Below are 144,179 nucleotides of genomic sequence, written 5' to 3'. Positions count from 1 at the left end.
TATTAAGATGACCTTGATGGCAGGCACCTTCAAATATGTCTCCCTTAAGGATTCGCCCCTGTGATGCAGTAAAATTGTTTAACAATTACATCTCTCCAATGTTGTTTTTAAGTGTGATGTATATTTTAGCTGTTGAGCTCTCCTTTTTATGTTTGTGTGCGTACATACAGTATTACCATTTATCTGAAACCAGAGTTACTTTGGTGAAACTCATTGCATTAATAGTAATAAAGAATGGTATGTTATTGAAAGATGTCACATGCTTAGGTATAGTTCTCTGCAGGGGTGGGAATTATGGTGTCAACGAATGTGTTAAGTGTTTACAGTTACTGCATGTACTTGAGTTGCATGATGTGGTTGCAAGAGACAAATGACATCAATACGTTTATTTATTTTTTTACTCTAAATGTCATGCAGTGCACCTTATCCATGGCCAGGAGGCATATCCTGTCCTTGATGGTCCTCAGCCAGGACCACCACTGGTCGATGAACAGGCTTTCAGGAGAGATAAAGATCAGCTGCAACGGATCATCAGGAATTCCTGCCCAAAGAATAGACAAAACAAATAGATGTGATCGATAGATAGATTGATACAGATGTATTGTTGGATCTTACTCTGTGCAGTGTCCTTTGTCATGTCACCATGAACGGCAACAGCAGACACTCCAAGGACCGTGTTGTTCTCCAGGTTGAAGCTGATTAGTAATTGCACAAAATCACCTTTGATTGTAATGCAATCACCCGGCAGTGATGGTGTAGATGGAAAGTTTGTGCAGTAATATGGATCTGATTTCCTGTCTACTTTAAGATACTTCTCTTTTACTGCGGCTCTTTAATTATTTGTTACTTTTATTTTTTTTATTTTTTTGTGGTATTTTTCTTAAAACTGCATTGTTAGTTAAGGGCTTGTAATGTGTTGTATTCGGTGCATGTGACAAATACAATTTGATTTGATTTGAAATATGTTTAATTTCATGGCATATAGAAATGTTGTCATAAATCATGTCTGATGTACATTCCTCTATACAACATGTGCTCACCTTTTCCATTAATGGGCCAAAGACCCAAAACATGCACTGTTGCAGTAGCCAGTTAGCAAGATTGCACAGACACTTTAGCCATTTAAGAGGTTCCTCAAGACCTCTTTTTGTTGTAGTCTGAGCATGTATATCTTGGAGAATGCTATTAAATTCTTCCTCTTACATTCCATTGTCGTATGTCTTTTCTAAACATTTTTGTGTGGATACAGGACCCATTGTGCTACAAATGCTACAGCAAGTGTACATTTTTATTGAAGTAAATTTTTCCTCACTAATATGAAAGACATACTCCTTATGTTTCCAAAACAGTAGTGCAAGCGATGCTTGTTAACGTTGAGACCGAGTGTCAGGACTCTTAACGAAAGAGCACCCCCTTAAAGAAGATACTACAGTCAATAGGCGCTTAAGCAGTTGGCTTCTATGAATGGGTAGGTTGCATCAAAGACATCGTGGAGCTAACGCAAGATATAGGTCGGAAAACATATCTCAGTGCAGTGATGGGATATGCCATTGTACTCCAAATTTTACCTTTATCCACACTTATACATCAAGAAGATTGAAATACTACCAGTTTTCTATGAAAACTGCCATTTTCATCCTCATGCTAGCTAGCAGTAGCCACGGCAGCCATTTTGGTATGAAGATGGAACTGCAGTAGATAGCAACTGTTTTTCGGGCTCCTGGCCAATTATGCTATTTTGTGTGTGTTTTTATGCTGACCTTAACTTTTCTTGTAAATAATATTTCCACCATCATTTCATATGACAGGAAACAGCTTTCGGACATCCGAACAGCGATCACTAACCTCAATTTGGATGAAGATTTCTACTTCAGCGAGTCGGCAGCTGTGGATGTACTGCTTATTCCAGACCAGGCCCTAATTCCGGGACTTGAAAGAAGAAGAGACGGCGCATGAGAGGCAAACAAGAGCGCTGCCTGACAAGACTCGAACGTACAATCACTAGAGAACAAACTGGACGAGCTTCGTTCTTGACTATCCTATCAACGGGACCTGTTGAACTGTAATATTCTATTTTTCTCGGAGTCGTGGCTGAACAAGAACATGGATAATATTTACTTCTAGATGGTTTTTCTATGCATTGTCAATACCAAATGGCAGATTTGGGTAAGGTAAATGGGGGAGGTGTGTGTCTCTTTGTTAACAACAGCTGGTGCGCAACCAAAAACAACAGTGTATCAGCATGGAGAGAGTCTCCTTGATGTATGGGGGAAAGGTGTGTTTATCCCCAGGACACACCCAAGCCCAGGTGTGTCCCATTTCGCTGACAACCCTTCCAGCTCCACCCATCGACATCCGATTAAGGGAAACAAGAACAGAGAGAAAGAATTTGGCAGACCGAGTGGGAGGGTCGTCACAATATCCCAACCAGAACCGAGCCATCAAAGAGTCACAATGCCAATACAGGACTAACATTGAATGCTACTACTCCGACTGTGGCGCTCGTCGGATGTGGCAGGGCTTGCAAATTATCACGGCTATCAAAGGGAAACCAAGCCGCAAGCTGCCCAGTTACACAAGCCTACCAGACAGCATAAATTCCTTTTATGCTCGTTTCGAGGCAAGCAATACTAACCCATGAATGAGAGCACCAGCTGTTCCGGACAACTGTGAAGTTTCTTTACTGACATTTTCAACCTCTACCTGACGCAGTCTGTAATACCTACATGTTTCAAGCAGATCACCTTAGTCCCTGTGCCCAAGAACAACAAGGTAACCTGTCTAAATTACTTTTGCCCATAGCACTTACATCTGTAGCCATGAAATGCTTTGAAAAGCTGGTCCTGGCTCACATCAACACCATCATCCCAGACACACTGGATCCACTCCAATTTGCATACTGCCCCAACAGATCCACATATGAAGCAATCTCTATTGCACTCCACACTGCCCTCTCCCACCTGGAAAACAGAAACACCTATGTGAGAATGCTGTTTATTGACTAATAGCTCAGCATTCAACACTACAGTGACCTCCAAGGTCAGGACCCTGGTACTGAACATCTCCCTCTGCAACTGGATCCTTGACGGTCCGACCCCAAGCTGAGAGGGTAGGCAACAACACATCCGCCATGCTGACCCTCAACACGGGGGCCCCTTCTGCGTAGCCATGCATGACTCAAACACCATCATTAAGTTTGCTGACGACACAGCGGTGGTTGGCCAGAACACCGACAATGATGAGACAGCCTATAGGGAGATCAGTGACCTAGCAGAACAACCTCTCCCTCAACATCAGCAAGACAAAGGAGCTGATCGTGGACTACAGGAAAGGAAGGGATGAGCACGGCCCCCTCCATATCGACGGGGCTGTAGTGGAGCGGGGTGAGAGCCTCGGTGTCCACATCACTAAGGAATGATCATGGTCCACACACATCAATAGTCCACACACATCAATACTGTTGTGAAAAGGGCACAACAACGCCTCTTCCCCCTCAGGAGGCTGAAAAGATTTGGCATGGGCCCTCAGATCCTCAAAAAATTATACAGCTGCACCCTTGAGAGCATCTCGACTGGCTGCATCACCGCTTGGTATGGAAACTGCTTGGCATCAGACTGCAAGGCGTTACAGAGGGAAGTGTGTGCGGCCAAGTACAATGCATTCGGAAAGTATTCAGATCCCTTGACTTTTTCCACATTTTGCTACGTTACAGCCTTATTCTACAATGGATTACATTTTTTTAATAGTCAGCAATTTACACACAACACCCCTTAATGAAAAAGTGAAAACGGGGTTTGAATTTTTCTGCCAATTTATAACAATACTTATTTACATAAGTATTCAGACCCTTTGCTATGAGACTTGAAATTGAGCTCAGGTGCACCCTGTTTCCATTGATCATTCTTGAGATGTTTCTACAACTTGATTGAAGTCCACCTGTGGTAAATTCAATTGATTGGATATAATTTGGAAAGGCACACACCTGTCTATATAAGGTCCCACAGTTGACAGTACATGTCAGAGCAAAAACCAAGCCATGTGGTCGAAGCAATTGTCCGTAGAGCTCCGAGACAGGATTGTGTCAAGGCTGACATCTGAGGAAGGGTACCAAAACATTTCTGCAGCATTGGAGGTCCCCAAGAACACAGTGGCCTCCATCATTCTTCAATGGAAGAAGTTTGGAACCACCAAAACTCTTCCTAGAGCTGGCTGCCCGGCCAAACTGAGCAATCGGGGGAGAAGGGCCTTGGTCAGGGAGGTGACCAACAACACGATGGTCACTCTGACAGATCTCCAGAGTTCCTCTGTGGTGATGGGAGAAACATCCATAAGGACAACAATCTCTGCACCACTCCACCAATCAGGCCTTCATGGGAGACTGGCCAGACGGAAGTCACTCCTCAGTAAAAGGCACATGACAGCCCACTTGGAGTTTGCCAAAAGGCACATAAAGGCTCTCAGACCTGATGAAACCAAGATTCAACTCGAGAGAAAGATGAACGGAGTCTAGTACTGAGAGATCCTTGATGAAAACCTGCTCCAGAGCACTCAGGTCCTCAGACTCAGGCAAAGGTTCACTTTCCAACAGGACAACGACCCTAAGCACACAGGCAAGACAACGCAGGAGTGGCTTCGGGACAAGTCTCTGAATGTCGTTTAGTGGCCCAGCCAGAGCCCAGACTTGACCTCAATCGAACATCTCTGGAGAGATCTGAAAATAGCTGTGCAGTAATGCTTTGCATCCAACCTGACAGAGCTTGAGAGAATCTGCAGAGAAAAATGGGAGAAACTTCCCAAATACAGGTGTGCCAAGAAGATTTGACGCTGTAATTGCTGTCAAAAGTGCTTCAACAAAGTACTGAGTAAAGTGTCTGAATACTTATGCATACTTCAGTTTTTTTAAATTTATATACATTTGCAAACATTTCAAAAAAACTGTTTTTTTACTTTGTCATTATGGGGTATTGTGTGTAGCTTGATTATGAAGAAAAAAAACATTTTAATCAATTTTAGAGTAAGGTTGGAACCTAAAGAAATGTGAAAAAATTACTTCTTTCAGAAGGCACTGTATATCACTGGGGCCGAGCTCCCTGCCATTCCAGGACATCTATATTAGGCTGTGTCAGAGGAAGGCCATAAAAATGGTCAAAGACTCCAGCCTCCCAAGTCATAGACTGTTTTCTCTGCTATCCCATGGCAAGTCTGGAACCAACAGGACACTGAACAGCTTTCATCAACAAGCCCTATGACTGCTAAATAGTTAGTCCGGGTAAACCGGGTATTTTCACAATCAATTAGGTCAGTATTGTGGAGTAACTAGAATGTTGTTGATAATACGTTCACCTACTCTGCATCTCACAAAGACACAGCGGTTGGAACCAGAAATCTCAAATTTGAACTCATTAGAAAACAAGGGACAAACTTCCACATGTCTAAAGTCCATTGCTCATGTATCTTGGCCCAAGCAAGTCTATTTTTATTGGTGTCCTTTAGTAGTGGTTTCATTGCAGCAATTTGACCATGAAGGCCTGCTTCACGCAGTCTCCTCTGAACAGTTGATGTTGAGATGTGTCTGTTACTTGAACTCTGGTTAAACATTTATTTGGGCTCCAATCTGAGCTGTAGTTAACTCTAATTAACTCTGGGTCTTCATTTCCTGTGGCGATCCTCATGAGATCCAATTTCAACATAGCGCTTGATGGTTTTGGTGACTGGACTTGAAGAAACTTCAAAAGTTCTTGAAATTTTCTGCATTGACTGAACTTCTTGTCTTAAAGTAATGATGGACTGTCATTTCTCTATGCTTATTTGAGCTGTTCTTGCCATAACGTGGATTTGGTCTTTTACCAAATAGGGCTATCTTCTGTATACCACCCTACCTTGTCACAACACAACTGATTGGCTCAATCAGATTAAGAAGGAAAGAAAATCCACAATGAACTTTTCACAAAGTACACCTGTTAATTGAAATGCATTCCAGGTTACTACCTCCTCAAGCTGGTTGAGAGAATGCCAAGAGTGTTCAAAGCTGTTGTTTCATAGTTTTGATGTCTTCACTATTATTCTACAATGTAGAAAATAGTAAAGATAAAGAAAAACCCTGCAATCAGTAAATGTGTCCAAACATTTAACTGGTACTGTATATCAAGATACTTTTGAACCTCTATAGCTGACTCTGCTGGTGGAAAACAGTAAATGCACTGAGGCATACAGATTCCTCTCCTTTCCTGTCTAAGCAAGTTCTGTCTGACTCTGGCATCATAACTGGGAAGAATGGGATAAGTTACGCTTTTAATCATAATTTTATCTTGGCAGGTTTTTTATTTAACAGTGTCAATTGACTACTCTTGCCTCTGCCAGCCTCTAGCTGACTCGACGGTTAAGTGTCCACCTCTAGTCAATCTTTGTTTTCATTTTAACAATTTACTATCTGTGATGTGCTAGATGCCTTGCTTAAGATTGATGTAAAAAGAAAATCAACTGGAGCTGATATGCTTGATCCAATTTGCTGCAGCTCTCTGCCCCCGATTGCTGAATTTATAAATCGTATTTTTTACCTGACGATTACAGTATATCTAGTACTATCCCCAAGGTTTTAAAGGCGTCCAATGCACTCACTCTTCACAAAGGTGGTGACCCTTTGAACTAAATAATTATCGTCCTATTTCTAAACTTTATTGCCTAGCTAAAATATTAGAATCTTTGATTAATTCTCAGCTAAGAACTTTCTTATCATTGAAATGTATTCTTAATGTACATCAGTCGGGTTTTAGACCAGGTCATAGCACTATCTCTGCTGCATCCCAAGTTATAAATTATGTGGTTAACTGTATGGATAAAAGGCAACATTGTGCTGCCCTCTTCATTGACCTGTCGAAGGCTTTCAATACTGTTGATCACGCACTGATAATCAGAGGCTGGTTTAAAAATGACTTGACATACAGTATGGAACTCAATGTATATCTACTGATGGTGTTAAATCAGGTTTCCTGGATATTACAAAATGTGTTCCACAGAAGTCAATTCTGGGTCCTGTACTTTTTACTGTTTACATGAACAATATTGACTAATCTGTAAAAAATTGTAACCTGCACGTGTATGGCGATGATACTGTTGTGTATGCTATTGCCCCAACGGTCGACCAGGCTCTAACTGAACTAGTCTGCATTCATTATATTACAGAAAAACTTTATTGACCTGAAATTAGTACTGAATACAGGTAAAACTAAATACAATATATGCTGTTCTCTAGAGCGCATAAAAATAAGTCTGATGATTTAAGCATACAGTTGAAGTCGGAAGTTTACATACACTTAAGTTGGAGTCATTAAAACCTTTTTAACCACTCCACAAATTTCTTGTTAACAAACTATAGTTTTGGCAAATCGCTTAGGACATCTACTTTGTGCATGACACAAAGTTGTTTACAGACAGATTATTTCACTTAAAATTCACTGTATCACAATTCCAGTGGGTCAGAGGTTTATATACACTAAGTTGACTGTGCCTTTAAACAGCTTTGAAAATTCCAGAAAATGATGTCATGACTTCAGAAGCTTCTGATAGGCTAATTCACATCATTTGAGTCAAATTGTACCTGTGGAAGTATTTCAAGGTCTACCTTCAAACTCAGTGCCTCATTACTTGACATCATGGGAAAATCTAAAGAAATTGCCAAGAAAAATTGCTACAAAATAATTGTAGACCTCCACAAGTCTGGTTCATCCTTGGGAGCAATTTCCAAACGCCGGAAGATATCACGTTCATCTGTACAAACAATAGTACACAAGTATAAACACCATGCCACGCAACCGTCATACCGCTCAGAAAGGAGACGCATTCTGTCTCTTGGAGATTAATGTACTTTGGTGCGAAAAGTGCCAATCAATCCCAGAACAACAGGAAAATACCTTGTGAAGATGCTGGAGGAAACAGATACAAAAGTATCGCTATCCACAGTAAAATGAGTCCTATACCGACATAACCTGAAAGGCCGCTCAGCAAGGAGGAAGCCACTGCTCCAAAACCGTCAGACTACAGTTTGCAACTGCACATGGGGACAAAGATCTTACTATTTGGAGAAATGTCCTCTGGTCTGATGAAACAAAAATAGAACTGTTTGGCCATAATGACCATCGTTATGTTTGGAGGAAAAAGGGGGATGCTTGTAAGCCAAAGAACACCATCCCAACCGTGAAGCACGGGGTGGCAGCATCATGTTGTGGGGGTGCTTTGCTGCAAGAGGGACTGGTGCACTTCACAAAATATATGGCATCATGTGGAAGGAACATTATGTGGATATATTGAAGCAACATCTCAAGACATCTGTCAGAAAGTTAAAGCTTGGTCGCAAAATTGTCTTTTAAATGGACAATGATCCCAAGCATACTTCCAAAGTTGTGCCAAAATGGCTGAAGGACAACAAAGTCAAGGTATTGGAGTGGCCATCTCAAATCCCTGACCTCAATCCTATAGAAAGCTTGTGGGCAGAACTGAAAGTGTGTGCGAGCAAGGAGGCCAACAAAACCTGACTCAGTTACACCAGCTCTGTCAGATGGAATGGGCCAAAATTCACCCAACTTATTGTGGGAAGCTTGTGGAAGGCTAATGACACGTTTGACCCAAGTTAAACAATTTAAAGGCAATGCTACCAAATACTAATTGAGTGTATGTAAACTTCTGACCCATTGGGAATGTGATGAAAGAAATAAAAGCTGAAATAAATCCCTCTGCTATTATTCTGACATTTCACATTCTTAAAATAAAGTGGTGATCCTAACTGACCTAAGACATGGAATATTTACTCTGATTAAATGTCAGGAATTGTGAAAAACTGAGTTTAAATGTATTTGGGTAAGGTGTATGTAAACTTCAGACTTCAACTGTATAAAAGCAATAGATACCATTAATAAGAAGGCCTAGATGCATCTTATTTGGTGAGCTACCAAAGTCGCAAGGACAGGCAAACCCCATACTATTGTGGACTTAATTCTTCCTGCTCCTGCGGATATGGCTTGGACAACGCTGGGGGAAAAGTCCCCAAAAAACTATAGACAATGTCTTCATCAAACAACACTGTTTCACAACACATCAGTGACATGGTAGGAGATGTTTTGAAACAATTACTGCTCCGCATACAAGCCAGTGAATTATATGCGTTACAGCTGGATGAGTCAACAGACGTGGCGGGCCTGGCACAGCTCCTGGTATATGTCCATTACGTTTATGGGGGGTCAATTAAGGTAGACATCCTCTTCTGCAAAGCACTGGAAACCAGGACAACATGAGAGGTTATTTTTAAAGTACTGGACAGCATTGTGACATCAAATGGACTTGGGTGGTCAAGATGTATTGGTATCTGTACTGATGGCGCAAAAGCCATGACAGGGAGACATAGTGGAGTGGTAACAGGTGTGCAAGCAGTTGCTCCCGACACCACATGGGTACACTGCAGCATCCACCAAGAGGCTCTTTGCCAAGGGAATGCCTGACAGCTTGAAAGACATTTTGTAATACTTAAGCAAGGTAACTCGTGTGTTTCAGCATTATGCAATATGGTCAGCACCATGTTATGCATTCAACAAGTGCTCTGGTTATCAAGGGGCAAACCATTGAAATTTAAAAAATTTGAACTCATTAGAAAACACTTGTTTGTTTCATGATCGGGTTTCTCACACGACTGGCCTATATGAGTGATGTTTATTCTCGCCTGAATGATCTGAATCTAGGATTACAGGGACTCTCCACAACTATATTCAATGTGCGGGACAAAATTGAGGCTATGATTAAGAAGTTGGAGCTCTTTCTTGTCTGTATTAACAAAGACAACACGCGGCCTCCCGGGTGGCGCAGCTGTGCCATCAGAGACCCTAGGTTCGCGCCCAGGCTCTGTCGTAACCGGCAGCGACCGGGAGGTCTGTTGAGCGACGCATAATTGGCCTAGCTTGGTCGGTAGGGATGTCCTTGTCTCATCGCACACCAGTGACTCCTGTGGCGGGCCAGGTGCAGTGCGGGCTAACCAAGGTTGCCAGGTGCACAGTGTTTCCTCTGACACATTGGTGCGGCTGGCTTCCGGGTTGGATGCGCGCTGTGTTAAGCAGTGTGGCTAGGTTGGGTTGTGTATCGGAGGACACATGACTTTCAACCTTTGTCTCTCCCGTACGGGAGTTGTAGCGATGAGACAAGACAGTAGCTACTACAACAATTGGACACTACGAAATTGGGGAGAAAAAGGGGTAAAAAACAAGAACCTGAGTCAGGTTTTGTTGGAATCCTTGCTCGCACACACTTTCAGTTCTGCCCACAAACTTTCTATAGGCCAGGGATTTGTGATGGCCACTCCAATACCTTGACTTTGTTGTCCTTCAGCCATTTTGGCACAACTTTGGAAGTATGCTTGGGATCATTGTCCATTTAAAAGACAATTTTAAAAGACAAATTTAAAAGACAAATTTGCGACCAAGCAAATGTCTCAAGCTTACGGACAATGTCAAATGTGATATAGCAAAGTACCTGAGTGAGCTGGGTGCGCAATTACGCAGCTACTTTCCCGAAACGGACGACACAAACTGGATTCCTTATCCCCTTCATGCCCTGCCTCCAGTCCACTTAAGATATCTGAACAAGAGATCCTCATCGAAATTGCAACAAGCGGTTCTGTGAAAATTGAATTTAAATCAGAAGCCACTGCCAGATTTCTGGATAGGGATGCGCTCAAGAGTTTCTTGCCATTGCAAATAGCGCTGTGAAGACACTGATGCCCTTGGCAACCACGTACCGATGTGAGTGGATTCTCGGCCCTCACTAGCATGAAAACTAAATACAAGCACAGACTGTGTGGAAAATTATTTAAGACTTAAGACTCCCTCCAATACAACCCAACATTGCAGTTATGTGCATCCTTTCAAGCACACCCTTCTCATTAACCTATGATGAGTTATTCACAATTTTTGATGAACAAATAAGGTTTTGCATGTAAGATGGCTAAATAAAGAGCAAAATTATTTATATTATTATTTGTGCCCTGGTCCTATAAGAGCTCTTTGTTACTTCCCACAAGCCGGGTTGTGACAAAAACTCACACTCATTATGTTTAATAAATGTATCGTGTGTGTGTGGCAGGCTTACAATGATGGCAAAAAACATTTGAGAGGGCGCTGACCCTGGTGCTAGAGGGGCTAAATGTTTGAAGGGGTACGGGACTATGAAAAGTTTGGGAACCACTGCAAGTCTGGGGCAATTCACAAAGCTGATTTGAGGACCTTCACTGATGTTATTTATTTATTATGACCAAGTTTTTCTTTCTGCTTGCATTTTGTATTTAACGTGTGTACTTTCTGTAATTTAGGGCTCATCTGTAAATAAGACCATGGTCTCAGTATGACTCCCCGAAACATTTTTTTTTGTTCAGTGTACCTCAATTACTTTGCACACCCGCACACAAACTCAGTACTGGTACCCCATGTATATAGCCAAGTCATTGTTACTCATACATTTATTACTTGTGTTATTATTTCTCTTTTAATTGTTGGGAAGGGCCTGTAATTTAATATTTCACTGTTAGTCTACACCTATTGTTTATGAAGCAATGACAAATGCATTTATATTTGCTCTTCTGGCAACTGTAGGCCTACTGCATGCATCGCTCAATGACAGTGACAATGAAAGCGATTTGAGTGATGAAAGAAATGCAATGCCGCACACATCAAATAAACCACACAAACAGCCATATGAAATAAGATAAATATTACATCAATATACTTTTTTATTTGTATCATTATTTTCTTTGAAGATTTAATATGGTGTTTTGGCTGTTTTTGATATCATACAATATCCTCAGGTTTAGTCATTTGTAAAAATAAAAAAAAAACATTCAGGAGGTGTGTATAAAATAGGTCACCACCAAAGTAAAGGCAAAGGTCGGTCCACACACATCAAACATATACATAAAAATGTATGCATTTGACCCTATGCATTTCACACACACATTTATATCTCAAACACTCTTTAAAAGTGATGGTTATTTATTTGTTCAACTTAATTTGAGTCTCATTTTTGTTCTCGCATGATCATGAACACTTAAGAAAAGTTCCATGTAAAAAAGCTAAATAATGTCAGCATGCAACAGTCTTTCACAGAAAGACTAGAGAAAGGCAAAAAATTAACTCAAATCTACCCTGTCCTTCACACAAGGAAAAGAGAAGCTACACTCATCCCTTGATACATACAAAAACAAAGTACAGAAACAACTGACAAAAATGATGGTGCCTCTAGAGGTAATCAACTAACCCCTAATTCCTATGCACATGTCCAGGGCCAGGTTTCCCAATAGCAATGGAACATAATGTTTTAACGATGCAGCTTTCCTACAAAACAGCCAAAGATGTAACATGAGTTTCCCAAAACACCAAGCAGATAACATTCGCCAAGTGCGTCATTGAGGCATGTGTTGATACGGATATGACCTAAATAAAGACAGCGCTGTTCTCGGATCAGCGTTCTCCCTTTCAAATCATACCATTCAAATTATTCCACAATACTGACAATGGATGAGCTCCTATTAGAGATCACCTATGGCTACAAACATTGAGGAGGCTTATTTTAATGCTTACCCTATAATACACTAAATCAAGATTTGAAATCATGGGCCTCCCAAGTGGTGCAGTGGTCTAAAGCACTGCAATGCAGTGCTTGAGGCAACACTACAGACACGGGTTTGATCCCAGGCTGTGTCACAGCCGGCCGTGTCCGGGAGACCCATGAGGTGGCGCACAATTGGCCCAGCATCGTCCGGGTTCGGGTAGGGTTAGGCCGGACGGGATTTCCTTGTCCCATCGCACTCTATTGACTCCTTGTGGTGGGCTGGGTGCCTGCAAGCCAACTTCGGGCGTCAGCTGAACGGTGTTTCCTCCGACATATTGGTGCGGTTGGCTTCCGGGTTAAGCGAGCATTGTGTCAAGAAGCAGTGCGGCATGGCAGGGTCGTGTTTCGGAGGACGCATGGCTCTCGACCTTAGTCTCTCACGAGTCCGTAGTGGGAGTTGCAGCGATGGGGCAAGACTAACTACCAATTGGATATCATGAAATTGGGGGAGAAAAAGGGGTAAAAATAAAATACTTATTGAAATCATTGCGCTAATGTAGACTACACATTAAATCTATTGAAACAAAAAATGTAAAGTAGCATATAAATAGCTAAACTCAATTGATAAGAAATGCATTTCAATAAGTAGGTCAATATGTAGCCTAATATATTTATCATTTAATTCAGACATCTCGGTTTTCGTTTGAAGAATCTTATATCCTTCACTTGTTGGTAACAATTGCAAAGACATTGGCAACTTTGTATTTGTAGTCACATTCGTTCTGAAGTTATCAGTGGTAACAGAAAGACAGATAAATATCTTGATTTTGTGTTGAGCGGAGATCTGTGTATAAAGAAGTGACGCGGATGGGCAAAAAAAACATTTAAAAAGACGCACTTTGCTGTTCTATGAGTGGTCGTTAAATAACTGCCCTTTTCCAGTGCAACTTCAGTAACGATGGTTTTGGGAAACAGGTCGGACATTTAACAATGCTCCTACGTAGGTTCAAACAACGAACCAAGCCTTAAGATACATTGGGGAAACCGGGCCCAGACCCGTTACTATTGGGAATGTCTCAGCATAAGGCCAACAACTCCACGTGGCCTATCAAAAGTCAAAGGGAATCTCTGGACAACCACTGCCATGACCAGACCACTAACTGGGGGAAGAACCAGAAGACACTGCGTTCCACACGGGACTGGTGTTGAATACCCCTGCCTAAGACCATAGCTAAGGGTGATCATGAGAGAGAGGGGGGGGGGAATAAATAATAAAGCTAATAACAACTAAGTTTTTCAAATCAGTCAGAATCTAAATAAAATAAGCAGTCTCCATGATTATTCAGAGCAGAACACCTATTTGGCATTTAGAATCTACAGTCATCTCTCCTTCACATCAGTCAAAAAAAAGAAGTGGCCGGCGCTATCTGATTGGTTGTACTCATCCACTGCTTCTTCTCACCTTACGTCTGACTGGATGGTTTTTCCATCGCTACGGCTCTTTAGTTGCCATGGCACGGGGTGGCCCCATACCAGCCAATGAGCATGTCCTCTCTAAGTTTCATAGAAAAGTGTAAGTATTCTCCTGTTTGTTCCATCCTTAAGAACTTATTGTCCTCTTTTATCATACCATTTTTTTTTTGGAGAGAAGGGGAAAAGTCTCCCGAATGTCCATGCAAGGAAACTGTCAAGCAAAGGAAAGTTTCCTTAGGGGGAAAAAAAAAAAAAAAAAAAAAACCTGTCCAATCCAGGGAGTGTATGTGACTGTTGAAAATTGCAATAAAACGTTATACTTTCATTTGAGTTTCTCAGAGGCAGACCTCCCAGCTCGCTACAACATCACTGGTTAATCATCACTATATATATTATATTATATATATAACAAAAGGGGAGCAGAGACTAGGGAACTGAAAGAAGACAGGACAAGGTGCAAGGGAGGATGGAGGGATGCAACAAAGAGATGGTGATGAGATACATGTTGGTGAGGGGAGGGACAACACTGACGTTATGACAGTGAGTGTAACACCAAAAGGAGGAGCAAAGAGGGGGACTGGGGTGGGGTAAGGAGAGATGGCGAGACACGAGAGAAGGCTAGCTCCAGAGTCCTGCGTAGTTGCCGTGAAGGCCCGAGCACAGCGGTCCGCCGGCCACAAACAGCTTGGTGCCAGAATCGTCGTAGCAGTGTGTGTACACAGCGTTGGGGAACGAGTTAATGTCCGAGAAGTAGCTCCTCCACGTCTCGTCGTGATTCTGGGGGAAGAGAGAGAGAAACAGGTGTGAGGGAGGGAGGGTGTGACAGGATGGCAGAAAAACAGAGGAAGAGAACACTGAGGGAGATATTATTCTTATCATTTTGTGCCAGCATCTTGTCAAGGCAGGTCCAAGACACACTAATCTTTGAGGTTTCACTTAACAGTTTACTTCCCAAATGTTTCAATATATCCTGTATAAGTTTATTGCAAAGTTTGACCAGAAGATCTTAGTTTTCAACCCAGCTTTCCACCAAAACCACAGCTTCTTTTTGTTTAAATCTTAAATAAGCTGTTCATAAATATGTTCTGTTTCATGACAATACTGTTTCAATCTAGAAATGCTATACCATGTCATTATGGAGACACGAGCTAATGTCAATATAAAGAAATCCGTCAATTCAAATAAATTCATTAGGCCGTAATCACATGGCTGGGAATACGCATCTGTTGGTCACAGAACACAGAAAACCAGTCAGTACATGGTGTGGCCACCATTTGCCTTGTCCAGCGCGACATCTCCTTTGCATGGAGTTGATCAGGCAGTTGACTGTGGCCTGTGGAATGTCATCCCACTCTTCAATGGCTGTGCGAAGTTGCTGGATATTGGCGGGAACTGGAACACGCTGTCGTACACGTCGATCCAGTGCATCCCAAACCTGCTCAATGGGTGACATGTTAGGTGAGTATGCAGGCCATGGAAGAACTGGGACATTTTCAGCTTCCTGGAATTGTGTACAGATCTTTGCGACATGGGGCCGTGCATTATCATGCTGAAACATCAGGTGATGGCGGCAGATGAATGGAACGACAATAGGCCTCGGGATCTCGTCACGACATCTCTGTGCATTAAAATTTCCATTGATAAAATGCAGTTGTGTTCATTGTCCATAGCTTATGCTTGTCCACACCATAGCCCCACCGCCACCATGGGGAACTCTGTTCAAAGTTATCAGCAAACTGTTCACGCACACAACGCCATACCGTCTGCCATTTGCCCGGTACAGTTGAAACCGGGATTCATCTATGAAGAGCACACTTCTCCAACGTGGCAGTGGCCATCAAAGGTGAGGATTTGCCCACAAGTCTGTTACAACGCCAAACTGCAGTCAGGTCAAGACAGTGTTGAGGACGACGAGCACACAGATGAGCTTCCCTGAGATGGTTTCTGCAAAAATAGTCGGTGGTGCAAACCCACAGTTTCCTTAACTGTCCGGATGGCTGGCCTCGACGATCCCGCAGGTGAAGAAGCCCGATGTGGAGGTTACATGGCCTGCGATTGTCTGTACTGTCAAGTTCTCTAAACCGATGTTGGAGGCGGCATATGGTAGAGAAATTAACAAATTATCTGGCAACAGCTCTGGTGGACATTCCTGCAGTCAGCGTGCCAATTGCATGGTCCCTTAAAACTTGAGACATCTGTGGCATTTCGTTGTGTGACAAAACTGCACATTTTAGTGGCCTTTTATTGTCCCCAGCAAAAGGCGCACATGTGTACTTCTCATACTGTTTAATCAGCTTCTTGATATGCCACACCTGTTAGGTGGATGGATTATTTTGGCAAAGGAGAAATGCTCACAAACAGGAATGTAAACAAATTTGTGCACAAAATTTGAAAGAAATAACCTTTTTGTGCGTATGGAAGATTTCTGGGATCTTTTATTTCAGCTCATGAAACATGGGACAAACACTTTATATTTTGTGTTTATATTTTTGCTCAGTATAGTAATAGGAACTTTCAACTTGACGTGTTCTGCTAAGAGGGGTATACTTTACAAAGTGGAATAACAAATAAAGCGTACCAGCCAGCCCTTCCCTGTGGTGAGTTTAAGAATGCCCTCTCCTGGGCGCTGCCGGAACCCGCCGGCCGAGCTGGAAGGGTCCTCCAAGAACCTCTGGGCTCTAATATCATAGAACAGCAGGGAGCCCTGTCCCGTGCCCACTGTCACTATGTGCTCATAGAAACTCACAGAGCGGATGCCTGGGAAGGAGAGAAAACACACAGACAAGTTAAACCTCGCTTTTAATAGCTTCATAAATGTAAAAAAAATAAGCTGTCATTAACTTTCCGTTCAAAAGTACTGCCTCTGCACTTGTTTGTAATGCCGCATTCAAATGCTCCCCGGAATCTCGTATTTCCCGACATGAGAGCTTTCAAGTGCTTTTGAAGTCAAAAGAACCCTTCAACCAATGAGATTTTAGCTAGCTGGCTAACGTGGCTAATAATAATTTAGCTAGCTTTTCTTACGTTTACAATACAACCAAACTATCTCCATTATTTACAATGAAATAATGCACCAATAATGTAAATTGCTTAGTTTTATCTTTGGTTGAAAGGTGAAAGGTCAGTGAAGTAATGCCACAAGTCGTTAACTCCGGTATCATAATTTTCTCCCGACTTTCCCACTCGTAATCCCGACTTGGAAGGCCATTCAAGTGACATTTCTGAGTCGGAAAGTCATATTTCCACATAATTCCGACACCACTTGAAGGCAGCATAAGTGCAGGGCGGGTCTTGGAGAATGTTTGGGATTTGTTTTGCTTCTTGGTGGAATGTGTTTGTCGTACCTCGTGTTGCCTCTGGAGAAATGAAATGAAATGAAAATTAAAGAAAGTTGACAGAACATTTGTATGCTATTGTGTTTACATACAGTGCATTCGGGAAAGTAGTCAGACTCCTTCCCTTAATCCACATTTTGTTACGTTACAGCCTTATTTTAAAATTGATTAAATTCCCACCCCCATCAATCTACACGCAATACCCCACAATGACTAAGCAAAAATATATTCAGACCCTTTGCTATGAGAATCAAAATTGAGCTCAAGTGCATCCTGTTTCCATTGATCATCCTTGAGATGTTTCTACAACTTGATTGGAGTCCACCTGTGGTAAATTCAATTGATTGGACATAATTTAGAAAGGCACACACCTGTGTATGTACGGACCCACAGTTGACAGTGCATGCCAGAGCAAAAACCAAGCCACGAGGTTGAATACATTTTCCGTAACGCTCTTAGACATGATTGTGTCGAAGAACAGATCTGGGGACGGGTACCAAAACATTTATGTAGCATTGAAGGTCCCCAAGAACACAGTGGCCTCCCTTATTCTTAAATGGAAGAAGTTTGGAACAACCAAGACTTCCTAGAACTGGCCGCCTGGCCAAACTGAACAATCGGCGGAGAAGGGCCTTGATCAGGGAGGTGACCAAGAACTCGATGGTCACTCTGACAGAGCTCCTCTGTGGAGATGGGAGAACCTTCCAGAAGGACAACCATCTCTGCAGCATTCCATCAATCAGGGCTTTATGGTAAGAGTGGCCAGACAGAAGCCACTCCTCAGTAAAAGGCACATGAAAGCCCACTTGGTTTGCCAAAAGGCACCTAAAGGACTCTCTGATTCTTTGGTCTGACAAAACCAAGATTGAACTCTTTGGCCTGAATGCCAAGCATCACGTCTGGAGGAATCCAGGCAACCCTCCCTACGGTGATGCATGGTGCCAGCTAGGGTTGCACATTTTGGGAATATTCAGAGGTGGAAACTTTCCATGGGAATTAATGGGAATAAACGGAAAAATATGCAAATAAATATTAATACCATTTAAATATAAATGTTTTTTTTGCATTGGACATATGTACGATATCATATGGAGACAGAAACATAAACCTTTTACCTTATCATAAGTAGACAAAATCGCAAATGATTAAATCTTTCCAATAGAAATTTAAAAAAACGAATAGAACCTTAATAAAATGAGTTGACTCGTCACATGGGATGATTTCACTGAACAACAAAAGGGAATATTGAATGATACCCAATGATCCATCGCATCTCCCAAAAAACATTTTTCAACATACATCTGTAAAATGATAGTCTAGAATTTAGTCTAGAAACTAAAGTTTTGATTGTCTTCCTCTCAGGCTTCCATGTCTTCTCCCTGGACCTCCTCAATGTCCACCTCTTGAACATCAGACCCTGAGGCCTCATCTTCACAGTCACTTTCCAACCTTGTTGAGGATGGCTCGATGTCAGACTCAAATTTGCCCGGATGGCCACCAATTTTTTAACCCTTGTACTGGCTAGCCTGTTGTGTGCTTTGGTGTGTGTGTTCCCAAACAAGGCCCAGTTGCGCTCTGAGGCGGCTGATGTTGGTGGGATTTGGAGGATGACGGAGGCAACAGGGGAAAGAGCCTCAGATACACAAAGTCCCTTCCACCAGGTGACTGATGAGATATGTTGACACGACTGCCATATTGCATCTCCATTCCAAAACCCTTGCTTGAAATGGAGATGCAGACTGCAAAGAACCTTGCCCTCATCCAAGCCAAGATGGCGAAACACGGTAGCGATGACACCATAGGCCTTGTTGATCTCGAGACAGGATGCTCCAGACAGGATGCTCTTGCTAGCATACTTGGGGTCCAACAGGTACGCTGCGGCATGTATGGGCTTCAGGCAGAAGTCTTCACGCCTTTTGATGCATTTCAGAACTGCAGTTTCCTCTGCTTGGAGCAACATTGAAGTGGGCAGGGCAGTACGTGTTCCTTCTCTTACAACTGCAAGAATAGTCTGAACATCAGACAGGATGGCATTGTCTCCCTCAATCTGTGCAATGGCTACTGCTATAGGTTTCAGGAGTTTCAGGCTGGTGACCACTCTCTCCCAAAATACATCATCCAGGAGGATCCTCTTGATGGGGCTGTCCATATCGGCAGACTGTGCTATGGCCATTTCTTGGAGCGACTCCTTCCCCTCTAGGAGACTGTCAAACATGATGACATCACCACCCCAAAAGGTGTTGCTGGGCAGATTCAATGTGATGCTCTTATTCTTCTCACTTTGCTTGGTGAGGTAGATTGCTGCTATAACTTGATAACCCTTCACATACCTAACCATTTCCTTGGCTCTCTTGTAGAGTGTATCAATTGTTTTCAGTGCCATGATGGCCTTGAGGAGCAGATTCAATGCATGAGCAGCACAGCCAATGGGTGTGATGTGAGGGCAGGACTGCTCCACTTTAGACCAAGCCGCCTTCATGTTCACAGCATTGTCTGGTCACCAGCGCAAATACCTTCTGTGGTCCAAGGTCATTGATGACCACCTTCAGCTCATATGCAATGTAGAGACCGGTGTGTCTGTTGTCCCTCGTGTCTGTGCTCTTGTAGAATGCTGTTTGAGGGGTGGAGATGAAGTAGTTAATTATTCCTTGCCCACAAACATTCGACCACCAATCAGAGATGATTGCAATACAGTTAGCTTTGTCTATGATTTGATTGACCTTCACTTGTACTCTGCATACAGCAAATGAGTAGATAAAGCATGTCTGGTTGGAGGGGTGTATGCTGGCGAAGAACATTCAGAAATCTCTTCCAATACACATTGCCTATGTGTATCAGAGGTGAACCAGTTGCATACACAGCTTGAGCAAAACATTCATCAGCATTTCTTTGACTATATTCCTCCATTGAGTCAAAAAAAAATCTTATTCCAGGAGGACCATGAGCTGTTGCTATCAAAAATCAAAAATGTATAAAATATATTCACCCCAACCAGTATTGTAATCAAAACTTACCAGAAAGCATGAAGTCCTTGGCTCAGACAGTGCAGTAGTGTGGGCTCAATTGCATCTCATTAGTGTGCAAGATCTTGAGAATCAGTTGTACATGTGATGGAAGAATGCACTGTGCATGCAGAGGGTTGCAATTCCATTGAATTGGGGATAGTTTAACCAAAATATGCCACAAGACCAAACAAGACCAAATTGCCTTATGTGTATCCCACAAAAAAGGTTCACTGTTCTAAGCAAACTTTTTTGATGAATTTCAGCAAACTTCCCCAAATTCCAGGGCTTAAATTAAACGTAAAGTTTCCGACTCTTTGCAACCCTAGTGGCAGCATCATGCTGTGGGGATGTTTGTCAGTGGCAAGGACTGGGAGACTAGTCAGGATCGAGGGAAAGATGAACAGAGCAAAGTATAGAGAGATCCTTGATGAAAACCTGCTCCAGAGAGCTCAGGACCTCAGACTGGGGCGAAGGTTCACCTTCCAACAGGACAACAACCCTAAGCACACAGCCAAGACAACGCAGGATTGGCTTCAGGATAAGTCTCTGAATGTCCTCGAGTGGCCCAGCCAGAGTCCGGACTTGAACCCGATCGAACATCTCTGGAGAGTGTCTACAAAGAAGAATGAGAGAAACTCCCCAAATACACGTGTGCCAAGCTTGTAGCGTCATACTCAAGACTGTAACTGCTGCCACCGGTACTTCAACAAAATACTGAGTAAAGGGTCTGAATACTTATGTAAATGTGATTTCATTTTTATTTATTTATATATAAATTCTAAAAAACAGTTTTTGCTTTGTCATTATGGGGTATTGGGTGTAGATTGATTAGGGGGAAAAAACAATTTAATCCGTTTTAGAATAAATCTTTAACTTAACAAAATGTGGAAAAAGTCAAGGGGTCTGAATACTTTCCAAATGCACTGTATCCATTAATGCACCCTTTGTATGTGCATTTGCGTATGTGTGTATGTCAGTATCAAACAGTGTAGTGTGGTGTCAATTCCTCACCGCTTCCTCTCTCCCGGGAACTGACTGATTTGATGTTGTGAGTGGGCTGGCGGGGGTCCAAAAAGGACACATGGGCCTGAGAGCCCACTGCGTACACCGACCAGTCCTGACCATACGCCAGACACACATTCTCTTTGCAGTGAGGCAGCTTCGTTGACAGCAGCTATGGACAACAGATATATTGACTTGTTAGACAGCCTTGTTGAGCTATATGACCAGCCCTAAGGACAAACATGCATACAAATCGTCTTGACCAGAAACATTAGTTTTTTTTGTGGTATGTGAGGACATTTAACAAAATGCAGTAGGGTTCAACACTGACTTATGAGGACACCAAACAGGTCTTCATAATCTTCAAAGTCTGCACATACAGTCACAGAACAAAGCAAAGATTGATAAGCAGAGCGGACCCTGAGATACTCAAACCGACCTTGCTCAAGTTTTGCTCTGCCTTCCAAAGGTGAAAATAGCCATCCAGGGACACTGCACCAAGCTCCTGAGAAAAAGTAAGAAGAGCTAGCATGTAGGTCCCCAATTACAACACAGATGTGTACTGGGAAACACAGGCAATGGTTTGTCTCTGAGGGATAGGAGGGTGGTGTGGCTGACCTTGTGGTTGTTGTTGAAGGCCAGGGCCCTCACTTTGCAGTTGTACGGGTTAGTGTATTCCTTGGGGATGTCCTCCAGGGCACGGTGGGAGATATGAGAGTAGCAGGGGACCCCCTCCTCATCCTGCTGTCTCATAGCCTGGCTCAGCACCCCCTCGGACACCTCCCACAGTCCCATGGAACCGTCCCGGGACCCTGGGGAGTAGCAGCACATTATTGGTTGGTAGATTTCATATGGAGGCATTATATACATGAAAAACTATCGAGGATGAACAAAAGTTTGAAGTTCTCCCGGTGGCAATTTGTCACTTCAAATCTAATTTTATTGGTCACATGCGCCGAATACAACAGGTGTAGACGTTACTGTGAAATGCTTGCTTAAGAGTTCTTTCCAATGATATAGAGTTAAAAAATATGACAAATAGTAACAAGGAATAAAATACACAAGAATGAAGCAATAGACAGGGAGTACCAGATCAATGTGCAGGGGTACGAGGTATTTGAGGTAGATACAGTTGAAGTTGTAAGTTTACATACACCTTAGCCAAATACATTTAAACTCAGTTTTCAGAACTCCTGACATTAAATCAGAGTAGAAATCCACTTAGGTCAGTTAGGATCACCAGTTCAGTTTAAGAATGTGAAATGTCAGAATAATAAGAGATAATTATTTATTTCAGCTTTTATTTCTTTCATCACATTCTCAGTGGGTCAGAAGTTTACATACACTCAATTAGTATTTGGTAGCATTGCCTTTAAATTGTTTAACTTGGGTCAAACGTTGAGTAGCCTTCCACAAGCTTCTCAAAATAAGTTGGGTGAATAATGGCCCATCCCGCCTGACAGAGCTGGTGTAACTAAGTCAGGTTTGTGGGCCTCCTGGCTCGCACATGCTTTTTCAGTTCTGCCCGCAAATCTTCTAGAAGATTGAGATCATGGCTTTGTGATGGCCACTCCAATACCTTGACTTTGTTGTCCGTAAGCCATTTTGGCACAACTTTGGAAGTATGCTTGGGGTCATTGCCCATTTGCGACCAAGCTTCAACTTCCTGACTGATATCTTGAGATGTTGCTTCAATATATCCACATAATGTTCCTTCCTCCTGATGTGCACTTCACAAAATAGATGACCAGTCCATCCTGCAGCAAAGCACCCCCACAACATGATGCTGCCACCCCCGTGCTTCACGGTTGGGATGGTGTTCTTCGGCTTGCAAGCATCCCCCTTTTTCCCACAAACATAATGATGGTCATTATGGCCAAACAGTTCTATTTATGTTTTATCAAACGAGAGGACATTTCTCCAAAAAGTACGATCTTTGTCCCCATGTGCAGTTGCAAACCGTAGTCTGGCTTTTTTATGACGGTTTTGGAGCAGTGGCTTCTTCCTTGCTGAGCGGCCTTTCAGGTTGTCGATATAGGACTTGTTTTACTGCGGATATAGATACTTTTGTACCGGTTTCCTCCAGCATCTTCACAAGGTCCTTTGCGGTTGTTCTGGGATTGATTTTCACTTTTCGCACCATAGTACGTTCATCTCTAGGAACCAGAACATGTCTCCATCCTGAGCGGTATGACGGCTGCATGGTCCCATGGTGTTAATACTTGTGTACTATTGTTTGTACAGATGAACGTGGTACCTTCAGGCATTTGGAACTTGCTCCCAAGGATGAACCAGACTTGTCAAAGTATACAATTTTTTTTTCTGCGGACTTGGCTGATTTTCTATGATTTTCCCATGATGTCAAGCAAAGAGCCACTGAGTTTGAAGGTAGGCCTTGAAATACATCCACAGGTACACCTCCAATTGACTCAAATGATGTCAAATAGCCTATCAGAAGCTTCTATAGCCATGACGACATTTTCTGGAATTTTCCAAGCGGTTTAAAGGCACAGTCAACATAGTGTATGTAAACTTCTGACCCACTGGAATTGTGATATAGTGAATTATAAGTGAAATAATCTGTCTGTAAACAATTGTTGGAAAAATTACTTGTGTCATGCACAAAGTAGATATCCTAACCAACTTAACCAACCTAACCAGAAATTTGTGGAGTGTTTGAAAAACTGATTTTAATGACTCCAACCTAAGTGTACGTAAACTGTACGTAAACTGTACGTAAACTTCCGACTTCAACTGTATGTACATAAAAGGGATGGTTAAGTGACTAGGCACCACAATATATAAGTGTAAGCAGCAGCATATGATGTGTGTGTGTGTGTTCGCACATATGTAAATGTGTTTTGTGTGAGTGTCAGTGTAGTGTGTGAGTATACACTATATACACACACAATAGTATGTGGACACCCCTTCAAACTAGTGGATTTATCAGCCACACCCATCGCTGACAGGTCTATAAAATAAAGCACACAGCCATGCAATCTCCATGGACAAACATTGGCAGTAGAAAGTCATTACTGAAGAGCTCTGAGACGTTCAACGTGACACAGTCATAGAATTTCACCTCTCCAACAAGTCAGTTTGTCAAATTTCTACCATGCTAGAGCTACCCCGGTCAACTGTATGTGCTGTTATTGTGAAGTGGAAACCTCTAGGAGCAACAATGGCTCAGCAGCGAAGTGAGAGGCCACACAAGCTCACGGGACAGGTCCCCCATGTGCAACATTCAGTACTAAGTTCCAAACTGCCTCTGGAAGCAACGTCAGCACAAGAACTGTTTGTCGGGAGCTTCATGAAATTTTTTCCATGGCTGCACACTTGCACACAAGCCTAAGATAACCATGCGCAATGCCAAGCGTTGGCTGGAGTGGTGCATTACGCTTCACCATCTGGCCATCCGACAGACGAATCTGGGTTTAGCGGATGCCAGGAGAATGCTACCTGCCGAATGTATAGTGCCAAATGTAAAGTTTTTTTGGAGGAGGCATTATGGTCTGTGGCTGCTTTTAATGGTTTGTGCTAGGCTCCTGAGTTCCAGTGAAGGGAAATCTTAACGCTACAGCATACAATGACATTAACAATGATTCTGTGCTTCCAACTTTGTGGCAACAGTTTGGAGAAGACCCAAACTGGTCCATACAGAAATTTGTTTGTCAAGATCAGTGTGGAAGAACTTGACTGGCCTGTACAGAGCCCAGACCTCAACCCCATCAAACACCTTTGGGATGAATTGGAACACTGACTGGGAGCCAGGCTATAGCTGAATGGAAGCAAGTCCCCGCAGCAATGTTCCGACATCTAGTGGAAAGCTTTCCCAGAGGAGTGGAGGCTGTTATAGCAAAGAGGGGTGTGTGGGGGGGACCAACTCCATATTAATGCCCATTATTTTTGAATGAGATGGTTGACAATCAGGTGTCCACATACTTTTGCTCATGTAGTGTATAGTTTTGTGAGTGTAGACTCACTGCAATATAGGGTCAATTTGAACTATTTAGCAGTCTTTTGGCTTCGGGGTAGAAGCTGTCTCCGAGCCTGTTGGCCTGAGAGCAGATGCTCCGGTACTGTTTGCCAGACAGTAGCAGAGTGAAGTCCGTCTTGGGTGGCTGAAGTTGACAATTTTCCAGGCCTTCCTCTTGACACAGTCTAATATCAAAGTCCTGGATGGCAAGGAACTCGGCGCAGTGATTTGCTTTGAGGTTGAGGGCGGTGCATTTGCCATACCAAGCGGTGATGCAGCCAGTCAGATGCTGTTGATGGTGCAGCTGTAGAACTTTGGGGGTCCGAGGGCCCATGCCTAATCTTTTCAGCCTACTCGTGGGGGGAAGAGGCATTGTCGTGCACGCTTTACAACAACCGTGCGGGTGTGTGTGTACCATGTTAAGTCCTTAGTGATGTGGACGCCAAAGAACATGAAGCTCTCGACCCGCTCCACTACAGCCCTGCATTTCTCTTGTTGTCCGCAATCAGCTGCAGGGTCTTACTGATGTTGTCCTGGCACCACACTTCCAAGTCTGACTACCTCCCTGTAGACCACATATGTCAGAGTCAAGGCCCGCGGGCCACATCCGGCCCGCGAGAAGGTTTTTTACGGCCCCTGGGATGATCTTGATTTATTATTAGAACCGGCCCGCAGACCGCAGCAAGCCGGCAGCCCGCAGATCTTTTACACGCACCAATACTACATTTCCCACAATGCAACGGTGACGCACCGAGCAGTAGGCTGCTTCATTTCAATATTTATTGGCACAGCAGTCGTCAGCATCATAGTAAAATTAACTTTCAGATACCCATCAAAAATGGCAAAACGGAAGCGTTGTGCGGTAAAGCCTTGAAAATGGAGCATGTAATGAGCATCATCACGCGCACAGTTAACTTTATCAGAGCCAAAGGTTTGAATCACCGCCAGTTCAAGGCATTTCTGACGGAGTTAGAAACGGAGCATGGTGATTTGCCTTATCACACAGAGGTGCGATGGCTAAGCCAGGGAAAGGTGCTTCAAAGATGTTTCGAGCTTCGTGAGGAGATTTGTCTGTTCTTGGACAGCAAAGGGAAAGACACAACACAACTCCGAGACGAAATGTTTCTGTGTGAAATGGCTTTTCTGTGTGACATTACGAGTCATCTGAATGCAATGAACTTGCAGCTGCAGGGTCGGGATCATGTCATCTCTGATATGTACAGTACAGTGAAGGCATTTAAAACCAAACTGACTCTGTGGGAGACGCAGATGCGGAAAGAAAATTTGAGCCACTTTCCCAGCTGCCAGACCATGAAAGAGAAGCTCTCTACCAGTGCGTTCCCGAGCGCACAGTTGGCTGATAAAATAGGTATGCTTGCCGCTGACTTTCGACGCCGATTTGCTGACTTTGAAGCACAAAAAAGCAGGTTGGAACTGCTCGGTAACCCATTTGCTGTTGACGTGGAAAGCTCACCACCAAACCTCCAAATGGAGTTGATTGACCTCCAATGCAATGATGCACTGAGGGCAAAATATGCGGCAGTGGGTGCTGCGGAGTTCGCCCGTTTCCTCCCCGACACAATGCCCCAGCTGCGCATCCAGGCTGCTCAAACGTTGTCTATGTTTGGCAGCACATACCTGTGTGAACAACTTTTTCTTTGATGAACCTGAACAAAACATCACACAGAAGTCGACTTACTGCTGAACACCTCCACTCAATTCTGAGGATTTCCTCAGCTCAGAGCCTTACCCCGAACATTGATGAACTTGTGGAAAAGATGGGACACCACCAAGTATCACCCTCAACCTCAAACAAGTGAACATTACTGTGCAATCACATATTTAGAGTTTTTACTCAGTTCAAGTTTAAAAGTTAAAGTTTAATATTTGTTTTCACTGCATGTTACTTCTCCTTAAACAAAGTGTTGTTTTTGATTAATAGATTTTTGCACTTTATTTTATTGTATTTCAATCCAATTATATTTTAAAAATATTTCAGTTGAGTGGATGATAGAAAATTGCTATTATTGTTTTTTTCTTTGAAGTAAATTTAGCCCACTTTTGCTAAAATAGAAAATATAGGCTACTGATGGTGCCTTGAATACCGGTTTCTTTCATTTAATGTTCATGTTATGGGGATTTTTATATAAAGGAAATTTGTCTTTTGTGTCTGTTGAAAATTAAAGATTACTGACAGAGCCATAAGAAAATATTGCTTTATTTATCTGATCATATTGGAATATATTTGTTAGGTTTTCAGTAGGTTCAATTAGGTTCACTAGACTATATGCGTCATTTAAAAATTTTTCAATGAACATTCGAACAGTCCGGCCCTCGGCTTGTAGCTAAATTTTTTATTTGGCCCTCCGTCCATTTGACTTTGACACCCCTGCTGTAGACGGTTTCATGATCAGTGATCAGGCCTACCACTGCCGTGTCATCAGCAAAGTTGATGGTGTTGGAGTTGTGCGTGGCCACACAATCGTGGGTGAACAGGGAGCACAGGAGGGGACTAAGCACCCACCTCCTACCCTCAACAACTGGGGCTGGCCCGTCAGGTAGTCCAGGATCCAGTTACAGAGGGAGGTGTTTAATCCCAGGGTCCCGAGCTTGGTGATGATGTTGGAGGGGACTATGGTGTTGAACGCTGAGCTTTAGTCTATAAACAGCACTCACAAATACTGAACAAAAATATAAATGCAACATGTAAAGTGTTGGTCCCATGTTTTATCTATTTAATAGTCTGATGGTATTGAGATAAAAGCCGTTTTTCAGTCTCTCGGTCCCAGCTTTGCTATACCTGTACTGACCTCGCCTTCTGGATGGTAGCAGGGCGAACAGGCTGTGGCTTGGGTGGCTGAGGTCCTTGATGATCTTCTTGGCCTTCCTGGTACACCAGGTCCAGTAGATGTTGTGGAGGGCAGGCAGTTTGCCACCAGTGATGAGTGGGCAGACCACACCACCCTCTGGAGAGTCCTGCGGTTGCAGATGGTGCAATTGCCGTACCAGGTGGTGACACAGTCCGATAGGATACTCTGTGATGCATCTGTAAAATTTGTGGGTTTTAGGGGCCAAGACAAATTTCTTCAGCCTTCCTCACCACACTGCCGGTGTAGGTGGACCATTACAGATTGTCAGTGATGTGTATGCCAAGGAACTTTTCACAGGGACCCAATGATAAGCTTGGAGGGTACTATGGAGTTGAAGGCTGAGCTGTATTAAATGAACCGCAATCTTACATAGGCAATCCTCTTGTCCAGATGAGATTGCAGTGTGATTGCATCATCAGTGGACCTATTGGGGAGGTACGCAAACTGCAGTGGGCCTAGGGTGTCGGGTAAGGTGGAGGAAATATGATCCTTAACTACCCTTTCAAAGCACTTCATGATGAAGGAAGTGAGTGCTAATGAGGCGATAGTCATTTAATTCAGTAACCTTCGCTTTCTTGGGTACAGGAACAACGGTGGACATCTTGAAGCAAGTGGGGACAGCAGGCTGGGATAGGTAGAGATTGAGCTGGTCTGTACATGCTCCGAGGACGCAGCTCGTGACGCCGTCTGGGACGGCAGCCGTGCGAAGGTTAACACACTTAAATGTCTTATGCCGGCCACGGAGAATGAGAGCTCACAGTCCTCAGGAGCGGCCCGTGTCTCCTGCACTGTGTTATCCTCAGAGGGCAAAGGTGTTTAGCTTGTCCGGGAACAAGTCGGTGTCTGCTATGTGACTGGTTTTTCCTTTGTAATCCGTGATTATCTGGAGTCCCTGCCACATACATCTCGTGTCTGAGCCGTTGAATTGTGATTCCACTTTGTCTCTATACTGACATTTTTCCTGTGTAATTGCCTGTAAACTATTGGTTTATCCATTCCCTTGTTACTACATTTCTTGCCCAAGGATCCAATTTTATTTAATTTGTGTGCGCATGTTCTGAGATTGTCCCCTGGTATTCCGTCTGGCCCGGAGGCCTTACGAGTGTTAACATGTTTAAAGGTTTTACTCACATTGTGATCTTGCTCTGTGGCCAGTCTTTTAGATCAACAGGGGATTTCATGCAGTACTCTGCTGTTTTCCTTGAGGCAAGTGTAAAAGGCATTTCACTCATATGGGAGTTCTGCCCTACCGGGCATCTCACTGCTGAATTTCCCTTTGTAATCTGTTAGTGTCTTCAAGCCCTGCCACATCCGACAAGTGTCAGAGCCGGTGTAATAGGATACCACCTTACTCCTGTATTTTTCTTTTCATGCTTGATGTCTTGGAGGTTGTAGCAGGCTTTCTTGTATGCGTCCATGTTAATGTCCCGTTCTTTGTAAGTGGTAGCTCTAACCTGTTATCCAGGGCTTTAGGTTTGGATACGTTTGTAAAGTCACTGTGGGGACAACATAGTCTCTGCACTCCTTATAGTGCATAGTCTCTGCACTCACAGGAAGCCTGTGAGTGACGTTGTAAACTCCTCCGTGCTATCAGATGAATCCCAAAACATATCCCAGTCTGTACAAACAAAACAGTCTTTTAGCCTTGCGTCTGCTTCATCGGACCAACGCCGTATTGAGCACGTCACTGGTACTTCCTGTACCAGCGTTTGTTTTTAAACAGGAAGCAGAACGATGGCGTGTGTGGTTTCTTGTTTATGGCCCCATACAGTTTGTTGAGTGACAAAGTGGTGTTGGCTTGTGGATGGATGTAGACAGCCATGACAATTATGGATGAGAACTCTTGGTAAATAATAAGGTCTGCAGCTTACCATGAGGTATTCTATATAAAGTGACTAAAAGCTTGACAGTTCCTTCACACTGGAAGCAATGCACCAATTGTTGTTTATGAAGAGGCACAGCCCTCCCCACTTGGACTTGTCCGAGGCTGGTGTCATCCAATTGTACCGCTGCATGGAGAAACCACTCAGTTTTATGTTCATAGATTGAGCCAGCCAAGTTTCTGCAAGGCATATAATATTGCAGTTATTCAAGTCCCTCTGATAGGAGACTCTTGAACGAAGCTCATCCATCTTATTCTTGAGTGACTGGACATTTGCCAATAAAATGGAGGGGAGTTCCAGTCGATCTTCTCTACGTCTCAGTCTCACAAGGATACCAGCCTGCCTACGCCTGTGGCGTTTTGGTAGCCCATGAAACAAAGGAATAGCATCCTGTGTGAACAAGGGAACAGCGGAGTCTGAGTTGAAGTCAGATTTGAAGTCGAAATCGAGGATAGTAACTGTCGATACGACGTCCAAAAGTTCTTGGCGGTCATATGTGACAATAGTATCAACTTTCTGTACAAAAAACGTAAAGATAAACATTCTTTAAAAGTCTCTAAATAGCATTCGCGTTGAAAATAGTAAGATGTAGGACTTCAGTAAGTGCAATCTGTGCCATTTAAAGGCCTCGTGTAGTCAACATTTTTACTGTGTTTGTACTGTCATTTTTACTGTGTTTCATATACATTTCCACACTGAGATTGGAATGATAATGTGAAATTGTGAAAATTATGATAATGCCCTTTTAATTTAAGAGCTGTTCGAAAAGACCACCTGAAATTTCAGCCTGTTTTGGTGGAATGGAGTTTAGGCCTTCCATGGTGACATCACTATGCAGTAAACAAGTTAGACCAATAAGAAAGAGAATTCCAAAGCTCTCTGGCAACAGCAGCTAATTTTCCCCTCCCCACTCAGACCACCCCCAGACAATCGTAGCAAAAGTTCTTGCTTGAGAAATTACCCTTTGCTAAGAAGCCATTTGTTTAATACTTTTGACCGTTTTCATTGATAACAATCACAGTAAGGTAATTAATTACACAGAAAGTATTTGATATTGAGATAAAAACGGCTGCATTGGACCTTTAACACTTACCAGACACCGCCATGCTGTCGCTGATCCATGCAATGGAGAAGATCCAGTCATTATGGCCATCCTGAAAAATAGAGAACCCTCCCATGAAAAATAAATAAATGTTTTCATTGTATTCCAGGAATTGTATGACAGGGTCCAACATTTACTTTTTTCCCCTCACTGGTCCGCCAGGCTAGTTGGCCAAAAATCTAATAGCACAAACATAATTTCTACTGGCCAAGACATTGGGTGGTTTATAAATACATTCGTTGACATGCTTGTTTCATTCAGCTAGTAATAGGCTACATTTAGTTATTATGGTATATTAAAAAGCTGTGTAATATAATTTAGCAATGTAAGACATTACTCTATTTTTAAATAATTGTTGTATTAATTGGATTAACATTCGTCTCTAAAGTATGTCATTTTAAAATAGGATGTTTCCGCTTTTAAGACAAGGGCTTTTCAAAAGCGATATCTGGCTAAAGTACACATTTTTTTCTGGATCAAAAATGGGTTAGGTGGTGGGTGTGGCAATGAGCACAGTTGGACCAGCAAAATGTGAGAACATTTTAGAGGGCCCCATCTTGGCAGTGTAGAGAAATTGTAACATGTTAAGCCAATTCCTGCAATTCTACATAAATTTGCCTTGGAGCTGAGAGAAAATGTTGCCGTTTTAAAAAGAGTTCCTGGCAATTCTATGCATTTTGCCATGGTGTTATTTTGCTCAGACATAAAATACAGCTAAATGTATTATTTTTTTAATTTTAAATTCTCCCTGAATGTCTAACATTTATTTTGGTGAATGCTAGTTTTCAAAGATTATATTATTTAAAAACATAGGTCCATTATCTTTTCGGCATACTTTATATCTGGTTTTAGTCGTTTAAGTTTACACTGAAAACGTTTGTCCATCCAGAAAATTTTATATATATTTATTTTTTTACGTTGTTTGGACGTTGGCCCAGCCAAGGATTACAATGGCAGAAGAATCAATGCAATAGTCTCACCAAGAAGAATGCTAGGTGTCTTTTTTGTAGCTTATTTTTGCAGACTATCAACAGCATCAATTATTTTATTTTTGTAAATCACTTTCCCTAAAATAAATAAGCTCAGCGAGTGGATTGATGAGCGCTTTTTATTTATTTTTTACTCTGGACAGCTTGCTTATGCCTTGTGAATGCATCAACTCATGTAATGCTCAAGAAGGTGACTCGCGAGGAGTGTGGTTGAATAAACAGCCAATCATATTGCTCAAATACAAGAGTTGTCCGTATTTAGTCTTCAATGGTTTTCATTGGCAGACTGCGACAGAGCAGGTAAACGTTGAACGCCAAAATGTGGTGAGAAATCACTGGCACAATCGGGCCAGTGACTGACAAGATGGACTGCCCCAACATGTTTTTACTGGCCCCGGGCCAGCGGGCCATTGTTAATGTCAGACCCTGTATAATCAGACTTTCTTTTAGGCTGTCTCAGCCACCACTCACATCTCCCACGCAGACGGGGTCCAGGGTGGGCAGACGGTAGACAGCCAGGCTGTTGGGATTGTCTCCGCCCGTGGCCAGTAGAGTGCCTGAGGGGTTAAGCTCGATGGCGTGGATCCCACAGCCTTGCTGATCCAGCCCGGACACTGAGCCACTTCCGAGGAAGGGGGCCCCCATTGTCCCCCCAACACCCCCGGAGCCACCTCCTTGGCCCTGCCGGTCCTTCAGCATGGGGATGCGTGTAATCTTCCCTGTCAGAACATCTGCCACAAATAGCTGTGGATAGGAGGAAAGAAACCTTTCATTAGAGAAATAACACACAGTCTGGAATCATGTCCTTTTTATTCATAATAGGTCAGTTCAAGGTACTCCAGTTTACAGGAAATGTTTTTAAAGTTTTTCCTTCTTGAAAGAAGAAAAAAAAGAGTAAAGTAAGAGGGCAGTCCCTCACCGTATTGCACTTGGTTCCACACACCACCTGGCGGTGATTGAGCCACTGTGAGGCGAACACCTTGTTGAGGCGGCCCAGGGAGAACTCCCGCTCCTTCAGGATGCCCGGGAGGCGGCCTGCAGCAAAGCCCCGCAAGCTACGCTGGAGACGCCACTCATGCTGCTGCTGAGGCCGGATCTCACGGCCCTGGAGTGCGTACACCACCGAGCGCAGACTACGCCACCACTGCTGGGCATGCCGGGACGAGGAAGACACGCGTGCCCGCTTGTATGCAGACTGGCACCAGCCCACCTGACAGAGGAGAGAAAAAGAAAGGTTAACAATGCTTAAATGAGATGAAAACCATGTAAATCAAGTACAGTAGCTAGATTTCCATCCAATTGGCGACAGATTTTTATCCACATTTTTTTCCGACCAGTGGTATGTTTCCACCAAATGGGTTAGTTGGGGATTAAAATCAGTGCGAACTCTAGAGAACTGTTTCGGGTGGCAATCATGCGGACGCCTTAAGATGACGATTTTTTAAAACAGAGGAGACTGATTAGTTGCATTACTTCAGAGAATACAAACATCTTCCATAGCGAGCAAGAGACAGGGAGGGGAGGGGCACAGTAAAGGCAGGTCGGCCAACAGGCAGACAGCCAAAACTGTGAATTAGGCCTATCTATCGGCAATCAAAAACAGGAATCAATGTCTTGGCTTGTGGGGTCTAGAAACTTCAGTAAAGCAGAGCCTTTCATCAATAAATAGGTTAGGATATTGAGATGAGCGAGATGCAACACTTATTTGCGCATGTGCATGAGTTCAAATCAAGCTGTTCAGTGTGGTACCCAGGGTACCAAAACAGTGGAGAAGTTGTGGAAATTGACCCACTATTACTTTCTGAATCTATGTTTAAAAATGTAAAAATATATAATTTGCATACAGATTAAGGATCACGATTCAGTTTTTTTTTATTTATTTTTAAATGATGTTCACACCCCTACTGGGAACTCTGAAATAAACAAGCTCCGACTGGGAAAAATATTTTTGAATGGTCATCCAACTAGGAATTTCAAATTGGAAACTCGGCATGATCCTAGAGCTCGGACTTCTCAGACCTGAAGGTTACTGACTTCACGATTTTTCCCAGTCTGAGCTCGTTTTCTTCAGAGTTCACAGCTGTCTTGAACACACCAATAGGCCCAAGCTCAGCTGTCAGAAGACGATCAGGGAAGAGGAAGAAATTAGGCTCCAGCCTAGGTTAGGTTAATTTTTAATATATTTAAAAAATAAATAAAAAATCTACTTAATGCGGTACATTTACCCTCTGTGCCTTCTCGCGTTTAAAAAAAAACAGAACCCTATCCCTCTGCCCAGTCTTAATCCCTCCTTACAATCATGACCCCCTCCCTCCCGCTGCACTCTGTCCCTTCCATGCACAGTACACTCATCCCCTTGAGGCTATGGTCATCACTCCCAGCCCACTGACCCAGATACAAGGAGCCAACTAGGTCAGGATCTAAGCGCACACACACATTCAGAGACACTTTATAAAAAGGCAGGATCCGTACACACACAAACCAAGATTTTATTTTAATGGCTTTTTAAAAACATTGGTCGGCCAAATTCTCCGGGAGAAGAAAAAATAAAATCCATTGCAAAAGAATGCCTTTTTATTAATTGATGGAAATACCAGTTGATATGCTCCAACTTAAAAGGCAATTATATTTCATAAGCTAGTAAATCCTTAAGCTGCCTGGAAATAAGTGTATGGTGTGTGTTTCTATTTTTACTAACGCAAAATACTTGAGGTCCTTGTAAGGGAAAAATTGGCGACGCTTGTTTGGACTTTCCCCATTTCCAGTGTGCCCGCTGAGAGGGGATTCTTTCTCCAAAACAGAGTAAAGTAATGAGGCTGATACGCATCGCAAATAGCTCCAAGGAGTTGGATAGTTTTGACTGCCCAACAGTAGCAGCAACTTTGAGAAGGCCAAGGTCTGCCGCAAACGCTAGTAAATTAGAGGCAAATTGTGTTTGTCGGGCTCAGTCCTAGCAGTTCTGCTGCCGCCCTAGGCAATATCCACATATGCCACCTGAGTGTCATGTATCCAATAAACAACATTTACTATAATCATCTAGTAGAACTGTTAAAAAAATAAAAAAAAGAGTGCGATATCATCTGAGCTTTGGAAACAAGTGCTTTCATAAATGCATGGCGAGGGCCTCGTTTCACAGGAGCATTGTAAAATAATCTCTCTCATTTAATGAACCAGCCTTATTCAATTATGTAAATAAGCAAAATTAATTATGACTGTCTAAAATCAGTTTTACCAGTTCTTTATTTTGTGGTCGCCTAAATTGGCCTATTTCCACTGCTGTGGTGCTGAATCGCAGCGGGAATGGGTGTGGGGAGGCCTGCAATGGTGTTCGTAAACAGGCATGTTTTGTTATTTTTTAGGCCTAATTAAAATGTTCATGCCTAGGCTAAATTATAGTTAGAAGCCTAAGTTGTATTTGAAAACAGCTGTGTTTTATTAATTAAAAATGTTCATACAAATAGCCTGTAAGACAGGAGTTCACAAATATACAAATATATTTTGAAGGTACTGTGTAGGCGACTCGCTCTTCTGGGTTAAATGTTTCTTTAAAAAAATAAAAATAAGATATTAATTTATGATTTATAGCAGGGATGAAGGCACAACTTTTCAATAAAACCTGTCATGTTGGTATAGATCATTCTACTTTATTATTACAACTTTTAAGGCTAATTTCTACTCTGGTTAAAATGAATTACAATAATCTAAATGTGATTGAGCACCGTGAGTGGACCCCCAAATGCTTTATGCACCCAATGTATATGCATGTCCGGTAAATTGCAACGAAAAAAAGTGCCTCAAAAGCGAGAGGAAAATGTTATGGATGTGACAGGGTCCCAAAACACAGACAGCAAATGACACTGCACTACATTTCAAATTTACAACATTTTAGGAATTTCATTCCAGATCATGAATGACAGATGTTTAATTTCAAATATTAAATGTTATTATCAATCACTTGAGTAACAGAATAAACAAACAAGAACTCAAACTCAATTCCAAAAGTTTTTTTATAAGCTCATGGCTTTGTATTCTCTCTCATCCTTTAATCTGCCAGCACAGGCTCTATGAAATGGAACCTCCTCCCCGTTGTCCACAAAAGAACCCAGGGTGTGGACAACTTGACCTGCAGCCACCCAAACCTCGTCTTCCTTGGCTGGTAAGATGTATTTAGGGGCTGCAGGTAGCCTAGTGGTTAGAGTGTTAAGCCAGTAACCGAAAGGTTGCTGGATCGAATCCCTGAGCTGACAATGTAAAAATCTATCATCCTGGCCCTGAACAAGGCAGTTAACCCACTGTTCCCTGGTAGGCCGTCATTGGAAATAAGAATTATTTATTATATTTAAATCCTGTGTGGTTGGTTTCTCCTCAAGAACTGCATTTCAACAGCATGAGTCCATTTTTTTGTTAACAATCCCACAAACTGCATGTACTGTATATACACAGAGTATACCATAATCCATGTCTCAATTGTCTCAAGGCTTAAAAATCCTTCTTTAACCTTTCTCCTCTTCGCTCATCTACACTGGTTTGAAGTCCATTTAACAAGTTACATCAATAAGGGATCAAGGCTGTCACCTGGTCAGTGTGTCATGGAAATAGCTGGTGTTAATGTTTTGTAGACTCAGTGTGTACCTCTAGACTAACTATAGACTCAGGGATTGATACACCCATTTCATTCCCTTGTTTATTTGAGCTAGATGGACTCATTCCTCACTCATCCCTAATCACCTCTACTAGAGGTCAACCGATTAATCGGAATGGACGAATAATTAGGGTGATTTCAAGTTTTCATAACAATCGAAAATCTGTATTTTTGGGCGCCGATTTCCGATTATTTATTTATTTAAATATTTTTATACCTTTTATTTAACTAGGCAAGTCAGTTAAGAACACATTCTTATTTTCAATGACTGCCTAGGAACTGTGGGTTAACTGCCTTGTTCAGGGGCAGAATGACAGATTTTCACCTTGTCAGCCCAGGGGTTTCAATCTTGCAACCGCACAGATAACTAGTCCAACGCTCTAACCATTGTACTCCACGAGTGGCCTGCCTGTTACGCAAATGCAGCAGAAGCCAAGGTAAATTGCTAGCTAGCATTAAACTTATCTTATAAAAAACAATCATAATCACTAGTTATAACTACTAATCCAGTTTAGCAGGCAATATTAACCAGGTGAAATTGTGTAATTTCTCTTGCGTTCATTGCACGCAGAGTCAGGGTATATGCAACCAATTGGGCTGCCTGGCTCATTGCGAACTAATTTGCCAGAATTGTACGTAATTATGACATACATTGAAGGTTGTGCAATGTAACAAGAATATTTAGACTTAGGGATACCACCCATTAGATAAAATACCGAACGATTCCGTATTTCACTGAAATAAAAGTTGTTTTCGAAATGATCGTTTCCGGATTCGATCAAATTAATGAGCAACGGCTCTTATTTCTGCGTGCTATTATGTCATGACTAAGTCTGATTTGATAGAGCAGTTTGACTGAGCAGCAGCAGGCCCGTAAACATTCATTCAAACAGCACTTTCGTGCGTTTTGCCAGCAGCTCTTCGCAAGCACAGCGCTGTTTATGACGTCAAGCCTATCAGCCTAATGGCTGGTGTAACCAATGTGAAATGGCTAGCTAGTTAGCTGGGTGCGCGCTAATACTGTATCAAACGTCACTCACTTTTAGATTTGGAGTAGTTATTCCCCTTGCGCTGCAAGGGCCGCGGCTTTTGTGGAGCGATGGGTAACGATGCTTCGAATGTGGCTGTCGATGTGTTCCTGGTTCGAGCCCAGGTAGGGGCGAGGAGGGGGACAGAAGCTATACTGTTACACTGGCAATACTATAGTGCCTATAAGAACATCCAATAGTCAAAGGTATATGAAATACAAATGTTATAGAGAGAAATAGTCCTATAAATACTATATTAACTTCAACCTAAAACCTCTTACCTTGGAATATTGAAGTCTCATGTTAAAAGGAACCACCAACTTTCATATGTTTTCATGTTCTGAGCAAGGAACTTAAACGTTAGCACATATTACCTTATCCAACATTTTTTTTGCATTATTTTAACCAAATTGAACATTGTTCCATTATTTATTTGAGGCTATTGATTTTGATGTTTTATATTCAGTTAAAATAAGTGGTAATTAAGTATTATTGTAATTGTCATTATAAAAAATTTAAAAAAATTTAAAAAATGGTTTCGGCTTTTTGGTCCCCCAATAAATCGGTATCGGCGTTGAAAAATCATAATCGGCCGACCTCTAATCTCTACTGTACATATGTCAATGTCTTTCCTACCGTATGAAGGGTTAAACTTCATTTTCATGATGTGAAATGGTAAATAATAATAATAATTTCACACAGGTTTTGCACTTTCATAGACATTTTTGTCAGATTGTATATCACCTCAGACTTGACAGCTGCAGTTCACAAGCACTGGCAGGTCAGACTACACCGATACATACCAATATTGTCACTGGGGGTATCCGTACTTACTCAAGGAAATACAAACTCAACATGACCGGTGAACATGTATGGATTTTTAAGACCTTAATCATGTTTTGAAAATAATAACTTTTTTATTCCATGCAATGCTCCAGTTAGCAGAACACACGATTGCAGTTCATATGAGAACGTGAAATAGATCACCCGAAATAGATCACACAGATAAAAAAAATTGCCTGTTAACACTTCGGTGGCAGTAGGAAGGGTATGATCATGACCATTATCATGATCATGTTACACAGTGATGCTGACGAATGATTACTGACAAAGAGAGAAAGGTGATATAATTGGTTTCCTAAGTCCTTGATGAAAGTTAAGTTTGCATAGAAAGTCTGCATACAAATCAAATTTTATTGGTCACATACACATGGTTAGCAGATGTTAATGCGAGTGTAGCAAAATGCTTATGCTTCTAGTTCCGACAATGCAGTAATAACCAACAAGTAATCTAACTAACAATTTCAACTACTGTCTTATACACACAAGTGTAAGGGGATAAAGAATATGTACATAAAGATATATGAATGAGTGATGGTACAGAGCAGCATAGGCAAGATACAGTAGATGGTATCGAGTACAGTATATACATATGAGATGAGTATGTAAACAAAGTGGCATAGTTAAAGTGGCTAGTGATACATGTATTACATAAAGATGCAGTAGATGATATAGAGTACAGTATATACGTATACATATGAGATGAATAATGTAGGGCATGTAAACATTATATTAGGTAGCATTGTTTAAAGTGGCTAGTGATATATTTTACATCATTTCCCATCAATTCCCATTATTAAAATGGCTGGAGTTGAGTCAGTGTGTTGGCAGCAGCCACTCAATGTTAGTGGTGGCTGTTTAACAGTCTGATGGCCTTGAGATAGAAGCTGTTTTTCAGTCACAGCTTTGATGCACCTGTACTGACCTCGCCTTCTGGATGATAGCGGGGTGAACAGGCAGTGGCTCGGGTGGCCTTCCTGTAACATCGGGTGGTGTCGGTGTCCTGGAGGGCAGGTAGTTTGCCCCCGGTGATGCGTTGTGCAGACCTCACTACCCTCTGGAGAGCCCTACGGTTGTGGGCGGAGCAGTTGCCGTACCAGGCGGTGATACAGCCCGCCAGGATGCTCTCGATGGTGCATCTGTAGAAGTTTGTGAGTGCTTTTGGTGACAAGCCGAATTTCTTCAGCCTCCTGAGGTTGAAGAGGCGCTGCTGCGCCATCTTCACGATGCTGTCTGTGTGGGTGGACCAATTCAGTTTGTCTGATGTGTATGCCGAGAAACTTAAAACTTACTACCCTCTCCACTACTGTTCCATCGATGTGGATAGGGGGGTGTTCCCTCTGCTGTTTCCTGAAGTCCACAATCATCTCCTTAGTTTTGTTGACGTTGAGTGTGAGGTTATTTTCCTGACACCACACTCCGAGGGCCCTCCCTGTAGGCCGTCTCGTTGTTGTTGGTAATCAAGCCTACCACTGTTGTGTCGTCCGCAAACTTGATGATTGAGTTGGAGGCGTGCGTGGCCACGCAGTCGTGGATGAACAGGGAGTACAGGAGAGGGCTCAGAACTCACCCTTGTGGGGCCCCAGTGTTGAGGATCAGCGGGGTGGAGATGTTACCTACCCTCATCACCTGGGGACGGCCTGTCAGGAAGTCCAGTACCCAGTTGCACAGGGCGGGGTCGAGACCCTGGGTCTTGAGCTTTGACGAACTTGGAGGGTACTACGGTGTTAAATGCCGAGCTGTAGTCGATGAACAGCATTCTCACATAGGTATTCCTCTTGTCCAGATGGGTTAGGGCAGTGTGCAGTGTGGTTGAGATTGCATCGTCTGTGGACCTATTTGGGCGGTAAGCAAATTGGAGTGGGTCTAGGGTGTCAGGTAGGGTGGAGGTGATATGGTCCTTGACAAGTCTCTCAAAGCACTTCATGATGACGGAAGTGAGTGCTACAGGGAGAAAGTCGTTTAGCTCAGTTACCTTAGCTTTCTTGGGAACAGGAACAATGGTGGCCCTCTTGAAGCATGTGGGAACAGCAGACTGAGATAGGGATTGATTGAATATGTCTGTAAACACACCAGCCAGCTGGTCTGCGCATGCTCTGAGGGCGCGGCTGGGGTTGCCGTCTGGGCCTGCAGCCTTGCGAGGGTTAACACGTTTAAATGTTTTACTCACCTCGGCTGCAGTGAAGGAGAGTCCGCATGTTTTCGTTGCAGGCCGTGTCAGTGGCACTGTATTGTCCTCAAAGCGGGCAAAAAAGTTATTTAGTCTGCCTGGGAGCAAGACGTCCTGGTCTGTGACTGGGCTGGATTTCTTCCTGTAGTCCGTGATTGACTGTAGACCCTGCCACATACCTCGTGTCTGAGCCGTTGAATTGAGATTCTACTTTGTCTCTATACTGACGCTTAGCTTGTTTGATTGCCTTGCGGAGGGAATAGCTGCACTGTTTGTATTCGGTCATGTTTCCAGTTACCTTGCCCTGATTAAAAGCAGTGGTTCGCGCATTCAGTTTCAATCATACTCGAAACGCGTCCACAATAACTTTTATTTACCCCTTTTTCTCCCCAATTTCGTGGTATCCAATTGTTAGTAGCTACTATCTTGTCTCATCGCTACAACTCCCGTACGGGCACGGGAGAGAAGAAGGTTGAAAGTCATGCGTCCTCCGATACACAACCCAACCAAGCCGGGCTGCTTCTTAACACAGGGCGCATCCAACCCTGGTACGGAAGACAGAGGCCACAAATGGTGTAATTGAGAAATTGAGTATTTGGCTGGTTTGGCTTCCAGAGCAAATTCGCCCTTTAAAGCCACTGAGTCAGTCCCAAATAAAATGTAACTTTTGTTGTTGTTGTCTGCTTTAATATACACTACATGACCAAAAGTATGTGGACACCTGCTCATTGAACATCACAGTCCAAAATCATGGGCATTAATATGGAGTTGGTGGAAGGTTTTCCATTAAATGTTAGAACATTGCTGCGGGGACTTGCTTCCAATCAGTCACGAGCGTTAGTGAGGTTGGATACTGATGTTAGGCGATTAGGCCTGGCTTGCAGTCGGCGTTCCAATAACGACAGAGCAGGGAAAAAATGGTTTATAGTATTTTTTTAAATAAATTAGCAAAAATGTCTCACAATTACAAGTTAAATAGCCCTTGATGTTTTTTTGCGACTGCACTTGAAGAAACTTTCAAAGTTCTTGAAATGTTCCTCATTGACTGACCTTAATGTAATGGCCTGTCATTTTCTCTGCTTATTTGAGCTGCTCTTGCCAAAACCCGATAAAAGGTGTGCATCAATTTAACCTTTTGTTTTTTGCCAATACTTTCTTGCCGCTATGAAAGATAAGTTCCTTGTGCTTCGAAAACCGCACCATAAGCAATGCGCGCTAATGTTCAGACAGAGCACAGCGGCCCTTAAAGCTGCAATATGTACATTTTCAGGCCAAATTAACTTAGAAATTAGTTATAGATCTGTGACACATGGAAAGCAAGTCTAAGAAATGGTAGATCTGTACTATGGGCGCTATTTCTATGCTTCCAGTTTTTGCGTCTTGTTCACTTGCTTCAAAGCAGCTCAAAATACAATATCTTTGGATATGGAAAAGATGGTACAATGATTCCCTACACTATACATGCTTGTTTTGTCACAAACTGAAATGAGAATTTTTGCAACCAGGATATTTTTTTGCATAGTGCAGCTTTAACAAAACCCATCCCCTACAAAAAGATGCCTTCCTCACGTGTGTAATGTAATATAACCAAGTCATGATCAAGGGCTAGAAAATACCCCCCCCCCCCTTCTGGCTAGAAACTTGTTGCAGGTGTAGAAAATCACTGTTTTTACAACTTTGAATTATACCTTGTGATGTCACAGAGAAGCCTTTTTTAGTGTGTTGGAGATTATGAAAATGAAGTTTAAAAGTGCTGGAATTGCCCTTTAACATTACCTACCTAATAATACCTAACAACCTAGTCCAGTCGAATAGGATATAAGTTAGCTAACTAACTACAATAATTACTATTATTTTACACTACTCAGATTTACTCTGGTATATCTCTATTGAATGACATGAAATCATATTTTTTCACCGTCCCCTACAACCCAATAAATAGTTAATCCAATGCATAATTGCCTAATGTGGCACTGGTAGGCCTAACGTTGGGCCTAACCAACGTCACAAGTCTAAATGTATTGTTAAAAACAAGTTAGGGAAACTGTCAATGTAATGAAATAAAAAACAAAGGAGGGACAGTCAAAGGAAATCGTGAATGAGAATGCGAATTTACGTTAGCTAACTCGCCAGTGTGCTAGCTAGCTGTTACATTATTGGCTAACAAGGTAATTTAACAAGTTCCGGTAGCTACCTAGCCGTCTATGAAGCTACAGCTATTTTATTACATTTTCAAAAACAAATTGTGCCTTTTAGAAAGCTTGATGCCACGCAGCATTAGCTAACGTCATAGAGTCAAACATTCAACGCAAAATGGTAACATTCGTTAGCTTATCAGGCTAACCAAGGTTTGCCTGAATCGCCACCGTTTTTGCCTACCTGTTGTTGGTCCTTGGACTCCCCTGCCTTCCTTTTCCTGTTAACTGTTTTTCTCGCCATAATCTGACACACACAAGCCTCTCACCCACATGGAGGGCAATACTGACGCTAGGTACTGGGTCATATAATGGCGATTAGCTATTTTGTTGTCTGGCTCTGACTGTAGCAGCATGCGGCGGGGAAGGAAGATCACATAGGGTGATGTTGACGAGCTAACGTTAGTCTACCCTCCGGGTTCCAAAACTAAAACTATAGCTACGCGCGTAGGTTAGCTTTTAACCGAATAAAATGTTCTTAAGTGGAGGCTAAATGTAAGGCTCTCCTCCATCTCTCTTTTTACATGTTCTCCATCCTTCTTTCTTTCTTTCTTTCTTTACAAATAGCGTCACCAACCGTAACAATATTGTGCCGCGCGCAACTGCAGTACAATTCAACAGCAACAAAAACGTCGAACGTGCACGTACGCTAAAGCGTGCGCGTTCACAAACCAGTTGTAATTTACGTCATACTTACGCTTCGGAACTCTTCACGTGCATTAGTCAAATCACGCAGGCAATCTACTCCGGTTGCCGATTTCATAGCAGTCAGAGCCTACAAAGCAGGTTTGAGGAGTTAGTGAGGTAACTAGTCAACTCTTAGTTCGACTCAACTCAGGATAACCACTCATTATATTGAGAACATTCTGTTTTTGTAATTTTTTAAAATTGAATTTAACAATGTTAACTGGACAAATCAGTTAAGAACAACTTCTTATTTACAATGACAGCCTACCGAAATGTCTCCTGGGTGGGGGCTGGGATTACAAATATAGGACAAAACACACAACACAACAAGAGACACAAGATTCTCTCGTCTGATGAAAACAATATTGAACTCGTTGGCCTGAATGCCAAACGTCATGTCTGGAGGAAACCTGGCACCATCCCTACAGTGAAGCATGGTGGTGGTAGCATCATGCTGTGGGGATGTTTTTCAGCGGCAGGGACCGAGAGACAAGTCAGGATCAAGGAAAAGATAAACGGAGCATAGTACAGAGAAATCCTTGATGAAAACCTGCTGCTTCCTGACAGGCCGCCCCCAGTCCCCTCCGCTCAGTCTCTTCCTGTTCTCCCTGTTCATTCATGACTGCACGGCCAGACATGACTCCAACATCATTAAGTTTGCCGATGACACAACAGTCATAGGCCTGATCACCGACAACGACAAGACGGCCTATAGGGAGGAGGTCAGAGACCTGGTCGTGTGGTGCCAGGACAACAACCTCTTATTCAACATGATAAAGACACATGAGATGATTGTGGACTACAGGAAAAGGAGGACCAGGCATGCCCCTATTATCTTCTACAGGGCTATAGTGAAGCAAGTTGAGAGCTTACAGTTCCTTGATGTTCACATCACCAACAAACTAGCATGGTCCAAGACAGCCGTGAAGAGGACACGACAAAGCCTATTCCCCCTCAGGAGGCTGAAAAGATTTGGCATATGTCCTCAGATCCTCAAAAGGTTCTACAGCTGCACCATCGAGAGCATCCAGACTGGTCGCATCACAAGGCACTACAGAGGATAGTGTGTACGGCCCAGTACATCACTGGGGCCAAGCTTCCTGCCATCCAGGACCCCTATACCAGGTTGTGTCAGGCCCTAAAAATTGTCAAAGACTCCAGCCACCCTAGTCATAGACTGTTCTTTCTGCTACCGCACGGCAAGTGGTACCGGAGCGCCAAGTCTAGGTCCAAGAGGCTTCTAAACAGCTTCTACCCCCAAGCCATAATACTGAACATCTAATCAAATGGCTACCCAGGCTATTTGCATTTTCCCTTTTTTTTACGCTGCTGCTACTCTCTTATCTATGCATAGTCACTTTAATAACTCTACCTACATATCACCTTAACTAATCGCTGCCTCTGCACATTGACACTGTACCGGTACCTCCTGTATATAGCCTCGCTATTGTTATTTCACTACTGCTCTTTAATTATTTGTTACTTTAAAAAATAAATTAAGGTATTTTTCGTAAAACTCCATTGTTGGTTAAGGGCTTGTAAGTAAGTATTTCACTGTAAGGTGACCTGTTGTATTCAGCACATGTGACAAATACAATTTGATTTAAGGTATACCTACCAACAGGACAATGACCCTAACCCTTTGAGTGGCCAAGCCAGAGCCCGGACTTGAACCTGATCGAAAATCTTTGGAGAAACCTGAAAATAGCTGTGCAGCAACGTTCCCCATCCAACCTGACAGAGCTTGAGAGTATCTGCAGAGAATGGGAGAAACTCCCCAAATACAGGTGTGCCAAGCAGGTAGCGTCCTACCCTAGAAAACTCGAGGCTGGACTCGCTGCCAAAGGTGATTCAACAAAGTACTGAATACTTAGGTAAATGTGTTTTTTTTATTTTTTTATTTAAAATTTAGCAAACATTTCTAAAAACCTGTTTTTGCTTAGTCATTATGGGGTATTGTGTGTAGATTGAGGAATAAAAACAATTTATTCAATTTTAGAATAAGACTGTAACGTAACAAAATGTGGAAAAATGAATACTTTCCGAAGGCACTGTATATTTAAAACCAAATACTTTGACTTTTACTGAAGTAGTATTTTACTGGGTGACATGGGAAAGGTATCTTTACTTTTACTCAAGTATGACAATTCAGTACTTTTTCCACCACTGTAAACGGTGCCCACAAACTGTTAGGGCCTACATAAAGTGTCTCAACAGCAGATCTTTCTTTTCAGCACCATGGAGTGAATCCTTACCACTGCTACACCTGGCTATCAGTGGAGACTTATTTAGCAACGAAACAGTTCATTCAGCCTCATTTACTGCCTTTTTAAAAACATAGCTGACATGGCTGACTTGCTTAAATGTCTGAATCGAAATTACGGATTGCCTCTTATCCGCTCCTCTTTCCTTTATGCCATAGTTAGTACAATTGTCAGTAGAAACCACATTTATTTAATACCTCTTAATTAAGGATCCGCACCTTTTTTTTTTACATTTTTGCCTGAAATTACATTTCTAACTGCCTGTAGCCCAGGACCTGTAGCAAGGATATGCATATTCTTGATACATTTTGAAGTTTGTGGAAATGTGAAATTAATGTAGGAGATTACATTAGATCTGGTAAAAGATAATACAAAGAAAAAACTAATATTTTTTGTATTTTTTTGGACCGTCTTTGAAATGCAAGAGAAAGGCCATAATATATTATTCCAACCCAGGCACAATTTAGACATTGGCCACTAGATGGCAGCAGTGCATGTGTACATTTTTAGACTGATCCAATAAACCATTGCATTTATGTTCAAAATATTGTATCAAGACTGCCCAAATGTGCCTAATTGGTTTATTAATAACTTTAAGTTCATAACTCTGCACTCTCCTCAAACAATAGCATGGTATTGTTTCACTGTAATAGCTACTGTAAATTGGACAGTGCAGTTAGATTAACAAGAATTTAAGCTTTCTGCCAATATCAGCTATGTCTATGTCCTGGCAAATGGTCTTGTTACTTACAACCTCATGCTAATCGCATTAGCGCACATTAGCTCAATCGTCCCGCGGGTGGGACACTGATCTCTAGAGATCCTTATTTTGATGTATTACATTTATATTTTCGTGAATGTTGAATATTGATATTCCTGTAGATTGAATTTGGCGCTCTGCAATTTCACTGAATATTGTCAAATCAATCCCGCTAAAGGGATTGGCGCGTGAAGGGATCATTAAGATGTATTCAACCTTTTCTGGCACATGGTGTTGGGTGTGAATGTTAAGCTTGGAAAAGAGACCCTTAAATCCAAACTTGGACGACACACCCTCTCCACCGAATATCAGGCAGGGGAAGTAAAATAGTGATTCCTTTGCAGCACTTGCAGTTAGCCACCAATTCCTTCCAAACCACTCATTGATGAATTTGCGATTTCCAACTTGTTGTATAATGTTTATGTCCAATGGCCGATGAGCACCGTTTTCTCTATAATTTCTCTTCATATGACAAGGATTTGCCAGTAAGAATGTCGACGTGATTCATGATGATGGCTGCTTGTATAGTTTACTAGCTAAGATTTTTAAAGTATGACGTTGATATGATCAGTCCAATCAAAGCTACCGGTAGATATAATGTCATTTTATCTGTGGCCAATGAACTTGAGCCTTCTTGGATGGGCACTTCTAATGTAAATCTATGGCTGCACCCAAGGGGGCTTCAACTTTCTAGCTCTCCCTGTAGATTTTGCAGTGACATAGTGTCCCCATGAGTGACAGTACACTGAGCTAATCACGACACAACTAGAGTAGATTACCAACCCCTACGCTCTGTATTTTCGGCTGACTTGCCCCTCCACTGCAGAGAGCACTGAGCCAAACTGAAACGTCTACATTTTGGAGCTGCCTTAAGAAAGCCAAAGAGTGACCATGATTTATTAACTTTATTAACACTTTATTTATATTTTGTTTTACATTGTTTGCAAACAGATATGTGACACATATTAATGCTAAAATAACATGCAAAATAGGCAACAAAAAATAGGTGGGGCTAGCTAAATGGGGCTCAAAACAGGTGGGGTTCTGCCCCACCTGCCCTGAATGACGGGTCTTCAATGCAGCCTTATGACTTGATATCGAGTATTATACATCTATTTCATGTGCACCATACAGTATGTGCCGTTCCACAAGTAAATTACGCAATTTATGAGGTTGAGTAGTGCTTGATGTCTTTGCACTTCTCCAAAATACCATTTTAGAGTTTTGAAATTGTGTAGAAATGCAATAAATGAGCTTCAACACCCCACCCCCAAATAAAATAACACCCATCCCACTTTGCCATACCCAAGGTTTAGCTGAACTGACGCCACTCACTTAATTGTCACAAGAATCCATAAAATAGTTGCATTTGTTATGTTCACTATGTAGTCCTAATGAATTATTGTTGTATGTTCCTTGACTCACTTTATGTTCTAAGGGAGCCACTGTACCAGCCTGCTCTAAACAGTTAGCTCACGTGCCGACAGTTGCAGCTAATACATGCTAGCAGTTTATAAATAATTTAGCTAGTCTCATTCTTTCTACACTGAACAAAAATATAAAGGCAATGTGTAAAATGTTGGTCCCAGGTTTCATGAGCTGAAATACAAGATCCCAGAAATGTTCCATACCCACAAAAAGCTTCTCTCAAAATGTTTGGCACAAATTTGCTTCCACCCATTTTAGTGAGCATTTCTCCTTTTCAAGAATATCCATCCACCTGACAGGTGTGGCATATCAATAAGCTGATTAAACAGCATTTACATTTACATTTACATTTAAGTCATTTAGCAGACGCTCTTATCCAGAGCGACTTACAAATTGGTGAATTCACCTTCTGACATCCAGTGGAACAGCCACTTTACAATAGTGCATCTAAATCATTAAGGGGGGGTGGTGAGAAGGATTACTTATCCTATCCTAGGTATTCCTTGAAGAGGTGGGGTTTCAGGTGTCTCCGGAAGGTGGTGATTGACTCCGCTGTCCTGGCGTCGTGAGGGAGTTTGTTCCACCATTGGGGGGCCAGAGCAGCGAACAGTTTTGACTGGGCTGAGCGGGAACTGTACTTCCTCAATGGTAGGGAGGCGAGCAGGCCAGAGGTGGATGAACGCAGTGCCCTTGCTTGGGTGTAGGGCCTGATCAGAGCCTGGAGGTACTGCGGTGCCGTTCCCCTCACAGCTCCGTAGGCAAGCACCATGGTCTTGTAGCGGATGCGAGCTTCAACTGGAAGCCAGTGGAGAGAGCGGAGGAGCGGGGTGACGTGAGAGAACATGGGAAGGTTGAACACCAGACGGGCTGCGGCGTTCTGGATGAGTTGTAGGGGTTTAATGGCACAGGCAGGGAGCCCAGCCAACAGCGAGTTGCAGTAATCCAGACGGGAGATGACAAGTGCCTGGATTAGGACCTGCGCCGCTTCCTGTGTGAGGCAGGGTCGTACTCTGCGGATGTTGTAGAGCATGAACCTACAGGAACGGGCCACCGCCATGATGTTGGTTGAGAACGACAGGGTGTTGTCCAGGATCACGCCAAGGTTCTTAGCGCTCTGGGAGGAGGACACAATGGAGTTGTCAACCGTGATGGCGAGATCATGGAACGGGCAGTCCTTCCCCGGGAGGAAGAGCAGCTCCGTCTTGCCGAGGTTCAGCTTGAGGTGGTGATCCGTCATCCACACTGATATGTCTGCCAGACATGCAGAGATGCGATTCGCCACCTGGTCATCAGAAGGGGGAAAGGAGAAGATTAATTGTGTGTCGTCTGCATAGCAATGATAGGAGAGACCATGTGAGGTTATGACAGAGCCAAGTGACTTGGTGTATAGCGAGAATAGGAGAGGGCCTAGAACAGAGCCCTGGGGGACACCAGTGGTGAGAGCGCGTGGCGAGGAGACAGATTCTCGCCACGCCACCTGGTAGGAGCGACCTGTCAGGTAGGACGCAATCCAAGCGTGGGCCGCGCCGGAGATGCCCAACTCGGAGAGGGTGGAGAGGAGGATCTGATGGTTCACAGTATCGAAGGCAGCCGATAGGTCTAGAAGGATGAGAGCAGAGGAGAGAGAGTTAGCTTTAGCAGTGCGGAGCGCCTCCGTGATACAGAGAAGAGCAGTCTCAGTTGAATGACTAGTCTTGAAACCTGACTGATTTGGATCAAGAAGGTCATTCTGAGAGAGATAGCGGGAGAGCTGGCCAAGGACGGCACGTTCAAGAGTTTTGGAGAGAAAAGAAAGAAGGGATACTGGTCTGTAGTTGTTGACATCGGAGGGATCGAGTGTAGGTTTTTTCAGAAGGGGTGCAACTCTCGCTCTCTTGAAGACGGAAGGGACGTAGCCAGCGGTCAGGGATGAGTTGATGAGCGAGGTGAGGTAAGGGAGAAGGTCCCCGGAAATGGACTGGAGAAGAGAGGAGGGGATAGGGTCAAGCGGGCAGGTTGTTGGGCGGCCGGCCGTCACAAGAAGCGAGATTTCATCTGGAGAGAGAGGGGAGAAAGAGGTCAGAGCACAGGGTAGGGCAGTGTGAGCAGAACCAGCGGTGTCGTTTGACTTAGCAAACGAGGATCGGATGTCGTCGACCTTCTTTTCAAAATGGTTGACGAAGTCATCTGCAGAGAGGGAGGAGGGGGGGAGGGGGAGGAGGATTCAGGAGGGAGGAGAAGGTGGCAAAGAGCTTCCTAGGGTTAGAGGCAGATGCTTGGAATTTAGAGTGGTAGAAAGTGGCTTTAGCAGCAGAGACAGAGGAGGAAAATGTAGAGAGGAGGGAGTGAAAGGATGCCAGGTCCGCAGGGAGGCGAGTTTTCCTCCATTTCCGCTCGGCTGCCCGGAGCTCTGTTCTGTGAGCTCGCAATGAGTCATCGAGCCACGGAGCGGGAGGGGAGGACCGAGCCGGCCTGGAGGATAGGGGACATAGAGAGTCAAAGGATGCAGAAGGGGAAGAGAGGAGGGTTGAGGAGGCAGAATCAGGAGAAAGGTTGGAGAAGGTATGAGCAGAGGGAAGAGATGATAGGATGGAAGAGGAGAGAGTAGCGGGGGAGAGAGAGCGAAGGTTGGGACGGCGCGATACCATCCGAGTAGGGGCAGTGTGGGAAGTGTTGGATGAGAGCGAGAGGAAAAAGGATACAAGATAGTGGTCGGAGACTTGGAGGGGAGTTGCAATGAGGTTAGTGGAAGAACAGCATCTAGTAAAGATGAGGTCGAGCGTATTGCCTGCCTTGTGAGTAGGGGGGGAAGGTGAGAGGGTGAGGTCAAAAGAGGAGAGGAGTGGAAAGAAGGAGGCAGAGAGGAATGAGTCAAAGGTAGACGTGGGGAGGTTAAAGTCGCCCAGGACTGTGAGAGGTGAGCCGTCCTCAGGAAAGGAGCTTATCAAGGCATCAAGCTCATTGATGAACTCTCAGAGGGAACCTGGAGGGCGATAAATGATAAGGATGTTAAGCTTGAAAGGGCTGGTAACTGTGACAGCATGGAATTCAAAGGAGGCGATAGATAGATGGGTGAGGGGAGAGAGAGAGAATGACCACTTGGGAGAGATGAGGATCCCGGTGCCACCACCCCGCTGACCAGAAGCTCTCGGGGTGTGCGAGAACACGTGGGCGGACGAAGAGAGAGCAGTAGGAGTAGCAGTGTTATCTGTGGTGATCCATGTTTCCGTCAGTACCAGGAAGTCGAGGGACTGGAGGGAGGCATAGGCTGAGATGAACTCTGCCTTGTTGGCCGCAGATCGGCAGTTCCAGAGGCTACCGGAGACCAGGAACTCCACGTGGGTCGTGCGCGCTGGGACCACCAGATTAGGGTGGCCGCGGCCACGCGGTGTGGAGCGTTTGTATGGTCTGTGCAGAGAGGAGAGAACAGGGATAGATAGACACATAGTTGACAGGGTACAGAAGAGGCTACGCTAATGCAAAGGAGATTGGAATGACAAGTGGACTACACGTCTCGAATGTTCAGAAAGTTAAGCTTACGTAGCAAGAATCTTATTGACTAAAATGATTGAAATGATACAGTACTGCTGGAGTAGGCTAGCTGGTAGTGGCTGCGATGTTGACACTACACTAATCAAGTCGTTCCGTCGAGTGTAATAGTTTCTACAGTGCTGCTATTCGGGGGCTAGCTGGCTAGCTAGCAGGTTGATTGCGTTACGTTACCTTAAAAGAACGACAATAGCTGGCTAGCTAACCTAGAAAATCGCTCTAGGCTACACAATTGTCTTAGATACAAAGACGGCTATGTAGCTAGCTAGCTACGATCAAACAAAACAAACCGTTGTACTGTAATAGTTATTACAGTGCTGCTATTCGGGGGCTAGCTGGCTAGCTACGTTAAAAGAACGACAATAGCTGGCCAGCTAACCTAGAAAATCGCTCTAGACTACACAATTGTCTTAGATACAAAGACGGCTATGTAGCTGGCTAGCTACGATCAAACAAATCAAACCGTTGTACTGTAATGAAGTGAAATGAAAATGTGATACTACCTGTGGAGCGACGCGGAATGTTGACCGGGTAGTTGGAGTTCAATTCGGTAGAGGTTGGCTAGCTGCATGATCATTACACAGGTGCCCCTTGTGCTGGGGACAATAAAAGGCCACTCTAAAATTGTAGTTGTGTCACACAACAAAATGACATGGATATCTCAAGTTTATGGAGCGTGCATTTGGCATACTGACCGTAGGAATGTCCACCAGGGCTGGAGCCAAATAATTGAATGTTCATGTCTCTACCATAAGCCGCCTCCAAAGTTTTAGTGAATTTGGCAGTACGTCCAACCGGCCTTACAACCACAGACCACATGTAACCACTCCAACCCAAGACCTCTACATCCGGCTTCATCACCTGCGGGATCGTCTGAGACCAGCCACCCGGACAGCTGATGAAACTGTGGGTTTGCACAACAGAATAATTTCTGCAAACTGTCAGAAACCCTCTCAGGGAAGTTCATCTGCGTGCTCATCGTCCTTACCAGGATCTTGACTTGACTGCAGTTTGGTGTTGTAACCGATTTTAGTGGACAAATTCTCACCTTTTATGGCCACTGGCACACTGGAGAAGTGTGCTCTTCACAGATGAATCCCGGTTTCAACTCTACCGGGCAGATGGCAGACAGAGTGTATGGCATCAAATGGGCAAGCGGTTTTCTGATGTCAATATTTTGAACAGAGTGCACCATAGTGGCGGTGGGTTTATGGTATGGGCAGGTATAAGCTATGGACAACAAACACAATTGCATTTTATCGATGGCTATTTGAATGCCCAGAGATACCGTGATGAGATCCATTGCCCATTGTCGTGCCATTCATCCGCTGCCATCACCTGATATTAAAGTATGATAATGCACAGCCCCATGTCGCAATGATCTGTACACAATTCCTGGAAGCTGAAAATGTTTTTCATGGCTTGCATACTCACCAGACATGTCACCCATTGAGCATATTTGGAATGCTCTGGATCAACGTGTACAACAGGATGTTCCAGTTCCCGCAAATATCCAGCAACTTTGCACAGCCATTGAAGAGGAATGAGACGACGTTCCAAAAGGCCACAATCAACAGCCTGAACAACTCTATGCAAAGACTATGTGTCGCGCTGAATGAGCCAAATGGTCACTCCAGATACTGACTGGTTTTCTGATCTACCTTTTTTAAGGTGTCTGTGACCAACAAATGCATATCTGTATTCCCAGTCATGTGTAATACATATAGTATATTAGGGCCTAATGAATTTCTCCCAATTGACTGATTTCCTTATATGAACTGAACTCAGTAAACTCTTTGAAATGATTGAGTTCATATTTTTATTCATAACACAGTTCCTAGAGTTCCCCAACCGTAGCCTGCCTAGGCTATATGCCTGTGATCAAAATAACAGGTTGTTTTTTTTCAACCATGTATTATTGGCTCTGGCAGTATTATTGTCAACACTAGACAGACACTTTAACTATACATGTCAGAAGAAGAAAGTGGGAGGCCCCTAAATGGCAGGTAATCCAAAGAAAGATGAGGAGTAGGCAGCCGGTACGTTAAAATAAAAACGTTTAGTTAACTATTAACAGAATATATTTACAAAGGAATAGATGTCGGAGCAGTCAGCAGAGAACATCAAGATGCACAACTGCAACGCGTTTTGACCCGTCTTCCTCAAGAAGTGGAGATCCATAGCGCCCACTAGCAGTTACACAAGCTAGCCAGCTTTATAAAAACCGGATTAGATCTAGCTTCAATCGTAGTATACCACTCTAGTTTGAGTGCCAGAGCGCAGAATAATTTAAATTACGAACCGAGCACCAAGTTGTTATGACAGTAAACATTGGCTCAAAAACTGAAGTTGTTGCCAATAACACATTTAATTATTAACCCTCGAGATAAACAGTATAGCCAACTCTGCTAGGCTGAGTAAAATAATCGGAGTGAGGTGTTCTCACATTTGTGTCTGAAAGTAACTAGCAAGCTACCCAACATTAGCAAATTTAGCTTGGGCGCTTGACTGCCATTGAGGTCAGAAAGCTCGAATCAACCCTACTCCTCCGCCAGAGCATCCAGTGTGCGCTCTGAACGCTCCGAGAGCATATGGACAAACATTGGAGTTTGCAGCCAAGTCCACAAACAGATTTGAGGCCAGGCTACTTGTGGTGTTCACAGGTCCTAGAAGACTGGTTACTTAAGTAGTAGTAGGTGTAAGTAGCAGTGGTGTAAAGTAACCAAGTAAACATATTTTTAAGTACTACTTAAGTCGTTGTGTGCTTTACCATTTATATTTTTGTTAAGCAGTGTGGTTATTGCTCTATGCAGCCCCTCAATAGGCAGCTGACCTTCAATCAGCTTCAATCATATTGCTTCCACCTATACAGCTCTTTGAGATCTGTATGAACACAAAAAGGCATTTTTCACACTGGCAGTTTCAAAGGGTTCCAAAATGGAAGTGGGCATATAACAGTACAGGTCAGGCTCTGATGTCAAAGTTAGTAATAGAATATGAACAGAACAGCCCATCTGCTTTGACTCAGGCAGCAAAAATAAAAGGCACCAATTATTTGTTCTTTTTTTTCCTCCGACCACTCCACAACACTGGACGTTTCTCACCTTTACCCACAATGCTCAGGGAACAATCATCTCTTTGCATGGTTGTTGATGTGTTTAACAATTGCTACCAAACCATTGTGCTGCTGTACAAACCAAGTGAAAAACATACCAAAGCTAGAATTTATCTAATTATTTGTTTTCCAATAACAATTGATAAAAAACACCAAGACACCTTATCAATAGTAACAGCCACACCATTGAAAAGATGTGCATGTTTAATCACATTGAAGAACTGCCAAATGATTCAGGAGGTTACAGATTATTATTATTTCTTTACATAAAAACTTTCAGGAACACCACATATCATTAAGACATCAAACTCCAGAATCGTCATATCAGACCAGCCCTTCCCAAGTCTCTCATTGACTCACAAAAAAAACTGTAAAAAAAAAAGTTAGGGTGAGACCCAATCATGTCCACAATGAAAAAAAAAAAGAAGGCTAGCACTTATTGTTCTCTCAACCACCAACGTGTTCTATGTGGCTTGGCTTCTTGTGCCCCCCTCCCCAAAGAAGTCTGTCGTGTTCAAAGGAAATGTACAAGTTATCAGGAGGCTGAAGTTCACCTTTAGTTCAGAGCAAAGTCTGGAGGTGGCCTGGCGTTTAGACGCTATGCTCACAGTCTAATAACGCATAATGGGATCTGGGTGTTTTAGTATCTGCAGGCAAGTGGATCCTTCTGGGTTAAGGGGCACACACAGTCATATATGTATTGGCAACATAAAATCAATAGAAAGATCAAACTCTACATATGTCCTCAATGCCAGATTCTTCTTATAATAGGCCGACGTGATTTTTGTCAACCTGTAACAATTGTTCGTTCACGTCTTGATGGCAGAACTAGATACAACCTCTGAGCGAAGTGCCAATTTTCCGTTGCGTTCCTATGTACTGCTTTTCAGTCCATCTCATAATGTCACAAGATCCACTTGATTACCCGAAGATCAATAATGCATTCTAAAGAGATCTCCCCATGATTAACAGAGGAGATCAAGACTGTTGAATTCTATAAAAAGAGATCTCCCCTTGATTACCAGAGCACGATCAAGACTGTTGTATTTTAAAGAAATGTTTTGTCATCTTCAAAAAGTAATCTTGAAGCGTGGATCGACTGGCTGCTTGGTTGGGAAAGGGAAGAGATACTTTTTTGTGCAAGATTCACACATGAAATGGAGAGCATCATCATGGCACTTCAAAAATACCTGTAGACTCATACACACAGATCAGTAGTCAAAAGGGTCGATGCAAGGTGAAAACATAGCTACAATGAAGTACAATTAGAACATAAAATATCACCATAATGAATTTGGTTCATATCTAACTGGTAAGATGTTTAATCTTCTGACCTGTTCTTGGAAGATTCCTGTGTATGACACATGGGGGAGGCAAAACACATTCAGACCAGCATGAATGTGTGACGAGTCAGACAAACACTACTCATAGTTGATAGTGAAACATGAACTCCAATAAATGAGGGAAGTAATGACCGCAAACAACAAAATCAAATATTTTTTTCTACCGATTTCCTCCTCCAGTGAGCGTGTCTCCAGCAAAGGCCATCCGTCATTTTGGGATTTGCCCATTGCTCAGGGATGCCAAAAGTACACTGGGTCTGAAAAAGGCGCATAAAACATCTATTGCACAAAAGTTTTGGTTGCAGAACAACCTAAAACTAGCATTTCAATTTCTCTCGTCTCTCTGTCCAGTCTACTGACCCCAATAGGGACCGTTTCAAAGCACCATAATTTTGCTTGCTGAGAATTTTTTCTTCATATTGATCTCATTATTAAATATCACTGTACTTTTTAAATAAATCAATATCTAATGTTGGTGTGTGTGTCTGTGCAGTTTGTCACATCTCTGTGCCATTGGGTGCTTGTATGCGTTTGGACATGTTTTATATTTCCTGCAAAATAATTGACAATCTCTTCTCCACTGGCCTTGCAGTCTGTTCCAGTGCAGGAGGAGCCAACAGGCAGTAGGAACAGTTAACTACTGTTAATGCACTTCCTAAAACAGAAAGCAAAGAAAGAGAATCTAAAAAAAAAAGGACACCAAGAAAAAAAATCAAATGAATGTGTGTCCTTTCGAACAGAGACAAATGAACAAGCAAAGTAACAGCATAGAAAAGATGAGATCTGTGAAAGCCAGTTGCAGGAATAGGGCACTTCTTGGAGTCAGTTCTCTGTTCTGCAATGATGCGCATTTGCGTTTTTAGGTTCTGCCGCCGGTCGGTCAGTAAGTCACACAAGGGCCGCTTGGCATCCCCTCCCCTCCACCATTTTGTAGGCCTGCTCTAAATAGCAGATGATGGCAGCTTAGTTAGCTGGGAGTGTCAGTGTTCACTGTTAATCTGTAGAAAGTAGAGCCTGGCTAGTGGTTCCTCACAGTTCTGGGTCCATTGGTCCTTTGTCCCCTCCAAGTCCCAGCCACAGAGTCACTGCACACCGCCAAAGTGCTGTCCAGCATCAGGTCACCTCTATATGCTCTTATGGGAAGTTCAAGCCTCCTTCAAACCACCACGGCGCACACACACACAGTGATCGACAGACAAGGTAAAACGGGCATGTGGTCAGCATAAACTAACCCCCTCAATTCGCAGGTGCTCATTTGTGTCCATTTGCCCACTGCCCCACACTCTAGGAACACAAGGTCTTATTTCTCACTTTTGGAAGTATGTGTTCACTATATTTCTTGGAGTCTCTCTTTTGGAGTCACTGTGTGTGAGTGGGCCAGAGTGGGGTCATGAACAGACGTCATAGCTACATTGGGTGGGGTGGGAGTTCTCCCCTCTGTGCTGTAACTAGGTTGGGGCATGGGGACTGTGTGTGTTTAGGGGTGGAGGGGCGGGTGGTACTGGGAGGAAGCAAGACTGGGGCTGGAGGGTGGACGGTTGGGGGGGCTCAACTGGCTGAGGCATGGGACATGAGGTCCTCTAGAGCCTTGTCCTGGTCGTTGTTGTGCAGCAGCAGCACCTCCTTGATGGCGTCCTTCTCAAAGCCCATCTCACAGAACCGCGTCATAAGCGATAGGAACTCCAAGGCCTGAGGAAATAATAAAAAATATGCATTGTAATTGGGAATTCTTGTTACGGACTGTTTATGTACAATTTAACTGAAAAATCAAATAAACAAAGATTGTTAAAAACATTTCAGAAGAATGTTGGAGGAGAGCAGTAGATGCTTGGTGTATCCAAGTTCAGGGAAAACTGGAAGTGAATCCAACCTTAGGCCAATCGACATTTGTGTTCAAACACATCACAGATACGAGTTGATAGCTGGCTATTAGCATCTTTGTTTCTGCATGTTGAGTGCATCTGTATAAACATGAACATCTCTGTGTGTGTGAGAGAGTGAGTGAGTGATTGAGGACTGTGGGTGGACTCACCTTCTCTTCAGAGTTCTGGAACATATCTAAGCACTCCTCTATGGCACTAGGATCAAATCCCCGCTCACAAAGACGCGCGTGAGTAAACAGGTACTCCAGCACCTGGGTCACAGGATGACAGATATTGTTGCTCTTTAGGTGTGGGCTTCCTGTGTAAGCCCATACTTGATCTGCTAGCTAAGAGACTGAATCAACATTTACAGAATGGTTACCTGAAGGAAAATGGGGGAGGGTCTTGTATTTTGTAATTGATGAAATTTCTGTTTTAGAATTAGTTGCTTATTGGGTGCACAATACAAGTGCACCTACAGGCTATTGAGTGTGGTCTCAATGAAATTATCCATAGCCTATAGGCTACGAAGTGCATGCTCAGAGAAGCACATAACAAAGTTATAAAATTTCTAAGATACAGTGCCTTCAGAAAGTATTCACACCCCTTCACTTATTTCACATTGTTGTTTTACAGCCTAAATATCTAAATAGATTTTTTCCCCTCACCCATCTACACATACAATATCCCATAATGACAAAGTGAAAACATATTGAGAAATGTTTGCTAAATGAGTGAAAATGAAATACAGAAATGTCATTTAAATAAGTATTCAAACCCCTTTGCTATGTTGCTCCAAATTGAGCTCAGGTGCATCCAATTTCCTTTGATGATCCTTGAGACGTCACTACAACTTGATTGGAATCCACCTGTGGCCAATTCAATTCTTTGGACATGATTTAGAAAGAAACACCTGTCTATTTAAGGTCCCACATTTGACAGTGCATGTCAAAGCAGAAACTATACCAAGTCCATACATATTTGAGAAATAATTGTGATGAGGCATATTTGAGGAAGGGTATAAAACAATTTAGTGTTGAAAGTTTTAGTGGTCTCCATTTGGAAATGGGAAAAAAAATATGGAACTACCCAGACTCTGCCAAGAGCTGGCCTTCCGACTAAACTGAGAAACCGTGCAAGGAGAAGCTTGGTCAGCGAGGTGACCAAAAACTCAATGACCACTCTGACAGAACTACAGAGTTCTTTGGCTGAGATGTGAGAACCTGCCAGAAGAACGATAGTCTCCACAGCACTTCACCAATCTGGGCTTTATGGGAGTTTCCACTCCTGAGAAAGTCATATGACAGCACACCTGGAGTTTGCAAAAAGGCATGTGGAAGACTCTGAGCATAAGGCAAAAGATTGTGGTCTGATGAGACCAACATTTTACTCTTTGGCCTAAATGCAAAGCGCTATGTCTGGTCAAAACCAGGCACAGCTCATCACTCATCAACACCATCCCTATTATGAAGCATGGTGGTGGCAGCATCATGCTATTGCAGGGTTTCCCATACTCTGTCCTCGGGACCACAAGGGGTACACTTTTTTTTTTTTATCCCAGGCATTTTTCTCACCCACGTACTATAAATCTTATGACTCACTTTTGAGACATGCTACTATTTAGCAATTTCTTCAGTGTACTTGAAAGTGCATATGGGGGATATACATCTCAAATTCTTTGGAAGACTATTCCGAAAAAAGGACAGCAGAGTATAAAAAGTTGAATTCCCCATACCATTATTAAAATGTAAAAAGAACATCACTCCTTTTAGTGGAATAGTTACAGTTATCCCAAACCAAGTTAAAGTAGTTATAGGTACCATACTGTGGACAATCTTAAGTACAAGACAATTTAATTTGAGAGACTCTCTCCTCCACTTTGAGCCATCTGAGGCATTCAAAGTGGGAATGGTCAAGAGTATGTGCTGAAAGTTTAAGAATAATCCTGACTAATTTGATCAGAGATGTCTGCAGTTTATTTTTAATTATCTTGGGGGCACTATTGTACCAGAAAGAGCATGCATAGTTTTAGTGGCACTGAACAAGATTCACTGCCAATGCCACCATTACATTCTTATCCAGATATTTCGAGGTTCTTGCCAGAAACCTAATTGTATGGTTCACTTTGGAGATAACCATCTGACAGGGGAGAGCATGGCACAAGAAGTTATTTAGCACACATCCAAGATAATTAACTGCCTATTTTGCTGTGACTATGTTCACCTACTACCCCTTCTTCCCTTAAAATCAGGGGATTCCCTCAGTTTCACCATGGACCCATACAAGATGGGTCCAATAAGTGACAGCTTATGGTAATATAGCCATTTACTGACATTCAGAAGTTAAGCACTCAGAGCTTCCTCAACCATATTTTTGTCAACCAGTGCAGAATCATCTGCATAGGGGAACAGGTCACATGTTCAAGCAGTTTTCAGATCATTTATATTCAACAGAACTGGACCCAGCACACTCCCTTCCAGCACACCGCAGTTCAAGATTTTTGGGTTTAGACAGGGTCCCATCCATATCCACCATCTGTTTTCTTCCTATCAGAAACATAGATCTCCAATAACCATACCACAAAATTTCCCTCCAGATGTGGTCAGTCAGATACATTACATTCAGACAGAATTCAGACCCCTTGACTTTTTCCACATTGTTACATTACAGCCTTATTCTAAAATATATGTTTTTATTCCCCTCAATCTACACACAATACCCCATAATGACAAAGCAAAAACAAGTTTAGAAATTTTTGCAAAATGTATTAAAATGTAAAACTTTAACGTTTTCATCAAGGATCTATGTACGTTGCTCTGTTCATCTTTCCCTCAATCTCCCAGTCCCCACAGCATTGACGCTGCCACCATCATGCTTCACCGTAGGGATGGTGCTTGGTTTCCTCCAGACGTGACGCTTGGCATTCAGGCCAAAGAGCTCAATCTTGGTTTCATCAGACCAGAGAATCTTGTTGATCATGGTCTGAGAGTCTTTACCTGCCTTTTGGCAAACTCCAAGTGGTCTGTCATATGCATTTTACTGAGGAGTGGCTTCCTTCTGGCCACTCTACCATAAAGGCCTGATTGGAGTGCTGCAGCGATGATGTTGGAGATTCTCCTTCTGGAATATTCTCCAGAGGAGCTCTGTCAAAGTGACCACCGGGTTCTTGGTCACCTCCCTGACCAAGGCCCTTCTCCCCCAATTGCTCAGTTTGGCTGGGCGGCCAGCTCTTGGAAGAGTCTTGGTGATTCCAAACTTCTTCCATTTAAGAATGATGGAGGCACTGTGTTCTTGGGGACCTTCAATGCAGTTGAACATTTTTGCTACCCTTCCCCAGGTCTGTGCCGCAACACAATCCTGTCTCGGAGCTCTATGGACAATTCCTTTGGGTCTGAAAGGGTCTGAATAATTATGTAAATAAGGTTTCCGTTTTCTAAAAACATTTTCAAATATTTCTAAAAAACCTGTTTTCGCTTTGTCATTGTGTGGTATTGTGCGTAGCATGAGATAAAAAAATAAAATCTATTTCAGAATAAGGTTGTAATGTAGAAAAAGTCAAGGCGTCTGAATACTTTCCGAATGCACTGTATAGTAGGCAAGTGTCGGTGGAATGGGATTTCCTGAAGCCAGATTGGAGCTCATATAGTAGGTATTGTAAGGAAATATGACTCAATCTGCTCAATCTTTTCCATGAACTTCGATAAAATACACAGGATTGAGACCGATCATAGAAACTAAAATCGACCTAACTTACTCCCCTTTTTATACAGAAGAATGACCCTTGCAAGTTTTAGTTCACTGGGAAAAATCCAGAGTTCAATAGACAGAATTACAAAATGTGAGTTACTCAGGGGGTGAGATAATTACTGTAGCATCCCTTAAATCTGTCAGGAATGTCATCAAGGTTAGTTGCTTTGGAATAGTCAAGTTCTTACCGCTTCTCACAGCTGACACATGCGCTTTCAATTGAAGAGGTATCTACTTGAATCCCCTGCAGTGAGTAAATCTGCTGGACTTGACTCTCCCCATAACCGGATTGACTAGGTAACTTGCTAACTAATGTAATAGCTATACACAAGACGACTCAAAGCGGTTATCACCGCCAAAGATGCTTCTTCAAAGTATTGACTCAGATGTAAATACTTATGTAAATTAGATTTCTGTATTTCATTTTCAATACACTTGCAAAAAAAATCCCAAAACACGTTTGCACTGTCATTATGGGGTAATGTGTGTGAATCCTTTTAAGCCATTTGGAATTCAGGCTGTAACAACAAAATGTGGAATAAGTCAAGGAGTATGAATACTTTCTAAAGGCACTGTACATACATAAAAAAGGTAGGTATGTAGTGACTCGGCAACACGATAGATAATAATGGGTGTTATTGTTTAAATTATTTGCTCAAACACGTTTTTTTGTGCTATTTTATTACAGCCGGAAAGTATTTCGCTACACCCGCAATAACATCGGTTAAATATGTGACCAATAATTTTTTTTATTTGATTCGCATCAGTTATCCTCAAGTCTAAGAAACAGTAGTTGCATGTGCGCTATGCTTCCTGTTAAGTTTTGTTTTTGCATCTTTTACTTCCGGTCTTGAACATCAGGTCCAAACAGCTGAAAATACAATATTTTTGGTTAAGGAAACTATTTCACACTGGTTTAGACTGTACAATTATTTTCTACACTATACTTACAGTTTTTGTCACAAACCAAAATTAGGCAAACTATTAGAATTATAGCAACCAGGAAATGGCGGAGCGATTTCTGCATAGAGCAATCTTTAATCCATTTTGAATTCAGGCTGTAATACAACAAAATGTGGAATAAATCAAGGGGTATGAATACTTTCTGAAGGCACTGTATGTGACTGAAACGTGCTTGTCCCACCTAGCCATCATAACTCCAGGTAAAAATAATAAATTTAAACAACCTCCCAAACGTAATTTTTAAAAAATATATATTTTCACATCACGATTCCCCAGGTACTGTAAAAAAAAAAGTGCACATTCTCCCCCTTCACTAAATTACCTCAACATGTTTGACCACAAATAACAATAATTGTAGTGACCTTGTGCTTATAAAACACGGATATCGACTTTGCCTTTTCAGAATACTTTTGTGGCACAGTCGCAGGGCTACGGGCCAGAAAGTTGAGGGTTCGCCATTCACCAGACAAGCTCGCTCTCCCTGCCTGTCATTAAACTACGATCAGGACCGGCTGCAGACAATGATCAGCTAGGGGGGGGGAATCTTTTTATTTTTTTAACCTATTGATGATATATTTATATAACATCTATGCAACACATTTTCCACCAACAGGTGTCTGTGCCAATGCACCATACAACCAATAAGCAAAGCATACCGATTTCGGGTGCTTCAACATCAAAGTTAAGAGTTTTTTTCAACACCACAATCAAATAGATTACGTTAATCTCTACAGACAGAAAATACATCCCTCCGTACCTTGTATCCAGTATTGAAAGTTTGTCTAGAAAATTGTAACAGAGGTCCCTTTTCATTCATCAAATGGCATGACAGGTACACAGTTTGGCTGCTAGAATTATATTTTGGAAGAATGTGCACAGATAGCCTACAGCAGACCTATGTAATAGCCTAATCAGATACAACCATTGTGACTGGTTGCGTTTATGGCACATAAAAAGGTATAAATTTTAAACATGAAAAATAAATATTTAGGCTATATTGAAGCTTGGATTGCAGGACACAGAACAGAGAGTGAGTTGAGCGTTCCTGAATAATTGGGCATGCTGAGATTAGCCACATTATTATAGGTTGACTTGGGAGAATAATCAGCTGCAACACACAGCAGATCTCAGTATCAGAATTTAAAAAATTAACTGCCAGGGGAAATAAAATTATCAATGGGGGAGCTTTTTGAACTGTCTCATGTTTTCACTTTATATTGAAAATTGGTGCAGCTTTTAATGATTTTGTGTGTAGTATGATTTCTAGTTAGCCTATTGCAGATCTGGACAAACGATCCACCTACACTATTGTCACTATGAATGGTGGATAGAGGGCAGGATAAACCGTTAGACTGGTAGACTACATTGAACTGTGGTGTAGTTAGCGCGCAGAAAAGTCAACCCTGCAAAAGGGGGAAGGTAAACCATGAAATAAAATAACTATCCTCCATGCCTCAATATATAAAGAAACTCACCCCCCGCCCAAAAGGTAAACAACCCTCCCCTATTTTGGACTACTGCCCCCACCCCAATAATTTTCTGTCCCTTAATATTCTTTGTTGATTAGAGGGATAGCTAAATCCACAATATTGTACTTGAGTGATGCTTAAAGATGGGTATCCAAATAAAGCTAGCAGGAAAACTACCATAAACATCCACTGCATATCACTACATCGTTAGCTAATGTTTATTCACCATTAACAAGCCCCTAACATGTCTGTTGTGTCTGATGCCATCATAGTGTTGAGGGTGGCATTAAACCAAGGTGGTGGATGGTGTCGAGACAAAAAATGCTACGTAAATTCAAATAGATTTATTCACAACCACCATCCCCATTTTGTTGCCTGGTGGACTTCTAAAGCCACATGTTGTGAACACACACAATGCAGGCACCTGATGATTTCAGAGTCAACCATGGGGGCAATGGGCAGTGAGTGAGTGACTTCAGAATCAAATAGAACATTTCTTTATAATAGATCTCTATGGAGAAATGGGCTTAGGCTGCTGTGGCCTGGAGGAGGGAGATCGGAGGGGCGCACCTGCTCCACGTTCTGGCCTCGCCTCTGCATGGCCCGCAGGACCCCTTCGTAAGAGTATCCCATGGACACTATCGTCTCCACACATTGCCGTTCACTGGGGGACAGGCTGAGCAGTGCCCCGCTGCACGGGAGAGGGGGAGGACCTGCATTTATCTATGGAGGGAGAGAGTTTTTGTAGAGTCATATCTGTATAAGGGTAAAAAATATATATACATCTTCCTCTTGTCCACAAAACCTCGAAGCCTTTGAGAAGTTTCAGAGAATTAAGCAAAACATTCAGTAATTGAAACGAAGCAAGGCATGTGTGTGCGTGTGCAAAGCTCACCTGCTTTGGTGCCCCATTTTGGGTTTGTTGGGTATGACTGGGTGGCTCCTCTCTCTTCTGCTGGGGTGCCGGCAGGCTGCCGTTAGGTAGGCTACGTGGTACAGGGGCCAGACAGTAGGAGTCAAAGGTCGAGTCCCCGGGGTCTGACAGCTTGGGGAAGGTCAGCGAGCGGATGTTGCAGGGCCGGTCAGGGTCCATTGTCTGTCCCCGAGCCAGATCCCCGGCCCTGTCCATGTCCTGTAGCACCACAAGCCCGTTGGGTTTGTGGGCAAAGACCGTTTTGGCTGGAAGGCTGGTGGCGGGGAGCTGGGGTGGAGGGGTGCTGCCTCGAGATGCTGGCCTGAGTTGGGGTGCCTCAGGCGGGGATGGAGTCTGTGGCTGGGGCTGGCTCTGGAGGATGTTGCGCAGCTCCTCCCTATCGTCCAGTGTCTTGAGCTCCAGCTTGTCGAAGGGGTCCTCCTCGCGCTCAAAGTCAGCCAGGTTAAGGTACTGTGGGGTCGGGATGCTGGGAGCAGTCTGCCTGGCTGGGGCAGGCAGAGGGGTGAGAATAGCATTGTGGCGCAAGCTGGCCATCAGCGGGTTCATTGCGGGCGGGAGAACGTCCTGCTCCTCGGCAGGGCATGGTCTCTTCCCCCCGCAGGCCGATCCCCGGTCAGGGTCCTGGGCAGGGGGCGAGTGCTCCCTGCTCTCTAGCACCGCCCTGGCCACCTCTGCAGCCCGGGCCTCAGCCAGCTCCGCCCCCCAGCGCACGCTCCGCCTCTCCAGGGAGAAATCATACTGCAGTGCCCAGAGAAGAGGGAAGAGAGAACCACCGGGACTAGTTAGTGAGCAGCAGCAGAAATGGGATTAAAGGAATGGAGATTAATCAATCCAGCTGAATCTGGTCAAGTCATGAGCAGTGGTGTAAAGTACTTAAGTAGTACTTGAAAGTATCTTTACTAAAGTAGTTATGGGGTATTTATATTTTTGCAACTTTCTACTTCACTACATTCCTAAAGAAAACAATGTACTTTTTACTCCATAGATTTTCCCTGACACCCAAAAGTACTTGTTAGATTTTGACAGGAAAATGGTCCAATTCACACACTTATCAAGAGAACATCCCTGGTCATCTACTGCCTCTGATCTGGCGGACTCACCAAACACAAATGCTTAGTTTGTAAATTATGTCTGAGTGTGCCCCTGGCTATCTGTCAAATTTGTGCCGTCTGGTTTGTTTAATATAAGGAATTTGAAATGGTTTATTCTTTTACTTTTGATACTTAAATACATTTTAGCAATTCCATTTACTTTTGATACTTAAGTATATTTAAAACCAAATATTTTTACTCAAATAGTAGTTTACTGGGTGACCTTCACTCAAGTCATTTTTTATAAAGTTCTTTACTTTTACTCAAGTATGACAATTGAGTACTTTTTACACCCAATGGTTATGAGATACTCCTCATGAATGAGACCTATGTGCACATTATTCACATGATTGATGCAACCATGGTTTAAATGACACACTACCTTGAATAAGTGCCCCAAAAAACAATGGGATGGACTGGACCAAGACCATTTCTCAATGCCAACATTGACATTTTAACAATTAGAGGTGCCCCCTTAATAGAGACTCAGGATGTGACAAGTGTGAAAAAGTCTTAATTTTTAAACTGCCATTTGCTTATCAGTTTTCCGTTAACACAATAAGATTCATAAAATTCCATGTGAACTCACAATGCAGCTGCACTGCTGTCAGCAATGGTTTGGGTCTCACGGTGCATCCCTTTCAGATGGTTAAGCATTGCAACAGTACTACCATTACCATACCTCAATTCCACCACAAAGTTCGCATTTCTTATTTGACTTCTCAAAAGTATTGCTGCGTGATATGAAAAGTCAGTCAATTGATCAATAATACTCTTAGAAATGTTTCTTTAATTTACAATCTGTAGAAACTATGAGAAAAGAAAGTTTCAGAACTTTTGTGAAACACGACAGAATAATTGAAAAATATGGTAAATTTAAAACTGGATGGGGTTCAGAGATAGATGGGAGGGGTTGAAGGTAGCTGAAGGATGGGAATAAAAACAAACAAAACCATAACTATTGTAAAAGATAGTGTCCATAAAATGTATATAATATGTACAGTTGAAGTCGGAAGTTTACATACACTTAGGTCTTAGGTTGGAGTCACTAAAACTCATTTTACAACCACTCCACAAATTTCTTGTTAACAAACTATAGTTTTGGCAAGTCAGTTAGGACATCTACTTTGTGCATGACACAAGTAATTTATCCAACAATTGTTTACAGACAGATTATTTCACTTATAATTCACTGTATCACAATTCCAGTGGGTCAGAAGTTTAAATACACTAAGTTGACTGTGCCTCTTAACAGCTTGGAAAATTCCAGAAAATTATGTCATGGCTTTCGAAGCTTCTGATAGGCTAATTGGCATCATTTGAGTCAATTGGAGGGGTACCTGTGGATGGATTTCAAGGCATACCTTCAGACTCGATGCCTCTTTGCTTGGCATCATGGGAAAATCAAAAGAAATCAGCCAAGACCTCCACAAATCAGGTTCCAAACACCTGAAGGTACTACGTTCATCTGTACAAACAATAGTATGCAAGTATTTACCCTATGGGACCACACAGCCATCATACCGCTCCTAGAGATGAACGTACTTTGGTGCGAAAAGAGAAAATCAATCCCAGAACAGCAGCAAAGGACCTTGTGAAGATGCTGGAGGAAACAGGTACAAAAGTATCTAAATCCACAGTAAAATGAGTCCTATATCGACATAACCTGAAAGACCGCTCAGCAAGAAAGAAGCCACTGCTCCAAGTCTGCCACACAAAAGCCAGACTACGGATTGCAACTGCACATGGGGACAAAGATCGTACTTTTTGGAGAAATGTCCTCTGGTCTGATGAAACAAAAATAGAACGGTTTGGCCATAATGACCATCATTATGTTTGGAGGAAAAGGGGGGAAGCTTGCAAGCCGAAGAACAAAATCCCAACCAGGAAGCACGGTCATGTTGTGGGGGTGCTTTGCTGCATGAGGGACTGGTGCACTTCACAAAATAAATGGCATCATGAGGAAGGAAAATTATGTGGATATATTGAAGCAACATCTCAAGCCATTAGACAGGAAGTTAAAGCTGACTCAATTACACCAGCTCTGTCAGGAGGAATGGGCCAAAATTCACCCAACTTATTCTGGGAAGCTTGTGGAAGGCTACTCAAAACATTTGACCCAAGTTAAACAATTTAAAGCCAATGCTACCAAATACTAATTGAGTGTATGTACACTTCTGACCCACTGGGAATGTGATGAAAGAAATAAAAGCTGAAATATATAATTCTCTACTATTATTCTGACATTTCACATTCTTAAAATGAAGTGGTGATCCTAATTGACCTAAGACAGAGAATTTTTACTAGGATAAAATGTCAGGAATTGTGAAAAACGGAGTTTAAAATGTAATTGGCTAAAGTGAAAATAAACTACGGACTTCAACTGTATAAGCTGGAAGTTGAAGCCTTAGTGTTATTGTCCATTAGTTTACTCTAGGGTTGGGTTAGGGGGAAAATAAGAAGAAAAAAAACGAGGATTGCAAATGATGCAGACAACTACATTGATAGAAGCCACAATCTACATGCAATATTGAAGCTGATCCACCCTCTTTTCTTTCTCTGCCATTTTTCAACTGTTAACAACAATGACATACAGTGGGGCAAAAAAGTATTTAGTCAGCCACCAATTGTGCAAGTTCTCCCACTTAAGAAGACGAGGCCTGTAATTTAACATAGGTACACTTCAACTATGACAGACAAAAAGAGAAAAAAAAACAGAAAATCACATTGTAGGATTTTTAATGAATTAATTTGCAAATTATGGTGGAAAATAAGTATTTGGTCACCTACAAACAAGCAAGATTTCTGGCTCTCACAGACCTGTAACTTCTTCTTTAAGAGGCTCCTCTGTCCTCCACTCGTTACCTGTATTAATGGCACCTGTTTGAACTTGTTAACAGTATAAAAGACACCTGTCCACAACCTCAGTCACACTCCAAACTCCACTATGGCCAAGACCAAAGAGCTGTCAAAGGACACCAGATACAAAATTGTAGCCCTGCACCAGGCTGGGGAAGACTGAATCTGCAATAGGTAAGCAGCTTGGTTTGAAGAAATCAACTGTGGGAGCAATTATTAGGAAATGGAAGACATACAAGACCACCGATAATCTCCCTCGATCTGGGGTTCCACGCAAGATCTCTCCCCGTGGGGTAAAAATGATCACAAGAACGGTGAGCAAAAATCCCAGAACCACACGGGGGGACCTAGGGAATGATCTGCAGAGAGCTGGGACCAAAGTAACAAAGCCTACCATCAGTAACACACGACGCCGCCAAAGACTCAAATCCTGCAGTGCCAGACATGTCCCCCTGCTTAAGCCAGTACATGTCCAGGCCCGTCTGAAGTTTGCTAGAGAGCATTTGGATGATCCAGAAGAAGATTGGGAGAATGTCATATGGTCAGATGAAACCAAAATAGAACTTTTTGGTAAAAACTCAACTCGTCGTGTTTGGAGGACAAAGAATGCTGAGTTGCATCCAAAGAACACCATACCTACTGTGAAGCATGGGGGTGGAAACATCATGCTTTGGGGCTGTTTTTCTGCAAAGGGACCAGGACGACTGATCCGTGTAAAGGAAAGAATGAATGGGGCCATGTATCGTGAGGTTTTGAGTGAAAACCTCCTTCCATCAGCAAGGGCATTGAAGATGAAACGTGGCTGGGTCTTTCAGCATGACAATGATCCCAAACACACCGCCCGGGCAACGAAGGAGTGGCTTCGTAAGAAGCATTTCAAGGTCCTGGAGTGGCCTAGCCAGTCTCCAGATCTCAACCCCATTGAAAATCTTTGGAGGGAGTTGAAAGTCCGTGTTGCCCAGCAACAGCCCCAAAACATCACTGCTCACCTCTGCATGGAGGAATGGGCCAAAATACCAGCAACAGTGTGTGAAAACCTTGTGAAGACTTACAGAAAAATTTTGGACCTCTGTCATTGCCAACAAAGGGTTTATAACAAAGTATTGAGAAGTATTTGGTCAATAACAAAAGTTTATTTTCCACCATAATTTGCAAATAAATTCATTAAAAATCCTACAATGTGATTTTCTGGATTTTTTCCCCTAATTTTGTCTGTCATTGTTGAAGTGTACCTATGATGAAAATTACAAGCCTCATCTTTTTAAGTGGGAGAACTTGCACAATTGGTGGCTGACTAAATACTTTTTTTGCCCCACTGTAAGTGGTGGAGCATCAACTCCAAAATAATTGATTCCTCTACTCCTTGCACATCGACTACCAATGTCGACTCCCATCTCTGAGTGTCAAGATTCCTAAGATTAAGTGATTTTGAAAACGGAGGAGACTAATTAGTTGTGGTACTTCCGAGAACAAAAACACTTGCATCTTTCATAGCGAACTAGCAAGGGACGGAGAGAAAGGGGAGAGTCACAGAATACGCAGGTCGGCCACCAGGCAGACCATCAGAACTGTGCACTAGGCCGATCTGCAATGAAAGCTGCTTCTCGCAATAGAATGCTGTATCTCACAATTTCTTGGCTTGCTATGTATCGGAACTTCAGTAAAGCAGGTTATCATCAATGAATAGGCTACAATATTTTGATGAGTGAGATGGAAGACTTCGCTCTCACACACAGTATCTGGGCATGTGCATGGGTTTTCATCACGCTGTTCAGTGCGGTAGCGAGGGCACCAAAACAGCGGAGAAGTTGAGCCTCATGCTTCAATGCTCTTACTTGTAACGGAAATTGTCCCACTAGGTCTATGCTGTTTGCTTTCTGCATCTATATCATATGGCTGAGTCTACCTTTCAATTACCCAACTTTCCCCAGGCCTTTATAGCCTTTCGTCTAGTTAGGCTATAACACAGAAAATAATGTTTTGTAAACTACACTGTGATTGTATTTTATTTTTTATTTTTTTATATTGTGAAAAAAAATATATATTGCGTAATGTGTGTGTTTTGGTTACGTATTTTTCTTAACGTTAAGGATCCCAGACTAATATAAAGAGGGTGCGATTCCAAGCATCCCAGTCATTGAAACCCTTGATGAAACAGGGTCAAAGTCAGAAGACATACCTGCAGATTGGCGAGAAGAGTGTCACAGTCAGGCAGGCAGATGCCAACGGGAAGCCCCACTTTGGCAGGGCAGCGGAACTTATCGTTGATTTTGAAGGGAACGTCATCAAGGTAGCTAATGGGTCCTGGAAAAAAACAGTTTGAGAAGGCGGCCCGAATAAAAATTGCACCAAAATGAGCAGACGGATGGAGAAAATGAAGAGGCAGAAAGAGACACCCACTCACCATTGTTGTGGGTATCAGACTTCCTCGCAGCCATTTAGAGTCTAAAACACACACAGGGCTCATGAGTGGACGCAGTGAAACAAAAACAAGATATCAAACACCACATCAACCATTACAACTGTATCCCTGCCTGTCCATACCTGACCAGAGTTGCATCATGATAAGGTTACAGGTTTTGGATACATAAAAAATAAGCACATCATCACATTTGAACATTTCAAAATTACATAAATGCAGACATTTATCTCGAGCAATGCATTCAACTAAAGTTCGGCAACATCAGGAAACACCACATCAGTCATCTTTTTATTTTCTTTATTAAAACTGTAGATGTTTCAACTGTCATGTTGCCTACATCAGAATGACTATAAGGTGGAGTGCTTCTGGTGAGCCCACTCTCTCCCAAAAAGCTCAAAGACAGCTAAGCAAACCCCCTCTTTGTGCAGACAGTGGCATGTCCCCGGGTGCACAGGGCCAATTAAGGCTGGGCAATATAGCTAAAATACCACATTCTGTCAAATATGTGAAAAATAGTGTGATGACATATTTAATGGTATTTTGTGTTTTTTAAAGATGCAATATGTAACTTTTTGGGAAACCCAACCAAATTCACATAGAAATGTGAGTTATAGATGTGATTCTGAATGAAAGCAAGTCTAAGAAGCTTAATCAAGCTAGACGTCTTCAATACTTTCTTACGTCATTCTCTCTTGCACCAAATGTTTAAGTGGTGATAGTGGACTGAATGTGGTCGGATCATCCATAATCGGCATATATATTACACTTACAGAATTTCCACGTGGGAGAGGATATTGGAAATTTAAATCAAAGTCTACTGGATGATAACTTAGTTATATATTATTCTGTCCTAGTTATAAACATTTTCCCGACATAACATAGGTACAGCAGATCCCCTTATTGTATGGGACACTTTAAAATGTACCTTTAGAGGCCATGCAATTCAGTACTCATCTATAAAACAAAAGCAATTTAGATCAAAAGAGTCCATTTTAACAAAGGAAATTGAAGGACTAACGGTATTTAGATAGCAATAAAACCTGCACCATAGAGGCACAGAATAAGTTTGAGGAAAAACTAAAAGACATGGAGGAACTTATTCAAGAAAGATACAGTGTAATATATTAATCAAATAAAGTGAACTGGATGGACTATGGGGGAAAATGCACCAAATTCTCTCAATCTTAAACATATAAATGCTACCAAAAAAATGTAATGAAGCTTGTTACAAATGGAGTCACGCATGAGTCACCAAATTATATTTTGAAAGAGGAAGTACTTTAAGAATGTTTTCGTTTCAGTGTCCATCTCCATTACTCCACTAACCAAAGTGAATTGAATGGATTTTCCACCTATTAATAATTTAAAATTAACATCTGTACAGAAAGACTCATGTGAAGGCCAAATTACAGAGGAGGAACTTCTTGATGCAATTAAAGCCTTTAAGGCTTGATGGCATACCAGTGGAAGTATACCAAACTTTTTTTGATATACTCAGGAGGACCATTATTATCATGTTTTAACCATTTAAAAATATATGGTAAATGGATGGTGTTAAGAGATAGATGGGAGGGGTTTAATGGAGCTGAAGGGTGGGACTAATAAAACAAGATAACCAATGTAAAACATACGGGGTCTGTAAACTGTATATAGGTTCAGAAATGTTTAAATAGTACAGTTACAAAGAGAAATCAAACTGGATGGAGTCATAAATAGAGGAATGACTAAAAACAAACAATATCACTATTGTAACATAGATTATGTCTGTAAAATGTGTATAATATGAAGGTAGAAGCCTAAGTGTTATTGTTTATTAGTTGACTCCAATTGGGGGAGTGGTGGTAGGGTTTGTGGGGAATAATAACGGTATATTTTATTTAAATTTAAAAGTGTGTACAGTTGAAGTCGGAAGTTTACTTACACATATGCTGGAGTCATTGAAACTCGTTTTCAACCACTCCACAACTTTGTCAACAAACTACAGTTTTGGCAAGTCGGTTAGAACATTTCTTTGTGCATGACAAGTAATTTGTCCAACAATAGTTTACAGACAGATTATTTCACTGTATCACAATTCCAGTGGGTCAGAGGTTTACATACACTAAATTGACTGTGCCTTTAAACAGCTTGGAAAATTCCAGAAAATTATGCCATGGCTTTAGAACCTTCAGATAGGCTAATTTACATAATTTGAGTCAATTGGAGGTGTTCCTGTGGATGTATTTCAAGGCATACCTTCAAACTTTATGCATCTTTGCTTGACATCATGGGAAAATCTAAAGAAATCAGCCAAGACCCCAGAAAAAAAATTGTAGACCTCCACAAGTCTGGTTCATCCTTGGGATACATTTCCAAATATCTGAGGGTACCACGTTCAACTGTACAAACAATAGTATGCAAGTATTAACACCATGGCACCACGCAGATGTCATAACGCTCAGGAAGGAGACGCGTTCTGTCTCCTAGAGATGAACATACTTCGGTGCGAAAACTGCAAATCAATCCCAGAACAGCAAAGGACCTTGTGATGATGCTGGAGGAAACAGGTACAAAAGTATCTTTTGGTACAGTAAAACGAGTCCTATGTTGACATAATCTGACACCATCCCAACCAGAAAGCACGGGTGTGGCAGCATCATGTTGTGGGGGTGCTTTGCTGCAGGAGGGACTGGTGCACTTCATAAAATAGATGGCATCATGAGGTAGGAACATTATGTGGATATATTGAAGCAACATCTCTAGACATCTGTCAGGAAGTTAAAGCTTGGTCGCAAATGGGTCTTCCAAATGGACAATGACCCCAAGCATGCTTTCAAAGTTGTGGCAAAATGGCTTAAGGACAAAGTCAAGGTATTGGAGTGGCCATCACAAAGCCCTGACCTCAATGCTATAGAACATTTGTGTGCAGAACTGAAAAAGTGTGTGCGAGCAAGGAGGCCTACAAATCTGACTGTGATGAAAGACAAATGTGATGGGAATGGGAATGTGATGTAAGAAAAGCAGAAATATATAATTCTCTACTATTATTCTGACATTTCACATTCTTAAAATAAAGTGGTGATCCTAACTGACCTAAAACAGGTAATTTTTACTCGGATTAAATGTCAGGAATTGTGAAAAACTGAGTTTAAATGTATTTGGCTAAGGTGTATGTAAAAAATCCGTCTTCAAATGTATGTATACACACACACACACACACACACACACACGACCATTCAAAAGATTGGGGTCACTTAGAAATGTCGATGATTTTGGACAAGAAATGTGCTTTTCTTTCATCAAAACAACATCAAGTTGATCAGAAATACAGTGTAGACTAGAGGTCGACCGATTAATCGGAATGGCCGATTAATTAGGGCCGATTTCAAGTTTTCATAACAATCGGAAATTGGTATTTTTGTGCGCCGATTTGCCATTTTTCTTCTATTTTTTTACACCTTTATTTAACTAGGCAAGTCAGTTAAGAACACATTCTTAATTTCAATGACGGCCTAGGAACCGGTGGGTTAACTGCCTCGTTCAGGGGCAGAAAGACAGATTTTCACCTTGTCAGCTCATGGGATCCAATCTTGCAACCTTACAATTAACAAGTCCAACGCAATAACGACCTGCCTCTCTCTCATTGCACTCCACAAGGAGACTCCCTGTTACGCAAATGCAGTAAGCCAAGGTAAGTTGCTAGCTAGCATTAAACTTATCTTATACAAAACAATCAATCATAATCACTAGTTAACTATACATGGTTGATGATATTACTAGATATTATCTAGCGTGTCCTGTGTTGCATATAATCTGACTGAGCATACAAGCATCTAAGTATCTGACTGAGCGGTGGTAGGCAGAAGCAGGCGCGTAAACATTCATTCAAACAGCACTTTCGTGCGTTTTGCCAGCAGCTCTTCGTTGTGCGTCAAGCATTGCACCGTTTATGACTTCAAACCTATCAACTCCCAAGATGAGGCTGGTGTGACCGAAGTGAAATGGCTGGCTCGTTAACGCACGCTAATAGCGTTTCAAACTTCACTCGCTCTGAGCCTTGGGGTGGTTGTTTCCCTTGCTCTGCATGGGTAACGCTTCGATGTAGTGGCTGTTGTCATTGTGTTGCTGGTTCGGAGCCCAGGAAGGAGCGAGGAGAGGGACGGAAGCTATACTGTTACACTGGCAATACTAAAGTGCCTATATGAACATCCAATAGTCAAAGGTTAATGAAATACAAATGGTATAGAAGGGAAATAGTCCTATAATAACTACAACCTAAAACTTCTTACCTAGGAATATTGAAGACTCATGTTAAAAGGAATCACCAGCTTTCATATTTTCTCATGTTCTGAGCAAGGAACTGAAACGTTAACTTTCTTACATGGCAAATATTGCACTTTTACTTTCTTCAACACTTTGTTTTTGCATTATTTAAACCAAATTGAACGTTTCATTATTTATTTTAGGCTAAATTGATTTTATTGATAATATATGAAGTTAAAATAAGTGTTAATTCAGTATTGTTGTAATTGTCATTATATCAAATAAATTTGGTTTTTTGTTTGTTTTTAAAAATCGGCCGATTAATCCGTATTAGCTTTTTTGGTCCGCCAATAAATCGGTATCGGTGTTAAAAAAAAAATCATAATCAGTTGACCTCTAGTGTAGACATTGTTAATGTTGTGAATTACTATTGTAGCTGGAAACAGCTGATTTTTAATGGAGTATCTACATAGGCGAACAGAGGCCAACTAACAGCAACCATCACTCCTGTGTTCCAATGGCACATTGTGTTAGCTAATCCAAGTTTATCATTTTAAAAAGGCCAATTGATCATTAGAAAACCCTTTTGCAATTATGCTAGCACAGCTGAAAACTTTTGTTTTGATTAAAGAAGCAATAAAACTGGCCTTCTTTAGACTAGTTGAGCATCTGGCGCGTCAGCATTTGTGGGTTCGATTACAGGCTCAAAATGGGCAGAAACAAAGGCCTATCTTCTGAAACTCGTCAGTCTATACTTGTTCTGAGAAATTAAGGCTATTCCATGCGAGTAATTTCCAAGAAACTGAAGATCTTGTACAAGGCTAGGTACTACTCCCTTTACAGAACACAAACTAGAATAGAAAGAGGAGTGGGAGGTCCCGGTGCACAACTGAGCAAGAGGACAAGTACATTCTAGTTTGAGGAAGAGATGCCTCACAAGTCCTCAACTGGTAGCTTCATTAAATAGTAGCCGCAAAACACCAGTCTCAACGTCAACAGCGAAGAGGCGACGACACACCGATACCATAGAGGTTAATATCAAACCATCTGTAAATACCAATAAAGTTGTTATATTACAAGGCAAGTTTGTTTAGCCACATAAAAAGACAGGAACCGTCCCGCTAACCATGATTAGCTGATGTGCTGGACGTATTGGTCTGCCGTGTAACATCTTCTGTCTATAAAATGAGCTGCTTGTTGTCAGTAGATAATTCTTTCTAAAGATATAACTTTAGCCATGGAGAACGGCAAAAGTGTTGCTATGGCTCTCAATAACATTCCTGCCCTGAATTTATCAGGCACTATCGAACAAAGGTCAGTGGGAAAAGGTTGTGATGGACTACTTTCTGGAGGACAAGCTTCCCATGCTGGCTCTCTCAGACTCTGAAAATGAATCAGACCATGTGAACCAGGGTGACTTGACACAACGGGCCAAGCAAGCTGTACAAACTAAACCGGAAATGACACAGGACGTCTTATTCAATAAAAGGGGTTGCAGTCTGTCATGAAGTGTTCATCCATGTATACGGGTAAGAGTCTAGCTACAGTTTCAGACATTATGCGTTTCTAATTGTCAGAAGGTTGTTTTCATTGCACGTTAAAGCTTACTGTTAGCTAGCTAGCTGACGTTAGGTGTCTGGCTCGCTAGCTAACATTACGTGCATGGTCTATGGAGTAGTATCTAGAAGCCATACGCATTGCTAGTTATAGCCTAATGTTAGCTAGCTAACATTGGACCAATTTGGTTAACTTTAGCTAGCTATGACAAAATGGTTTGTATTGCTAGTACTCTATGGATTGGGATGATGGTTCATTGTTTAGCTAAAAGACTCCACTTGATGATAACATGACCTGACGGTGATTACGGCCATCTATTGTATCTGGAATCTCTCTTTCAGCATCAATAGAACACATCTGACTATCCACCAGTCATACTAGGAGAATGGTCTAATGCCTCCCATCAAAAATAACCTCACACTCAACGTCAACAAAACTAAGGAGATGATTGTGGACTTCAGGAAACACCCTCCTATCCACATCGATGGAACAGTAGTGGAGAGAGTAGCAAGTTTTAAGTTCCTCGGCATACACATCACAGACAAACTGAATTGGTCCACTCACACAGACAGCATCGTGAAGAAGGCGCAGCAGCGCCTCTTCAACCTCAGGAGGCTGAAGAAATTCGGCTTGTCACCAAAAGCACTCACAAACATCTACAGATGCACAATCGAGAGCATCCTGGCGGGCTGTATCACCGCCTGGTATGGCAACTGCACCCGCCCTCAACCGTAAGGCTCTCCAGAGGGTAGTGAGGTCTGCACAACGCATCACCGGGGGCAAACTACCTACCCTCCAGGACACCTACACCACCCGATGTTACAGGAAGGCCATAAAGATCATCAAGGACAACCACCACCCGAGCCACTGCCTGTTCACCCAGCTATCATCCAGAAGGCGAGGTCAGTACAGGTGCATCAAAGCTGGGACCGAGAGACTGAAAAACAGCTTCTATCTCAAGGCCATCAGACTGTTAAACAGCCACCACTAACATTGAGTGGCTGCTGCCAACACACTGACTCAACTCCAGCCACTTTAATAATGGGAATTGATGGGAAATGATGTAAATATATCACTAGCCACTTTAAACAATGCTACCTTATATAATGTTACTTACCCTACATTATTCATCTCATATGCATACGTATATACTGTACTCTATATCATCGACTGCATCCTCATGTAATACATGTATCACTAGCCACTAACTATGCCACTTTGTTTACATACTCATCTCATATGTATATACTGTACTCGATACCATCTACTGTATCTTGCCTATGCTGCTCTGTACCATCACTCATTCATATATCCTTATGTACATATTCTTTATCCCCTTACACTGTGTATAAGACAGTCGTTTACGAATTGTTAGTTAGATTACTTGTTGGTTATTACTGCATTGTCGGAACTAGAAGCACAAGCATTTCGCTACACTCGCATTAACATCTGCTAACCATGTGTATGTGACAAATAAAATTTGATTTGATTTGAAAAGAGCTGGCCCAACCAAGCACTTGTTCAGAGTGAGCGGTCTATCTAGCTGAAGATGGTTGCTGACTGCAAGACCACCTGTCAAGACCTACAGTTGTCTCTGGGTGGGCCCTACTGAACCAGCAAGGAAAGAAATCAGGATGCATTTACAGCTTTCATTTTGCTCAACAAGTAAGCAATATGTCCTTCTTTATACTGATTAATGCTCACAAAATATAAACTCAGCAACAAAAGAAACGTTCTCTCACTGTCAACTGCGTTTTCAGCAAACTTAACGTGTAAATATTTGTATGAACATAAGATTCAACTGAGACAATCTGAAAAAGTTCCACAGACATGTGACTAACATAAATGGAATAATGTGACCCTGAACAAAAGGAGGGGGGGTTAAAGATCAAATGTAACAATCAGTATCTGTGGCACCAGCTGCATTAAGTCCTGCAATGCATCTCCTCATGGACTGCACCAGATTTGCCAGTTCTTGCTGCGAGATGTTACCCCACTCTTCCTGCAAGTTCCCAGACATTTCTAAGGGGAATTGGCCCTCACCCTCCGATCCAACAGGTCCCAGACGTGCTCAATGGGATTGAGATCCGGGATCTTCGCTGGCCATGGCAACACTGACATTCCTGTCTAGCAGGAAATCACACACAGAACGAGCAGTATGGCTGGTAGCATTGTCGCGGGGCGGCAGGGTAGCCTAGTGGTTAGAGCATTGGACTAGTAACCGAAAGGTTGCAAGTTCAAATCCCCGAGCTGACAAGGTACAAAATCTGTCGTTCTGCCCCTGAACAGCCATTGTTCCTAGGTCGTCATTGAAAATAAGAATTTGTTCTTAACTGACTTGCCTAGTAAAATAAAAGGTAAAAAAATGAAAAAAAAATGCTGGAGGGTCATGTCAGGATGAGCCTGCAGAAAGGGTACCACATGAGGGAGGAGGTGGTCTTCCCTGTAACCCACACCGTTGAGATTGCCTGCGATGATTCTGTGACACACTGCCCCAAACCATGAAGGACCCTCCCCTTCCAAATCGATCCCGCTCCAGAGTACAGGCCTCGGTGTAACACTCCTTCCTTCGACGATAAACGTGAATTCGACCATCACCGACCGTGAGACAAAACTGTGACACATCGGTGAAGAGCACTTTTTGCCAGTCCTGTCTGGTCCAGCGACGGTGGGTTTGTGCCCATAGGCAACGTTGTTGCCGGTGAGGTCTGGTGAGGACCTTCCTGACAACAGGCCTACAAGCCCTCAGTCCAGGTCTCTCAGCCTATTGCGGACAGTCTGAGCACTGATGGAGGTATTGTGCGTTCCTGGTGTAACTCGGGCAGTTGTTGTTGCTGCCATCCTGTACCTGTCCCGCAGGTGTGATGTTCGGATGTACCGATCCTGTGCAGGTGTTGTTACACGTAGTCTGCAACTGTGAGGATGATCGTGACCATGCACAAGCTCCAGCAGTCTGGACCTTCACTTCCTGCTCACAGGCCACACCAAGTTTGCCCCCCCCCCACCCGACTGGTGCATCGGCCTCATCAAGCAGCACTTCAGAAATTTCCAGGTTAACACAGATTGCTGGGGTTGTGAAGGACAGCACTGTGGCAGGGGTCAAAATCCCACAGCTGATCAGACTGGAGGATGGTATGGTGCTGGTGGAAAGCTATGGCTGGCAACAACACCTCACTTCGTACTTCAGGACGCTGCCACAGATCAAGCAGTACCAGCACTTCAGGTGAATATCATTTTCATTGCGTGAGGTCATTCTTCTTATCTAAACTTGGGAGGTGAATTGATGTTATGTAAAGTTGTATTTTCAAAGTATTTGGAGTGATTTCCTGTTTTACAGCTTCAATGCACTGGATGGAGCATGGTGTTGTCTCCAAGGAGCATTTGGACTCAGTCGGGACCAGGTTTCAGCTGCTGCGCAACGCTGACATCCTTCCTCCCATAGATGGTCTGCATGTACAAGCACCCCCTGGACTGGACACAGCTAGACAAACGTATCTTTTTGAGAAGATCATGGAATTTTGCGATGAAGAGGCGATGGACATCTCAGGCCTTGCACCAAAGTCAAGGGCAGGACAGAAACAGGATCTCTGAATATAGATCCCTTGTTCATACGTGGTTCAGACAGACCAGTTCATCACTGTGGGCGAGTTCCCAGTCATCATCACTTTATGCAGTGCCTCTATTCACATGGCTCTCTCCTAACACACATGGTATGCTACAATTTCTCTTTTGTCCTGCTGCTCAGCCACTTCTCCCTTGATATAACTACCTCATCTACCATACCACGGATTTCATTATTTATATTGTTCTTGTACACACGGTATATTATGTTCTTTCTCTACTGGCATTGACACTATTTTTGATTTTGCTACTATGCAAGGAACCAGTTCGCTGTACCGTTTACACCTTCTGTAGAGACCCATCCACTTAGCAAGATGCGTCTGGGGGTTATAGCATATCTTTCACAAGACCCATCAATTTAGACAAGTGCGTCATCTAATATTTATAAAACATTTATCTGGACACTTTGTTTACCTGAGATTGTTCCCTATTGCAGGCTACTACTTTTACCACTTAGTCTTAAATCTTTACTACACTACTCACTGTTTAGTACATGACCTCACAATCCTTAAAGAGATGGGTGGGGCTGGCTTAAGAGGCTGTGAAGAATGCTGAATGAGTGTAGACAAAGAGCTCTACAGTAGGTGTACCAAAACATTCAAGAGCCAAAGTGGGGGTTACAAGTTTATCAACTTTTGAAGCAGAATAACTTTCCCATTGTTCTCCCATTGTTCCTCAAATGCCGTGTATGATATACCATTTTGTAGCTCTGTGTCTCTGCTTTTATCCAATGTAGAAAACACAATTTCAAATTTTGCTACATAAGACCGAACCAAGGCGGTCAGTCACATATAGTAGGCAGCACTATGAATACATTGTTGTTTGACATGACAAATGAATAAGCCAGATTGTTCGACCCTTCCACAATAATACCTAAAAAGGTGTTGGTCAGAATTTCCCAGGGGACCCTATACAATGTTAAATACCCCTTCATCGTGTTGCTAGCTAACAGTCATGCTTCGTCTATTCCGCTTTGATTTAGAAGATACTGTACTGCACCAACAACATGCTGATCGAGGCCTACACCAGCACTCATAATCTGGCTGATATCAGATAAAACCTAACTAGCTAGCTAGCTAGCCAGCCATCCAACTAACTAACAAAAATCATTTGAGGCTAACATGATTTATTGTCAGTCACAACTTGCAAAGACTATCTGTATGCAGAGAGTACGATACAAACTAAGTGTCATTATAGAACGCTTTGAAAGCAGCATCGTCGTCACTAACATCTTGTTGCGTTTGACCATGCAGACTAAGTGAACGGCATGTGAAGTGCTCGAGCAGCACAAACAACTGCTCTCCTTTAGTAAAATGGGTCAGGGCTTGTTGTGGGAAGCGGCATGCAGGCAATGATGTATACAGTGCATTCGGAAAGTATACAGACACCTTGACTTTTTCCACATTTTATTACATTACACCCTTATTCTAAAAATGGATTAAATAAAAAGGTCCTCAAATCTACACACAAAACCGCATAATGACAAAGCCAAAACAGGTTTTTAGAAATTTTTGCAAATGTATTAAAAAATAAAACGGATGACAAACAGACATGATTTGGAAAGGCACACACCTGTCTGTATAAAAAAGGTCCCATAGTTGACAGTCCATGTCAGAGCAAACACCAAGGATTGTGTCGATGCACAGATCTGGGGAAGGGTTCCAAAACATTTCTGCAGCATTGAAGGTCCCCAAGAACAAAGTGGCCTCCATTATTCTTAAACCAAAGAAGTTTGGAACCACCAAGACTCTTCCTAGAGCTGGCCGCCCGGGCAAACTGAGCAAATCGGCATGACAGCCCGCTTGGAGTTATCCAAAAAGGCACCTAAAGGACTCAGACCATGAGAAATAAGATTCTCTGGTCTGATGAAACCAAGATTGAACTCTTTGATCTGGAGGAAACCTAGCACCAACCCTATGATAAAGCATTGTGGCAGCATCATGCTGTGGGGAGGTTTTTCAGCGGCAGGGACTGGGAGACTAGTCAGGATCGAGGTGAAGATGAAGGGAGCAAAGTACAGAGAGATCCTTGATGAAACCCTGCTCCAGAGCGCTCAGGACCACAGACTGAGGCAAAGGTTCACCTTCCAACAGGACAACAACTCTAAGCACACAGCAAAAACAACGCAGGAGTGGCTTTGGGACATGTCTCTGAATGTCCTTGAGTGGCCCAGCCAGAGCCATGACTTGAACCCGAATGAAATTGTAGCATCATACCCATGAAGACTCGAGGCTGTAATCGCTGCCAAAGGTTCTTCAACAAAGTACTGAGTAAGGGGTCTGAATACTTATGTAAATGTGATCCATTGAAAAAAAACATGCAAACATTTCTAATAACCTGTTTTTGCTTGTCATTATGGGGTATTGTGTGTAGATGGGGGAGGGACAAATTAATCTGATTTAGAATAAGGCTGTACAGTGGTTCGCCCTTTTAATGCTGCAGTGTACTGCAGCGCAGCTTGCATGGTGCCGCAGAATTCTATGGCAGGTTATTTAAGTGTGAACCACTGGTACCATTAATGCTAGTTAGACGACCGGAGGGCATCTATGAGAAGCATTTTATAGCCTTCAATAGTGGCTGTACTAGAGAATTTAAAACATTTTTTGTAAGAACATAGTATACGGGACTGATTAAGAAATGTTGCTGAATTAATTTGATTAATATTATGGTGTTTTGATTCCAAGAAAAATTAAAAGCCCTCTGTTTACGTTAGGATGGAACGGAAAATATGGAGCTGTACAACGTGACAGTCGGGAGTAGACTGCAGTACTTGTCTATTTAGCTAAAGAATCCCTGTGTCGTGTGGGCATGCGGGAGACCGGGGGTCAATTCCCCAACGGTGAAGGAGTCGGCTGTCCTTAAAAATAAGAATTTGTTCTTAGCTGACCTGCCTAGTTAAATCAAGTTTACACTAAGAGCATAACATTTCTACACCCTAATTGAAGTCTAACCAATACCCAAACGGAGAACAGTGAAAATAAAATTCTCATTGACTTATCAAGACCAGTCGCCATGCTTGTCTCAAAGCAGCACGAAACCGTGCTAAAATAGTTGTAGGCTATTGCTTCAAATACACTGCTCAAATAAATAAAGGGAACACTAAAATAACACATCCTAGATCTGAATGAATGAAATATTCTTATTAAATACTTTTTCCTTTACATAGTTGAATGTGCTGACAACAAAATCACAAATTTATCAACCCATGGAGGTCTGGATTTGGAGTCACACTCAAAATTAAAGTGGAAAACCACACTACAGGCTGATCCAACTTTGATGTAATGTCCTTAAAACAAGTCAAAATGAGGCTCAGTAGTGTGTGTGGCCTCCACGTGCCTGTATGACCTCCCTACAACGCCTGGGCATGCTCCTGATGAGGTGGCGGATGGTCTCCTGAGGGATCTCCTCCCAGACCTGGACTAAAGCATCCGCCAACTCCTGGACAGTCTGTGGTGCAACGTGGCGTTGGTGGATGGAGCGAGACATGATGTCCCAGATGTGCTCAATTGGATCCAGGTCTGGGGAACGGGCGGGCCAGTCCATAGCATCAATGCCTTCCTCTTGCAGGAACTGCTGACACACTCCAGCCACATGAGGTCTAGCATTAGGAGGAACCCAGGGCCAACCGCACCAGCATATGGTCTCACACCAGCGTAGGATCTCATCTCGGTACCGAATGGCAGTCAGGCTACCTCTGGCGAGCACATGGAGGGCTGTGCGGCCTCCCAAAGAAATGCCACCCCACACCATGACTGACCCACCGCCTAACCGATCATGCTGGAGGATGTTGCAGGCAGCAGAACGTTCTCCACGGCATCTCCAGACTCTGTCACGTCTGTCACATGTGCTCAGTGTGAACCTGCTTTCATGTGTGTAGAGCACAGGGTGCCAGTGGCGAATTTGCCAATCTTGGTGTTCTCTGGCAAATGCCAAACCTCCTGCACGGTGTTGGGCTGTAAGCACAACTCCCACCTGTGGACGTCGGGCCCTCATACCACCCTCATGGAGTCTGTTTCTGACCGTTTGAGCAGACACATGCACATTTGTGGCCTGCTGGAGGTCATTTTGCAGGGCTCTGGCAGTGCTCCTCCTACTCCTCCTTGCACAAAGGCGGAGGTAGCGGTCCTGCTGCTGGGTTGTTGCCCTCCTACGGCCTCCTCCACGTCTCCTGATGTACTGGCCTGTCTCCTGGTAGCGCCTCCATGCTCTGGACACTACGCTGACAGACACAGCAAACCTTCTTGCCACAGCTCGCATTGATGTGCCATCCTGGATGAGCTGCACGACCTGAGCCACTTGTGTGGGTTGTAGACTCCGTCTCATGCTACCACTAGAGTGAAAGCACCGCCAGCATTCAAAAGTGACCAAAACATCAGCCAGGAAGCATAGGAACTGAGAAGTGGTCTGTGGTCACCACCTGCAGAACCACTCCTTTATTGGGGGTGTCTCGCTAATTGCCTATAATTTCCACCTGTTATCTATTCCATTTGCACAACATGTGAAATTTATTGTCAATCAGTGTTGCTTCCTAAGTGGACAGTTTGATTTAACAGAAGTGTGATTGACTTGGAGTTACATTGTGTTGTTTAAGTGTTCCCTTTATTTTTTTTGAGCAATGTAGTATTGCTTCTAACTTCAATATGCTCTTTAAATAAATATAACCTACACCACTTAACAGCACATTACTCAACACTAGTGAGACTCATGTCGCCTACGGTAGGCCTACAGTATATCGAAAAATACGACGTGATTTGCCGCCATCAATTACATAGAATATTGGAGAATTCTAAATTAAAACCAAAAGCCACTTCATGGGTCTCCCGGTTTTGGCCAGCACAGGTATAGAACCTGCACCTGTTTGTACTGTGGGAGCCCCCATCCACAAAGTATCAAAAATACAGAGTGTTGTTGTTAAAGGTATATTGTCCTTCTAATAGGCCATAATGGGCTATTATAATACTGTACATGGTGTCCAGGTCAGGATACCCAAAACATTAAAGAATGTTGGTACTTATTTTTGATACAAAGCCATGAATGAGCGAGTCACAGCTTTATGTAGGTGCCGGCTTAATGACGTTGCCATCAACTTGATTATATATGATGTTATTTTGTTTTCAAAAATACGGAAGTGAAGGATTGTAATCTGAATAAAAGGCCAAAATAATAATTTGTAAAGGCCAATACATTTATTTCTGTTTTAAGAAGGAGATAAAAGCTGGGCCAATTGTGCGCCACGCTATGGGACTCCCAATCACGGTCCGATGTGATACATAATACTTGTTGTATTATTTGTTTTGGTCTTTTCTGGTGGACTGAAATTGCAACCAATCACGGCCGGTTGTGATAGAAATACATTTGACAATAAGTTGGCTGAGTTAGAATTCTCCCCCTACCCTCCTTCTAGGCAAGTCTACGCTGTACAACGTGACCGGTCGGGAGTGGCCTACAGTACTACAGCAAGAGCAAAATAATCCTAACAAAATAAAATTATAAAAACCTTAGTGTAATAGCCCTTTAGGTAAGTAATACTGAAGTCGTGCACAATTATCAGTTTCTATTTAGGTTTATGTCGCCCATTCATTGTCAGTTAGTGACACAGTAGGACCCAAAAAGCATAAGTGCTCTAACTCACCCTTGCACTGGTCTGGAGGAATGAAGTGGTGATGCAGCGTACCGTACTAAACGCAGGGTACAGTACTAAGCCCGCAGCATAATCGCAGAAGTTTTAGTGGAGCAACCACTGCATATACAGTTGAAGTCGAAGTTTGCATACATACAGGTTGGAGTCATTAAAACCCGTTTTAGAACCACTCCGCAAATTTCTTGTTAACAAACTAGTTTTGGCAAGTCGGTTAGGACATCTACTTTGTCAGAAGTTCACATACGCTGAGTTGACTGTGCCTTTAAACAGCTTGGAAAATTCCAGAAAATGATGTCATGGCTTTAGAAGCTTCTGATAGGCTAATTGACAATTACAGTCAATTGAAGGTGTACCTGTGGATGTATTTCAAGACCTACCTTCAAACTTAGTGGCTCTTTGCTTGACATCATGGGAAAATCAAAATAAATCAGCCAAGACCCCGGGAAAAAAATTGTAGACCTCCACAAGTCTGGTTCATCCTTGGGATCAATTTCCAAACACCTGAAGGTACCACGTTTATCTGTACAAACAATAGTACGCAAGAATAAAAACCATGGGACCACACAGCCGTCATTTCGCTCAGGAAAGAGAGACGTTCTGTCTACCAGAGATGATTGCAAATCAATCCCAGAACAACAGCAAAGGACCTTGTGAAGATGCTGGAGGAAACAGGTACAAAAGTATCTCAATCCACAGTAAAAACGAGTCCTATATCGACATAACCTGAAAGTCCGCTCAGCAAGGAAGAAGCCATTGCTCCAAAACCGCCATAAAAAGCCAGACTATGGTTTGCAACTGCGCATGGGGACAAGATCACACTTTTGGAGAAATGTCCTCTGGTCTGATGAAACAAAAATAGAACTGTTTGGCCGTAATGACCATCATTATATTTGGAGGAAAAAGGGAGAGAGGCTTGCAAGCTGAAGAACACCATCCCAACCGTGAAGCACAGGGGTGGCAGCATCATGTTGTGGGGGTGCTTTGCTGCAAGAGGGATTGGTGCACTTCACAAACTAGATGGCATCATGAGGCAGGAACATTATGTGGATATATTGAAGCAACATCAGTCAGGAAATTAAAGCTTGGTCGCAAATGGGTCTTCCAAATGGACAATGACCCCAAGCATACTTCCAAAGTTGAGGCAAAATGGCAACCAAGTCAAACTATTGAAGTGGCCATCACTAAGCACTGACCTCAATCCTGTAGAACATTTGTGGGCAGAAGTGAAAAAGCATGTGCGAGCCTACAAACCCGACTCAGTTACACCAGCTCTGTCAGGAGGAATGAGCCAAAACTCACCCAACTTATTGTGGGAAGCTTGTGGAAGGCTACCCAAAATGTTTGACCCAAACAAGATGTTTTCTGAAGGAAATTGGAACTTTCACAAAGATGCAACTGAGCAGGAAACATCTCAATGAGAACTGCACATTTCAAGCCCAAATCCACATTTTAAAAAAGTAGGAGTGGTGAGCAATGAGGCTTTGTTTCATCTGACAGAACTCCCCTTAGGACATTAGTGCTCCTTTGACATCCTGGGGAATAGTCTAGTATTTCAGTCCCCAAGAAAATTGGTTGAAATCAGTGAAGAAATGGGTTTTCCATTTATATCTGCATGACAAGAGCATAACAAGGACAGTGCGCTACTGAAGAACCAAATCTGCCATAGTAATTGCAAATTCCTCTTTCTGTTCGAGGTTCTTTTTCTGTGAAAATTTGTTTTGATTTGCATTTGAAGTCACAAACTGGTAAATTGGTTATTCTGCCGCACGCCACGCCACAATCCCTGGCATTATAAATAGAGGCGTGTGTGTTAAGTGTTCAGATTTGATTGGAGTTTGCGTTGGGTGCTGCTTCGGCTGTATCCTAAGTAGGCTATAGCATTACAGAAGTCAACGTGTAATTGATACTGGGATATAAAACAGAAACAACTGCTCCAATGAATGCTTCTGCCACATACCGAGGTAAAATAAGGTTTTATATCAGACGTTCAATAGAAATTTGCCGTTAACCTATTTAAAACGTTGAAAATGTTAATTCCTCTGATTACTATGAAGGATCTTTCACAAGCAAATGCTTTTGTTAGGGACCGGGCAGATTGTTCTTTTTGACTGGGATGAAAGTGCAATCACAATGAGGGCCCTTGTGTGTCTCAGTGATGAGGTTAATTCTACCAATTCATTTTTTTATTTAAAAAAAAAAAAATATGTGCCTTTTAACTGCAAGATCTTTTTGAATGATTGATGTAACAATCTCAAATGTTTTTGAAAAAGTCTGGCCCACTTTTACAACCAAGTTTTGACTTGATAGAAATAATCAAATCATAACAATATGGCTAAGATAGTAAATCATTGAACGTTAATGGATTGAATGGACCTGTTACACGAAAACGAGACCATATGTACTTGAAAAGGCTAAAGACTGGATGATGCGTTTATACAAGAAACACAACTAACAGGGGCAGAACAATAAAGTTAGAGGGAATGGGTTGACCAGGTATTTGCCTCTTCATATAAAACAAAGACACAGGGAGTAGCTGTGTTGATTAATAAGAATTTACCCTTCTGTGTAACGAAAACAATTATTGAGCCACTGGGACGTTAAGTAGTGGTCCATGGAAGAATGTATTCTGAATCTTGGACCTTGCTTAATGTATATGCACCTAATTATGATGAGGAATATATCTAGAATAAAAATGATGATCAAGGTAGTGGAATTTCAGGGAACACTTAGTTTGGGGCGACTTAGATTTTTGTCTGGATCTGATTCTGGATAGCTCTTCAACTAAAGCAACCTTATTGACTAAGTCAGCCAAATGTATTATCATTTATGAAAGACTTCCATTTGAAAGGCACATGGAGACAGCTCCACTCCCAAGATAGAGATTACTCATTCTACTCCTGCCCGCATAACCCAGATGTATTATTTTCTCCTATCAACACAGGTAACCCATAGAGTTGTGGAAACTTAGCATTTATCCAGTACTCTCTCAGATCAAACAGAAAGTGTGAGAGGAGCATGGATTCCAAATGGAGTTCAAGGGACCTATAGATGCCGCCGAAACCCAAGTCTTTTGAAGTAGGCAGAATTTTGTCAAATTATCAAAGACCAAATAAAGTTTGTCCATCCTCTCCCTCTAGTTTTGTAATCTGGGATAAATTAAAGGCCTTTCTTAGGGGTCAACTCATTTCCTATACCAAAAGGTGAAAAAGAAAATGCACTGCTGAATTAGAGAATGAAATCATTTTACTACAGAAATAACACCAAAAATCGGACTCTGAAGAAACATACCGGTCATGGAGAATAAAGTATATAATACCTGAAGTACTTACAAAACTGAAAAGGCTATTCTTAGAACTAGGCAAATATATTATGAATTGGGGGAGAAAACACAAAGTCTTGGCCTGGCATAGGTCTGGGTGATATGGCCAAAATATCATATTTTGGTATTTTTCCAAATTTGATGGTATGTTTTTGATAATTAAAAGTTCTAAAATTGCTTTAGGAGTGTGTGACCCTAGGGTGGCACCACATATATTAAAAAGGATTTCAATGGGTCTTTCTCCATTTGGATTGTTTTATACTGTTCAATTCAAGCCAGCTAACTAGCGATTAGCATTAGTGGCCAACACAATTTAGCTTAACTTCCTAAGAAAATACAAACTAGCTGTTTGCAGATGTAAGAAACACAAACTAATACTCTAATTATAGAACACATGTGGATTTATATTAAGATCAAAGTAGAAACATTGTTGTCATCAACATTGTTGTATGTGCTGCATGTACCATGCAGACTGAACAAAAGTGTCTCGTGGTCAAGCAACAACAAATGCGCTCCTTGAGTGACGGGGTGGGACTAGGTCTGTGTGGAAAGCAGAGTAAACTATAAAAACGGACGTTATACACAGTGTATCACATTTAACAAATCAAACATTAAAATACAGTTATAGAAGGTAAAGTAAAAACCAAAGCGGTCCATGCATAAATACCGGTATATAGTAAAATATGGTATACCGCCCAGCCCTAGCCTGGCAGAAAAAAGCTGAGGAGAATTTGAGAACCATCAACACAGAACAGTCAAGTGTTTCACAACCCGGAAAAGATGATTCATTAATTTAAACAATACTATTCTAAATGATACACTTCTGATAGAACGGAACCAGCAATGATAGCCACATTTCTGTCTACTATTGAACTACCTCACACAGGAAGAGAAAGCAATTTCCTCTCTACAATCTGGCAAATCACCAGGAGACGATCCTTTTCCACTGTCATTATAACAATTATACTACAAAAAAAATAAAGATCCTCCGACAATGCTCTTCCTTTAGGCCGATCTCGCTCCTCAATGTGGACTATAAATCCATTTCTAAGGCGATGGCTAGTAGATTAGGACAATGTTTGCCAAACCTGATTAACAACGATCAAACGGGCTTCATACAGAAAAGATCCTCCACCAATAATTTGCATGGGTTATTCAACGTGATTCACATGGCCAGTGGAAGGAGCGATCATAGTATAGCAGTATCGCTAGATGCTGAAAGGGCATTTGATAGGCCGGAGTGGCCATACCTGTTCAATGTCCCTTGCTAAATTGAACTTTGGTCCTTCATTTGTCAACTGGGTGAACACTTTATACAATAAACCGCAAGCCAAGATCACCACTAATGGCATGATGTCAGCCATATTCCCACTCTTTATAGGTAGACAGGGCTGTTCACTTTCTCCACTCCTTTTCGTGCTAGCCATAGAACCCCTGGCGGAGGCCATAGTGGACCCTGGCATAAAGGGCTTTCAGGTGGGCCAGATAACGCACAAGATCTCATTGTTCGCAGACAACATTATTTTGTTCCTCTCGGACCCGACCCCTCAAGACTTCAGATGCTTTTGGGCACATAAAGCTCTATATCGGGTTACAAAGTTAACATGGACAAAAGTGAAATGCTTCCACTGACTAGCTTTGACAACAGCATCTGCGAACCAACAAGTCCCTTCAGATGTTCGCCACAGGAGTTCAAATATCTAGGAATCATAGTTGATAAAGACAGTGTACAAGCTTAAATACTCAGTCTTGGTTCAGAAGGTGGTGGATGACTTGAATAGGTGGCTAGATCTGTGTCTCACATTATTTGCGAGAATTAGCTGTACTAAGATGAACGTTCTGAGTAAGATTATGTACCTATTTGAATCTTTACCCATATCTCTACCTAATAGTTTCTTTATGTCCCTTAACAAGACCATAAGACAATTTGTGTGGAACAGTAAAACTCCAAGGGTGAGTCTGGACAAATTAACATGGGATTATGGTCTAGGAGGTCTCTGGCTACCAAATTTTACGATGTATTACTGGGCAGCACACAGATTCATTTCATTCTCAATTGAAACTGAACCAGCCCCTTTGTGGACTCAGATGGAAATGTATGCTCTTAATGATGTCAGGAGTAATACTATATTAACAAAAACAAGCAATCCCTGTACCGTCCACTTTAGTAAGATCTTGGTATGAAATTCATAAACACACCTGTGGCAAAACAGACTCCTGGATTGAACAACTACTCCATGATATCCATGACTCAGATTTATATCCAGAGTGTACTCATAGTTAATGCAAGAATGCCCAAACCCAGATGTATATAAGTCAAGACAGCGAGGGGAATCCAATTTGAATACTACAATTGATGAGGGGCTATGTGTCGGACCTATGTCAAGATAGTGTGTCAGCGACCATCAAATCTAGATAGACTTATACATTACAACTTCCTCCACCAACTCTGACACCTCAGATGTTACATAGATATAAAGTGTGAAACAAATCAAAATATATGCTATATTCATCAAAGAAGCCACCCTTTGCCTTGACAGCTTTGCACACTTCAACCAGCAACATGATGTGTCATTTCATAGTTTTGATGTCTTCACTACTTTTCTACAATGTAGAAAATAGTAAAAAATAAAAGGAATGAGTCAACTTGACAGGTACTGTATATATTAGTATATTATTAGTATGAGTATTAGTATAATTAACCACATCACTGAGAGGGCCTGTATAGTGATTGCACTTTCACCCCAGTCAAAAAAACCTAACCAAGAAATCTGCCAGTCCCTAACAAAAACATTTGATTGTGAAAGATCCTTTGTAGTGATCAGAAAGTAATGGAAATTGTTGTCAACGTTTACATAGGCTACCGGCAAATGTCTGTTATAAAACCTACTTTACCTCTGTCTGCCACATACCTTCCTAATAGTTTGAGCTTCCATCCCCTTGACAACAAATAGTAGACTTAAAAATGTACTTTTTGCAGCAGGAGGCTACTATGAACGAAAATAGGCCCCCAGAGAGGACAGTAATGCGTTACACTCAGCAAAATAGCTGGAGCCTATATCTTGAGGTTTAAGGGCCTGTGGCTATTGGCTACTGAGAAGTTTTTCAATATTGACAAGGCAATGGATTGGATGGGTTGAGTAAAAACCTGGCACGCACATACGCAGAAATCAACACACAAAGTTTAGTAAGTGAGAGGAGCAAGACTAATTGCATAACCCACACCACTGTTCAGCAAGCCCAGACCCATCGCCTTTATTATACGGTTACATAAGGCGGCCCCCAGGTAGATTGTCATGAGAGGACTCATTGGCGTACAATGGCGTGAGATCTTGCTCGATCAGCCAGAATATTCTATCTATAAACAGTCAATGCAATGTCCACCACAGCAACATAGCTTAGTGTAGTGTAGTTTACTCAAACCCTAAACAACAAAAACATCTGAAAATTTGAAGTACATAGCTAACTGTGTTAGCTCATCGGGGAAACATTTAACGAGTCATAACGTTACTTGCTTGACTCGCCACCTGCATCAGAGGTTATCAAGAGTATCTACAACTTTAAGGTGACAGTTAGGTAATTCATTATAGACATCTGCAGTGTAAAGTTAGCAAGCTAGTAGAAAACGTAGATATGATGTAGGCTACAGTGCAGTAAGGGCTAACCCGCTAGCCACTTTGACAGCTAGCTTGCTCGCTCCGCCTGGCCTGGTTAGCTACTGGTAGCGTTATCTAGTTTTGAATGAGTGATTCAACGTAATGCGACCAAGGCAAGAGAGACCTGGCGGGTATGTTTGGAAAACAATTAAATTGACGAGTAGATTAACATAGAGGACGACATATAGTTAGTTAGCAAGTCGGGATGTTAACAGTTTCATGACCAGTTAACATTAGCTGGCAAACGAGTAACGACGTTAAATGGATGACATGAAATAACCAAGCTAACGCGCAGGCCTTAACGTTACTTAGTTAGCTATGTGCCATTCTTTTGGCTAAGTACATAACTAGGTTACGAATACAATCAGACATACATAACATCAAATGTCCACATCTTAGCTAAATAGTTAGCTACTTAACTAGCTGGCCTGCTGCTGACTCGTTCACTCCCTCTGCCACCGCCCCTGAAAGAAAACTGACATAACATCTTCCACGAGTCCTCTTACCAGTATCTGCTCCGTCTTGCGTCTCCAAAAACGTATTTACACCCCCCGGCAAAAAAACAATGTTTTTAAACTTTCTCTAGACAGAAGTACGTTTTTATTGGAATCGAAATCTCTTTCCTGCCTCATCGTTGGACGCCATCTTGATTTGTCAGCCTTCCTATGGCTCCTGTTTGATGTCACATTTTCACATCATGACGACACAGCCGAAGATAAATATTACTGCGTTCAAACCTACTTGGAACTCGGAAATCCGAGTTTTCAAAACAACTGGGAACTCCGACTGGGAAAAATCGATGTGAACGGTCATCCAACTCGGAATTCCAACTCGGGAACTTGGGCCTAATTCAAGGGCTTCGTTTTTCCGACATGAAGATCACTGACATCATGATTTACCGAGACCGAGAGACTGAAAAACAGCTTCTATCTCAAGACCATCAGACTGTTAAACAGCAACCACTAACATTGAGTGGCTGCTGCCAACACACTGACTCAACTCCAGCCACTTTAATAATGGGAATTGATGGGAAATGATGTAAAATATATCACTAGCCACTTTAAACAATGCTACCTAATATAATGTTTACATACCCTACATTATTCATCTCATATGTATACGTATATTCTGTACTCTATATCATCTACTGCATCCTTATGTAATACATGTATCACTAGCCACTTTGACTATGCCACTTTGTTTACATACTCATCTCATATGTATATACTGTACTCGATACCATCTACTGTATCTTGCCTATGCTGCTCTGTACCATCACTCATTCATATATCTTTATGTATATATTCTTTATCCCCTTACACTGTGTATAAGAAATTAGTTTTGGAATTGTTAGTTAGATTACTTGTTGGTTATTACTGCATTGTCTGAACTAGAAGCACAAGCATTTCGCTACACTCGCATTAACATCTGCTAACCATGTGTATGTGACCAATAAAATTTGATTTGATTTGACCTCGTATTTTCTGAGTTCCCAGTTGTTCTGAACGCGGCATATAGTGCTTTCGGGACAACTGGGAGCTCGAGGATAATCATTTTGGACAAATCATGAAGTCGGTGATAATTCGGATGGAAAGTCGGAGCTCTTGAAAGATGCCAGAGTTTCCGACTTGAAATTCCTAGTTGAATGACTGTTCACACCGATTTTTTTCCCAGTCTGAACTCTTTTTTTCCCGAGTTTCCAGTGGTCTTGAACGTTGTGTTGCTTCCATGCTGTGTTGTCATATGTTGCTGCCATGCTATGTTGTTGTCTAAAATCTCTCTTTATGTACTGTTGTGTTGTTTCTCTTGCCATGATATGTGTTTTGTACTATATTTTTATTTAATTAATTTGTATTTTTAATCCCAGCACCGGTGACCACATGAGGCCTTTTGCCTTTTGGTAGGCCGTCATTGTAAATAAGAATTTGTTCTTAACTGACTTGCATGGTTAAATAAAGGTTAAATAAAATAACTAAAATAACAACAACAGAAAACCCACTGAACTCGGAAGTAGGAGATTTGCCCTGCAATACTGAAGATGAAATTATAAGTAATTTATTATTTGAATGTATTTGTAATGAGATCTTTTTTTAGATCAACTGATGCTAGGGTTCGGCTTGATGGTAAAAATGTTAGACTTTTGTTTGATGATAAGGATGTAGATCAGAACAAAGTATATACACTATGTATACAAAAGTACCGCTTCAAATGACTGAATTCGGCTATTTGTATAAAATTGAGCATACAGCCATGCAATCTCCATAGACAAACATTGGCAGTAGACTGGCCTTACTGAAGAGCTCAGTGACTTTCGACGTGATACTGTCATAGGATGACACCTTTCCAACAACTCAGTTCGTCAAATTTCTGCCCTGCTCGAGCTGCCCTGGTCAAGTGTAAGTACTGTTATTGTGAAGTGGAAACGTCTAGGAGCAACACAGGCTCAGCCGTGAAGTGGTAGGCCACACAAGCTCACAGAATGGGACCCCAGAGTGCTGAAAAATCGTCAGCACAAAAACTGTTCGTCAGGAGCTTCATGAAATGGTTTTCCATGGCCGAGCAGCCGCACTCAAGCATAAGATCACCATGTGCAATGCCAAGCATTGGCTGGAGTGTTGTAAAGCTCGCCGCCATTGGACTCTGGGGTAGTGGAAACACGTTCTCTGGAATGATGAATCACGCTCCACCATCTGACAGTCCAACGGACAAATATGGAGAACGCTACGTGCCCCAATGTATAATGTCTAGTAGTAACGCTTCAGCATACAACTACATTCTCAACAATTCTGTACATCCAACTTTGTGGCAACAGGGGAAGGGGAAGGCCCTTTCCTGTTTCAGCATGACAATGCCACAGTGCACAAAGCAAGGTACATACAGAAATGGTCTGTCTAGATCGGTGTGGAATAACTTGACTGGCATGCACAGAGCCCTGACCTCAACCCCATCAAACACCTTTGGTATGAATTGGAACACTTGACTGCAAGACAAGTCTAAACGCCCAACATCAGTGCCCGACCTCGCTAATGCACTTGTGGCTGAATGGAAGCAAGTCCCAGCTGCAACGTTCCAATATCTAGTTAAAAGCCTTCCCAGTAGAGTGGAGGCTGTTATAGCAGCAAAGGGGGGAACAACTCTATATTAATGCCCATGATTTAGAAAGGAAATGTTCGACGAGCAGATGTCCATATACTTTTGGTCATGTAGTGTATAATGAATCTCTTCATTATGTAAGGTAAATATTACATACATACATAAATGCAAGTAGGCAAAATATTTTTAATTGGTCTTGAATTTGATCTGAAAATGCTGCAAAGTCTGAAAAACAGTAAAGCAAAGCAAACCCTGTATTTTTGTTAAAATGTGTATACCTCTGTGTATACCTTTTGTCTCTGTTATTTGGTATTCTGTTTTGTAAGATATGTTTCTATATTGTGTTATATAATATTTGTTGTTGATAAAAATGTAAAATTTAATTTAAAAAAGGATGGCATGCAATTTTATTCATAGTATTCTCTCTGATAAAAATGATAAAACATTAAATTGAATTGCACTTAATAGTTGGGCATGTTTATTTTCTAAAATATAATAAAAAGTGGGAAATGCTATACTTTTGGATTACACAAACATCTGTTGTGTGTCTGCACCAGCCAGAACTGTTTCGGTTGTTCTCATTGCTATTGTAGTTATTTCTGTGTTCATTAAATAAATATGGACACATACGACGCTGCACCTTGGTCCTCTCCTTCCAACAGCCATTACAGGAGGTGTGCAAACAGTGTGCAAAGCTGTCATCAAGGGAAATTGTGGCTACTTTGAAGAATCTCAAATATATTTTTTATTTGTTTAACACTTTTGGTTACTACATGATTCCATATGTGTTAGTTCATATTTTTGATCTCTTCACTATTATTCTACAATGTAGAAACTAGTAAAAATCAAGAAAAACTCTGGAATGAGTGGGTGTGTCCAAACTTTTGACTGGTACTGTATATACTGCAATTCAGCTTTTAGATGAAATATTCTCTTCTCAGGTAGGCTATTGATAATTTATGAAGCAATATGAGAAATACAAGCAATAAGCATGAGGATTTAAAGACAGACACAAATAAATATCCGAGACACACGAAAGCAGCGCAAGTTATGTTGAATTCACCAATGGAAGCCATCAGGCTGTAATTTCATAAAGTAGATGACTTAACTGTTGTCTCATTTATACTAGCGTGTGTGTCCTATTGTACTTTAATAGTAATTTATAACCATGTGTGAATCCTTTATCTTTGAACTATTTGACAACTAAGATTACATTTTCTGTAGGCTACAGCAATAACCTGTTGGAACCGAATCTTGGCAAGGAAATGTTTTAGCCTACAACACGTTTAAACTTTCAGTCTTGTAGAAGAGTCCTCATGTGAAGGTGTGTGTCTGGGATGAGGTGTGTGGAAATACACTGTGGTTTGACGTGCAGCCCGTTGGCAGTGCTTGCTGTGACTTGTAGTGCAGTGCATGGCAGGCGGTATGGAAGCGGGCCTAAATTAATTGACAACTCAAATCATTGCCCTGGCCAGATTGAAATGTGTCATAGGCCAGATTCGGCCCGTGGAGCTTGTGTTTAATACGTGTTCTAGAGTGACTCTAACTTGTTTTGTTATTGCTTTAATGGTATGAATTGTATATGGGTTTGTCCTTGTCTCCCTAGGCAGAAGGGCTTCCTCACACATTAATTGCCCTAGGTCTGTGATTTCCCGAGACTAGGGTATAGAGACTAATTACCATTGAAGGTTTTATACCCATCATCTGGGTGCCAATTCACCATATTTTGTTGTCACTATTGAAAATCCATAGTCTATCAACTCTATCTGTAAATTATACGTGAGGAAAAACTATAGACTTTACTTACATGAAATTATGTCATTGTCGATACATTAAAAACATGCCAAAGTGAACATCATTCTGAGAAGACCGCGCACGTTGGACGTGAGTCTAGCTACGCAAGTACGTCGTGGAGACACGCGCAATGATAGCCGGAAGCATCGATAGGGTGAGACTATAATTCGATGAAATTTACCGTATTTCGTAAGTGCAAAGCTTTCACTGGTTTCCTTTTTCACGAAAGTTAGGTCGATAAAATACAGACCTCTCGACGTGGCGGAAATGCTGCGGAGAAGGCAGTTCCTTTTTTCGACGAAGTTACTCGGTGGGGTTTGAGCTGACGTGGGGAGAAGTTCGAGATGCCAGAAAAGAGCAGATAAACAAACAGCCAGCGGATTAATCAACTGAGCGACTGTCCGAACGGGGGCTAAGCAGGGGACACGGGGGAAATATCAACGAGACCAATTCGTCGCTAGAGTTTTGGACCCAACAATGTCTCAAATAATTTTCTAACGTTGTTGTTTATCCCCATGCCAAGTGCCAGCAGTGGCACAAAGAAGAAAAATACCACGCGAGGAGAGAATTTTTTTTTTTCTCCCAATGTGTTCCTGTCCAGCTTGTCAAGATAGAACACTTCTGTCAATATGAAACTTGACATGATTTGAGTGTATGCTTCACCAGTTACAAACTAAATAGCTTGCTATATCCCATTGAAAACAGTACAAGAGTACAAACACTGCGTGGATATAGGTAATTAATGTTTAATTAGCTTGAAACCATTTGAGTTGTCAAAGGCCTAATCGTTGCAGTCAGCCCCAGGCTTTGCTACACGATGCAGAACATGTCCTACTTTGAATTCGACATGAATTCGCTATTTGCCAGCCTTGTCACTGCTTTCTCTGTACTCAAACTGCATGCAAATCTTCCTTAATAGCATAATTAAACTATTGTTTAATATTGCTCCTGAGGTTGTATAGGAGCCAACTGTATAAATCTATGGCCTGTCAATTTTTTTTTTTTTGTAGCCAGTAAGTCAACAAGGTCGAGTTATTAGTTGATTTGGTTGTCATTATACGTCAAACAGTAAACCTAGGAGGAGGAAATAAATGAATTCTGAAATGTCCCCTGGTGTCAGAAGTGGGATAGCCATGGCCCACCATTCGACGCCCAGTTCCCAGAAGGCCCTGATGATGGAGCTGAAGTCCCTGCAGGAGCAGCCAGTGGAGGGCTTCCGCATCGGCCTGGTGGAGGAGTCGGACCTTTACAACTGGGAGGTGGCCATCTTTGGCCCCCCCAACACACTGTACGAGGGAGGCTATTTTAAGGTGAGGTTACTGTGTAGGGGTGTAGCAGGTTTATGTGTGGTGAGTCAACCGCGGAGGGAGGGGGGTGGGTCAAGTGTGGGATGTACAACAAGCTGCTTTGTTGCCTAAGGATGTAGCAGGTTTGTGTATGTCTTCAGGTGTTTCTTCCTCCAATCTCGCTCGCTTTGTCTGTTTCTCGCTTCCTTTCTTTCCCACTCACCCCCCCCCCGCCCCCACCCAGCCTCCTTTCCCCTTGCAGTTTGATCGTTATGCTCCAGACTTCTATTTTTAGCTGTGGACGGATATAAATGGTACCTAAGCATTGAGCGAGGAAGAGAAGGGCATGATGAGACTCTTCTCCTTCTCCTTCTCTTCTCTTCTCTTCCCCTGAGTGACTTATTTAGTGTGTCTAGTACACCACATTAGCATAAAAGTCTGGTGAGCGGGAGCCCACATCCAGGCCATGGCATGTACTCTTCCAAGTGAGCAAAACTGGTTGCAATGACATCAGTGTAATGATTATTATAACATATTTTGTGAGTGATGGCATTGTCAGGTTGTATACTGGTTGTAAAGTGAAGTTTTGTAAATGTTTTTCTAGCAACCACAAAATATCTATTTATCTGGTTCAGACCAAATAACTACTAGGGCTGTGTTGCAATTTTTTTTTCAAAACAGAAAGCAGAAGCTTGGAAAATAAATAATTAATAATGTGATTCTGGATGACAACATGTTTGTTACCAACATTAGGGTTGTTTTGCTAAAGAAGTTAAATCCGCTTCGTGATTTGTTTCCTTGCCGCGATACTAACGAGTATTGCGATACTGGTATCGTCCCGGTCCTAATAACTACCAGTATTATCAGATAGCCTAACAACTAAAATGTGACTTATTTCTGAGGAACAAAGATGCCATGTGACTAATCTAGTTGCATGACGTCTTCTCAACTAGAAAACCGGTTTACAGTTAGAGAACGACAAATCTTGATTTATTTTATTATTATTTTTGGGTCATACCGATTTTTGGGCCTCAAGGAGGCTGATATTCAATATAATGAAAATGTTAAAAATTTGGTGACAATTTGCCAGAAACCGCCATGTATGCATAAATGAATCAATTTGAAAATCAAACAATACATTTAACTTTGGTAACAACAACAATCTAACTACATACCAGCATGGTAATAATTTCATATTTTATAATGGTAAATCTCTTGATAAACTGTGTAAATTAAGATTGCATAGTCCTACTCACAATATAGGTTAATACATATTTAATAGGAGTGTGTGCATGCATTGAGTTACTGAGCTTGTTTAGGCTCACCAGTGGTGTCTATGGTGCTACAGGTGACAAACAACATTTGCGTAGAAGCACCACTCCAGCATGTCGTGCCTGTATGTAAGGACATCATATAGGCACTGCTGTTAGTTTGAGAATATAAAATAACATATTCAATGGAAATTGGTCCAACATAACGTCATGATTTATGATCACAGATAGTATTTTTATTAATTTTCTGTGATTGGGGAAATGTTTTTTTTTTTTTTTTTTCAGCTGTCAGGACACATCTCTAAACAACTCAGCTGCCAGGACGAAATTAGAAACAACTCAGTTGGCTAGTTCAACTATTTGTCATGAAACAGGCAGGTTGTAATTTGAACCTATTGCTACGATTGGCTAGAGTGAGGCAGTAACCACGCTCTCTTTCACATCTCCTCACCGCTCTCTCCATTGCTCATATCACTTGTTACTGTTTATTGCTACTATGAGAACGAGCTCAATGGCGGTGGCATTTGCTTCCAAGCCATAAATATGGATAATATCTAACAATTAGAGCGAGGGTTGGAAAACCGATTAAACGACGATGCACGTTCTGTCTAAATTACTCTAATCTGCCCATAGTTTGAGAAGTGAGAATGCACACATGCTTGCTGATCTAAAGCGTATTGATTGGTCTATAAACATGCAGGAAAATCTTTAGTTCGCTAAACCTATTGTCAACATTTATTTTGGTATTTTAAAACACTACTTTCCCTGTTACGACAATCTAATTCATCTATTAACTATCAATTTACGGATATGATTGCGGCTGGTCAGATCAACGCACCAGGAAATGGCTAATGTTACACTGCAAGTCAGATGGCTCATTGCCAAAAAGGTTGCATGTTCAAAATGATAACCAGCTAACATTAGCTAACTATGTTGGGTATTAGCTCCTATCTGATCTTAGCACCATGTTTATCTCGTCAGCTTGCTAGTATAGTAGCTAATAAAGCTATCTAACACCACAGATGAAAGGTGTTAGACTTCATGTTATTTTGCTAACTATTGTTTGCACGTGTTAAAAGTGCTCTGTTTAGTAAAAAAAAATATAGGGGCCGTATAAATCAAATTTTATTGGTCACATACATGTGTTAAGCAGATGTTATTGCGGGTGTAGGAAAATGCTTGTGCTTCGAGCTCCGACAGTGCAGTAATATCTAACAAGTAATATCTAACAGTTTCACCACGTATACACCAAAAAACATGTAAATCTAAGTACAAAATGGATTAAGTATATGTATGTGCATATATATTAGTTTAAGTTTGCATACACATAGGTTGGAGTCATTAAAACTCATTTTCAACCACTCCACAAATTTCTTGTTAACAAACTATAGTTTTGGGAAGTCTGTTAGGACATCTACTTTTTGCATGACACAAATAATTTTTAAAATTGTTTACAGACAGTGAATTATAAGTGAAATAATCTATCACAATTCAAGGTATTGGAATGGCCATCACAAATCCCTGACCTCAATTTTATAGAAAATTTGTGGGCAGAACTGAAAAAGCGTGTGTGAGTATGGAGGCCTACTGACCTGACTAAGTTACACCAGCTCTGTCTGGAGGAATGGGCCAAAATTCACCCAGTTTATTGTGGGAAGCTTGTAGAAGGCTACCCAAAAAAATATTTGACCCAAGTTAAACAATTTAAAGGCAATGCTACCACATACTAATTGGGTGTATGTAAACTTCGGACCCACTGGGAATGTGATGAAAGAAATAACAGCTGAAATAAATCATTCTCTCAACTATTATTCTGACATTTCACATTTTTTAAATGAAGTGGTGATCCTAACTGACCTAGAACTTGGAATTTTTACATTTACATTTAACATTACATTTAAGTCATTTAGCAGACGCTCTTATCCAGAGCGACTTACAAATTGGAATTGTGAAAAACTGAGTTTAAATGTATTTTGCTAAGGTGTATGTAAACCTCCGACTTCAACTGTATGCACACACATACATACATACATACATACATACATACATACATACATACATATAAATATGTATGTCAGAGCGGCATTGGACTAAGATAAAGTGGCATTTATATAGAGTACAGTATATACATATGAGATGGCTGATGCAATATTTAAACAGGTAAAGTGACTAAGATACTGTAGAATAGTATAGAGTATAGTTTACACTCGATATGAGTAATGCAAGATACGGAGACATTATTAAAGTGGCCAGTGATTCCTAATCTGTCTATAGGCAGCCGCCCATGACGTGCTAGTGATGGCTGTTTAGCAGTCTGATGGCCTTGAGATTGAAATCTAGCTTCTGTCTCTCGGTCTTAGTTTTGATGCACTTGTACTGACCTCGCCTTCTGGATGATAGCGGGGTGAACGGGCAGTGGCTCGGGTGGTTGATCTTTTTGGCCTTCCTGTGACATCGGGTGCTGTAGATGTCCAGGAGGGGGATGTTTGGCCCCGGTAATGCATTGGGCAGACCGCACCACCCTCTGGTGAGCTTTGCGGTTGTGAGCGGTGCAGTTGCCATACCAGGCGGTGATACAGCCTGGCAGGATGCTCTCAATTGTGCATCTATATATGTTTGTGGTGGTTTTAGGTTTTAAGCCTAATTTTGTTAGCCTCCTGAGGTTGAAGAGGCGCTATTGCGCCTTCTTCACTACACTGTCTGTGTGGGTGGACCATTTCAGTTTGTCAGTGACGTGAACGCCAAGGAAGCTTTCCACCTTTTCCACTGCGGTCCCATCGACGTGGATAGGGGGGTGCTCCCCCTGCTGTTTCCTGAAGTCCACGATCATCTCCTTTTAGTTTTGTTGACTTTGAGTGAGAGGTTATTTTCCTGGCACCACACTCCGAGACCTCCCCTTCTCTCATTGTTGTTGGTAATCATGCTTACTACTGTTGTGTCGTCTGCAAACTTGATTGAGTTGGAGGCGTGCTTGGCCACTCAGTCATGGGTGAACAGGGAGTACAGGAGGGGGCTGAGCATGCACCCTTGCGGGGCCCCATTCCATTCTTGAGGATCAGCGAAGATGTGGTTTCCTACCTTCACCCACTGATGGTGACCCGTCAGGAAGTTCAGGACCCAGTTGCACAGGTCGGGGTTCAGACTCAGGGCCTCGAGCTTGATGATGAGTTTGGAGGGTACTATGGTGTTGAATGCAGAGCTATAGTCAATGAACAGCATTCTTACATAGGTATGCTTCTTGTCCAGATGGGACAGGGCAGTGTGGTGGTGATTGTATCGTCTGTGGATCTATTGGGGTGGTAAGAAAGTTGAAGAGGGTCTAGGGTGGCAGCTAAGGTTGAGGTGATAATGATCCTTGACTAGTCTCAAAGCACTTCATGTTGACATAGGTGAGTGCTATGGGGTGATTGTCATTTAGTTCAGTTACCTTTGCTTTCTTACGTACAGGGACAATGGTGGCCATCTTGAAGCATGTGGGGACAGCAGACTGGGATAGGGAGATTGAATAGCTCTGTGAACACACAAGCCAGCTGGTCTGCGCATGCTCTGAGGACACTGCTAGGGATACCATCTGGGCTGGCAGCCTTGCGAGGTTTAACACTCTTAAATGTCTTACTCGCGTCGGGCATGGAGAAGAAGAGCCCACAGGTCCTTGATAGTGGTCCGCAAACCTACCACATACGTCTTGTCTGAGCTGCCGAACTGTGACTGAGCTTTATCCCTATACTGACGTTTAGCCGGCTTGATTGCTTTGCGGAGGGAATAACTACACTGTTTGTATTCTTCCATATTCTTAGTCTTCTTGCCTTGGTTAATTGCGGTGGTCCGCACTTTCAGTTTGGCGTGAATGCTCCCATCTATCCACGGTTTCTGGTTGGGGTAGGTTTTAATAGTCACAGTGGGTCCAACGTCTCCAATGCACTTCCTGATAAACTCATACAACGTATCTGTATACACTACCATTCAAAAGTTTGAGGTCACTTAGAAATGTCCTTTTTGTTTTTCAAAGAAGCAAATTCTCAATTTTTAAAATAACATCAAATTGATCAGAAATACAGTAGACATTGTTAATGTTGTAAGTGATTATTACAGATGGAAACGGCAGATTTTTTAAAAAACATTTAATTTTTATTGTATGCCTATGTAGCTATGAGGCCCATTATCAGCAACCATCAATCAATCCTGTGTTCCAATGGCATGCTGTGTTAGCTAATCCAAGTTTAGTATACAGCATTGTACGAGATCTTCAGTTTCTTGCCAATTTCTTGCATGGAAAAACCTTCATTTCTCAGAACAAGAATAGACTGACGAGTTTCAGAAGACAGGCCTTTGTTTCTGGCTATTTTGAGCCTGTAATCGAACCCACAAATGCTGATGCTCCAGATACTCACTAGTCTAAAGGCGAGTTTTATTGCTTCTTTAATTAGAACAACAGTTTTCAGCTGTGCTAACATAATTGCTAAAGGGTTTTCTAATGATCAATTGACCTTTATAAAATGATAAACTTGGATTAGCTAACACAACAAGCCATTGGAACCCAGGAGTGATGGTTGTTGATAGTGGTCTTATGTAGTTATCAATAAAAAAAGCAGCCATTTACCGCTACAATAGTGATTCACAACATTAACAATGTCTACACAGTATTTCTGATCAATTTTATGTAATTTTAATGGACAAAAGCTACAACAAAAAATCTTTCAATAACTTTTTCAGGGACCTGATCCAAAAGGGAAGCAGTGAAGTGTATCAAGTAAAACTCACAATGAGCTTATCATGTCTGCACAGGGCATGTTTTGAAACGGTGATAATACTATCTGATGTGAAGCAGAGCAGTGCCTCTCCCCAAAGGGCTGGCGCTGCTGGACACAATGTTCTCACAGACCTCCATGCTTGCTCATACATACGGACACACACTTGGCCCCCAATAGCTCATACACACAAACTAGGGGATCATTCTCATGCTCTCTGAATTGTATCCGACTAATTGTAAGGGTTATTTGGCTTTAATAAATGGAATTAAATATGTCTGAAGCTGATGGTCATTTCTGTTGTCTCTATCAGTCTCACATCAAGTTCCCCATCGACTACCCCTACTCCCCTCCGACCTTCCGTTTTCTCACCAAGATGTGGCATCCCAACATCTACGAGGTAAGTGTATTCCCAAAGTATATGAATCTTAACATATTTCAAGAGTTTTCTCCATCCAGAATTTGACTTTTTTGTGTTCCAACAGAACGGCGACGTGTGCATCTCCATCCTCCACCCTCCCGTTGATGACCCCCAGAGCGGGGAGCTCCCCTCAGAGAGGTGGAACCCCACCCAGAACATCAGGTACCTCAACCCGCTACAAACCTTGTGTTCTTTAATTATGGCATGCAATTGAAAACATTTAAGTGTTTCGCTATGGAAAACAAAAAGAAGCTTTTAATAAGAATTTTATTTGCTGCCTAATGAGTACACTTTGGCTCAACCACAAAGCTCAAACTCTTTGTTACTCAAGATGCACTTGATATAGCTTGATGAAATGGTGGAATCAAGTGAGTAGTTACAAAAGGGCAAACATTGCACACCTGTATTTCTAATGATTTCCCATTTGTATTTGACCTAGGTCAGGTCTATCGCACTTCACGTTTACCCATTTTGAGCACAAAAAAATGTGTGTATATATATATATATATTGTTTCATTATTTATTTATTTATTTTACTAGGCAAGTCAGTTAAGAACAAATTCTTATTTTCAATGACGGCCTAGGAACAGTGGGTTAACTGCCTGTTCAGGGGCAGAACGACAGATTTGTACCTTGTCAGCTCGGGGGTTTGAACTCGCAACCTTCCGGTTACTAGTCCAACGCTCTAACCGCTAGGCTACCCTGCCGCCCCAAGACAATCAACTTTTAGACTACACATTGAAACAAATGACAGAGGACGACACATGCAGAAAAAGCCATTGACATCACAACCTTCCAGATCTTTGGGGGAGACCAAAAGACAATATGGAGTGTCATCATAATGCCTCAATTGGGGGTGTCAAAGGTTTAAAGAGCAGTGCAGTAACAGTCAAAGTGCCAAAAAGATAATGCATGCCAGTCGGTGAGACACTTTCTCAACCCCCGGGGCAGGTTGAAAGTGCTGAGTGTGTGTTTAACCAAATATCCAGAGAGGAAGTAGCATCTAATGGAGCCACATGGGTGTAATGGTGAGGTAACATTGCTGTCACAGAGGAAGTCAGTTCAAATAACTCAATCATTCAAGGAAATCAAGTAAAGCCACATTACTTAGAAACTAAGGTAAAGGACCCATTGTAAATTAAATATTCAGGTAATGTTTTAGAGGACATAAAGTCAAATTAGTAACGTGTGTGTACAGGACCATCTTGTTGAGTGTGATCTCTCTGCTGAACGAGCCCAACACATTTTCACCAGCCAACGTGGACGCCTCCGTTATGTTCCGCAAGTGGAGGGACAGCAAGGGCAAGGACAAAGAATACGCTGAAATTATCAGGTAGGAAGGACACATGCACACTAACCCAACCATTTGATTTACCTTTTTCACAACAAAGTTGACACACACAGTCACAGTGAGTGAACCTTTTGCGATGTTTCTCTCCCCAACCCCGCCCCCAACAGGAAGCAGGTGGTGTCCACGGTGGCAGAGGCGGAGCGCGACGGTGTCAAGGTTCCCACTACGCTGGCTGAGTACTGCGTTCAGACCCGGGTTCCCTCCCAAGACAGCAGCTCAGACCTGCTCTACGATGACCTCTATGACGATGATATGGAGGAGGAGGAAGAGGATGATGAAGATGAGGAGAGCGACATGGAGTCAGGAGGAGAGGCAGGGGGGACCAGTGGAGGAGAAGGAGGGGTCACTACTGGCTGCTATGACGACGACCAGGAGGATTCTGGAAACGAGGACTCTTGATGATGATGAACGCCCCAAATTGACGCCCCACTCCCTGCCACATCCGATCCTAGCTCCCTCCTGATCCTGTTAAGCCTGGATCATCACCTAAAACAAATACTTGTACGTCTGGTACATTGATAGTAAATTAATAACTGGACAAATTAGTGGATTCCAAATACAGGCGTGGTCGACCGCAAAATAAAACAAACATATCTCCAAATATAATTTGTCTAGTTGAGAGCAGTCGGAAATGTCTTAATTTGTCCTTTTGATATTTGACTTGACCGCATGGTTTTGGTTTCCTTATTCGATGGTCACATAGTCAAAGCCTGTCTCCCTCGTTTGATGGATTGATAGAAAGCAGACAGTTGATGATGAACACAAACAGCAGAGCCCACAGGAGTTTGTTTTGTTGCGAGATGTGCAGATATCTGCTTTTTGGAGAGGATCAAGTGTAGTATCTGTTCATACCAGTTTAATATCTAAATGGAATTTATGAACAAGGAGTCGGAAAAGGGGCTTGCTCCATGTAACGACCCAGTATTGCAGTGCATCTGGGAACGGAGCACACACAAAAAGATGCAGCTGAATGGAATGTGTGCTACTGCGGGTGCTATTGTTTCTGTTCAACTGTCTGCGTTTTATCATGTCACTAGACGCATTTGCTTTAAGTATGTTCCGGGCTTAGGTCTTTAATTTTCTAACCAAATTCTCAGAACCCAGACACCTCTTGGCCCCTTCACACCCTGGTAGTCTTTCATATTCAAGTGTAAGCTGGTTGGCTTTCTGTCTGGATGGCTGAAATTTGGTATTTTTGTTAGCCTGGCAGGCTGTGTTGCACAGTCAATGTGCCCCTCTTTCCGTCTCTGGCTTGTCTCACACTCGTTGCCAGCCAGCCTCAGTCGTTATGTCTGTTTGACAAACACACAAATCTACAGACAAACTGACCCCACACCTCCTTTCACCTCTGACCTCTCCAGGGCTGGGGTGTGTTCATTAGGAACCAAACGGCAGAAAACAGACAAACGGGGAAGGACTACCACTTGTTTTTGTTTTCCGTTGCAAAACAGTTTGCTACGGTGTTCCCTAATGAGTACGACCCTGTATAGGGCACTAGGAGGAAGTGCTGTCTCGGACATGGAACCAAAGGAGTTCATTCTCCTCTCCCGCCCTCCCTCTCCATCCATCCTTTCCCTGCCCCCAAACCTCAGGGCCTCCATAGACTCTCACTGGGAGAAAACCAGGGATGTAGTGGAGGACAAACGCACCTTAACACCGTCTACGCAACTATATGTTATGAAAAGTGTTCCTGCGCCTATTGCGCTAAATTAGCGTTGTTAGCGTCCGCATCATTCATTCATTCAGCGTTTACCCACTTTATTTCTTTAATACTACATCCCTGGAGAGGGCTCACACTCAAACTGCTCCTCAGCTTGAGCTTGGTATTGTTTTAAAGGGTGTGTTTTTTGCAGGGGGTGGGTGTTTTTAGAGGGAACTTCAGATCTCCAACACCATCGGTCCCCATGTCTCCTACCTTTTTCCCTTCCAACCTCTGTGAGTTAGTCAGAGTAGGTTGGTGGGAGGAGCTATAGGAGGATGGGCTCATTGTTATTGCTGCAATGGGATAAATGGACCAGATTCAAACATGTGGCTTCCATATGTTTGATGTGTTTGGAGAAGCTATAGAGCCCGTCCTCTATAGCTTCTCCCACAAGCCTCCTCTGGATTCAGTGTGTTTTTTTTCTTTTTCTCATTGCCACCCATTTCTGTGTGTTGCCCTCTTCCATTGGCCATACTTCACAAAACTACACCAGAAAAGGCTTCTCATCATACATGCTTGATATGCTTTCTTGGAATTGGCGCAAACTCCTGGAATTCTAGTAAGCAAGCCAGTTAGGTGGTCAAAATGGAAAGTGAAGTTAAATGAGTGGGATTCTGTATTTTAATCAACTATTTACACATGCCAAGAGGCATTAGCCATTGTTTGTTAGTTAGCACATATAGCTAAAAGAGCACATTTAGTTGTCCTCAACATTTATCAGCTAAGCTATGACTTGAGCACATGCCACATTGGTGATTCAGAGCTACATGGGCACTATTGCATATTGTGTGTGAAAAAGGATGTTTCTTGAAACTCTGCTGCAAATACTTTGGCTAAAGAACAGCATAGGCCCTAAGTAGTAATGCTTAGGCCAACCCATCAACTGTGCTCATTAGGCCTGCAGTTTTCATATGGGTGCGGGTGTGTTTTACCATTACCTGTTTAAAGGAACACAGGACCTGTTACACCTTTCACTCACATGGAGGTGCTGGCCTGGATTGTATGCCAAGGAGATTACGTTTCATCACCGCTTCCAGTGACGCTACAATCAATCAGTTATAGATAGGTATGGAGTATTCATTTTCTGTTTGTAAGAGGGAGAGACTTGACTATTCAGTCTGAGGAAGACTAACAGAATCAAAATGAGAACTTTCCTCCTACCTGGGTGAGCCATGTCTCTAAAATGACTTCCTCTCTTCACCCCCTTTTCTTCATGATCACTGATCGGTGAAAGGAGTGGATACATTTCCACCATATTGCTTTTTTCCCCCCAACCTGCCATGTTCTTTCAGATCTGTGGTAATAAAAAGGGCAAGGAGAAGAGGGAAGGAAGCCATTGAAGAGTCCTGAGATGCAGCCGGGGGTACTGTCTCATGCTCACTGACATTTTGCCTTGTGTGTATTAACTAGTAGGAGACTGTTGGAACAGTGTTTACCTGGTTGAAATGACACTCGACTAGAAGGACCACATGCTAAGCTGTCAGACTCAGTGTTGCAAAGGTGGAGAGCAGTGGACAATTTTTCTCATGTATTGTGTGGGTAAGTGTGTGTGTGGTGATTTTTATTTTATTTTTTTAAAGGAGATTTTCCCTCTGAGGCTGAAAATGGTCTCATTTGGACAAAAATCAACTGTCACAGCCAGTGATGTGGACAATGCAGTCCTCCTTTTTAATTTCATTTTCTCTACCTTTTGTGTTGAGGATGCAAATGTCACCTATAAAATGTATATTATAAAATGTTGTATGGACAGGACTCTGAAATGTCTTGAAATGTTCATTTATTATATGTTGTGAATGATGACATTTGTTTCCTAGAAAGCATCAGCTGCTGTACTTTGACATGGAAAAACTGGGAATGACAAATTGTTTTTCAAAGCCGGTAGTAACCGTTGTAAAGACACTGGGCCCTGTTTGAGTAGTTTTCAAATGAGTCTTTCCTTGAACCATTACTGAATCATCACGATTGTGTAGGTGAAAACCGGGTTTACACTACATACTAAAACACTGATCTGACATGAGATTGTATCCTCATCTTGAAAGTAACCAAACACTGCCCCAGTTTCTCACTGAATTTACCACAACTGTGCAACACAATTCTCCTGCCCTTTTTTAATAAAATTCCTAATTAAAATGGTATGATCCACTGGGCTATGCAATTATGGAAATTAATCTTGAAGAGGGAAAGTGTAGGACAATTAAATAAGTTTAAACTCCAACTTTTTGTCCAACTTTCAAAGGACACACAGTTTAACTGAAAATTAATTTAAGGTGAAATCAACCATGTCCTTTTGCAGTGTCGAGAACTGGCTCACTGCTCTTGGCTCTTCTCAAATACGTTTACCACAGGAGTGCACATGTGCTCCTTTTAATTTCAATATGAATCAAGATTAATTATTGTCAAAAGTACCTTCATCTGATTTCGCAAGCATGAAATGAGCCACCGGCCGAATGATACCCTGGCTGGCCTGAGACTTAACGGGTGCACCTCCTGTGAAATACGACTTTTTGTCTCCACCTAGTGTTGATATTTGTTGCAGGAGCACATCTTGCTGACAGTGGAGTTGGGATTTATACACTACTGTGTGATAGTTAATTGGATAAGGTAACTACTGCTGACATTGAGATCATAAACCTAAATCACCATTTTACTGTGTATTTTCAAGAAATATCTCAGGAGTAAAGCTGGAATATTGGAGTCACACAAGTTATGTAATAAAGGTCAACTTTGAAGAGATGGTTTTTATTTTTGTTTAAAGTGCAAGACAAGTAGGCTATTAGGCATAACAATGTTAATATGCAATTCTGCCACTTTTTAACCTCATCTCCAGCACCCTACCGGTGTCTGCATATGTGAAAACGGTGCGTTTCTATGATCTATGGTTAAGATAAAGGTCCTAAAACATGCTTCTCTGTAGCTTGGTTCCCATCCTATTGGAGACTGATTTTAATGCGAATATTCTCAAATCTGCACAAAACTATATGTGCATTTTCCCACCAGAGATTTTTCTATCAAAATGACTTATTGCGGATAAAAGGCTGTGCGTGATGACGTAGGTCACATAAAATAACTTGGGTTAAATTCCCATGTACTGAATTAAAAATACAAATTAAATGGATTTCCATCGGTTTTGTCACAACTGTTGCGTTAGCACAATATAACCTATATAGCAATATACTTTACATTTTACTGTTTCCACTATCCGGTCTTTACTTTTTTCATGCATCAGCTAATTCATTGGCATGACATGCTTGGATGGAAACCTGGTTTGTGACATCACAGGGTATAGGATTAGAAGTGATTTTCAAAACCCGCAACGAGTTTCTAGCCAGAAGGCATAGCACACACCGGCCACGAAATATGTGTTTACAATACAGCGTTGGTAATAAGGAATTATTTGTTCGACCGCAACTTCAGGGGTAGCTAGCTTTAGCTTGGTACCTAGCTAGCACCAATACAACCACCCTGAAAATAATGAACAGTAGAAACTGCAGTCATTTTTATTAATCTTAGCCATGATTTTGGAATTCTTGTGAGTAAGTATTAGCAAGGTAGCCACTTGTTGTTCGCCCATTGAAATTGAACTTCAGTTCATTAAATAAATAGCTAGCCAGTGACTTAACCCTGTTGCCCAAAGCTAACGTTTATAAGCAGCCAGCTAGCTTCATCTGGCTCGTGATGCTCGACCGGACCGGGTTATGTGTTGTGAAAATAGCCACAATAAGGATTAGGCACAATAGTGAAATTTGCGTTTTGCCTTCAAAATAAAAGTTCATATTTGAAAGTGATGCAGAATATACTGTGAAGAATTTATGCAAATATTAGCATCTTAGTTCTTATTGTGGGAAATCACCTCCCCAGTCAGTGCGTATTGATATTCATATTTTTATTTATTTAACTAGGCAAGTCAGTTAAGAAGAAATTCTTATTTATAATGATGGCCTAGGAACAGTGGGTTAATTGCCTTGTTCAGGGGCAGAACAACAGATGTTTACCTTGTCAGCTCTGGGATTCAATCTAGCAACCTTTCGTTTACTGGCCCAACGCTTTAACCATTAGGATACCTGCCGCCCCATGTCATTGATCCACAATCCATAGGTATAGCTGTACAGTGAAATAAGTATGCCCCGCAGTGCAATTCTATAGTCTTAACACATTCACAGTGTGATTTCAACCGATTTTTGTCAAATGAACAAATTATTGTCTGTTGTTGAATTTATATAAGAACATTCCAACCTCGTTAAGCATGATCTATTCCATTATCTCATGATTCCACTATTTGTATTCATTTTCATTACTTTCTTTGGTAGACTTAATTTGAAGGTGAATCACAAATTCCACTTTGTGGCTAATCCTTATTGTGGCTAGCTTCACATAGGTGGGTCCGAACATCATTAATCAAATAAGAACTGTCTTCGAATTTATTTTTATTTTTTTAGACGATGCCACCTAGCTAGAAAGTTAGCTAACTATAGCTACTAAAATAGGTTGTCGTTTTGCTATGTTTTTGGGGAATAACATTGTTTGCGTCCATCAGCAAGCTAGCTTTTTCTTATGACAAGCACTGTCCATAGTTTGGGGAAGTGTGACAGCGGCAGGTGCGCGAGACAACTTTACCAGCGTCATAGCATACGTATCGGTGAATGGTTGTGACATGAATTAAATACGAGTGATTGTGTAATCAACGTGTAAAGAATGTATGAGCGTGTTAAATTATAAAGACCAAAACGGCGGGTATTTTCTTGCTCCTCACGTTACCACGAATCTCATATTGTTTGAAAATAACTTTTGATGATGTCATCGGGATTAATTTATTTGACTTTTTTTTTTATTTCTACAAAACAGAAATGCGCCGTTTTCACATATGTAGACACTGGTATTGTCCTGGAGATACTCTATGAGTTTGAAAAGTGGCGGAATTACCCTTTAACACAAAAACAGTGTTAGTCAATGATTGGAAAGCACATTAGCATTTTCTGCCCATTCGTTTGCTGTCTATTCCTTGGGTGTATAGCTCACAGAAGGGAGAGTGGGGTATGTTGAGCCATTTTTACAGTCGGCATCACGACGTCAGGGGAAATATAGTATTCTTTCAAACAAAAATATCTACATATATTTCAAGATGTGTATCCCTGGAAATAATCAAAAGTCATGTAAACATAGTTTGTCCAAAAATTGGGTAAATTGAGCATCGGGACAGGGTAAGATATTTGTCCGCTAAATTATTGATATGTTTAGCATGCCCAGAATCCATATTATTAGACAATATCTTGTGTGCCTCTGCGACTCTATCATAGGCTCTCTTTCGCACAGGTATATGGTAATTTTATTTTTTGTCAATGCCAATGTACCTCTTCAGTGTCATTCGGTCAATTTTTTTAATCCCTTGCTGCTGATCGTATATACTTTTTCTCTTCTTTCACTTCCTTGGTTGCTCTTTTAAGAACCTCAAGAGGGGCCAGACTTCTGCTTGTTATACATTTGTATACACGGGACATGATGGTGTCTGCTCTGTTAACAATAAATTCATATGCATGACAAACTGCAGAAACACTATGCATATTATGCATAAAACGGACAAATGTAAGCAGGGGTATGTTGAGCAATTGGCTAGTTTGTTCCCACAATAATCTCAAATTTATTTTTATACGAAGTTGTATACATTTACAACACTTACTTTGAAATTTGCCACTTTTTTTAGAAATACATTTCTTTATTTCAGACACTGGACGTCGATCTCCTCATTCTCGCGTTCCGATTGGCTGAAGGGCTACTGGCTATGTAATCTGAAAAAGGGCTCTGGAGTGTTCATAGTGAACATTGATTAAAGGTCCGCTCTCCGAAGGTCATCGCATTAAAACAAAAAATATATACGAATTAATTAACAACAAGAAAAATGACAGCACACATCTTAAGATAATGAACATGTTGATAGTTAAGATGATTGTTGTATTTTTAAATCTTTAGCAGGCTATCACTTTGCAATTCATGTATGATATATCCATTTCCTAAATCATACTGATTGATTAATTTTAAAATACGTAGTCCTTTATCTTACAGAGAAAATTATAGTCTGTCTGTGTGAATATCCACCTTGTGTTAGACAAAGATAAGAACAACATACCCCCCTCCAGAAAGTGAGATGGGTAGATAGGGACAACTGAAATGGACCGGAGGGGCAAGATAACGACATGGTATACCGCCTTATTAGACTAGGCCTCTGGGTTACATATAAAATGAGCTCATTACAACTTCTGCAAGAGAGGAAACAAGCTGCTACCAAGGTAAAAAATAAACACAATTTAACATTAATTTGAAACTGGGAATGGAAACTTGTTTTCACTTTCTGATGGAGAGAGAGTGAGAGAGTTTGTTTTTATTCAAACAATCTTCATTAAGGATAAAATACATGTATCTTGTTAGCGTCAATTGATTATGGTTGTGTATCTAAATAGGCCTATTAAATAGAATGCATCAGGGCGACAAGGAAATATGCAGTTTACTAAATTACATGGTTTAGCCAGAGGGTGTTGGACATGTGGCACAGGCTCCTGCTACTCATACTATTTATGTGCTTTCAGAAATTACTCAACTTGAACTGATATGCTCATTATCTGTAATACACCAAATATGCTCATTATCTGTAATGCATAAAATACTTAAGGGTCAGATTCCATCAAGTAGCCATGACAGATTTATACTGTCACTTTTTAATTGTATGGACATGCTCACAGACAAATGTTTTGAAGATGTGAGAAATCAAATACATTATGAATTGCATCTGCCTTTTAATCCAAAACATTTTGTCACTGTTGATGTATACAACATTAAATATTGAACTGGCACTATATTTTGTACTACAAGCAGTGTTTGGAGTATCATCATATCCATGGAGGACAGGGGAGAGGGGGAAGAGCCTGCAGCCGGTCTGCACTTTGTGGGCACGAAGGAAGACCTGATAAAAGCCAAGCGGTCGTTCAGGACCCTGGAGGGCAGGGACATACTGGTGCTCTATCACCAGGAGATTTTCTATGCTCTGGACTTCCACTGTTACCGTGAGTAGAATAAATGGTCCTTCCTGTGCTTTAAAGATAGCCTAAGTCCCAGATCTGTTTGTGCTGTCTTGACAATTGCCATTACCAACTCCTGGCACCCTGTATATGTGGCACTAACATGCGTCTTTTGTACTGATATTGTCAACATTATGATTGTGACCACATTTTTTTGATAGGTGTAGACGGTTAATTAATATTGTGATCTAATTGTGATCAGATCTTCCTGCCTACCTACGGAGGTACACTCTTTAAAAAAAAAGGTTCTATCTAGATCCAAAAGGGGTTTTAAGAACCCACTTTGCTTCCAGGTAGAACCCTTTACGTTCCAGATAGAACATAGAACCCTTTCCATGTAGAACCCTTTCCATAGAGGTGTAAACAGCACTTTTGTTTGTTGTGCCAATGATAGGAGTTGGGCAAGTCTGCACAAACAGATCTTTGACTCAAGCTAATTCAAAGATGCATTCTGCAACATTCTCAGTAGCGGTTGTTAATGTACAGTGCCTTCAGAAAGTATTCAGACCCCTTGACTTTTTTGTAATTTTGTTACGTTATAGCCTTATTCTAAAATGGATTTTTTTTAAATCTCAGCAAATCTACACACAATACCCGATAATAACAAAGCGAAAACAGTTTTTTAGACATTTTTGCAATGTACATCTATGGGGGCGCTATTTCATTATTGGATAAAAAAACGTGCCCGTTTTAAGCGCAATATTTTGTCACAAAAAGATTCTCGACTATGCATATAATTGGTAGCTTTCGAAAGAAAACACTCTGACGTGTCCAGAACTACCAAGATATTTTCTGTGCGTGCCCTAGAACGTGAGCTTCAGGCAAAACCAAGATGAGACGGCATCCAGGAAATGAGCAGGATTTTTGAGGCTCTGTTTTCCATTGTCTCCTTATATGGCTGTGAATGCAAGAGGAGTGAGTCAACCCTTTCTGTCGTTTCCCCAAGGTGTCTGCAGCATTGTGACGTATTTGTAGGCAGATCATTGGAAGATTGACCATAAGAGACCACATTTACCAGGTGTCCGCCCGGTGTCCTGCGCCGAAATTGGTGCGCAAAAGTCAGCTGACAGTATTTTTCCATGCGATTCAGAGAGGAAAGCAAGCTTCCACGAACGATATATCAATGAAGAGATATGTGAAAAAACACCTTGAGGATTGATTACAAACAACGTTTGCCATGTTTCGGTCGATATTATGTAGTTAATTCGGAAAAAGTTTTACGTTGTAGGTGACTGAATTTTCGGTTCGTTTCGGTAGCCAGATGCAATGTAGAAAACGGAACGATTTCTCCTACACACAGACGCTTTCAGGATAAACTGCGCATTTGGTATGTAACTGAGAGTCTCCTCATTGAAAACATCAGAAGCTCTTCAAAGGTAAATGATTTTATTTATTTGGTTATCTGGTTTTTGTGAAAATGTTGCGTGCTAAATGCTACTCAAAATGCTATGCTAGCTTTGCATACTCTTACACAAATTAGTCAATTTCTATGGTTCAAAAGCATATTTTGAAAATCTGAGATGACAGTGTTGTTAAGAAAAGGCTAAGCTTGAGAGCAGACGCATTATTTTCATTTTATTTGCGATTTTCAGAAATCGTTAACGTTGCGTTATGCTAATGAGCCTGAGGCTTTAGTCACGATCCCGGATCCGGGATGGGGAGTTCCAAGAGGTGTATTAAAAACAGAAATACCTTATTTACATAAGTATTCCGACCCTTTGCTATGAGACTCGAAATTGAGTTCAGATGCCTCCTATTTCTATTGGTACACAACTGTCTATAAAGGTCCCACAGTTGATAGTGCAAGTCACAGCAAAAACCAAGCCATGAGGTCGAAGGAATCGTCCGTAGACCTCCTAGACAGGATTGTGTCGAGGCACAGATCTGGGGAAGGGTGCCAAAAAATGTATGCAGCATTGAAGGTCCCGAAAAACACAGTGGCCTCCATCATTCTTAAATGGAAGAAGTTTGGAACCACCAAGACTCTTCCTAGAGCTGGCCGCCCGGCCAAACTGAGCAATCGGGAGAGAAAGGCCTTGGTCAGGAAGGTGACCAAGAACCCGATGGTCACTCTGACAGGGCTCCAGAGTTCCTCTGTGGAGATGGGATAACCTTCCAGAAGGACATCCATCTCTGCAGCACTCCATTAATCAGGCCTTTATGGTAGAGTGGCCAGAGGGAAGCCACTCCTCAGTAAAAGGCACATGACAGCCTGCTTGGAGTTTGCCAAAGGCACCTAAAGACTCTCATAACTTGAGAAACAAGATTCTCTGGTCTGATGAAACCAAGATTGAACTCTTTGGCCTGAATGCCAAGCGTCACGTCTGGAGGAAACCTGCCACCATCCCTACGGTGAAGCATGGAGGTAGCAGCATCATGCTGTGGGTATGTTTTTCAGTGGCAGGGACTGGGAGACTAGCCAGGATCGAGGCAAAGATGAACAGATCAAAATACAGAGAGAGCTTTGATGAACACCTGCTCAGGACCTCAGACTGGGGTGAAGGTTCACCTTCCAACAGGACAATGAACCTAAGCACACAGCCAAGACAACGCAGGAGTGGCTTCGGGACAAGTCTCTGAATGTCCTTGAGTGGTCCAGCCAGAGCCCGGACTTGAACCCGATTGAACATCTCTGGAGAGACCTGAAAATAGCTGTGCAGCAACGCTCCCCATCCAACCTGACAGAGCTTGAGAGGATCTGCAGAGAAGAATGGGAGAAACTCTCCAAATACAGGTATGCCAAGCTTGTAGCGTCATACCCAAGAAGACCCGAGGCTGTAATCACTCCCAAAGGTGCTCCAGCAAAGTCCTCAGCAAAGGGTCTCAGTACTTATGTAAATGTGATATTTCAGTTTTTTTTGTCATTATGGGCTATTGTGTGTAGATTGAGAGGGGGGGGGGGTGGGGGGCAATTTAATCCATTTTAGAACAAGACAGAAAGTCAAGGGGTTTGCACTGGGGAGCATCTTTATACCGGTGTGGTAGATTTACTTTGTTTTCTATGGGATATTTTCCCACATAACATCTGAATGATGTGTCCAGTCAGCAAATTGTTACAGTGCCATAAACTGTTTTCTTATTCTGCAATACTCTGATCCTTTCCTCTTTGGACAGATGCTGGGGGACCATTGCAAAATGGAGACATAGAGGTGAGTGACTTAGTATTGTAAGCTTGATCCAAATGAATGATCCAGGTGAATAAATATCTCAGGTGCCACATACAGCCGTGGTGCCTTTGATCAAGGCACTTAACTCCCAAACTGCTCCATGGTTGCTGCTCTGCAGCTGGCCCTGTGCCTCTCCCGGCCTGAGTGTGTGTTCATGTGTGTGTGCGCAGGGCTGTAACCAGGGTTTGAGTTTAGTGAGGTCCCCCACCCCCTCATTTACTGCATTATATACAATTAAAACACTTTAAAATGCTATTGGGAGAACAGAAAAAAACAAGCAAAAATTACCCCAGCCTCATCACGCCTCGAGCACACCGACAGCGTTTTGCATTTTGGTACACCAGAAGTACATTCATTTCCAATGGGACGCTGCGTTTGCCTTGCAGCATTGCATTGCATTGCAGAGGCAGTTGCAGTGGGTTCTGTGTGGTGCATTGGTTGGATTTATCGAATTTCCGCCTTGATCACACTTACAGTGTTTTGCGCAAAATGGTATGCAGCATCATCTGGATATGTGTGCAACAAAAGTTCAACACTCACCTTCTGCTACCATTTCTGTCAAAACGTCTACGCATAGAGTTTGACGCATATGTTTGATAAGTCAAATGTATGCACCACACAGAACGCACTGCAACTGCCTCTGCAATGCAATGCTACAAAGCAAGCAAACGCAGCGTTCCATTGGAAATGAATGTACTTCTGTTGTACCGAAATGCAATAACGCTGTCGGTGCGTCGAGGCATTATGGATGGTGTGACGCAATGCTGAGCCTCCAGAGGCACACAGAGGCCAAATTGAGCTCTGTGCCGCATCACCGAGCGCCTCTCAAATGTTTTAACAATATGGAGGGCTTCGTATAGCTCTGCATTGACATGATTGGTTGACGTTAGGTGAGGGCGGGAGGTCCTGTATAACACAAACTCACTTCCTTGACAACTTCCCTCACAACAGCTCTGAGCTGCTCCGAGAAACGCAAGAAGTATGATGCCCTGACCTCTGCATAGGCCAGATCACCATAAATGCTGCACGGCCAATGCAGACTTCGGATTGACCATGTAGCGCCTTTCACTACAATATAAATCTCTGCCCGCTGCTTGACACCTTACTATTCATACGCAGCTATTCACCAGTTGTGCACTAATTTCCAGAGAGTCGGTTTAAAAATTGCCTTTTATCCGGCATCTCGCAAACACATCTCCCTTACTTGAGCCGACTCTTAGCTGGTGTTGTTGGTTTCACGGTGTTAACCGTTTGAGAGATTGGTGAATGTAGGCTACTGCTAAAAACATAAATCCGGGGGATGCAGGCTAATGTAATGAACAATCCACTGTTCATGATTCTTATCTACTTGTTCGCAAAGAGGCAGGCGCGATTAGAACTCAGTCAGATCAAAAATACAAGCATTCTGAGCTTTGATCACCGCTGGGACCAACATAACCGTAATTTATTTTCTTTATTGTGTACAAAATATGTATTTTTATTCTTGTACTTTTTTCAAATTAGAAAAAAAGACCTTAGTGTCCTCATAGGTAGTTACGGCCCTGTGTGTGTTCCAGGTTGGTAACTGTGTCAGCAAAGAAGTAATTGGTTTCACATTTACAGTTTGCTCCACTATTCATGTACCCTGGTCAGAAACGAGGTACTAGCGACATACCTTTTCCTCTGTACGTGCACGCCCAATCTAAATATAATCTATTTGATAAATACCTCATCTTGATTTAATTCTTCTTGCAGGAATTTGACGGCAAGCTGTGCATAGTGTGTCCAAAGCACAAGTACAAGATCTCTCTCGCTGAGGGGGAGGGCATCTACAGGGCCACCAACCCTTATGCCCCAGTGCCCACAACAAGGTGGTACTCCAAGGGCATCAAGCAAAGAGTCCACACGGTGACCGAGACTGACGGGGACGTTTATGTCACACTGTCCCACATGTCCCGTTTTATCGAGTCTGACTACTTCCAGGGAGAGAAGGGCAAAGTAGAAAGGGAGAGAATAGAGGCCGAAGATTCTTCTAAGAAATCTAACACAACCTCCTGATGGACTGTATGTCAATAGTCTAAAATGGCTTCCTCTCCTTGCCTCCTCATCAGCACTGATCTGAAGGGAAGGTAAAGGAGGGAAGGAGGCGAGGAGAGGAAGCCAGGTCCAACTATTAACATACATTTGGGGTTTTCCTAAAGTTTACTTGTCTTCAAATGGGGATGTAGTAATTATGGCAACCTTGACGTTTGATTTGTGTCCAGAGACTTGAGCAGCCAATCAGATCTCTGACATAAATATGCTAAAGGGAGGATGTGAGTGAACTGAGTTTAAAAACGACCAATCACATGTTTCCTTAATGTATGGGGTAGGGGTAACGTTATCGTTTTTTTTTTTTTTGGTGTACATTTCATACATTCCACAAGAATCTGTTTTTATGTGTTTTAGGCTATCACGTTACGTTATCTTATGCAGATTATCTCACTCACTGCTCAGCCGATTTGTGAATTGTAGCTACTTCTCACGTGGGATGAGTTAAGTCTACAAAGCACAACACTCCTGGGGTTCAGTAATAAAGCTAATAAAATGAGTGCTGATGGCTTGTTTTCTTTCGGTTTGGATGTGTAGCAGCCTATTATATAATGGCATCATGTCACAGTGGGGATGAGCAGGATTAAGAAGTAGGCCTAAGTAAGATGTGTATTCAGTGCTTCACAGCAGCCTTGAACTCCCCTTTCTCTTGTTCATAGGAATACCTATTGATATTGTTCACATTGAACTCAATTAAATCTGTGGAAAGAGAAAATAACCCATAAACTCATTGATTACAATAATGCAGAAAAATACACTGAGTACACAAAACATTAAGAACACCTGCTCTTTCCAAGACATACTGACCAGGTGAATCCAGGTGAAAGCTATGATCCTTTATTGATGTCACTTGTGAAATTCACTTTAACATGTCTCCTCCCCTTCATCTACACTGATTTAAGAAGGATTTTCAAGCTTTGAGACAATTGAGACATGAATTGTGTATGTATGCCATTCAGAATGGGCAAGACAAAATATTTAAGTGCCTTTGAATGGGATATGGTAGTAGGTGTCAGGCGCACCGGCTTGCGTCAAGAACTCCAACACTGCTGGGTTTTTCACCATCAACGGTTTCCCATGTGTATCAAGAATGGTCCACCACCTAAAGGATATCCAGCCAACTTGACATAACTGTGGGAAGCATTGGGGTCAACATGGGCCATCATCCCTGTGGAACACTCGACACCTTGTAGATTCCATGCCACGATGAATTTAGTAAATTTAGTGTATCTGCATGCATGTATTTCTATTGTAATAGGCTACATGTGTATCTCGAAAGGATAGCCGATAGACCTGTGTCAGTTACCTCTCTCTGAGAACATTTTCAGCAGGTTGCAGCAGAACCAACCCAGCCGCTGCATCAATGGTCTGCAATAAGCACCAAATTAACACTATACCCAGGACATAAATTCATTAATTTAAGAAAAATATATTAATTACAAGAAAAACGTTCTGATGGGATGAATTGTTAACCAAAAACATGGAAAACGTACACTGTTCAAATAGAAAGACTCAAAACACCATCATTGTGTACTGAAACCATGAACAGTAGTACACCTAAACTAAGATCTGGTGTTTGGATGGGCTTTGAATGTAAACCTAATGTAAGTATTTTGTTTTAAAACAGAATGGAAGTACTCTTAAACACTCAAAAGTGGATCTTCAATCTGAATATTGGTGTTTTTAAAAGTATTGTGGAAAAAAATGTGGGGTTTCAGTACAAAAATATTTTGCAGACTCTCACACAATCCTTTCCAGTGACTCATTTTAGAAATGTATTGAGTGTAAGAGCCAGAGCTGATATATTTCTCCATGGTTTGCTGAAATATGTTCATATTTTAAAGACGATACAGGAATGTAATACGTTTCCTAGGGTAGACAATGGCACTAGGTATAGATTATTACAGTTTCCAGACTCATTGTGAGATTATAAATGATGTTACAATCAAAATATTAAAGTAAGTAAGTTATAGTAGAGGACACATGTATAAAGCTGGTGTATGTGTGATAATATGGATTTGAACCTGGGTCTCCTGCCTGTCAAAACACTGCCTTTGTCCATTCAGCCAGTCTTTAGTCTTAACAGCTGTGCTGACCACCATTGTTACATTGAGCACATTGGGGCCGATTCAGTCTTGAGATAAATAGACTTAACATGGATTTGAGTCAATAAAACATGGACATTTGTTTTACTTGATCCATGTTAAATCAACATATGTGCACCTATATTTTTTTCAATACTTTATTTAGACAGATTAGAAACAGAAGGAGTGAAGGTGAGATATGCGGAAGTGGGGATTAAACCCACTCAAGCATATATCCGCATGACTTGTAAGGAACTTGTAAATCACATTGAGTTAAACTTTGGGTCCCCATATCAGAAGACGCATGTTTAGATTAAAGGTCAAATGTGAATTTCAAATATTGTGCTGCCATACTGATCAGAATTCCCCCAGTCTGGGGCATGGAGGTGGAGAGAGGGCATTCATAGCAGGAGTGATTATTCTTTGGTCTAGTGTAAAAACAGGCAAGTTTGTGTGTGCCTCCCCTCTCTTTGGGTCCTTCGCAAACTCAGACAGACGAGAGCACACCAAACACTCAGGTGAAACTTTCCAAAACAATCCAAGAAAGTGTGCGTCAATGAAAACTTGAGTACAAAATGTTTTCACATTGAAGAAGGAAACAGAAAAGGAATTCACTCAACATGAACATGTGTTTTGTGTAGCATTTCGGACGCTAATGGTTCAAGTCAAGCTGTCAAGTCAGGTTTAAGTCAATAGTGTAATAAGTCCAAGCCAAGCAGCCATTTTGATTAATTGATCAGGTTTCTTTACGCTAAATGTAGTTGTCAATTGACACGTTGTTGTTTGCACCGTTTGTGCATATTTTTTTAATGCAAATTTCATCCGTTTTAGTTAATACTGCTGGATTGTTTGCCTACTAGCTTTATGAGCTTCATCAATTTTTTATGCTTGCCCCACATGCTGATACAGTGAATAGCCACTGCTAGTATGCTCTAGGTTACGCCTTTCATGCCACATTATACCCAACATTACATTTTAAAGTCATCTTGTTGCTATATTTGCATAGCTTTATTCACATATTTGGATTTTTCTTATTGATGATATGTATAATAATTGTGTATTCATATATCGATTTATTAATATAACAGTTAATAAGTAATGATGTATTGTGATACTATTTCTCTGTCTCCACGCAGAAAATCATGAATATGGGTCAATTCTAACCAAAGCCAATCAAGACAAGGATCAGACTAATGCCGACTGAAATGTCAATTTTCTTATCTAGCTCAACTGTACTGTGATTCAATCCATTGCAACATGTACCATCTGAATATAAATACTCAGGTCAGAGATGTAGTTTGTACATGTGTAAAGAGTCATAACTACATCTCTGCCTATCTTCTCTAACCAGAATCCCACCGTAGATGGTCATATTTCACCATCCCTATCTATACCCCTCATTCTTTACATGTATATTGTACACTTAAGCCGTTAGCTAGCTAGCTAACCAAGCAAACCAGACGACAGGCTTGATAAAAATGTAGCTAGTTAACTATCTTTCAATGCGACCAGGCCAGCTAAAATTCCTGCTTAGTTCGCCTGCTAGTTTTTTTCAACTCTGATTTGCTAGCTAACGTTAGATGGCTAGCATTTGAGGTCTGACTGGTCTCATACGCGTTTATTGTGTAGTGCAAAAATGAATGAAGAATCCAGCTATGGTGGTAATTTGTGTCATGTCTGACTACTGCAGTCCTGCTTGTCCATGAACTAGCTAACAGCAACAAGCCCAGAAGAGCTATCTAAATGTTGTCAGTATCCAGCAGTAATGAACGTGGTGGTTATAATATATATATATATATATATATATAACAACCTTGGTGGTTGTAATAGTAATGGCGTCACCAGCCCGTCACTCGACCCAACTCGAATTTGACCCTAATTGGAAATTGGGCTTTAGAGGTAGCCCTTATTCAGGACTACAATTACATTAGAATGGAGCCATTCCACGTCTCCTTTTGCCTTGAAAGGGAAATGCCCAGACGCTCCGATGCTGCCCGACGCTGAGAAGGTCCTATACTTTCCCCAATCAAGCATTGAACCTGCAATTTACTGTACAACAACACCCAATCCTGAGAATACGAACACGCTAAATATGTTTCAGATCTTGGAACTGTCTTTATCAATCTACAAATGTGAATGACCTGTTAAGGTTTTTTGGCATTTTATAAAATGCAAAGAAAATAAAGAATTTAAAGCTTCAATGTACTCATGAAATATTACTCTGGACAAACTTACAAAAGTATATTTTCACCAAACAATCCTTTCTCGTGTTCTTTGTTTGAGCATAATACTTTGACCTTTTGGAATTACCAATGAGAGGTTTATCAGCACCCCATACAAGAGCAGGGAACATAATAAGAGCGACTCTCATTTACAGTATTTTGAAACCCCAGAAGAAGGGATCTAATTCTGCACTACACAGGATTCGAAACACCAAAATAGTGTTTTCAGCTTTAAAGAAAGGAAACGACACCAAAAGAGAAGGGAACTAATTCTGTGCTAGACAGGATTCTAAACATTGTTATAGTATTTAAAATCTTTAAAGAGAGGATATGACAACAAAAACGAAGGGAACTAATTCTGTGCTAGTCAGGATTCGAAACACTTATAGTATTTAGAAACTTTAAAGAGGAAACAACACCAAAAGAGAATGGAACTAATTCTGTGCTAGACAGGATTCTAAACACTATTATAATATTTTGAAGGTTTTAAAGAGGAAACGACACACTATAGCAGTGTTTATGTAACGGATGTGAAATAGCTAGCTAGTTAGCGGTGGTGCGCGCTAAATAGCGTTTCAATCGGTGACTTCACTCGTAGTGTTTCATGGGAACACTACATCACTGCAAAATATACAGGTAGAGCTCGAAAAATTCAAGCCCCTTGGGTGCTGCCATAGAGTTACATTAGAAGTGCCCATCCATGAAGGCACAAGGGCATTGGCCACAGATAAAAGTATGTCACATCACGTTATATCTACCGTAACTTTGATTGGACTGATCATCTCAAAATCATACTTTCAAAATCTTAGTAAACTAGCAGTCATCATCATGAATCAAGTGGACAATCAACTGGCAAATCATTTTCAATCCTTGTCATATGAAGAGGAATTATAAAGAGAAATTAAAGATAAAACGTATCGGTGCTCATCGGCCATTGGACATAAACATAAACATTGCACAACAAGTTAGAAATCGCAAATTCAACAATGAGTGGTTTGGAAGGAATCAGTGGCTAACTGCAAGTTTTGCAAAGTAATCACTAGCCTGCTATTCAGTGGAGTGGGTGCATAGTTCAAGTCTGAAATTAGCCCATGAAGGACCACCACGCCACCTTCCTGTTCATGTGAGCACATCACAACAAGGTGAGTCCAAACATGTATTTTATGCTGCTGAGTTACTTATGTAATATGCTAGGGAGATATCTATACTCTACCTAAGAAAGTAATACTAAATGTATGTTGTATTGTAAGCTGTTAGTAGCCCATGTGACTCCCCCTAACAATTTGGTCCCTTTCCCCCTTTGGTCCCTTAGCCTATTGTTCTGACTTGGTGGTGCACATGTAGCCTATAGCATGTTTTAGAGAAAATTAATGACATTTCAAAAGTGCTTAACAAATAGTTATATTGACTACGTTCATCCGAGCTCGCTCATTACTGTCTGAAATAAAATCATGGATTGCCTCTTATCCATTTGTCATCCCCTTATGACATTGTTTGTACATTTCAATTGTCAGTAGAAACCACATTTGTTTAAGCAAGTCAGCCATGTCAGCTATGCTTTTTTAAAGGCAGTAAATGAGTCAGAATGAACTGTTTTGCTGCCAGACAAGGCTTCGCTGATAGCCAGGTGTAGCAGTGGTAAGTTTTCACTCCATGGTGCTGAAAATAAAGCTCTGCTGTTGGGACAGGTATATGTAGACCCTAACAGTTTGTGGGCACCGATTGTCACCATTATAGTGCAATTTATGTGTTGTGTAGTGGCTTTGCTGGCATGCCTCTAAAAATGTTTTTGTTGAGATTGCCGCACCAAGATTTACATGCTAAAATCGCCATTGTAAATGAGTACTATTTTAATACATACATTTAAAAAAAAATAATACATAATGGCTGTTAAGCCATTTTTAGGTTACTTTATGAATGTTGCCTCCTGTTTAGTTTATGGTTTTGGTAATGACTTTTGTTTAGTTTTTGATGATAATTGTTAGGTAGAGTGGAGGTCGCTAGCTACAGTATAGCCTAGCTTTTAGCTAGCGGCTCTGTAAACTAGTTTAACTTGCTAGAAAGTTATAGAAACAAGTTGAGGAAAAAGTAACCTAACTGAACAAAACATGTTTTATTATCAACTGAAACAATATGTTTCCCCTGTCTTAAATGAAAAGGTCACCTTGTACAATCTCCCAAAATAAATGCAATGCCTGACGAGAGACTAGGCCACTGTAACGGTCTTGAGCCGACAGACGCTGGGAGACGGGAGGAAAGTACAGTCAAGATTTAATAATAAATAGACATGAAACAAAGCAAAAACTGCGTCTGGACAAAATAAACAAAACAGCATCAATGCAGAGACTAGGAAGAAACTGAGGAAGTGACAGATACAGGGGAGGCAATCTATGACATCATGGAGTCCAGGTGAGTCCGGTGAAGCGCTAACACACGTAATGATGGTGACAGGTGTTGGGGAATAATCAGAATTGGTTGGTAACATAGGTAAGATGTTTTATATTCATCATATGTTTGTAAGTTACTTCTAATCAGAATGATTTTTTATATATAATGTTTGTGCTATTAGAATTGGGCTATTTATTATTCTTCTGGGAATTGCCGACAGTGACGTATTTTGATTTTACTTGTAAATTGGGTTTATTTACGGAGAATCTTAGTTTTTCGCATAGCATTAGTGGTTCAGTGGTAGAATTCTCGCCTGCAACGCGGGAGGCCTAGGTTCCATTCCCAGTCATTACGCTGACTGAATTCTGAGATTTTGATTGTGAAATAATCTATTTGTATGTTTTGCCTGGAAAGTTATGGTCACTAGTGTTTGTATTAGATATAAACTGAACGTTTTAAAAGCTTGTCTGGTTCAAATTGATAGAAGGGATAAATTGAACGTTTTCAATAGATTGTTTAGGTTAAATTGATAGACTAATTCAACTTAAAATAATAACGAAGCGAATTCTGATGCAAGACGATGTCTGTTCACTAAATTATCTGCTGGAATAATGTATTGAGAATTGAGTCGAATTTAAATTATTGTATCAATAGAGAAGACAGTTACCTAAGTTAAAGAAATTCTGAATAATAGCGGGGAGAGAATGGCGATTATTAGATTGCTGATTAAAAGTTTTTTTAGGAGTTGATTTAACTTAATTTAACATTGTATCATTCATATACATTGATTTGATTAAAACTTATGATTAATGATTTGAGATACAGTGGAATTATCATTAGGTTTGGTTTATAGTTTCACGTTTGAGTTAGTAAGTGTTTTTGTGTTTTCTCCGGGAAAATTGATATTTCACTGTCTCTCTCTGGAATGTTTCCAGGGACTATACTCTTGGGGAGAGTGAGTGAAATTGAGGCCATAAACTACCACATTGGAGGGGGCCTGGAAGTTTTTTGTTTCAGTGCAAGGGTATTAAATGTATTAAAGGGGCACTCACCACATGGGATTTTAATGAGTTTTTATTTTCTGACTTTTCATTACACACACAAATTCTTTTGATAAAGGAATGTTCTGGGAACATGGAAATACAAAAATGTTGGAACTAGTTGATTATTGTTTGCAAATTGTTTAATATAGTGAAAACACTGCTTAAAGGGTTTTGTATGACCTATGACCTATGACTTTCCGTTTTGGCTTGATCACCCGCATTGGAAAGCCATTTGGATAATGAAATTATGGTCATTTGTAATACTGCTTTCAAGATAATTTGTGTAATTGGTAAATATGTTTCTTAGCCATATTTGTAATTTGGACCACTGTGAAGGGCATTGCTTTTAACTAAGGATATGCTGCTTTAAGTCTATTTTCCTATGGCCATGGGGGTTAAATCATTTTTCTTTGGAGTTTTTTTCAGTTTAGTGATTTTAATTTGATTAGGTTAGCTGAAATTTTGTTTTACATTACTCTCATAAGGAGAGATGTGTGTAAAACATGGGGGAGGATTCAGATTCAGAGAGGGGGGGGGGGGGGGTTGGTCAACTGTGCCATTAAATTGTTTATACTTTTGTGGTGTCAAGTTGATTGAAGAGGTCTACACCATGTAAATTGTAGTAATTTAGATTAAGAATGCATTGAGATACTGATCTGTATTATAATCATAATTCAAAAAGTTAATAGTAGAATTATGGGATAATTATACTGAATGTAAGTAAATCTGCTAATATTGATGTGTGTTAAATTGAGGTTTTTACTTTGAGTGATAAGACAAATTTGAATCACTGAGGAATGCTATTCTAAATATTGGTTGGATAAATAGTTGGGTTGTTACTTATGATTTGGAATATGAATGATTTCACTGCCCTACTCTCTATTCCTAAGTATATTTCTGAGCATGAGGACTTAGAGGGATGTCTGTCCTATATGTTGTGATGAGGCCTGTGTTTAGACACTGGTTCTCATGTAACTTAGGGAGCATTTATAAATATGTTATGTTTTTATTTTCCTCAAATGGATTATTCTGTGTTATTAAACATGTGCAAGTTTGTCTTGTAGAATAAAGGTTGTAAACTTAGTTTCAGAAGGGAGAAAGCTTACATATAAGCTAAGGTATTTGACATTGAGGGGATTTGAATTTTTATATTGAGTATGTAATTAATATTCTGATTCTTTAGAAGGGACAATGTCCCTTGAGAGGGGAATGTTGGGAAAAATCAGAATTGGTTGGTAACATAGGTAAGATGTTTTATATTCATCATATGTTTGTAAGTTACTTCTCATCAGACTGTTTTCTTTTTATAATACAATGGCGGGGTTGCAGTATCTGTTCTATGTCAAGACTAAGTTGCTTGGGCCGGAGAGAGGGGAGAGGTCAAGTGTGTATCTCTTGGCTCCACAATGTCTGTGTGCAAGTCAGTGTGTCTCTGTGATCTTGTCAAGATAGGATGGATTTGATATATGGCTGTTGATATGGAGGATTTGTTTATGGTTCTGAGTTTGAGAAAAGAACATAGTTTAGGAGACAAAGCTGAATGATGAATTTTGCCGATGCTGTCAGATTTTGCAGATGAGCCAAGCAAAAATAAATAAATAAGAGGACAGTCGAGTGTTGACAGTGAGTGTGTTGTCCACTGTTTGGTCTGGTGGTGAAGGGTTCTTTTGGGTTTACGATATTATTTTGCTCCTGTGTGTGTCTTTGCTATAAAGGATCTCAGTTGAAATATGGAAGGGACTCTTAGAGAATTAATTGATAGACACTGAATTGATCTGAGAGTCACAGGGTTGTGATAGAGCTCATATAATTAAAGATGGACTTTGTGATAACCAACTCTGACTTGTGTGTGGTTTGCTCTCATGATTTGGTAAATGGAGGAAATTTCCACGACACATGTGTGCATAATGATGAGCAGCCTGGCGGCCTTGAGAGCCAGAGAGGGGGAGCTGGAGCGGACGTGACAGCCACAGATCGAACAATTAGCCAGATATTTCACCGGATGTCTAAATGTGAAGTTCTGGTTGCCTGGTTTCCGTTTCCACTCACTACCAAATATGGTGACTGATGAGCATAATCCCAGTGGCTGGCGGTGGGAGAAGATGGAGTGAGATAGATTTTGGCCGACATTCTGCACATTTTCTCATCAATGAAATATTTGATCTCAATACGGTTTTCTGTTTCCAAAACTAGAATCTATAACAAACAGAGTGGACAACGTTTTGTAGACTTTACCCTTTGCCAAAGTTTCCTTGCTTTTTCTGCCCACTATGATTAATTTGCTCCAATTGGAAATGATGTGCAATGGTCTATCTTGGTTTAGTTATAAAAATATTTGACTCTCCTCCATCTTGTCTTGCGTTGTGAAACGCTCCCTATGCTCTCTGTCCAGTAGCGGAACGAGATTGCATGAAGATGACTTACAGCGTAATGAAATACGGCTTAATGAAATAAGTCAAGATATTAACGGGACATTAGAAAAAGAAAACTTGAGCAGATTTTTGTTTAGACCTAGGCCTATGTAATGATGTGTGAATTGATGTTTAGTAACGGGATGGGCCTAACAAGAGTCTAAGAACAGTATTGCAATAATAACATTCTAGCTTATTTATTTCCAATAAATTCACAATTCAAATTTTCAGGGGAAAGAGGAACGAGAACAATAGTAAAAGCATGGCAGGATGTCTTATTAGCAGGCCTTCCTGCAACCACAGGCCCAACCATTGCATGAGCGGCCTGCCAGCGGTGCCGCACTGTTCAATGGACGTGGTGCTGAATTGGCAAGCTTTTACTGGAGTTCGCCCTAATCTTGGCACTGTTTCTGCACCGGATTTCCGCAGGCTAGTAAGTGCTCTCACAGGCTCTCACAGGCTTCTTATTTGAGTTTGAGTTTGCTATCTAATTTCAAACCCAAATAAATATAGTTTAGGTCACCAGGCCTCGATATATAGGATACAGTTGAAGTCGGAAGTTACCATACACCTTAGCCAAATACATTTAAACTCAGTTTTTCACAATTACTGACATTTAATCCAAGTAAAATTTCCCTTTCTTAGGTCAGTTAGGATCACCACTTTATTTTAAAAATGTGAAATGTCAGAATAATAGTAGAGAGAATGATTTATTTCAGTTTTTCTTTCTTTCATCAAATTCCCAGTGGGTCAGAAGTTTACATACACTCAATTAGTATTTGGTAGCATTGCCTTTAAATTGTTTAACTTGGGTCAAACGTTATGGGTTGCCTTCCACAAGCTTCCCACAATAAGTTGAGTGAATTTTGGCCTATTCCTCCTGACAGAGTTTGTAGGCCTCCTTGCTCGTATACACTTGTTCAGTTTGCTTTGAGATGGCAACTCCAATACCTTGACTTTGTTGTCCTTAAGCCATTTTGCCACAACTTTGGAATGCTTGTGGAATGCTTTGGAATGCTTATGCTTGTGGTCGTTGTCCATTTGGCAAACCCATTTGCGACCAAGCTTTAACTTCCTGACTGATGTCTTGAGATGTTGCTTCAATATATCCACATAATGTTCTTCCCTCATGATGCCATCTATTTTGTGAAGTGCACCAGTCCCTCTTGCAGCAAAGCACACAGACAACATGATGCTGCCAGCCCCGTGTTTCACAGTTGGGATGGTGTTCTTCAGCTTGCAAGCCTCCCCCTTTTTCCTCCAAACATAACGATGGTCATTATGACCAAACAGTTCTATTTTTGTTTCATCAGACCAGAGGACATTTCTCCAAAAAGTACGATCTTTGTCCCCATGAGCAGTTGCAAACCCTAGAGTGGCCTTTCAGGTTATGTCGATATAGGACTCGTTTTACTGTGGATATAGATAATTTTGTACCTGTTTCCTCCAGCATCATCACAAGGTCCTTTGCTGTTGTTCTGGGATTGATTTGCATTTTTCGCACTAAAGTATGTTCATCTCTAGGAGACAGAACGCGTCTACTTCCTGAGCGGTATGACGGCTGCGTGGTCCCATGGTGTTTATACTTGCGTACTATTGTTTGTACAGATGGTACCTTCAGGCGTTTGGAAATTGCTCCCAAGGATGAAACAGATTTGTGGAGGTCTAAAAAAACATTTCAGAGGTCTTGGATGATTTCTTTTGATTTTCCCATGATGTCAAGCAAAGAGGCACTGGGTTTGAAGGTAGTCATTGAAATACATCCACAGGTACACCTCCAATTGACTCAAATTATGTCAGTTAGCCTATCAGAAGCTTCTATAGCCATGACATAATTTTCTGCAATTTTCCAAGCTGTGTAAAGGCACAGTCAACTTAGTGTATGTTAACTTCTGACCCACTAGAATTGTGATACAGTGAATTATAAGTGAAATAATCTGTCTGTAAACAATTGTTGGAAAAATTACTTGTGTCTTGAACAAAAAGAATCATAAAACACGGGACGAGATGTTAAAAACTGTCCATTGTGCCAATAGATGGAACACACTCGCATGAGATTTGCCGTGATGTTGACTGAGTGGCATGGGAGGTTTATTTCTTAGACTGGGTTAAGATGTCAATTTTGGGACACATCCTCAGTAGTGTGCCTTCGAATCAGTGGGTGTTTCGGCCTTTAATCACTAAACACTCTCATCAAAGGTGGCCAGCTGAAGGGTGATCAAGCCTTAGCTTGTGTCCCATGCCCAATTAAGATGTCCCACGGGACTATGCAAGGCAGGGGCGTCCTCTTCCCTGAGCCAGCCCTACAGCTGACCGCATACCTCATATGCCCTCCTCAAGTTGGAGAGATTTGAATTGGGTTAGTAGATGTCCGATACGACTTGCCAAAACTATAGTTTGTTAACAAGAAATTTGTGGAGTGGTTGAAAAATTAGTTTTAATGACTCCAACCTAAGTGTATGTAAACTTCTGACTTCAGCTGTATGTAGGACATATACTGAAAATAAATATAAATGCAACATGTAAAGTGTTGGTCCCATGTTTCATGAGCTGAAATAAAAGATCCCAGAATTTTTCCATACATACAAAAAGCTTATTTCTCTCAAATGTTGTGCAAATTTGTTTGTCATCCCTGTTAGTAATCATTTCTCCTTTGCCAAGACAATGCATCCACCTGAAAGGTGTGGCATATCTAGAAGCTGATTAAACAGCATGTGCATTACACAGGTGCACCTTGTGCTGGGGACAATAAAAGGCCACTTTAAAATGTGCAGTGTTGTCACACAACACAATGCTACACAAGTTTTGAGGGAGCATACAATTGGCATGCTGACTGCAGGAATGTCCACCAGAGCTGTTACCTAAATGTTCATTTCTCTACCATAAGCCGCTTTCAACGTCATTTTAGAGAATTTGGCAGTCCGTCCAGCCAGCCTCACAACCACAGACCATGTGTAACCACGCCAGCCCAGGCTTCTTCACCTGCGGAATCGTCTGAGACCAGCCACTCGGGCAGCTGATGAAACTGAAGAATATTTCTGTCTGTAATAAAGCCCTTTTGTGGGGACATTCTCTGATTGGTTGGGCCTGGCACCCCAGTGGTTGGGCCTGGGTCCCAAGTGAGTGGGCCTATGCCCTTCCAGGCCCACCCATGGCTGCGCCCCTGCCCAGTCATGTGAAATCCATAGATTAGGGCCTAATGAATTTATTTAAATTGACTGATTTCCTTATATGAACTGTAACTCAGTAAAATCGTTGAAATTGGTGCATGTTGCATTTTTATTTTTGTTCAGTATAGAATAGTGCAATGCGACTTCAAATTCAACATGCAAACTAAAGAGGTCCGTAAAATAATCTTAGTGTCCCCTTTGTCTCTTTGAATAGCAACATACTATGAGCCTGTTTCTCACCACAAAGGAGCATAATTATCAGTCGGGTTGAGAGTGATAGGCTTAGCTGTGCTCAATCGCCTGTGGAATAGCAGAAGTCAGTGGCCAGAAATTTGTGTGGGGGGGCATATGAATATGCTCTTGTTAATGATCCCGTTCTCTTCTGCTGACCTGCAGTAGCCTCCGATGCACGCTGATAGAGCCTCTATCCCCTTATGTGACGCATTGTATTGCATCAAGACAAGACAAAGCCCAAGGTAACACGAATAAGAAAGCTGAACACGAAATAACTAAAAATGGAATATTAAAATATGCTAATGCTTTTAACAAACATTGGGGTGCACAATCAAACAATGCTGAATTAGCAAAAAATATATATTTTTAGGGGTCATGCCATGAAAAGTTAGTCTAATAGGCTCTTATGCCTTGATCCACTGATAGATTTATTGCCCAAAATAGTATGCAGCATCGTCTGAATATGTTTGTAACAGAAGTTCAACATTCACCTTCTGCTACCATTTCTGTCGAGCCGGCTACGTATACAGTTTGACTCATATGTTTGATAAATACAAGGTAGGCACCACACAGAACGCACTGCAACTGAATCTGCAACAGAATGCTCAAGACAAACATAGCGTTCCATTGGAAATTAATGTACTTCTGGTGTACCAAATTGCAACAGCACTTTCAGTGTGACCGAGTCATTATGTGCTGACCACACCGCTTGCGTTACAAAATAATTGTACACATACATGTTATTCAATCATTGCATCCAAACTGCTTGCTTGTCAATGAGCGTCTGCAAAGCCAGACACTAAAATAGAACTTGGTTCTATGTGTGATGCTTGAAGCGCTGCAAGAACCGCCTCACCCATCTCCTCATTGATTTTTAGGAGCATATACCCACGTGGGTGATTTAAGCAATAAGGCCCGAGGTGGTGTGGTATATGGCCAATATACCACGGCTAAGGGGTGTTCTTATGCATGACGCAACACGGAGTGCCTGGACACAGCCCTTAACCATGGTATATTGGCCATATATCACCAGTGGTGGGCCGTCAGGGCCAGCAAGGCCTTCTCTGCTGGCCTAAACATCATCAGAATATATATATATATTAAATATATTTTCCCACAAATATGTATTAAATTATTCCCCAGAGTAAGAGTTACACTCTTCATTTCATATCGTTCCTCTTGGTTGCACTGCTTCCAGCCCCAGGTTGAGATTTGGAGGGCTGTTCTTTATGTTAGATATTTTATCCAATCATATTCAGCCATCATGTGTTGCCAGGGGTCTAAAATCTGCCCTCGGGCCTTCAGAATCAACAGTGCGGGCGCTTGTAGCTTAAAGTGAATGGAAATTAAAATTTAGTGTCAACCAATCAGCTTTAGAGTTGGCTATTGTACGCCTGCTGGCTGGCTCCAGTGTTACACAGGAGCCAGCTGGCAGGCGTAGTGCCTGCACGTCTTTTGATTGGATTACCAACTAGGAAACTAGGAAACTGAAATTGATCAATGATTGATCAACGAATTAATTTGCGTACTACTAAACTGTTTTTTCAACCCACAATGGCGGAAGGAGAAGATATCGATTTGGTCGAGGATATAATTGTAACGCCATTCTCAAGACAAACTTTTCAAGAAAAGTTAGACATTGTCAGGAGAGGTAGACGCCGACGCTACAAAGCCGACGCTACAAAGACAGGCTCCGAGAAGCACTGCAAACTGTACTGCTGGGAATGCCTATTATTTGCAAGTGATCGATTTGGTGTTTGGAGCCACACTGGCTTTGCAAACCTGAGTTGTCTAACCAAGGCAGCAACGAGACACCAAAGTACGGCTGGGCACTTACAAACAATGGTGCTTTTGAAAACGTTTGGGGACACCCGAGTGGATCTACAGCTCAACGAACAAGCGCGCAGGGCAACGAAGCTGCACAATGAAAAAGTATTGTACTCTTCCCCTGCAATTCTCTGAATAAAAATGTCAATTTCAAGGTGACGCAACGCCTGGTTATACTGCGTTTCTGTCAAAATGTATAGTGTCTAGAGCCATGGCATCATAATGATGGTAATAAGAGGTGGATTAATTTGGGTGGGACTGTGTAGGACTTCACTGAAGGCCCAGGCCCCAGAACCACAGCACGCTACTGTTTATCACAAATACCATAGGTGCCTTATTGCTATTATAAATGGGTTACTGACGTAATTAGAGAAGTAAAAATGAATGTTCTGTCATACCCGTGGTATACGGTCTAATATACCACAGCTGTCAGCCAATCAGCATTCAGGGCTCGATCCACCCAATTTATAATGAAAGATGAACTGATGTCCACACTTCAGTCCAGTTGGTGGTGGTAATGCACTTTAAAGTTGGTTGCCAACCACCATATAAAGTCCAAAGAAGAAGAAGACTGAAGGAGGAGAGATTACTAGAAATTTACTCGGTTTACCCTTTTATCTGTGGATTAATTGTCGGAGTAGAGGACCTTGTGCATTTCAGGTAAAATAACAACCCAATGTTTATATCCCAGGACAAATTAACTAGCAGCAGCAAGCTAGCTAGCTAAATTGCCATGAATATTTAATGCTTTTCGACCTGTCCCCAAATTAATATAGTTGGTTCAGAGTTTGTTTGATATTTGAACCTGCATGTCCTGATCATGTCTGGTGTGGATGGACAAAATCAACATGAGCATGATGGCGCACACAGAGCATGCGCACACCCGGTCTAGTCAGCATGTTAGGCTACACACACAAAAAATTGTTCTAGTGCCAAATTAGGGTTATTTGGCTTGTAACCATAGCAGATACCTTTTTGGTGCTATATTGAACTCTTTTTTTAAAGGTTCTATAAAGAACCATGCTCATGGGGTTCTAAATGGAACATTTATGGTGCTATAAAGAACCCTTTCCTAAGGTTCTACAAAGAACAGTTCTATATAGCATGAAAAACGGCTCCGCTATTGTTCCAACCTTTTTTGGTTTTATATAGAACCCTTGTTAATGGTTCTATAAAGAACTTTTCTCAATCTCAAATGTTAATAAAACGTTTGAAGAACCATACATGTTTTTTTTCATTCTGGTTAGCTATATTATAGTGTTAAAATTACATAGGTGTTAATGTTGTGTTAATTGACCAGTTGAATCATGTGTGCTTGTGTCATGACTCCTACCGAAGGTGGCTCCCCTTCCTGTTCGGGTGGCGCCTGGCGGTCGTCGTCACCGGCCTACTGGCTGCCACTGATCCTTTTGTTTGGGTGGCGTCGTTTTCACCGGTGTGGTGAATTAAAAAGTATCGCTATCTTGAACCCTCTGTTTCCTGCGCCTGACTTCTTCCTCCACTACACCCCGGGCATTACCGAATCCTGCACCATTAAGAATGGAGTCAGCAAGAGTAGCTGCCAACCCCCTCCCATCGATGGAGGAACGTGTCCTCCACCACACCACCATCCTCCATCGGATCGGATCCGCGATGGACCAGATGATGGAGAGAATGGACCGATGGAAGAGGAGTGGTCTCCTCTCTCCACCTTCGGTTACCCCAGCGGTTACCCCAGCTCTGGATTCCCCTTCTCCTCTCTCCCCATACCCCAAACGCGGTCTGGAATGGCCCAGACTCGGCGAAGGAGCACTACCCGGAATTCACCCGGAGAGCGACTGTTCCACCTTAGACAGGAGAAGAGGAGAGCCCAGGATTACGCCTTGGAATTCCGGACCTTGGCCGCTGGGTCTGGGTGGAACGACAGGGTCCTGATAGACCACGACTGGTGTAATCTCCAGGAGGACGTTCGCAGGGAGCTAGCGTGTCGGGACACCGCTCTCTCCCTAGATGAACTTATTGACATGTCTATCCGGCTGGACAATCTACTGGCTGCCCGCGGGTGTTCGGAGAGGTTCCTGTGCGCTCCACCACCCAGCGCCCCCGCTCCCATTCCTATGGAGTTGGGGGGGCCGTGCTGAGGGGTACCGGAGGAGGTGGCTCCCCCTGCACCATCTGTGGTCGGAGACGGCACACGGCTGATCGGTGCGGGGGGGCCCGTCTGGGAGTCGAGATGGCAGGCAGAACGCTTCTCGGTCCCACCAGGTAAATCAGCACCAAACTCACCCAGAACCCCCTGTTGGTCACATGTTTGTCTTGATTTTGTTTCTTGATTTTCCCCCTCTTCCCAGCATAAGGCGCTAGTCGATTCAGGTGCAGCTGGGAACTTTATGGATCGCGGACTCGCCATCAAGCTGGGTGTTCCGCTCGTGCCGATAGATTCTCCCTTGCCCGTGCACTCCCTAGATAGCTGGGCATTATGGTCAGGGTTGGTCAGGGAGGCCACGGTTCCACTGGACATGGTGACGCAGGGGAATCATAGGGAGCGAATTAGTCTCTTCATTATCGATTTGCCTGCGTTTCCAGTGGTGCTGGGGATTCCCTGGCTGGCCAGTCACAATCCCAAGATTTCGCGGAGACAGGGGGTTCTGCAGGGGTGGTCAGAGGAGTGTTCTGGAAGGTGTCTGGGAGTTTCCATCTGTGCCACGTCGGTGGAGAGTCCAGACCAGGGTTCCACGGTGCGCATCCCCCCCGAATATGCCGATTTGGCAATCGCTTTCAGTAAAAAGAGAGCGACTAAATTACCACCTCATCGACTGGGAGGGGATTGTGCGATAAGTCTCCAGGTAAACGCTGCGCTTCCCAAGAGTCACGTGTACCCATTGTCCCAGGAGGAGACGTTGGCTATGGAGACATATGTCACGGAATCTCTGGGACATTCGGCCCTCCATCTCACCTGTCTCCTCGAGTTTCTTTTTTGTGAAGAAAAAGGAGGGAGGTCTGCGTCCGTGCATTGATTATAGAGGTCTAAATGCCATCACAGTGGGGTTTAGTTACCGTTAGGAATTTTATGAATAAATGACTAAACAATATCCCCATTTTAAATAGAACTGTAACTAAGTAAACTATACCCTGTTTTACAATATCTGATTAATAATGTTAGTTCATAAAGAAGGGATTATGTGGCATGAACAAGGAGTAATTAAACATAATGAACACCATTCCAATTAGTCTGGAGAGGAATGGGTTGTGGGTTAAGTAAGCAGATAGGGTCGTTAACCTATGGTTGAACCGACGAAGCTCTGGGGGGTTTTAGATAAGGCGGTGAGTGCATTCCTAGGTTTTCTGTTAACTAGAACTGTCAGCTAAGTGGTGATCAATAATGGTGAGGGGTCAAGAGTTAATTCAGTTATGTTGTGTGTCCTGTGTGTTTGCTAGTGGGTCAGAATTAACTTTTAAAGTTGCTCTGTCTTGGTCGGGAGAAGGAGATTCATTCACCAATGACGTCATATTTTGTATATAAACTGTTGTTCGTGGTAACATGGTAGCGCGCTCCGCGAATCAATACTGTTATCCATTTTTGATAAGACTGGTCTCCGTCTATTTTATGCAAATGAGAATCTTACAAATTCTCATAAAATAGACTGAGTGAATTCAATTAATGAAAACATATTGGAAATAATGAAATTACAGTAACAGTTACCCACTACCTCTCATTGCTATGGTGGGGGAATCATTTCACGGAGCACAGTTTTTAACAAAACTGGATCTCAGGAGCATGTATAGTCTGGTGCGTATTTGGGATAGAGACGAGTGGAAAACCATGTTTAGTACCACATCGGGCCACTATGAGTACCTTGCCATGCCGTATGGGTTAAAGAATGCTCCCGCCGTCATTCCATCCTTTGGAAACGAGATTCTCAGGGACCTGCACGGGCAGGGTGTGGTTGTTTATATCGATGATATTCTGATCTATTCCGCCACCCGCGCCGCGCATGTGTCTCTGGTACGCAAGGAGCTTGGTAGACTGCTGGAGCATGACCTATACGTCAAGGCTGAGAAATGTGTGTTCTCCAAACAAGCCGTCTCCTTCCTGGGTTATCGCATTTCCACCTCGGGGGTGGTGATGGAGAGTGACCGCATTAAGGCTGTGCGTAATTGGCTGACTCCTACCACGGAGAAGGAGGTGCAGCGGTTCTTGGGGTTTGCTAATTACTACTGGAGGTTTATCCGGGGTTTTGGCCAGTTAGCGGCCCCATTACCTCACTGCTGAAGGGGGGGTGATGCGTTTGCGGTGGTCGGCAGAAGCGGACAGAGCCTTCAATAGGTTGAAGGCGCTGTTCACAGATGCACCCGTGTTGGCGCACCCGGACCCCTCTCTAGCATTCATAGTGGGGGTGGACGCGTCCGAGGCTGGGGTGGGTGCCGTGCTATCACAGCGCTCGGGTACGCCACCAAAACTCCGCCCCTGCGCTTTCTTTTCGAGGAAGCTCAGTCCGACGGAGCGTACCTATGATGTGGGGGACCGGGAGTTGTTAGCGGTGGTCAAGGCCCTGAGGGTGTGGAGACACTGGCTTGAGGGGGCTAAGCACCCCTTTCTCATCTGGACCGACCACCAGAATCTTGAGTATATTCGGGCAGCTAGGAGAATCCACATCAGGCAAGGTGGGCCATGTTCTTCACCCGATTCAGGTTTATTCTGTCGTATAGACCAGGCTCCCTGAAAGTAAAGGCTGATGCGCTGTTCCGTCTTTATGACACGGAGGATAGAGCGAATTTCCATACTCCCATCCTTCCAGCCTCGAGTCTGATGGCACCAGTGGTATGGGAGGTGGACTCGGATATTGAGCGGGCGTTACGGGCGGAGCCTGCGCCTCCTCATTTTCCGGCTGGGCGTAAGTACGTGCCGCTTGGTGTTCGGGACCAACTGATTTGGTGGGCTCACACCCTACCCTCATCGGGTCATCCTGGGGTGGCGAGGACAGTGTGGGGCCTCCGGGGGAAGTATTGGTGGCCCACCTTGGCTAGGGACGTTAGTGTTTACGTCTCTTCCTGTTCAGTGTGCGCCCAGAGTAAGGCTCCTAGGCACCTTCCTAGAGGGAAGTTACACCCCCTCCCCGTTCCACAACGGCCATGGTCTCACTTATCAGTAGATTTCCTGACCGATCTCCCCCCGTCTCAGGGGAACACTACGGTTTTGCTGGTTGTGGATCGGTTTTCTAAGTTCTGCCGTCTCCTCCCGTTGCCCGGTCTCCCTACAGCCCTACAGACTGCGGAGGCGTTATTCACCCACGTCTTTCGGCACTACGGGGTGCCAGAGGACATCGTCTCTGATCAGGGTCCCCAGTTCACGTCCTGGGTATGGAGGGCGTTCATGGAGCGTCTGGGGGCCTCGGTCAGCCTGACCTCCGGTTATCACCCCGAGAGTAATGGGCAGGTAGAGAGAGTGAGCCAGGAGGTGGGTAGGTTTCTGCGGTCGTATTGCCAGGACCGGCCCAGCGAGTGGTCTAGGTACGTCCCATAGGCGGGAGTTGGCCCAAAACTCACTCCGTCACGAAACCTACCCCTCCGCTTGCCCTGCCGGAAGCTGGGGCCGCAGTTTGTGGGGCCCTTCAAAGTCCTGAGGAGGATAAACGAGGTGTGTTATCGATTACAACTCCCTTCCTATTATCGTATTAACCCCTCGTTTCATGTGTCTCTCCTCAGGCCGGTGGTAGCTGGTTCCCTGCAGGAAGGTGAGGTGCCGGAGGTCCCTCCTCCCCCTCTGGACATCGAGGGGTCCCCGGCGTACACTATATGGGCCATTCTGGACTCGAGACGCCGGGTGAGGGGCCTGCGCGGGGGGGGTGGTACTGTTACGACTCCTACCGAAGGTGGCTCCCCTTCCTGTTCGGGTGGCGCTCAGCGGTCGTCATCATCGGTCTACTAGCTACCACTGATCCTTTTTTCCCCCTTGTCTGTTTATTAGTTACACCTGTGTTTAGTTAGGTTAATTGGTTGGGCTTTGTTATCCAGCCGGCTCGCCTGCTGGGTGTGCGGGATTATTTTCTGTGTACTATTGTGTACGACTGTAAGTCACGGTTGTCCGTGTATGTGTGTTTTTCTAGACTGTTTAGTTCCCCGTGTTTTGGGGCATTTGTTTGGGTGGCGTCGTTTTCACCGGTGTGGTGAATTAAAAGTATAGCTATCTTGAACACTCTGTTACCTGCGCCTGACTTCTTCCTCCACTACAACCCGGGCATTACAGCTGGCTGGCGGTACATGAGGAGAGAATTGAGAACCACTGATTTAATCAACAGTTCTCAAGTGACACAATGCCTTACACGAGTATTTCACGAGACACCATTACTGGCCATATGTTATTTAACATCTTATGAAACAACACAACGGATTAGATAAGCTACAATGTCACTCTTTCTCACAGTTGCACAAAAAGAGCTCTGCGCAAACCACGCCGCAAAATATTAGAATGAGCCACCACATCTACATTTTAGTTATAACTAAAAGATGGAACCCTCTATTCTTAATGTATATTTTTGGTTCAAAGACAAGGACAACATTGCTAAGCATTTGAGTGCAAAGTTTGCAACTCTTTCTTCTGAAGACATGAATATAAATATAAAACATAGTCTGCTATGTCAGTCATAGGTCTTTGACTCCTCTGCATCAATAGGGTTGGAACCATAGCCGCGGGAAGTAGGGGTGTAGAGGGCGCTGCAGCACCCCGGAAAACATACAAAAATAAAAATATATATATATTAAATCATCGCTGCACCCCACCCCCAAACTACTTCCCGTGGCTATGGTTGGAACCATGGTCTTCTATACACTGAACTAAAGCAAACGCATCACACAATCCAAAACATGTTACACTTCACCCCCTTTTGACCTCTTCTTCTTCGCAGATATACATCCAAGTCAGAACACCACTGTGACTGCGGACTCAGACTGTGTTAGACCACTGAGCTAAAGCCGGTAGCCTAGCGGTTAGAGTGTTGGGCCAGTAACCGAAAGGTCGCTGGTTTGAATATCAGAGCCAGCAAAGTGAAAAGTCTGTCGATGTGCCATTCAGCTAGGAACTTTACCCTAATTTGCTCCAGGGGATCTGTACTACTATGGGTGACCCTGTAAAACAACACATGCACCTATCTGGTGTATGTGACAATAACAAATATTCTTTTTGTATAGGCATTAGCTCTGAGTGTCAACGCAGGTCTTCAGGTCTCACTCAGGCAAGGTTATTATCTGAGC

The 144,179-nt window shown here is 42.2% G+C and overlaps 4 protein-coding genes, 1 long non-coding RNA gene and 1 pseudogene across 10 annotated transcripts in view; 4 read left to right on the top strand and 2 right to left on the bottom strand.

Annotated features, from left to right (window-relative positions):
• Positions 1–1,207, top strand: part of LOC135539653 (uncharacterized) — a 3,323-nt gene extending 2,116 nt beyond the window's left edge. Inside the window, exon 2 of the long non-coding RNA XR_010455652.1 lies at positions 418–1,207. This is a non-coding gene — a long non-coding RNA (uncharacterized LOC135539653). The remainder of the gene's footprint in view (positions 1–417) is intronic.
• A 10,523-nt stretch (positions 1,208–11,730) lies between these two features.
• Positions 11,731–43,729, bottom strand: LOC135539649 (DDB1- and CUL4-associated factor 12-like). 4 transcript variants are annotated; one of them, XM_064965666.1, is made up of 10 exons: positions 43,277–43,729; positions 33,137–33,427; positions 32,689–32,961; positions 31,220–31,280; positions 22,016–22,209; positions 21,837–21,902; positions 21,407–21,569; positions 17,400–17,411; positions 16,634–16,812; positions 11,731–14,832 (listed from the first exon to the last, which is right to left on the bottom strand). In XM_064965666.1, the coding sequence occupies exons 1-10, from the start codon at positions 43,334–43,336 to the stop codon at positions 14,674–14,676; spliced, it is 1,458 nt and encodes a 485-aa protein (XP_064821738.1). In that variant the 5' UTR covers positions 43,337–43,729; the 3' UTR covers positions 11,731–14,673. The 4 variants fall into 4 exon arrangements, with proteins under 4 accessions (XP_064821738.1, XP_064821739.1, XP_064821740.1 ...); XM_064965667.1 differs by lacking the exon at positions 17,400–17,411; XM_064965668.1 differs by lacking the exon at positions 11,731–14,832 and having other exon boundaries at positions 16,721–17,411.
• An 11,314-nt stretch (positions 43,730–55,043) lies between these two features.
• Positions 55,044–94,264, bottom strand: LOC135539648 (ubiquitin-associated protein 1-like). The gene is made up of 7 exons (XM_064965665.1): positions 94,107–94,264; positions 71,547–71,587; positions 71,322–71,446; positions 65,154–65,930; positions 64,829–64,981; positions 58,250–58,351; positions 55,044–57,906 (listed from the first exon to the last, which is right to left on the bottom strand). The coding sequence occupies exons 2-7, from the start codon at positions 71,578–71,580 to the stop codon at positions 57,766–57,768; spliced, it is 1,332 nt and encodes a 443-aa protein (XP_064821737.1). The 5' UTR covers positions 71,581–71,587; positions 94,107–94,264; the 3' UTR covers positions 55,044–57,765.
• Positions 94,265–98,612: 4,348 nt separating this feature from the next.
• LOC135539647 (ubiquitin-conjugating enzyme E2 R2-like) lies at positions 98,613–111,412 on the top strand. 2 transcript variants are annotated; one of them, XM_064965664.1, is made up of 6 exons: positions 98,613–99,222; positions 99,608–99,797; positions 106,106–106,192; positions 106,278–106,375; positions 107,412–107,546; positions 107,672–111,412. In XM_064965664.1, exons 2-6 carry the CDS (start codon positions 99,621–99,623, stop codon positions 107,961–107,963), a joined length of 789 nt encoding a protein of 262 aa, XP_064821736.1. In that variant the 5' UTR covers positions 98,613–99,222; positions 99,608–99,620; the 3' UTR covers positions 107,964–111,412. The 2 variants fall into 2 exon arrangements, with proteins under 2 accessions (XP_064821736.1, XP_064821735.1); XM_064965663.1 differs by lacking the exon at positions 98,613–99,222 and having other exon boundaries at positions 99,229–99,797.
• Positions 108,373–108,519, top strand: LOC135540460 (U2 spliceosomal RNA; annotated as a pseudogene).
• Positions 111,413–115,449: 4,037 nt separating the features above from the next.
• Positions 115,450–122,070, top strand: rfesd (Rieske (Fe-S) domain containing). 2 transcript variants are annotated; one of them, XM_064955535.1, is made up of 4 exons: positions 115,450–115,547; positions 116,128–116,318; positions 119,448–119,482; positions 121,235–122,070. In XM_064955535.1, exons 2-4 carry the CDS (start codon positions 116,153–116,155, stop codon positions 121,535–121,537), a joined length of 504 nt encoding a protein of 167 aa, XP_064811607.1. In that variant the 5' UTR covers positions 115,450–115,547; positions 116,128–116,152; the 3' UTR covers positions 121,538–122,070. The 2 variants fall into 2 exon arrangements, with proteins under 2 accessions (XP_064811607.1, XP_064811613.1); XM_064955541.1 differs by having other exon boundaries at positions 115,500–115,547; positions 116,131–116,318.
• The last annotated feature ends 22,109 nt before the right edge of the window (positions 122,071–144,179 follow it).

Source organism: Oncorhynchus masou, chromosome 5 (genome assembly GCF_036934945.1).
Source record: "Oncorhynchus masou masou isolate Uvic2021 chromosome 5, UVic_Omas_1.1, whole genome shotgun sequence".
Classification (NCBI taxonomy): Eukaryota; Metazoa; Chordata; class Actinopteri; order Salmoniformes; family Salmonidae; genus Oncorhynchus; species Oncorhynchus masou.
The sequence above is the reverse complement of the archived record's forward strand: the minus strand, read 5'-3'. Positions and strand labels throughout refer to the sequence as shown.

Bases quoted from the DNA above. Each gene is read 5' to 3' on its own strand.
- LOC135539649 (XM_064965666.1), bottom strand. From the start codon at position 43,336: ATGGCGAGAAAAACAGTTAACAGGAAAAGGAAGGCAGGGGAGTCCAAG. The intron at 22,210-31,219 runs GTAAGTGTTAAA...GCTACTCCCCAG, and splicing joins CGACAGCATGGCGGTGTCTG to GGTCCCGGGACGGTTCCATG. The intron at 14,833-16,633 runs GTACGCTTTATT...CTCTTCCCCCAG, and splicing joins CCACAGGGAAGGGCTGGCTG to AATCACGACGAGACGTGGAG.
- LOC135539648 (XM_064965665.1), bottom strand. From the start codon at position 71,580: ATGGCTGCGAGGAAGTCTGATACCCACAACAATG. The intron at 65,931-71,321 runs GTATGTCTTCTG...TGGGCACTGCAG, and splicing joins CTCTTCTCGCCAATCTGCAG to TATGATTTCTCCCTGGAGAG. The intron at 57,907-58,249 runs GTGAGTCCACCC...TTATTTCCTCAG, and splicing joins TCCAGAACTCTGAAGAGAAG to GCCTTGGAGTTCCTATCGCT.
- LOC135539647 (XM_064965663.1), top strand. From the start codon at position 99,579: ATGAATTCTGAAATGTCCCCTGGTGTCAGAAGTGGGATAGCCATGGCC. The intron at 99,798-106,105 runs GTGAGGTTACTG...TGTCTCTATCAG, and splicing joins ACGAGGGAGGCTATTTTAAG to TCTCACATCAAGTTCCCCAT. The intron at 107,547-107,671 runs GTAGGAAGGACA...CGCCCCCAACAG, and splicing joins GAATACGCTGAAATTATCAG to GAAGCAGGTGGTGTCCACGG.
- rfesd (XM_064955535.1), top strand. From the start codon at position 116,153: ATGGAGGACAGGGGAGAGGGGGAAGAGCCTGCAGCCGGTCTGCACTTT. The intron at 116,319-119,447 runs GTGAGTAGAATA...CTCTTTGGACAG, and splicing joins TCTGGACTTCCACTGTTACC to ATGCTGGGGGACCATTGCAA. The intron at 119,483-121,234 runs GTGAGTGACTTA...TTCTTCTTGCAG, and splicing joins TGCAAAATGGAGACATAGAG to GAATTTGACGGCAAGCTGTG.